The sequence below is a fragment of the Suillus plorans genome (genome assembly GCF_016647745.1).
Source record: "Suillus plorans strain S12 chromosome Unknown HD556scaffold_33, whole genome shotgun sequence".
NCBI lineage: Eukaryota > Fungi > Basidiomycota > Agaricomycetes > Boletales > Suillaceae > Suillus > Suillus plorans.
The window spans coordinates 345899-470117 of NW_024537417.1; the positions used below are offsets into that span (position 1 = coordinate 345899).

Sequence of the window (124219 nt, forward strand, 5' to 3'; positions counted from 1 at the left end):
GCTTTTGCTTGATATGCCTGTCCGCTGGTCATCAACCTATGTTATGCTCAACCGTGTGGAGAAGATGAAACCTGTATGTGCTATGAGCTTGACACTGACATGACATTAATGTTTCATCAGTTTGTCAACACTTTTGTATATGAACTTGGTGTTCGAGAGCCTAACCTTGCAAAGCGTGCAAAAATTGACCAGTTGAGGCTCAATAATGATGAGTGGAAATGAGTGGAGCTATTCACATCTCTTCTTGCAGTGTGTTATGTGCTGATATGTCTCTCTTGTCACTGACTGTTTGCTCAGCATGCTGATAATGTACAGCAGAGTTTCTCGTCTGATAAAGGCTCAACCCTTCAGCTTGCATTGCCAGCTCTCAAAGCCTTGCATAAGGCTTGGATGTCTCATTCTGAGAGTTCAAAGTATGAGCCCTTTCATACAGCCTTGAATGCAGCTGTTGAAAAGATCTGTGGGTACTATGAGCGAACTGCAGACAATGATGCATATATCATGGCTATGTGTATGTGCTTGTTAGAACACTATTGCCTTATATTCACTCTTGTTGTTAATAGTGCTTGACCCATCACAGAAGGACTCACATATTAAGCACTTCTGGGGTAAAGAAACACATATTGATGCTCTCCGTGAGGCTGAGAGAATGGTGAGTTTGTCTTCTTGTTGAGAATGAGATGTTTACATAGGTGCAGTTCAAGGAAAGACATATCAGATTGTATGGCGAGCATGGAGCACCAAATTCACCAAGGAAGAAGACTAGTAAGGTACACTCACTCCTTCGGGAACTCTCCAGTGATGATGAGAGTGATGATGGAGAGCTGAAAGAGTCACTTGAAGATCCACAGTCACCATGGTTGAAGGAGTTTCATCTCTATCTTAATTCTGCTACTGCAGTACCTGAGAACATGTCCATCATTCAATGGTGGGGGGTGGGTCCTGTCATTTTGTATGTGTTTGACTCTTGTTAATGTGGGCTTGATGTTACAGGTGAATGCCCAGCAGTACCCTGTCTGGGCATCTCTAGCTCGTGATTACCTGTCAATCATGGCTACATCAGTGTCAAGTGAGCGAGCATTTTCAGCTGCAGCTCTGACCATCACCAAGCGCCGAAACTGTTTGAAGGGTGACATTGTGGAGGCTATTCAAATTCTTCGCATGATGTATCAACGTGACCTGATATTCCGTGAGCCTCCTCCTTCCTCAGCTCTAGAGTTAGCACTAGAGGAACTTGATGATGGAAATGAGGAGATAGATGCTGGTGTTCAAGGGGTTTCTGACTGGGCCTTAGAGATTTCTGATGTATCTGACATTATGTCTGACTCAGAGTTGGAAAAATAGTATCCTACTAAACTATATGGTTGTTTTGTGTTTTCAATATATAGGCCCTGGCCTGAGCCCTAAGCCCGGGCCTAGGCCAAGGCCTAGCTAAGCCCTGGCCTGGGCCCGAGCTAGGCCTGAGCCAAGCCCAGGCCCTTTGATATGGCCTGGCTTGAGTTTTGGCAGGCCTGAGCCCTCAAAAGCCAGGCCCAAGCCAGGGCTTTCAGGCCAAGCCAGGCCTGGCACATCACTAATTATGGCAATAACATGACTAAGACCATTTAAGATGAGTTTTTGAGAGAACTCTTCACTAGGAAATGTCAAGGTGTGATTTCATAGGATAATAATATTATCATTAGCAGGTTTCAAACCAGCACAGCTCAAAGAAAAACAGATTTTGACTCTGGCAACAACTCAGCTAATGTTACGCCCGGCGTTGTTTAGACGTCTTTACGTTTCAACGGTTTCAAGTAAAGCCAATGTTCTGATGAAGATGAAGCTAGATTGCAGGCCCTGGTCTGCGTAGGTCAAGTTAAAGATACAAAGCGTAAAGAGTAAGGTATATATAAGGGTATTGAAGCGGAGCTTGAATATGAATAGCGAATAGGAAAAAGAGTAAAAGAATCGTACGATAGAACGTGATGGAATATCATAGAATGATCAGTGACTATGTGAAGAAGTGAAAAGTGAAACTGTAACAGCTAAGACTGATGAAGATAAGTGTCTGAGATACTATCTATGATTCAATATTCAAGGTATTTTTTTATAGAAAAAAATGTGATGTTTCACTGGTTTCAAACCTGTTGCACTCCAATAGAAACAGATTTTGATTCCATTATGACAATCACTTTGCTAAACACTAGTCTCAGCGGCTTTAAAGCAAACTGACCATGAGGATATGTCAAGGTGTGTTTTCATAGAAAATGAAATTTTATCATTTGCAGGTTTCAAACCTGCACGGTCCAAGAGAAACAGATTTTAACTCTGGTGATAACTTGATGATTTCATCTTTGGTGGGTTTTGAACCCACGCAGACAGATTTAGATTCTGTTGCATTAACCGCTTGGCTGAGAGCAGTTGGGTTCAATTCCAATGAACTCATTCAGAAGTGAGTCCTCAAGGCACATTTATCTGCATTTTGTCAGTTCTTTCAATAGCATGGTCACCGTTGATTCTTGTATACTGCTCTTACTGCAAAAGACGCAGACTTCTGCTGGGGCTCTTAACTTCAAGACCTGTTTACCTAACAATTTCCTTGAAAAAGTGCTGATGGCAGACCATCACAGTGGGCTCATGAGTGAAAACTGACAATAAAAAGATCACACAGTTGAATCAGCCAAGTGGTTAATACAGCAGAATCTCAATCTGTCTATGTGGGTTCAAAACCTGCTGAAGATGAATTTGCCAAGTGATCACCAGAGTCAAAATCTGTTTCTCTTGGACTGTGCAGGTTTGAAACCTGCCAGTGATACAATTCATTTTCTATGAAAGCACACCTTGAAATTTGCTCACAGTTGTGTTTAGCCAAGTGGCTGTCATTGCAGAATAAAAATCTGTTTCCATTGGAGTGCAACAAGTTTGAAACTTGTGGGATGTCACATTCATTTTTTCTATAAGAACATGTCTTGAATATTTGCTCATACATAGCATCTCAGATATTATTCATTGGTCTTAGTCAAGTTGTCGCCGGATTCAAAATCAGTTTCTCATTAACGACTGTCTGCCCTCTGGGGGCTTTGACTCAGTCATGCTCATGGTAGACCATGGCCTTATGAAGCAAATAATTATTACTCATTATAACAAGATTTCACATCAGAAGGAGTAGTCAAACTCTTTTTTTAAGAATATCTTCAAACATTTTAGACTCCACAATAAGGTTATCTCAGATCACAGTGTAAAGAGTAGATCCTGTATGGACACTTAGAAAGTGATCACCTCAGAACTCAGAGTGCGAGTATAAGTTGTCCCAAAGAGACTGCCTGTAGAATTACCTCTTAAAATATAAGTGCAGAAGGTCCGTTAAGATTGAGGATGAGAGAAAGGAAAGTCACCCAAGGTGCATTCAAAGTTCTGAAGATGTGTCCATGATAAGGACAGCTCTGATCGTCGTCATGTTGGAGGTGAGTACAAATGTGTCATAATAATTAACACTGAATTTCTGACACTGTTTGTTGGTCACAAGCCTAGCACACAGCTTTGTATTCTTGTTGTTTGGTCCACACTTTGTTGCCAGAACATAGTGGCATGGGATCAGATTTGCACGGTCAGGTGCATCGATGATTTCCCATGTCCCCAACTTCTCCAGCTGACTCAACTCCTATGCTATTGCCTCTCTCCACTCATCTGCATCTGGACCGGATAGGGCTTGTTGAAGAGTTGGTTTGGGCTGAATGGCCACTAGAGCGAGGTAGGTAAGTCTTTATTTGTACTCTTGTGTTGATTGGGTAGCCAGTGCAGCTACCTCCCCCTCATTTAGCGCCATGTAGTAGCCTGGTGGGGGGTGCATCCTAGTTGTTCTAGGAGCAGGGGGTGTTTCCAGTGACTGGGGAGTTCTGGATGGTGTGGTTGGTGGAAGCTAAGGTTGGGCAGGTCTGGATGGTGCTGGTGATGTTGCCTGGCCAGTAAGCTGAGGTTGGGCAGGTCTAGACTCCTCCTCAGCCGGCACATCAGCAGCAACTACCATTGACTGACTTGTTGTGCCTTGGTGTGCATTTGTGAAGTCGGCTGAAAAGTAAAGCTTGAATAAGCCACTAAAAGTCAAATAAGGAATCTTGGATTTTGCTGATGTTTCTGTAGACACCTTACGTTTTGACGGCCAGTAGATGTGATAGCCTTTACTCTGCTCATCCATGCCAATGAACATTGCCTCCTCCGCTCTTGCCTCAAGCTTGCCTGCGTCCTCCAAGTGTACATACACCATCACGCCGAATTCATGGGTGTTTGTAAGGCTTGGCTTTTCCTTGTGGACAAGCTCATAGTGGGTGGTCTTTGGGGTCGCTCTGGATGGTAAACAGTTCTTTAACCACGTAACATAACCCACAGCCTCAGCCCACAGGAACTTGTTGGACTTAATGTTTGGTGACGAGCTTGACTCGGAAGTAGCCGAACGAGTGGCTGAAACCTTAAATCATTGGTAGTACATACAGTAGTTATTTTTACATGTACCCTACGCGTTTGCAATGAGTTCACTGTGCTACGTCCTGTGCAAAATCCTATACAAACACGTCAAACAACCAGGCAGAGCTCCCTGTGGTCATATCTTGGGGCTAATTGGTGATTTTATCACTGGCAGAAGTTTTGGAATCGACAGATCTGGGCTTAACTATTAATACTCGTGCTTCTTTCGCTTCTATTACCTCACGTTCCTGGCGCTATCACCATGACCGACGACTCGGACCGCATTTCACGCTTCCCGCTTCTCAGCAATATTAATTATGGCGAGTGGTCTATCCGAATGGAGGCAGAGCTTATCCGAAAGGGTCTATGGGATATGGTGTTTGTTGAGGTAGATGTGGATGGAAAGACAGACGACGAGGTGAAGGTAGAGTTGCAGAAGTTGCTGGTTAAGAGGTCAGTGAAGAAGATGGCAGAGGCACGGGCGGAAATCATCCTTCACGTCGAGCGCGACCAGCTCGCTCATATGCGTGATCGCAATCCCAAGTTCATCTGGGAGACGCTCGCCCAAGTCCATCGCACACGTGGCCTAGGTACCAGGATGGCATTGCGACGGAAGTTGTTGATGGCGACAAAAGGTACGGCAGAGGCTATGTCTGCCTGGATTAGTCGTGTCAAGGGTATGGCTCTGGATTTGGATGATATTGGTGTTACCGTGGACGATGAAGACCGGATTCTTGCGCTTACGACTGGACTCGACAAATCGTATGATTCATTTGTCATCTCACTCGACTCGATGGTCACTGCAGATCTTACATTTGACCATGTGGTCAACCGCTTACTCAATGAAGATGTTCGGCGAGGCAGCGGCGCTATAGCGGCTAGTGAGGAGATGGTGCACACGGCATTAGTAAGTGCGGCTCAGGGGTGCGGACAAGTCTGTTTTTGGTGCGGGAAAGAAGGACACATTTGGGTGTTCTGCACAGCAACCCCGATTCGTGGGAAAGGTGTTGAGAGGGCTGCAACAGCGGCAGGGGAAAGTTTCGCGTTTTAATTTCAGGGGGTGCATTTTTATTTCTATTTCTATTGTCTTCAAGTCTTCGCTCGAGGGGGTGTGTTGGACTTAATGTTTGGTGACGAGCTTGACTCAGAAGTAGCCGAACAAGTGGCTGAAACCTTAAATCATCGGTAGTACATACAGTAGTTATTTTTACATGTACCCTATGCATTTGCAATGAGTTCACTGTGCTACGTCCTGCGCAAAATCCTATAGAACTTTGGTAAGTCCTTGGCAAGAAGCATAGCCCATGCGTGTGACACCAGTGTCGCATTGAGTCATTCAGCAATGCCGTTCTGTTGGGGGGAGTCATGGATGGTGAGTTGTCTCTCTATGCCTTGGTCCTTCAAATATTTATCGAACTCGGTGTAGAAACAACAATACTGAGTGGGGCTATACAAAGATGGCTCCAAACTGATATATTTGTGTTGTGGTCTTTGCACTGCCTAGTCTGCTATACTTGCCTGACAAGTGCGTTCGACCCAGGGGTCTGCGATTTGGGAATAGTCTTGTGGGTAAGTGAGTGATGTGAGAGCAATAGTTCGAGTGCGGGAAACAATGTCCGAAGGTATAATTACGATGTCCGATGCAAAAGCGTCGGGTCCGATGTTTTCGGGGTTTCGGGTTATCGGGTTCGGGTTCAGGGTGTCGGAAACTAATAGTAACGCTATAGCGAGCGTCGGAAGAGCGAGCGGTGTGCGCAATAATAACAATGACTGATACGGGCAGTGAAGGAACGATGATATTCGCAATGTCAACTAAGAACTACGAAATATCGGGTTTGACCACTAAGCGTCGGGGAACTGCTCCCCTCTACTTGGATGATGGTAATGCTATGGGGAGTCCAATATTTATGTAGATACGTAGAAATGCGGAACCCATAGGCGAAGGTAGCGGCCGATGATTTCAGATCCGAAGTACATGTAAATAAACATGAGGTGCTGCGGACTATGGGAAAACATGTAATAGTGCTTGCTACGATGTGAGTAATGTGTGAAATAATGAACTACACACCTAGTGGGGCTAGCAAGACAGGACGGGACACGGATAGGACAAGTGCGCGGGAAAACATCGGGTCCGATGCGGCCTAAACGTCGGGTTGGCGGGTTAGCATCGGATAACATCGGGAAGTGATTTAGCATGTGACGGGTATTTGACGTATACTGTAAAATAGCTCGATACGAGCCCAGCGCCAGCTCGTGTCCTACATCGGCACTCAGATACTCCCTGTCTCTATCAGAACAGACCTTTCACAACCGAATGCTGGGGTGCTGCCTCACTATATTGGCCTCGTACTGTTTGAACGCTGTAAGTGCTTCACTTTTATGCTTCAGGAATTGGACCTTCATCTCCCAGCTATGGTCATCTGTGAAGCTGATATAATAGGAGCACCCGCCTAGGCTCGCGGTCTGCAAGGGACCCCATATGTACATATGAACTAGCTCAGTGTAGGTATGTGCATGGCTCTTTGCCTCCTCTGGAAATGGCTGACAGATGGCTTTGGCCCTCATGCATGCATCACAGAACTCTGGCACCGAGCTACTATCCAGTGCAAGCCCTTCAACAAGGCCTTTCTCCACCAAGTGTTGTACTGCCTCTTGGAATATGTGGCCCAGGATATGATGGAGTTTGTTAATGGTATGTTTAGCTGTAGCGACATTTGCATGCTCCTTACACTGACCTATCACCATGTAGAGGCCATCAACTTGGGGGATTTCTGCAATTACGGTGTGCTTTGGACCTGGTGAGAGTATTTTGCACATTTTTCCTTCGAAATGCATGGCTAACTCTGCCGCTGTAATGTGATTTGTAGAAATTAGCATGAATACCATTTTTGGAGCATAGAGTGCGCCTTTGAGGGTGACTGTGGTGTGTTTCTCTCCTAGAGGTAGATCCAATCTGACATCGCCATGGCCTATAGCACTTAGGCTAGAACCATCTGCTGTTTGGACGTTCTGAGGTGGAATATTGACGAAGTTAATGAACTTGGAACAATTGGGGCAAAAATAGGAGGTGGCACCAGAGTCCATTATGGCCCCACACTGGTCAAGAGGTATGCTGAGACTCTCTGCAACAGCTGCTAAGTCTGATATGACGAAAGCATACTTGTCTTTGGTCTCATTTTGCATTGCTGCATTCACATTTTGCTTTGAGGCACAGTTACCTCTCCTCTGGTTCTGCTTTGGCCCTTGGCCTTCCTTTCCGCCCCCAGGCCTCCAACAGTCACTTTTATAGTGACCCTTATGGTCACAGTTAAAGCATGTGATGTCATGATCAGCCTTGGTTCATGGAGGTACTGCTCTGCCTTCCTCCCCTAGCACCTGCATTTGCACTTAGTGTGCTCCCAGTGTTTTTCTTGGAGGTATGTTTGTCTGTGAGGAGCCTATGCTCATACTCTTCAGATATGATGTTGACTAGCTCATGGGGACTTAACGGCCTCGACATGATCTTCACAGCAGTGTTGATCGATGATAGGAGTGGCCTATACGATTCTGGGATGGATGTGAGGATCATGGCATGAAAATCCTTGTCGTCTATAGCTGCTCCCATCCCTGCTAGCAACTTGCGGAGCCTCAGCATCTCGCTAAAGTGCGCCTTAACGTCTCTGTGTTCCTCATAGCAGGTTTTCTGAAGACGACAGTGTATATCAATCTGGATGAGCTCTGTTTTACCCTCGTGAATCATACAGATCTTGGACCATATCTTCGAAGTGTCATCGAGCTTTTGGACACGCAGCAGCAACCTATCAGTGATAATGCTGAATATCTGCTGCTTTACAAGTGAGTCCTTTTGGAAAAATTCATCTATCTTTTTGTCCTGAGCTTCTATTTCTGCCTCCGCAGCTACATTGCTGTCAGGTTTGGTGATCGCCTTTGTTTTCGCATCAAGTACGAAAGGTATGGGCTTCACTGCACGACCATCTGCATACTGCATCAAACCTCTCACACCGATTGCCGTTAACATTCTTTCCTTATAGGTTATCCAATTACTACCTTCTTCGGTTAGTTTTGGGATGTTGAACAGGGCTGAGTTGGTGGAGGGGAGCGTGTTTTCCATGGTCTGGTCAGGGCTCATAACCTGTCATTCTAAGTGGTGGGCGAGTGCAGGAGCGAGAGAGCTAGACAATCAAATATATTATCTCAGTATCAGGAAGAGACTCTGGATGTACATAGATAGGCACCTAGACAGTCAAATATATTCTAAGGGTATATTAGCTCATAAGAAAAGGGAGAGAAAATGATATAAGGCTTACATCTCAGTATTGGGAAGAGACTGAGATGTGCACATGGCTAGGACATGGTTTTTAAACTATGAAGACACAGGGAAAATAGGAAAGAAAATAATAATGAGTTTGAGACCTATGGCACTTGGCCGCTGTCATGAACGGCTGCACAACAGATGCACTCATACCTTTCATCCCGACATCTTTGCCTTTACTTCTCCCAACAATTCCTACTTTTCCCATCTTCCCATAGTTAAAAATGATGTCCCAGCTGTCTAGACATCTCAATCTCTTCCCAATACTAAGATGTAAGTGTTATACTTTTCTTCCCTCTGTTCATATGAGCTATATACCTTAGAATATATTTGTCTGTCTAGCTCAGTCTCTGTGTGCCCATTAGCTTCTAGTTGCTACATGTTGGAGTCTGAAGAACCAAAGGCACCAGGTGATGAATGATGTCGGACCAGGTACAAGCACAGCATTTGTCGACAGCCAAGTTTATTTTTTGTTTCACATTCATATGCCAGTTCTCTTCCTATTTTTCCCATCATACATTAAAACGACGAGTCCTCAAGTCCAAACATCTCAGTTTCTTCCAAGACACTGAGATGTAAGCCTTATGTTCATTTTCTGTTATGATACGAGCTAAACGTACCAGTAGAATACATTCTATCGAAAGGTACATACATTGTCTAGGAGTTTCTTCCAAGACACTGAGATAATACATTCTATTGAAAGCTCATCTCTCCTGCGCTCGAGTTCCCCTCATCCCTTTAGGTTATGAGCCCTGACTTTGCCATGGATAACACACTCCCCTCCACAAACTCTGCCCTGTTCAATATCCCGAAGTTAGCCGAAGACGGCAGCAACTGGATAACCTACAAGGAATGAACCTTAATGGCAATCAGTGTGAGAGGCTTGATGCAGTATGCAGATGGTTGAGCCGTGAAGCCTGTCACCTACATCTTCGACAAAAAGACCAGACAGTTCACTAAACAAGATGGGAGCTCAGCCATGGAGGCTGAAATCAAAGCGGCAGACAAGAAGCTCAATGAATATGTCCAGAAGTGTTACAATAACATGTAACCGAGAACCCCTCCTACGGAGGTCGTCATGACCTTAGCCCCTATCCCACCATATGCACCGTCTTGGAAGACTTACCGACTCAACGGAGACTCGTAGAGACGCCTAGAACGGCCTGGATGCCGTTAGATGACCTAGACCAGCCTAGGCTACATCTGATCGGACCTAGATGGTCCTCGACCCGGATCATGAGGAAGCTCTGCCTCATGGTCAGAAGAGAAGCCGCATGCCTTAGCATGCGCAGTTAGACTCAAAGGCATGCTACACCTTGAGGACAGATAAGAGAGGCATGGTAAGCCTCATGTATAGATAATCGACCGCATGGCATCAGATGAGATGCCCTTGTATAGACACACTTACATCTACCTACCGAACGTAGTATTGGTCTGTGCACACGGACGACAGTATATAGAGCAGACTAGAATCATGTATATTCCCTACTTGATTCTACTAGGTTTTATCCAGAACTTCCTCTGAAAGACAGTCCCAGTCCTTCAGTCTAAGCCGCACCTTAAGGAAAGCCGACGCTACCTTAAGTGGAATCCCCGAACCTCTCATTCGAGAGAAGATCCCCGTCTCTCCAATAGCGAGCCCGCTATCAGATTAGGCAATCCGCCTAAGGAGAGCTCGAACTATCCTAGTCCGTAACAAGAAGGACTCACTAGTCAAACAGCAGGTGATCAGCACCATTAGCGATCACTTACTCCTCCAGGTCCAGAAATTAGAATCGGTGTCCAAGATTTGGGCCGAAATCTGTGACATTCATGAGGGAAAGACAGAGTTAGTACAAATTGATCTACGTTGTCGTTTGCAAGAAACTAGGTGCGATGAGAATGGTGACGTCAAGGTCCACTTTGGCGAAATGCTGTGCCTCCGCAAGTCCCTGGCTGGTATGGGTGCCGAGATCAACGACAGAGATTTCTATGCTATCATCCTGGCGTCACTTCCCAAATCATACTGGCCACTCCTTTCGTCGATCAATGCCACGGCCAAAATCACATCCACGCCACTGAGCCCATATGAGCTAGTTAATATAATAACGGAGGAGTATAAGCACAGATTACTCACTGATCGTCGAAGCTCCAAGAAAGGTAGCAACTCCGCACTTTCTGCGAAGGCAAATGGAGGGAAGACGAGGAGTTCTAATCCTACCCCAGCCCAAAGCAACCCTGATGCAGTGTGCTATAACTGTGACCATAAAGGTCATTATAAAAGCAACTATTGGAGGGCAGGAGGAGGAAAAGAAGGTCAGGGACCAAACCAGAGGAAGAGAGGCGGACGCTCACAAAAACACAACACCAATACCACTACCGAGTTGCAGAACCCACCAGATGAATACGCCTTTGTGACGTCAAATCTTGCAAATGTCACCGAGCAGCTTAAGGTACCTGTGGAGCGGAGAGGGGCCATCATTGACTCTGGGGCCAGCGCGCATTTTTGCCCAGATCGCTCAAAGTTCGAAAATTACGTGGCTATAACGCCCCAAGATATCCACACCACAGATGGGACAACCATTAGCGCCATTGGGAGAGGTGATGTCAAGCTAGACTTACCTCTAGGTGACAAAAGAACAAATGTTACCCTCCGAAACACGTTATATGTGCCCCAAATGGTGTTTACCCTCATCTCGATGAACCACATCACGTCCACAGGTATGGCTGTCTACTTTGAGGGAAATATGTGCAAGATCCTCTCAGCAGGACCCAAACATCAAGTCATAGCCAAGATACCACAGCTAGAGGGACTGTATACCATCCTTGCACGTCAGACACATCATGCTAACCTAGCCAAGACGATGCTCACCATATATGACCTCCATAAGGTTCTGGGCCATGTGTCCCAGATGACAGTACTAGACGCTGTAAAAAAGGGCCTCATTGAGGGTGTTGAGCTAGATTCCACCTCTCAGCCTCAGTTCTGTGATGTTTGCATCAAAGCAAAGGCCACACGCTTATCTTTTCCCAAGGAATCCACAACTTGGGCCAAGACCTATGGACAAGTAGTCCATACGGACCTATGGGGTCCTGCACGTGTCCAAAGCCTAGGAGGGTGCTCGTACTATATGTCCTTCACAGACGACTGTGAGCTTCCTCAAAGCTAAGAGCCAAGCTCTCACCTGCTTCAAGCAGTACAAGGCCTGGTTACTCTGCCAGCGTAATGGTGCCCGCATTAAGACATTGTGCATCAGCAAACTAGTGGGGCCTTGTACAAGTTTGTACAAATTTGTACAAACCTCACAAGCCCACAGCTAAGTGTCTGCTGGACAGGCTTGCACAAGCTGTACAAGGTCACCTTGTACTCTTTGTAAAGCTTGTGGGCTTGTGGATTTTTGACCACAACAGCCAAAAGAAGTATCACCAGACTGTGTTAGAAGTCACACCACATGTCACATCAGGTGATATTATCAACACATTATAATTTGCATTTCATAGGAATTGAACCCAAAACCTCAGCAATTAGAAGTGTAGCATAATAACCACTTAGCCACAAGACCATTAGTAAACTCCATTAATAATAGCAATATATACCAAAGAAATGTCACATGACCAAATGCGAAAATTCTACCAAGTCAGTCTAGTCAATTATCACTACAACACTACTATTCTATTTACTACTACATAAATAAGACTACAGTAGCTTCAGATAGTTGCAATAGAATCATACACTAATTTACTCAATATATATCCTATTTAATTTTCACTCAGAGTCAATAGATCTTGTATAGTAAAGATTAATATATATTTCAACTATATTTTCAGTAATTACAACAACATATGGTAGGTTAAGGATAGTAGACACTATCAGTGGTGTGGTATTTGATTATGTGTCTGTGAAGTTTGTAAGACCTGTGATGTCTTGTGGCACCTTGTGAAACCTTGTGAAACCTGGTGACACCTGTGATGAAATTGCTAGTTTGCTGATGTGCTTGGATAGAGGTGGTGAATACCTAAGTGAGGAGTTTGACAGCTATCTGCGCGATCAAGGGATAGAGCGCCAACTAACCATTCATAACACACCTCAGCAAAATGGTGTGGCAGAGCGGTGTAGAGACTTGTGCCTCTCATTGTGTGATATGGCAGTTTTCACTAGGGAGTACATGGCACGAACTTGTAGCATCACTCTGCATGCTATCCGCAGCTATTCCTATATGAGGCGCAGCTTTCCTATGCAACGCGCAACATGCGAGCACATTCCCACGCTTCACAATGTATATGCACACATGCTTTCCCGTGCTTGAGTGCCCTATAGCGCCAGCCATCTGGAAGCATCCATCTACTGTCCACCAAGCTCTCTAGTGCGTATATTTCCATTTCTCTTATTTGCATATTGTTCCACCTTTATTTTTATCATGGACCCTTACTTACATATATCTTTACATACCTTACTCGGTAGCGCTTCGGCTCCACATGACAATGCTTAGGCACCATATATAAGTGCCAGTAGTACATACCAGGAAGGAGTTTAGGAACCCCCATGTTCACAATACACAACTCAGCTTAGTTGGAATCCTGTGCCTTCGCGCCTCACGCCCGCCTGCGCTTTCCCGCGCTTCACATCAGCCAACCAGTAGCACCTTCAGCACCTACTACTAGATCTTTGCTGCACTCACTTCCCCTTCAGGATCAAATGCACTTGTTGTCTCAAGTATAGCAGACTAGGCAATGTGCGACCTTACAACATTTATAGATACAGTCAGGAGCCTTGTTTGTGCCTCACTGTATCGTTGAACCTTCAGCGGCTGAATTGCACACTAGTAGCACACGCTCGCGCGATGATCCTGGCTCGGGAGCTACCCATGTTCCTCTGGGCCAAGGCCATTAGCTATGCTACATGGCTCAAAAATTGCTTACCTTCATGCGCTATCCCAGATCACACTCCCTATGACCTGGTTCACGGTCGCCGTCCCTCCCTAGAGCAAGCGCACGAGTTTGGATGTCCGGTGTATGTCCATGTTGCGGATGGAGGCAAGCTGGATGCTCGAGCCGAGGAGGCCATTTTTGTCGGTGTGGATGACCAAAGCAAGGGGTATAGGATATACTGGCCAGAAAAGAGGAGGATTCCTGTTGAATGCAATGTTAGCTTTGCACCTCAGATGGTGACAGTGGCAGACGTACCGAACGAGGGCGAGACATGCTCATCAGCTCCAGGTAACATTCAGAACATCTTACCAAAGTCCCCCTCTTCCCCACCACAACCACCTCAAGATCCTCCAGTGTCTAGAGTCACCCGCCAGCGCCCACCACCTGGGTACTATACCGCCCTAAACCAGGGGGAGACGGCCAACTTAGTATTCCACCCGGCAGAAGCAGACTTCAAGGATGAGAGCATATCCACTCACCAGTATGCTATGGCCGCTGTAGAGCCAGAGGTAACACTCCAGCAAGCCCTTAATGGTCCTGACATGGCTAAATAGCAAGAAGCCATCAACTACAAAATTAGTCAGCTTGAGAAGCTAGGCATGTGGAAAATTGTAGACTCACCGCCGGGCGCAAACCTTATACCATGCCACTATGTTTTGGCCACGAAACGCGGACCAGATGGTGAGAAGCTCAAGTTATGAGCTCGGCTAGTTGTGAACAGTCAGCATCAAAAGTATGGAATTGATTATTATGACACCTTCACTCCCACGTCCAACATGTCGACTATTTGAATGGTTCTAGCCATGGCAGCTCAGCGTAACTGGCACATACACCAAGTTGATGTCAAAAGCACCTACCTCTACACGGAACTCAAGGAGGATATATTATATTCTACATAAGTTCGAGGAACGAGAACGTGCGTAGAATGAGGTCTACGCGGTGGCACTGCTTTTCGTGACTCATCTTTTCTTCTTTCGTACTACCACCTAGTACGACTCGCAGTCTATCTACTATTTGACTTCACCTTTATTTCGTCGCTTTTATTTAGCACTTTAGCATTTATATCATGCCGAGGATTATCAACGACCCAAACTTAAACGTTTGCCCGGACTATGCCTCACCGCACTATGCTAACGCACGAGCGCAACTGGTAAACGACAATGTAACCGAGGAGCAGTCCATACAGCTCCTCAGGACCATCTGGCGCGCAGCCAACGATGCAGACATTGACCTTTGGGAAGGTCAGGTAGAGGTCAAAAGAGAGCAACGCGAGAACTTACGTCGGATACAAGAGGAGGAGCAAGACAGAATAGAGCAGGAGCGCATCGACGAGGAAGAGTCAGCACGGAAAGAAGAGAAAAAGAAGCACAAACATAAGTTTATGCCAATCCCGGAAGACACTGGCGTTCCAGACGAACCCTCCATAATTCCCTCCTCCTACGCGATTCGCAAGCTCGACAAAGGCGAGTACCTTGAACTGTGGTATTTCACTAACGACGGTCTAGACGAGGCACACTCCAAAAGACCATCAACGATGATGCCATGGTCATGTCCACCCTCCCAGATGGATCCACAGCCTGGGTGTCGGCAGCAGCGGCACGCAACGCCTCGTCCGTCGTAGACGATGAGAACCTCTCCTTCGAGGAATTTTGCATAGCCTGCCCAAGGTTCATAGCGGCCATCGAAGAGGCCGACTGGCCACAAGACCGAGTTCGCATGATGGCCTTTTTCTGGAAGAATATACAGATCCACCCTTATCGTTCCATGCGGGACCCGCTTGCCCAGAAGGCTTTACTAGTTTATCAAGCCGAGCAACGCAAACATTGGCACGTTGTTGCGAAATCGGCAGCAGGTCCATACAATCTGTCCACCATCAATCAAAAGGTGTTAGACGCAACGAGGGAGAGAGTATACTGGCTAGAGCGTACCAAAAAAGACAACCAACGAGATTATAAGGTTAGCAAACTTTCCATTGCGAAATTTCGAACCATTACTAAATGCTTCTCTCGCACCCAATTTTCTTCTTAAAAATTTGCTACATCACTACACCGCTTCGCTTCATGCCACATGCCACATGCTTCATGCCTCACCCTGTAATCAACATCTCTCGTTGTCGCATCACTCGATGCATGGTGGCAAATTGCTTCACTCTTGCGCGTAACCATCGCATGCTTCCGCTTCGTCTCGAATGACAGGCTGATCAACACCTCACGGTCTCAACTGGCTCCTCGTCGAATCATCAACGAAATTATCGGCGAGACTCCAGGGAATCGTGGAAGCGTTCACCGTCGCTTGAGCAGGGAGGAAGACAAAAGAGGAACCGGCAGGATTTTCGAGCGGGCGCAAGCGGAAATGCCCTTTCCACTTGCGCCGTCTGTCTTGGGCAAAACCCGCATCGAATCATCGAATGCAAGGCCACAAAGACGTGGGACAGTGCTTTCGATACCCTATGCACACGCCTCGGAAAGATTCTCACCATGCGAGACGCGCAGCCCATATGCAGCGACTGGCAGCCTGTCTCAGGCTGCAGCGACACTTCCCACGATTGGCGACACTTCTGTTCAGGTTGCGCAGCGTCCACTCATGGAGCTCAAAGCTGCCCTCGAGCACAGAAGGCATAAGGCCATTTCCCCTTACAAAGTCGATGCTTGGAACGCTAAACTTGCGACATCCGGACTCATTAACAGATACCCACATGTACCTAATGGACTTCATTGAGGCTTTCGCCTCGACATTCTGAACATTAAACTCATGCAAATCCCATACAACAAAGACTCCATTATTACATACGAACGAGAATTCTTATCAATCATCCAATCTGAGATCAGCAAGGGTAGATACATTGGGCCGCTCTCGGCCAATGAAGTCAAAGATCTTATTGGCCCCTTTCAGTCATCGCCTTTCTCAATTATACCAAAACCCGGACGCCCCGGGCATTTTCGCATCATTCAGAACTATTCTTTCCCGCACGATACATCGCAGAAGTTTCCTAACCCTTCTATTAATTCATATATCGATCCGGATAATTTTCCCACTACCTGGGGTACATTTCACGTTCTCTCCCCCACTATCAGCCGTCTACCACCAGGTTCCCAACTGGCCACAAGAGACGTCGCAGAGGTGTATCGCACCATTCCCTTACACCCCTCTCAGTGGCCAGGTTCAGTGGTGCGCATATCTGATGAGCACTTTTGTATTGACACCTGTACCTGTTTTGGTTTGCGCCCATCAGCAGGCGCATATGGAGTTGTTGCTGATGCCGGTCTCGACATCTTTCGGCATCAAGGGATTGGTCCCACGTCCAGATGGGTCGACGACCACTTGTTTATTCGCATACTCACAGAACATCTTGCAGCATACAACTTACAGCGCCAAGAGTGGCATAAGGACATTATCGAACGGGGGCAACACCAAGATGGAGGGAGAATATGGTTCGGGGGACACGTCTTCGAGGACGGGACCCTCGAGGAGTTTGATGAAGACTGCCGGTTTCCCATCAGGGACCTCTCAGCATCATCCCCTAGGTCACCCGAAGACCTTTGGTTTTCATTTAATTTTGCCGATATTGATGGCACTTCTGACGAGCTGGGCATCCCTTGGGAGACCTCCAAGGACGCTAATTTTGCTTATGCGAACCCCTACATCGGCTTCATGTGGGACATCACCCAGAATCAAGTGTATCTGCCCGAAGCCAAGAAGGAGAAGTATCTACTCGCCATCGCTGAATGGCAAGGGCGTGAAACTCACGTTCTTCGTGACGTGCAGCGCCTATACGGCAAATTGCTGCACACCTCACTCGTCATTACGCGGGGGCGCGCGTACCTCACCGCACTCGAAGCGATGCTGCGCATCGGATCCGATCGTCCTTTTCTCCCACGTCACCAAGTCAAAAGCCTACCAGACGACCTCAAGTGGTGGATCGCTCTTCTCCGAAGTCAATTCGTCGGTCGCACCATACCCAAGCCCATCACCTCTCTGCATAATCCCGCAGCTTTTTCTGATGCCAGCTCAGGCATTGGAATTGCTGTCGTCATTGGTCGACAATGGCGAGCATGGCATCTTCGCGAAGGATGGAGGACACTCAACGGGGTGAAAGACATCGGATGGGCCGAGGCAGTCGGGTTTGAACTTCTCATTCGACACCTTGTCCAATTGGGAGGCACGGAAAGACACTTTCGTCTCTTCGGAGACAATCAGGGCGTCATTGAGGGATGGCGCAACGGTCGCAGCAGGAACTCAGCTGTCAACACAGTTTTCCGGCGCATCTTCGCCTTCATCCATGACCTCCCAGCTCCATACTCTTTCCACCCGGTCTTCGTTCCAAGCGAACATAACCCAGCCGATAATCCATCCAGAGGCATTTATGCTAGCCCAGAACTCATGCTCCCCGAAGTTCCCATTCACGACGAACTGCAACGGTTTATCTTCGACCCATTCTCCAACCGCGACAGCGCAGGTAACCACTCCAGCTGCAGGAACGAATCCCTCATCATCGCTGAGTCTTCTCGCGACAATACCAGTGTCGATCTTAGTCGGGAGCTCGAACACATTGGCACCATCCCTGATTCCCTCTATCACATCCATGAACGCCAATGGCACAACTAACTCACGCTTTAACGCTCCTCTTCCTGTCGAACCGACAACTAAACCGCAGCCTTATAAGGCGGGTTTAGTTCCTAAGACCTCACCTCTTCATCCACACTGTTCAGCAAGGGACAGACTCAAATGCTGGATACCAGTCCAGACGAGATCGAGTCAAGACGCCAACGGGAGAATCTTGAGCGTGACTGAAGAGGATCTAGAGAGAGTCCTTATGGTCATCAACCAATCATGGGCTCAAGGAACGAGAGAGTGTTATGGAGCAGGATTACTAGTTTTTCACGTTTTTTGCGACGGTCACACCATTCCCGAAGAACAACGCTGTCCAGCGGACACACTTACCATACTCAACTTTATCTCAGGATGTGCTGGCTCTTACTCCGGAAAAACCCTAGCAAACTATGTCTATGCCGTGCGTGCATGGCACACGTTGCATGGCCAACCGTGGCAGGTGCAACCTGACCAATTGAAGGGAGCCTTAGACGGCGCCATCAATTTTGCCCCGCCAACATCCAAGAAACTCAAACGCGAACCATTCACCACGAAGCTCATTCTAGAGATTCACCCCCTTCTAAGACTCTCTTCACCTCTAGATGCGGCTGTGTTTGCGTGCTTGACGTGTGCCTTCTACTCGCTCTGCCGGATCGGAGAACTGACCGTAACCGCCATGAACACGTTTCAAACCACGGCACACGTCACACGTTCGAATGTCCAAATGGACGCGGAGGATCGCAATGGATTGCACGTCACCAAAATCCACTTACCACGCACCAAGACAGCACCTATCACCGGTGAGGACATATATTGGGCCCAACAAGAAGACCAAACTGATCCCAAAGCCGCTCTTTTGAATCACTTCACAGTCAACAACCCTTCTTCAACCGATCATCTCTTCGCCTGGGTACACCCAAAGTACGGCTTAAGGCCGCTGTCTCGCACGGTTTTCTTGAAGAGAATCGGGGAAGTGGCTAAGAGGATCGGAGCTGACAATTTGAAAGGGCATGGGCTAAGGATTGGCGGGACGCTAGAGTACTTGTTGCGGGGTGTTCCTTTCGACGTGGTCAAATCGATGGGAAGGTGGTCAAGCGACGCCTTCACCATCTATCTACGCCAACACGCTATGATAATGGCGCCCTATCTGCAGGAGTCACCTATCCTCGAACCGTTCACACGGTACACCATGCCTCCTCCACGTTGAACAAAGGTACGTGCACATTGCCCTCCTCCTATTTGTTGGGAGTCCATGCTTAGCCTGACGCGTCGCAGGGCTCCTGTTGTTTTTGGGAATCACGGCTTGCCCTGGACTCCGTCCGAAACGATGTTTCAGGTCAAAAAGCCCTGCGGGCTTTTAGCCCAAATAGCGTCATCATACCTCATATTCTCTATTTGTCACACAGTAGATATTATTGAACGTCAATCATATCAATTTTGGCTTTTGAATAGTCACGAGAACAATCAGCAACACATAGATATATGCACACCCCTCCAGGGTATCTCATGGCCAGAGATGAGAGAAAAGTTTTAAAGTTGTTGAGCTTACCGGGTCTGAAACAGGCTGGTTTTGAGTGGGCTGAGGAGTTGGCAGGAGCATTCTCGAAGATGGAGTTCACATGCTCGAAGGTCAATCAGGCGGTCTATTACAAGCAAAAGGACGATGAACACACCATTATCACCATATTGGTCGACGACATGGCTGTCACCTCCCGCCACCTCCACCATATCAAGTGTTTCACAGACAGACTAAGCCAACACTTCGAGATATCGGATCTTGGTGAGCTTACCTGGCTTTTGGGACTTAAGGTAGAATGAGATCGTGCTGCACGCACTATTACTTTGTCCCAGAAGGTGTATGTCAACACAATCCTTGAACACTTCCATCTCACAGACACCAAACCCGTGCAAACCCAAATGGAGGTTGGCACCATGCTGTCAGATGCCCACTCACCTGCTACTCACGCCCAGAGTGAGGCCATGCATGATGTGCCATATCAACACGCCATCAGGTCTCTAATGTATGTGGCAACAAGTACATGGCACGACATCTCATTTGCCATTGCCACACTCTCACAATTCATGCGCAATCCTGGAAGGGAACATTGGGAAGCTGCAAAGCATGTGTTGAGGTACCTAAAAGGTGCAAGCACTTATGGACTGACCTTGGGAGGCACGAAGGGAGGATTGGAGGCGCACGTGGATGCTGACTGGGCCTCGCAGGCTCACAGGCACTCGATGTCCAGATATGTCATTCTGTTGAACAGAGGACCTGTTGCATGGAGCGCGGGGAAGCAACCCCTCATAGCCCTATCTACAGCCAAAGCTGAGTATATCGCGCTTATGACTGTGGCATGAGAGGTGCTCTACTTGCAGCTCCTGTTGGACAAACTCTACAGTGTCAAACAAATCCCTACCCCCATCTATTGCAACAATCAGGCCGCCATTGCCCTTGCCTCGAACGACAAGTTCCACTCCCACACAAAGCACATCAACCTCAGGTATCACTTTGTCCGGTCCCATGTGAAGAACAGCACTTTCACCCTCTCATATTGTCCTAGTGAGGACAATGTTGCAGATGCCTTTACGAAGGCATTACCCCGTCCACACATCCAGAAGCTTCACATGTTGATGAGCTTGGAAGACTGCGCTCGAGGGGGAGTGTTGGAGTCTGAAGAACCGAAGGCACCAGGTGATGAATGATGTCAGACCAGGTACAAGCACAGCATTTGTTGACAGCCAAGTTTATTTTTTGTTTCACATTCATATACCAGTTCTCTTCCTATTTTTCCCGTCATACGTTAAAACGACGAGTCCTCGAGTCCAAACATCTCAGTTTCTTCTAAGACACTGAGATGTAAGCCTTATGTTCAGTTTCTGTTACGATACGAGCTAAATGTACCTGTAGAATCCATTCTATCGAAAGGTACATACATCGTCTAGGAGTTTCTTCCGAGACACTGGGATAATACATTCTATTGAAAGCTCGTCTCTCCCGCGCTCGAGTTCCTCTCATCCCTTTACTACATTACTCTCTTATCTCATGTGTACTGTGTGTGAAACTTAGAGGCGAGTGGACAATTTCGGAGGGAGCTAACGAATAGAGTCAATCTCAGTTTGTAGGACAAAACTCATGTATTAGTTAGTACCTAACGAATAGAGTCACTACGAGAATGTTAGCTATGTGTGACGTGCAACTAAGTGTTGGTACTCACATCTCAGTTTGTAGGACAAAACTGAGATGCATCTACGGCCATGCTTGTAGCTATAAGGCAAATGAGGATATGAAGATATATTAATCACAAACAAGAAAATAAAGGGAGGACACGAGCTGCTGTCAACATGCGCTCGTCCGTTTCCATTTTCAGCATGCGCTCGTACCTTACGTCTCGGATTCGTTGGCTTTCTGCTCGTAACTCAACACTGTGTGCCAGGCCAGGGTTCAGATTTACAAAATCAATGCTGTGACACAGTGTGACATCTACACCAACACACTCATGGGAAATTTTATTGTTTCTAACACCTTGCATTGGCATCCCTCTGGCAGCATCTTTTAAATACCTGTCATTATTCTGTCAACTAGAGCTTTCCTATGATACACATAGCTATAGTTTCATGTCATTATTTTGTCTCAATGTGTGGTAGTTATTGAGATATGAAAATGAGGTCCTCAGATTTTGCAACTCTGGCCCAACAATAGTATTAATGGTGACACACAGAGGCATACTTTATCTATTGGTAATAAGTAAGCAAAACAAAAATTGGTTTGTTGAAATGTAGTGAAAAGTTTGAGTAATCCATGCCCAAATCAAGTGTACACAAAGTCACTAAAAAAAGACTTGACTGCGCACTGGAAATCTCCGCGACCTGTCACGACAGACACGCTGTTTCAAATCAATTATTGCAACAAGGACATCACGACTAGGCGGGCTGCAAAGGACAGAAGGCTGGCGTGCACGAAAGAAAATGAGCAATGAGCGGGAAAGGTGCTGGGCAGGCAAGGTTGATGAGCGGACAGTGAGCAGAACATCCAGTATTCTAATAATGGCGAGCCGCGGTGTGTGTTGACCGATATAACCTTGACTGGCGAGGTTTAAACTCCGGTGGGCGTGCCGCTGGCTGCCGTTGTGACATACTTTGACCTAGAATTCAAATTGGCCTAGACAATGTCCCAGACAAGTGACCCCGGGAGACGTTGCAGGCTAGAGCATCGCTCGAATGGTTGAGGATGGATTTTGTACTAGCTATGGGCTCGAACTCGAAGGATTTATAAACGAATTGACAATGATCGAGAACTTCAAAAAGAACATAATTAGGAACGGAAATTGAAGTGATGGCCGGTGTCCGAGGGCCAAAGCGGGAGGCCACGAAAAAAAAGGGCAACGTTATTTGTAACTTAAGCCACTTCCAAAGGGTCATTTCACCTCACCTCACACTCTTTTTCGCTTGCTGAATTGTCTTCCTTTCGGTCGTATCTTCCATATTCTGTCTTTCAAATCATTTAATCCTTGTAGTACGACCACCCAATCATGTTAACACCCGCTGCTTGGCTGGCCCTCGGGCTTGCAGCATCTTCCAAGCTGGCTGCTGCCCAGCAGGCAGGTTCCTTCGCTCAGGTTGGCAACACACAAGTTAGCGCCATGATGGTACACAATTGTTTGCCTTGTTATGTTCTGTGCTGAGTGCTCGCTCCGAAGATGTTCCTTGGCAATGAGGAGAAGGTCTACATTCTCGACAAAACGGAGGGCAATGCTGCTCAAATAGATGGCCACCCTGCTTGGGGCGCTGCATGGTACGTGCTCTCGCATTCGCTGCACATTAATAGCCCGCTTAACTTTGCGCTCAGGGATGTCAATACTCACTCAGCCCAGGTGATGGAAGTTATGACCAATTCCTTCTGCGCTTCTGGTATGCACCTACCAAATGGTTCGTACGCGACATTCGGTGGCAATAATGCAATTGGCCCCCTTGGTTCCACTGGCAATGTTGGTGCAGGCGCATATGATTCGACCTATGGAGATTATGATGGAAGAAAGTCTATTCGTATCCTCAATCCTTGCACAAGCGCCGATGACATGTCGAGCGCTCAATGCCAATGGTTCGATAACGCCACTGTTCTGTCTATGCAGAAACTACGGTGGTACTCTGCCGCTGAGGCTCTTGGTGATGGTAGTATCGCATTGATCGGCGGTTTCGTCAGTGGTGGTTACATCAACCGGAATTACCCTAACACGGACCCAGAATACGAAGGCGGTGCAGCTGAACCAACGTATGAGTTCTTCCCTTCAAAGGGACCTGCAACTGTCATGAACTTCATGATCACTACTTCCGGTCTTAATTCCTACGCGCATACTTACCTCATGCCTTCTGGCAACATGCTCATCCAGGCCAATATCTCCACTGGTATGTTTTATTTTTATGTTCTTGTCCATCTTTCTTACACCTCCGATCAGTCCTCTGGAATCCTGAGACCAACGTTGAAACACCTCTTCCCAACATGCCAGGCAGTGTCGCTCGTGTTTACCCTGCTTCTGGCGCCGTTGCCATGTTACCCCTCACTCCCGCCAATAACTATACTCCTACTGTCATCTTTTGTGGCGGCTCTGACATGCCTGATGAGTATTGGGGTGACTATTCATACCCCAACTATAACACCTGGACCTACCCTGCTTCCAAGGACTGTCAGCGCCTCACTCCAGAACCCACAGATGGCTCTTCTCCTGTTTATGTCTCAGACGATGACATGCTCGAGGGCCGCACCATGGGTCAGTTCATCATCCTTCCAGACGGTACCCTTTTGGTTATCAATGGTGGTATAAATGGTACTGCTGGCTACGCTCAGGCTACTGGTCAGACCCCTAGCTATAGCCTCATGCCCTACGGCGAGTCGTTGGCCTCTGGCCCTGTCGGAACTCCTGCCATCTACAACCCGAATTTGCCCGCAGGCAGCCGCTGGTCGAACGCCGGTCTGAGTAGCACGAACATTGCACGTCTGTACCACTCCAGTGCCTTGCTCATGCCTGACGCTACCGTCATGATCGCCGGATCCAACCCTAACATCGATGTCAACCTCACCACCGTTTTCCCCACGACCTACACCGCGGAGATTTTCTATCCACCCTACTTTAGCGCCAGTAAACGCCCAACTTTCTCTGGCGCACCGCAAACTCTTTCTTACGGTGGTAGTTCCTTCGACCTCACTGTTCCTTCGAGCGCGTACACTGGCTCGGGCAACGCTGCTGCTGCAAATACGACTGTTGTTTTGTTGCGTGGCGGTTTCACTACGCACGCCATGAACATGGGTCAAAGGTACCTGCAGCTCAACAGCACGTACACCGTCAACAGTAACGATTCAATCACCCTTCACGTGGCCCAAGTTCCGCCAAACCCCAATATCTTCACCCCCGGACCTGCTCTCATGTTCGTGGTGATCAATGGTATTCCCAGTAATGGAACGATGGTTATTGTCGGCAACGGTCAAGTCGGGACGCAACCCACGCAAGCCGCTACTGTTCTCCCTGATTCCGTTCCAAATTCCTCTGCCTCAGGCTCGGGCTCGGGCTCGGGTAGTAGCACTTCGTCAAACAGTGCATCGGGGAGCAGTCACACCGGAGCCATTGTTGGTGCTGTGATTGGAGCGATTGCTGTTATTGGTATTCTCGGTGCGCTCTTTGGTATTTTTGTGGCTCGACGTCGGCGCGCCGCCAGCCGTCAGCATCCTGCGGCTGCGTATGCCATGAAAGCTACAGGTGATGGGTATGGTAGCGGCGCGTCCCGCGGAAGAGCCACCGATGATCGAGCACGTCATTCTGACTCGAGTGCGTTTGTCCCGTTGCAACAGGATAATTCAAGCAACTCGTGGAATGCGAGTAACACCAGTCTTCATTCACCGTATCGGGATGCGTATGGGAGAGAGGGGGCAGATTATGATCCATATAATTCAGATGGCGCAGTGCAACATAGCAGTGAACAGCGGTTATGAACAATGGACATGACAATAGAAACGGACAGACGGTGTTTGTTGTGTGGACTATCTCAGTTTTTTTTTTGTTTCTTTCCTGTTGCTCATTCATTTATAGCTACAATCATATATCGCGTGCGGTCATGTTGAAGCTCTCTATTGTTCCGTGTGCTTCAACGTAGTATCTGTCGTTTCGGGCGTTTTTGGACTTTTGTTATATTAGAGCGACGGGCGCTCTGTTGTCACTCATTAATGTTGTTACTTACGGATAAATTTGCAGTGGGACGTTGAACGTTCCAGTCGAACAAAAGCTGCTGGCGAACGTTGGCGAAAGCTGTAGTGTGTCAGATGCCACAGACAATCTGTGAAGGACATACATATGCATGTGAGCATGCACAGTAGTGCGCAGCAAACTTGGATTGATAACGACTCGGTCGTATTCTGGATAGCTGAGGGGAAAAGGCTAAGTCGAGAACAAGGGACCCTGCAAGAGAGGCGAACTGTGGCGCGGTCGAACTTGTGCTATCGCTGGTGGGTGCTCTCGTCGAAAAGGTCAGTTACGTGCTCACTAGTGTCAGCCTAGCTGACACAAACCTGCTGAAACACTCACTAGCTAGCTAGATGGGAAAAGCTAGTACGAGTGGAGTACTTGCACGCACGCACAAGTCTAACGTTATAAGTAGACAGTGGCTAGAATACCGGGACACAAATCTACGCTCTCGGTAAGTATTACCACAACTCAGTGACACATAAGTTCACATGAACAGAGCTGGTGACAAACAAAAATAAAGGCCTCGAGATGGAAGCACGGTGGGTATGGCATAAGTATGTCCTCTAGATTTGTCCCCAGTTGGGGAATGAGAAGCTCATGACCGAACTCGGGTCGTACTATCCCTAGCCAGACTGAAAAATAGAAGAATGCCGGTTCTTCAATACTTGCGGTTAACTTATTATGGGATAGACTGAAAAATTCGGCCGTCTGTATCCACAACTACTACGACTCGGAAGAGCCCCATCTCCACTCTCAGGCCGTAGCTGCGTCATCGAACGTTGAACGCCCTCGATTCATCCCTCCGAATAGGCCCGTCGGAATTGACTAAGTAGTCGGGATTAAGAGGGTCGTACGATGTATGATACGCTGGAGGTATGTCTTATCGTCTTTTTACAAATTTTGAGTTCTGATGCGACGTCGCGCAGATGGCAATATTGAACAAGTTATCAAGTCGTCTCGCTAGATACATGTCTTGTCTAGTTGCGGTATGGAGAAAGAAGACAAACCAAGATCCAGACAAGTTGTTTCTTTCATTTCTGATACTCGATAGGCACCTGGGAATCGACCCTGATCGGTCCCGGAGACACGAGGCAAAGGTTACATACATGAGGGTCAACCCCTATCGACTCCAGAGTAACGTTTTGCCAAGGCTCGGGTGTCCAATCCGCTTATGCCCCGTCACGACATCCTCATCGCACAGCCTGCATCAGACCTTGATATGATCACCCCCACAGCTTGGGTAAACGGTTCATTGGTGAAATGATGAGGTTTGCTTCGAGGCCTATCAGTCGCTCTGCCAAGCCGGTTAGAAGACCTGCAAAACTTTTCACCCAAAGAAGGATAGATGTCAACGGATGTACATATACCTATTTGGCAATAATAGCTTCTTGAACAACGTGACTATCGTGGACGCTGGTTAAGCGGGTGCAATTCTGTGCTAACCTATTCATCTCATATCGTACGTGCCTATCTAGAATCTCATACATTTCTGTCTTCCCTACTCATCATATATTCTATCAGATTTCTCGGAAATTGATGAAGAAGCTTGATAATCGGTTCAACCTCGTGGCTGCCCAATGCTCCCGCGAAAGATGCTCAACATTGGAGCTGTTCACTCAGCGCTCGTTTTGATCCTATCAGCAACTGTTTTTCAGACGAGGCTATGTAGACACTCTTGGAAATTTGACGCCCAACTGGGTGAGTATATGGTCATGTCACTCCCACAAGCACCTTTGTCTCCCAACAACCGCCTACACCTACAACCGCCCTTGTGCCTCATGCCCACGGAATCTGTCTTTTTATGAAATAGTCAACCGATCGGTGGAATCGGGGTTTCGAAACATGATGACGATCAAACAAACTTTCATCATTGGATTACAAGATTATGATTACAACGCCGTAGGGTATTTATACCCCGTTCACCCACTCCTCAATAGTTATTACAGTCCAGCGGTACGTTACTAAAAGGCCAGGGCCTTTTTCCATTTCCCTCACGATTCGTCATGCTCTACCTCCAAATTCTCTATTCATTCACGAGCGACGACATCACGACTACCATTGTTCCCATTGTATGTACTACTCTTTCGCCGTTCTGTCACCGTACACTGACCATATCAGACGCTATTCGCAGTCGTGGCTGGGCCACTCTGCAATTTCCAACGTTTTTCACACATTGTTTTCTGGATTTGGCTCCATCTACTCCATTTTAATGTCGCCAATCAAATAATCGATCCTCAGGAGGATGGGAAGAACAAGTCTTCTCGACCTATACCTGCAGGACTAATAAGCCTGGAAGACGCTCTTGTGTTACGTTGGGCTCTCATTCCCATATGTCTCGCCCTATCCGCATGCTACAGCTTCCAAGTCTTTGGCTTAAGCCTCGTGTTGACGCTGTTCATAATCTTCTATAATGAGCTTAAAGCCCACGAGCATTGGATCTCGAAGAACTTTATAACGGCAGTGGGTTACGCTTGCTTTGAAATTGGTTCCACTCTTATCGCAGGTTTGTTACCAAACTTCCTATCTCCGAATGAATGTTTTACTGAACTATTGCTTGAACAGGCAAAGATATGTCACGGTTAGAACCCACCGCAATTTCAGCGATTGCCTTGAGCCTCGCCGTGTTCACGAGCACATTGCACGCTCAGGACTTCAAAGACGTGGAAGGAGACCGCCTTATTGGCAGGCGAACATTACCCATAGCATTCCCGAATCTAGCGCGGACATCTATGCTGGTGGCCCTTCCTCTGTGGTCCATCTGCTTGTCTCGTGTTTGGGGAGTGAATACACTCTGCACGCTTGTATTCACAGGATATGCAGCGATGGTGGGGCTCAGATTCATGACCTGCAAGACATCAAAGGCAGCGCGAATGTCTTGCAAATTGTATAGTGTGAGTGGCATTCTCTGACTGACGTGCGTCTTTCCTGATGTGATGTTATAGCTATGGTTTTCTGTCGCACATCTTCTCCCTGCCTATTGGCGATACTTCCACGGAGAACAGAATTATGCCTTTTGAACGTCCTAACTTATTGATAATGCGATACGACTGTTGTATTTGATGTAGTTTTTGGAGGCTGTAGTTTGGTTGTAGTTGTAATCTGTATCACCAAACGGATGCATTTTTTTTCATCAATACTTGTTCGGCAATGACATGTGCCACGGACCCGCTAACTTGTCGGCCGGTATCACACAACTCCACCGAGTCGCATGAAAGTCGCCTGACATATCCACACTCTTATTAATATGTCAGGACAACATCCAAACTTCAGGACTCAGGCACTTGAGAAAGCTGTGAATCTAGATGAGGTTTTATTCTCTCAGGGGTACTAGGTCAGGACGACACACGGAAGATAATCTTAGCTGCCAGCCAGTGCCAGGGTGACTAAGTATAGTCACATCAGTAGCAACTAACCAACACGTGTAGGTTGGCCATGTGGAGCTTGCAGTGCTTCGTGCTTGTCTTGAGCTTGAACGTTTGAACAGCCATCAAAGGTAAAATAACGAATGAATGGGACAATGGAACAAACAACGGTCTACAAGAGTTCATGAGGATCTCCTTCCTGATCGGGAGCAGGCGCTTTTTCGCAGCCTGGGTACGGTGAGTCCGAACGGTCACAGACAGCGATTAGCTGGTGCTTATTCTGAACTCGCAGCAACTTGGGATCTGCTCTAGGTCTGGTGGAAACACTCTGTAAACAACATCGCTCCAACAGTAATAGACTTTCTAACGTCGCAGCCTGAGTGGGCCATTGAATTTTCATTGTCCGTCTCTTTCATCTCAGTGACGATTCATACAATCCTTTTCAACTAATCGTGATCCAACGTATAAAACGTATTTCTGACGGTCTTTTCTCTCACCACATCTGTTTACAACGAACTAGCACTCTGCAATGGACTGGGACGTGGGGCCATCCCCTTCACAATTCTCCTCATCATCCCAATGGGCGCGCGCCAGTACTCGGCCTGCATCTGCAAACATGAGCATCGACGACGATGTCGGCTACGTGACATGGAAGCAATCCCAACCCGACCCCATCATCCGAGAACTCATGCACAACGCAGAGAGCAAAAAGGAGGGAAAACGAGAACAGAAACGTACGTGCTCTCACACGAGAACATTCGAGGTGTTTTTGACTTGCTTTTGTTATGCTTGCAGCCCGTTTGGATGCGTCTGAGCACACGTCCACATGGGCATCAAGCACCAGCACGTCTGTTCCTCACCGCACGGCATCCCTCCCCGGTTTTTCCACACCGTCGACAGGCACACTTGCATCTACGTTTGCGTCTAATTCATCGAGAAAACTACATCCAATGAAACTCATCTCGAAGAAAGTACCCCCGTCGCGTGCGTATTCATCTACCGCACCTGTCAAGGATGGCGTCTCTTCCGAATCAGAACTGGCCGCGAGGTACCTTCATATCATACGTAATGGCACTGCAGAGATGGACGAGAATTCGAGGCGAAAGCAAGCTGCGAAGGCGAAGGTAGAAAAAGAGGCGGCGAGTGGCACGCCGGGGGATATCGCGACCCGGAAGAATACTTGTGCATCTTCGTCTGTGTCGAGGTCCACATCTACCGCGTTAACTGCAAGGCCTTTAAAGAAGACGGCTAGTATCTCGTCTACTTCTTCTGCACCTCTGCGAGGAAATGTGATCAGTAGATCATCGAGCTCTGCAACTATCAAGCCTACAGTTAAACTTTCTAGAGACAGTGGCACATGCGGGGACATCCAGATGACGTTGGACTCAGACCGAGATACGGATCGCGAGGAAAGCACTTTCACCGATTTTGCAGGTGACTTCGCTCCAAACGAGTCTTTCTCGATGCACGTAGATGACGTCCTACCTCCTCCCAAGCGTGCTGTGGGGAGGACCCCCAGTATTGTTATGGACACCAGCCCTACGGCTTCTTCCTCAAACTCTGGGTTTACGCCTCCTTTCAAAATTCTCGCAACTGCATCCACCTCCGCATCTGCAGCAGTTACAGAGAAGATACCCCAGTCGAGACATGTTGTAGCACCCTCAGCAACTCAACGAGGTCCCCCACCGCTGGGCATGCGCCGGCAACACAATCTCCCAAATTCCGGATTCCCTTTGTCGCAATCGCGCTACGCCACTACGCAGTCTCCCTATGCGGCTTCACAAGCAAAGGGACAAAAGCCAGTGACGCTTCCGCCCTTCAAGCCTCCGCTGCTCAAGAAGCCCAACTCGAAACCTACTTCCGCGCCAAAGCAGGTCTTTCAGACTCCTGAAAGCCCGCCGACTTCGACGCCCGAGCTGGTCAAGGACGATAGCAACGATGACGGTGATGATGAAGAGGATAAATTCGGTGCGGCTGGTGCGGATTCGTCGTTTGACGTGTCTTTTGATGTGGATGTGGATGCCCTGGAGGCGACCATGCGGCAGTATGATTGATGGGGTGGACGTATGCGTTTTTGACGCCGGAGACTACGAGGTGGGTGTATGCTATGGAAGGTGAATACTATGTTTCGATCTGTCTTTGATAATCCATCTACTTAGATACATGTACGCGCATTCACATATAATACTCACTTTGTGATTTTGAACTGCATATCTGGACTCTTGACTGCTACGTAGACTACATACCGGCCGGTATACCAGTCACTAAGTATTAGGATACATTTCCAGACATCATCAAATGTGGGCCAGGTAGTGGCGTTGGCACGAGTCGATACGCCAAGTGCAACATCAAAATAGCTAAAGTCTGCTAATGTGTGTCCACTGATGCGCAGGATATCATATCATTATACATGAGATTTAATCATGAGCCAGAACCTTCAAACCAGCTTGTGCGCACGTTGCTGTCTCCCCATATCATGAACTACTGCTGATCACAGTGCACTTCCTCCTGTGGGCATTGATAAGATCTTTGCGCTTGAACCTCTTCCCGCAGTCACAGGAGTACACAACCCGCAAATGAACCTCTTCCATATGCCTCAAGAGGGATTCTTTTTTAAGCACCGTACTGCAACCATCCCAGATGCACATGACGATGAGCTTAGGTGAGCCACGAATTCCATGGACTTCACGTAGGTGAGAAGAGAGATCGTGGCGTTGAATCAAGTTATCGCAAGATAGCCCGTCAGGACCATTACACTTGCACTGAAACACTTCTTCGAGAGAATGGCCCTTGTGCAAGGGTCGATTAATCATAGTGAAGCACGGTCAGAAAGTCGATAACTTACATGTCCTGGTGTAGTGGAGGACTCAGATACTTCATTACTTGAGTCGTTGTGAGAAAAAGACGATACGTGAAATGCAGGAGCAGTCGAGGTGGAAGCAGACAAAGTATCTGCGACCGTGAACAAAGTCTTCAGTTCATCATCAGGGTGGAGTGGGGGACTGTCGGGTGGTTGTTCTGCTGTATCTGAGTCATTGGAACCACCGTGCGGGGAAGTTCCAGGGAAATCATCCGGCGCATCATCGGGATGATCATCAGGCAGTTTACTACAAGAGTCTTGAAGCTCATGTCAGTCGATGGCTGGAAAGCACCACGAATCATGAGGAATTACCTGGAAAGGAAAACCTATGCATGACAAAGTCAAGCACTTCATCTGCTGAAGGACGAAGTTCGGGTTCGGATTGCAAACATTTTTGGATGAATTTCCAATCAGAGTCTATTATTTCTGGATGACCATCTGGACGCTGCGGTCTACAACCTCGGGACATCTGGGTAATAATGCATGCCATGCGGTTTGGAGCTGTAATCTCAGACCAAGGCGGCCGACCCGAGAGAATCTGTTCAATCAGTCCTCAGGGGAACGTTTTGTGACCAAACATCAACCCACTTGAAGCATTACACAACCAAAGGAGTAGATATCGCTTTTTTCCTCCAACCCCGGGTCACATGTAGTTTCTGGTAGAATGAGTTCTGGTGCAGCATAGGGGATTGCTCCGTGATGTATAGATGTCACAGCCAAATGCGACTGGCCAAGAAGGGGTTTTGTAATGGTGGAAAGACCAAAATCGATTAACCTCGCATGACCTCCCTCGTCGATCAGTATATTTGCCTGCATATTCATGAGGTTTCAGGAATGACACAGCAGCTCTAGATTTACCCCTGTTATATCACAGTGCATGACAGGAATCGAGTGCACTTGCATCAACATAAGTTACGACTTGAACGCTTCGAGAAAATAGATGGAAACTAACGGTAACGAAGTCCAGCACTGACATCCTCCAGCTTCCAACTTCGAGTTAGTCTTGAAAAGTGAAAGGGTGTGAGGGTAATGACTCACCATACGCGAACGGTCCAAGACTGTTAGATGGTTGTGGTTAGATACTAGGTATGCATTCAATGTGCCATTTGGCATCCACGGAGAAACTATGCAGCGCAATTCTGGCCTGGATCCAAATCCTGTCGCTATACCCAACAAGGGTACAATGTTGCCATGGTGTAGAATCTTCAATATGCCAATTTCTCGGCTGATTTTCTAGGTGCGTCCAAAATCAGTGTAGGCTGATATGCGGTCTTTGCACAGAGATTACCCTGTTGAGTGTCTCTAAATCATAATGGTCTGGAAGTTTGAAGGCCTTGACCGCAACCTTATCGATCAATGTCCATGTCCCGATCATGATCAGCCAGTTGCATAGTAAATTGAATCCAACACATGGACTAACGAGGGTAGAAATACCATTTGCATTAGTATAATTGCATTTCCAGACATCGCCATATGAACCTGCACCAACGTGGTCCATAGCTATTCGAGTGATAGATGGCGTCAAATCGTCTGGCAAGTCTTCCATGCTGCAGCACGGTCACATCAGAAGTTCAGTAAAACAAATACGGCGACACCAAGCACTATGACAATGTGATCATACCTCACATCGTCGTTCTCCATACTTTCTCGATCAACTTTGGAAGTGATGAAATGTCAAGTGTACAATCCTGTGAATCCACGGCTGGATGTAGCCATAGTATAGGCGTCTAGCTATGCGACTCGTGTTAATTACTTAATAGCAGTACTCACCATTCTTGACCTTGTCCTTAGCGCTAAATGGTGGATATCGATAAAAATTAGCCCGGGTATCCGATATATCAAATTTTTGGTCTTTGAATTCAAAATGGAAACAGATATCAGATCATTAATATTATCCGAGTCGCCGCGTCAAGTGCAGCGTAACTTATAGCTGGTACACATATGAGAATTCGCTCCTCATGGATGGCAACAGAGGCCCGACCCTTTCAATACTGACAAGTCACAGCTTTCGCAATTAAGTAATCTGAAAGTCTGTCTCTTGTACAAAACGTACAGTCTTTTCTCTCACTTTTATTTGTTTACATCAAACTAACACCGTGTTTGCAATGGACTGGGACGTGGGGCCATCCCCCTCATTCCAAATTACAATTCTCCTCTTCATCTCAATGGGCGCGTGCTAGTACTCGGCCTGCATCCGCTAACATGAGCATCAACAACGATGTCGGCTACGTTACATGGAAACAATCCCAACTTGACCCTGTCATCCGAGAACTCATGCAGATGCAGAGAGCAAAATGAGGGAAAGCGAGAACAGAAACGTACGTGCTCTCACACGAGAACATTCGAGGTGTTTTTTACTTGCTTTTTTCTACTTGCAGCTCATTTGGATGCGTCTGAGCACACGTCCACATGGGCATCAAGCACCAGCATGTCTGTCTCCCGCCGCACGGCATCCCTCCTTGGTTTTTCCACACCGTCGACAAGCACACTTTCATCTACATTTGCGTCTAATTCATCGAGGAAGCTACGTCTCATGAAACTCATCTCGAAGAAAGTACCCCCGTCGCGTGCGTATTCACCTACCGCACCTGTGAAGGATGGCGTCTCTTCCGAATCAGAACTGGCCGCGAGATACCTTCATATCATACGTAATGGCACTGCAGAGCTGGGCGAGAATTTGAGGCGAAGACAGAAAAGGAGGCGGCGAGCACTCCGGGGGACATCGCAATCCAGGAGATTACCTGTGCATCTTCGTCTGGGTCGAGGTCCACATCCACCGTAGTATCTCGTCTGCTTCTTATGCACCTCTGCGAGGAAGTGCGATCGGTGGATCATTGAGCTCTGCAACTATCAAACCTACAGTTAAACTTTCTACAGACATTGGCACATCCAGATGACGTTGGACTCAGATCGAGATACGGATCGCAAGGGAAGCACTTTCACCGATTCTACAGATGACTTCGCCTCCAAATGAGTCTTTCTCGATGCACGTGGATGACGTCCTACCACCTCCCAAGTGCGCTGTGGGGAGGACCCCCAGTATTGTTATGGGCGCTAGTCTTGCAGTTTCTTCCTCAAACTCTGGGTTTATGTCTCCTTCCAAAGCTCTCACAACTGCATCCACCTCCGTATCTACAGCAGTTCCAGAGAAGATGCCCCAGTCGAGACATGTTGTAGCACCCTCAGCAACTCAACGAGGTCCCCCACCGCTGGGCATGCGCCGGCAACACAATCTCCCAAATTCCGGATTCCCTTTGTCGCAATCGCGCTATGCCACCACGCAGTCGCCCTATGCGGCTTCACAAGCGAAGGGACAAAAGCCAGTGATGCTTCCGCCCTTCAAGCCTCCACTGCTCAAGAAACCCAACCCAAAAGCCGTTCCCGCACCAAAGCAGGTCTTCCAGACTCCTGAAAGCCCGCCGACTTCGACGCCTGAGCTGGTCAAGGACGATAGCAACGATGATGGTGATGAGGAGGAGGAGGATAAACTCGGTGCGGCTGGTGCGGATTCGTCGTTTGATGTGTCTTTTGATGTGGATGTGGATGCCCTGGAGGCGACCATGCGGCAGTATGATTGATGGGGTGGACTTATGTGTTTTTGACACCAGAGAAGATACGAGGTGGGTATATGCTATGAAAGGTGAACACTATGTTTTCGAATGATCCATCTACAGATACGTGCATATGTACATGCGTTCACATATAATACTCACTTCATGATTTTGTGCATATCTGGACTCTTGACTGCTACCTATACTACATACCGGTATATACCACTTGCTGAGTATTAGAATGCATTCCAAGATGGCACGGATCGTCGACGCACCAAGTGTAACATCAAAATAGCTCAAGTTCGCTAATGTGTGGTTCGCCGATACTAAATAGTACGACGCCCGGCGAGCCCAATCAATGCACTCGCAGCTCAGATTTATGCAGATCGGTCGTCCTTTTCACTGTAGAGATAGTAGATGATATAGATACTTAGCGTGCATGCATAAATATTCAATATCGATGACGCGTACAATGAGGCGTAACGTACGTGAATAGGTGGAAGTATGAAAATGTGAATAGTTATAGGAAGAAGCGATATCAAACCGTCAGAATGTATGTACATAAAACATGGGAGGTCTATCCACACATATGTCTCGAATGCGAAGAATGGGATCTCCTCGCACTGATGAGACACACGGAACGGCTTGTGCCTTTGATCGGAACTCATGCATATGGTCGGCGCGTGCAGGATATCATATCATTATACATGAGACTCAGTCATGAGCCAGAACCTTCAAACCAGCTTGCTCATCCGTCGGTGTCTCTGAACTACTGCTGATCACAGGGTTCATGCTCATGCGGACATCGAGGTTATGTTCACGCGAAACCCCCAAATGAACCTCTTTTATATGCCTGAAGAGGGACTCTCTTCTCATCTCCTTATGGCAACCATCCCAGGTGCACCTGACGCGGGAGTTGACTGAGCCACGAATTTCATGGACTTCACTTAGGTGAGAAGAGAGATCCTGGCGATGAATCAAGTGATCGCAAGATATCCCGTCAGGACCATTCCACTTGCACTGAAACATTCCTTCGTGAGAATGGCCCTTGTGCAAGGGTCGATTAGTCATAGTGAACTACGGTCAGAAGGTCGATAACTTACAGGTCCAGGTGTAGTGGAGGACTCAGATATTTCTTTGCTTGAGCTGTGAGAAAAAGACGGTACGGAAAATGCAGGAGCAGTCGAGGTGGAGGCAGACAAATTATCTGCGACAGTGAACAAAGACTTCAGTTCATCATCAGGGTAGAGTGGTGGACTGTCGGGTGGTCGTTCTGCTGTATCTGAGTCATCAGAACCACCGTGCAAGGAAGCTCCAGGGTCATTATCCGGCGTATCATCGGGATTGTTGGGTGCTGTTCCGGAGTGTGTAGAAAATGAACCACCGTGACGGCTGCGCAAATTAATGTAAACACGTGTATACGAATGTTGTGTGTGGACATACTAAGAAATTCGAGGCTTTAACCAAATTGAAGGTTTTGATTCGCGACCAGATGGACTGCCGGGTGGTTGTTCTACCGTATCTGACTCATTAGAACCACCATGTGGGGAAGCTCCAGGGTCATTATCCGGTCTATCATCGGAAGGATCGTCAGGTGGTCCACTGCCGTGACAAGGGTCTTGAAGCTCCTGTGAGTGGATGGTTGGAAAGGAAATATGTAGAATTACCTGGAGAGGAAAGCCTGTGCATGACAAAGTCAAGCACTTCATCTGCTGAAGGTCGAAGTTCGGGTTCGGATTGCAAACATCTTTGGATGAATTTCCAATCAGAGTCTATTATGGTAGGTTGACCATCAGGACGTTGCGGTCCACGACCATGCGAGATGCTAACGATGATGAACGCTTCTGACGAGATCTCAGACCAAGGACGCCGACCCGAGAGAATCTGGTCAGTCAGCCCTTGAACGAATATCTTGTGTTCGAACTAAAAACTCACTTGAAGCATTATACAACCAAAAGAGTATATATCAGCTTTTTCTAGAGGCACTGGTAGCTCGCGGGTATTGTCTGGTAGAACGAGTTCTGGTGCTGCATAGCGGATTGCGCCTGGACGTATGGATGTTGCGGCCAAGTGCGACTGGTCGATAAGGGGTTGTGTGATGGTGGAAAGACCAAAGTCGATTAACCTCGCGTGGCCTCCTTCGTCGATCAGTATATTTGCCTGCATGTTCATCAGTTTTCAAGAATGCCGCAGCAGCTCTGGGCTTACTCCTGTTATATCCCCGTGCATGACAGAAATCGAGTGCACTTGCACCAATGGTAAAGTCACAACTTGGATATCTTGAGAAAATAGATGAAAACTAACAGTAACGAAGTCCAGCACTGACATCCTCCAGCTCGAAACATCCAGTTAGTCTTGAAAAGTGGAAGGATATGATCAGAATTATTCACCATACGCGAACGGTCCAGAGGTGTTAGGTCATTGTGATTAAATACTAGGTACACATTCAATGTGCCGTTTGGTATCCACGGAGATACCAAGCAGCGCAACTCTGATATTCGTCCAAATCCTGTCGCTATACCCCACAAGGGTACGATGTTGTTATGGCGTAGAATCCTCAATATGCCTATCTCTCGGCTGATTTTCTAGGTGCGTCAGTACAAGTTAGCACGGGCGATTATGCAGTTGTCATACGAAGCTTACCCTGTTGAGTGTCTCTAAATCATAACGTTCTGGAAGTCTGAAGGCCTTGACCGCAACCTTATCAATCAATGTTTCGATCATGATCAGCCAGTTGCATAGTAAATTCCAACATATGGACTTACGAGGGCAGAAATACCATTTGCATCATAATTACATTTCCAGACATCGCCAAATGCACCTCCACCAACGTGGTCCAGAGCTGTTCGAGTGATAAAGGGCGTCAAATCGTCTGGCAAGTCTTCCGTCCTGCAGCACAGTCACATCACAAGTTCAGTAAAACAGATATGGCGACACCAAGCACAGTGATAATGCGACCATACCTCACATCGACGTTCTCCATGCCAGCTTCGTAAGCGATGAAAGGTCAACTGAGAAGTATTAGATCAAGGGCAAGGCGGACGGTATCCTGTGAATCCACACAGGATGTAGCCTATAGGCGTCTATGTGACTTGTGTCAATTAATTAATAGTGCTCACCATTCTTGTCCTTGGTATATATTCCTTAGCGCTAAATGCAACATCGTACACTTCCACTATAGCTAGTGACGTTGAACAAGTGACTGTATGGAAATGATCATATCCTGACATTGTTGGTCGTGACAGCGGTGCCATTGGACTATGGGCTCGTTGGTGGTCGTTTAAGTTCAAGGGCTAACGAACATTCAAAGTTGACAGTGATGGTGTAGTGTCATGATTAAGTAAGTAATTTCAACTCTTCATGTGCCATCCGGTATCCTCAACGCAATTTTGCATCTGCCTTGCTAGGCCATTACTATGATTCAAATTACTACTTTTCTACGGCCCGAGTATCCGATATATCAACCTCTGCTGGCGTTCTTGGTCTTCGAATTCAAAATGTATCAGATCAACTATTTTCAAGGATTTTTGGTGTTACGATGGAGGATCCAAATATTGTTGGATGTGCGGACAACTATCGACCCTATCATTGATGGTGAAAACCAATCCGCGCATTCCCTCCATTCTTTTTGCCAATGACGTACGTGACTTCTCTTCGCCTTCATATTTCTGCTCACTCATCTATCTATATATACTTACAACCCCTTCCCGATGGCGCGAGTGCCTTTAAATCCAGTGGTCATCATAATAGGTAAATTTTCGAGGCTCCAGTCCCTTGTTAACCAAACAGGAAGAATGGATTTGATATGGATATCTCACAATACGTTGCCGGCCCTCACTAGAACATGCGAGTTTCAAGTTGCTGTTATCATTCTAAAGGACATCCGCGTTTCACCAAAATTCCTTTGCTTGCCGCTAGCAAGTACGTCGTCGGCCAGGGACCGTACACAGCATCACTGGAGACTGACTGTCAAAGACATTCATTGCCTTAGCACCCTCGGACACAGTTGGTTTGTCAAAGTTCAACTCCTCAGTGCGTTTGAAAGCCACTGCGTCCCCCGTATCAACTTTGCGTTTCATCCAAAACGTTGGTCGTGGACGGATAATTTTCCCTGGGCGACCCGTATATGCAACTGTATTTAATGGTTGTCAATGATTGAAGCTAACATGGACCGTGCTCAATCTTTGAACAGATCTCTTTGCTTACAGTGAATTGTACACAGCGTTGTCGAGGGTGAGAACACTTACACGAAGAGTCTATTTGCACAGCTGAACGAAAGTCAATATCGTGCTAATATTGTGTGTCCTGTTACTACGGTAAACACTATATCGTCGAAGAGCTGACCAAAGTCAAACCGAAGTGGCGTCCTTGTAAATTAAAAGCTAGAGTTTCTAAAAAGGGTGGGGTGTGCCGCTACCTAAAGTGCGCCTAGTGCGGATGGAGCTGCGTTTTCGATATTGTACAGTGTGGGGTAGGACTTTTACAGGGATGCGGGGGGTGGTAAGGGCAGTGGGACTGAGTGGGTCAGAGCTGAGGGCGCTGTGGTCTTGGGCATAGGACGTGAGGTCAGATGGAGAAAAAAAGGAAGGAAATTTGGAGTGTATCTGGATTCTGCTGTGCCAGACAAGGGTTGTTAGTACTATCAGTTGGTTCTATAATAGGACGCATTCTTGCCGTAACGATGATGGAACTCACAGCGTCGACGCACAAACCCCACAATACACGCCCCTCTGCAACTTAGGGAAAGACACCCACAATCCCTCCAGAGTCCACCTTGACCTCACCAAATGCCATCAACCTCCAGTAAAATGTGGGAGTTCATTCCAATCACTACACGTGCACCCCTGCGAAAGTTTAAAGGTCACGAATAACTTGTAAGGGCAGTCGCAGTGTTCCTCGATAGACGACGGATGGTTACGGGATCGTGCGATAAGACGCTTCGTCTGTGGGACTCGAAGACAGGTGTTGTGTTGAAGAAAATGGAAAGGCATCACAGTGAGGTGTGGGGATTGGCAGTATCACGAGATGGCAAGCGGTGACTTTGACGGAGAGGTCATTGTCTGGCACGGAAAAACTGGTGAGTCACTCATCCAAATCATTAAAGCCCACTCCAATTGGATCTCCTCGCTAGATTTTTCTCCTGGTGGAATAGTGTTGGCCACTAGTTCATGTGACAGGATGATGACGACGCTGCGAAACACCGAAACCTGCTTGATAGAAAAAGGCTCGATTCACAATAATATAGTAGGGTCACTTTGACTCTGTTACACGGGGGAACAAAAAATAAAATAAAATATTGGACTCGATCATGCCAATGCCCACCACCTGCTCTTGTTCCCAACATGAAGTCCAACTTCAACCTCAACTGCTTAGTATTAGGCGACCACTCCAGGAACATATTCCCGGTCAAGATTGTATCGACGAAGTTAGTTATGACCTGAAAGAATTGATCAAGGAAAAGACACATGCATTTCGCGACCTGGATGCAAGCGCTCTCCAGCTATGGAAAGTGAGTGATCTGATACTTTGGAAGGTCGACCTGCTTGTCGACAATACCCTCGAGCATCCGAGTCATGTCAGCAATCTCAAACTAGATCACAAGAAAGAATTATCGCCTGTGGATCAAATGGTTGAGGTTTTTGACACTCCTCCTCACCGTAAGCACCTGCATATTGTTGTCCAGCCGTTACCTGCTCGTGAGTTGTCTGTCGATATCGCCTCTCTTTCATCCATACTTATTGCGGTGTGATCAAGGTGTTTCTCACTCAGCCGGCTACTCGTTGATCAACCTCAACTGCCTAGTATGAGGCGACCACCCCGGGAACATATTCCCGGTCAAGATTGCATTGACGGACACTGTTGGTAACTTGAAAGAGTTGATCAAGGAAAATAAGCCTGCATTTCGCGACCTGGATGCAGACACTCTCCGGCTATGGAAAGTGAGTGATCTGATACCTACAATCGGGTGCGGACGATCTAATACTTTGCAAGGTCGACCTGCCTGTCGATGACACCCTCGAGAGTAATATCGACAATCTCAAACCAGATCACAAGAAAGCATTATCGCCTGTGGACCCAATGTTTGAGGTTTTCGACACTCCTCCTCAGCGTAAGCACCTGCATATTGTTGTCCAACCACCTCTTCGTGAGTTATCGGTCGATATCGCTTTGACACGGTGACTGAGCTGATGGCTGCCTCCCAGACGGGTCTCGTAATCATCTACAACCTTTGCCTTCCGCACTCCTGTATAAGCAATTTTGTGGAAAGTACAGCCAGGAGCCTCCTCCCATCTACGGACAACCTTCTGAATTCAAAGGCATACAAAAAAATCCGGACCAGTTCGTTCACTGGGATCGACCCCCTGAGAATGCACATACTATACCCTGCACACTACTTCATCCAATCTTTGGCACATTCATGGACGACTGCGAAAATATTGAGCCAACGCCAGACGACAACAAGTTGGCCATGACATTGTCGGTGGTTATGTCCGGCTTCTTCACAGACGAGAAAGCACGAGCTTACAAATTTCGTGAAGTCCTGCAAGAGCACGGTATCAACATTACGGCCACGACAATTAGTGGCACCGTCTATGTCACTGACGGCGACATACAGTACAAAGGTTTCCGTTATGCAATCGCTAAAGTTAAGAACGAGTTAGGGTCCACGGCGACCGAACCCCACATGCAAACCATTCTATATTATATACATTCTACTGAGTCTTTCGCGAAGGCCAAGCCTACATTTAGGTTTGCAGTATTTCACAACTCGCGATGCATTGATCACAACTTCAACAGGTCCGCACATCGATTTCTCAGCTGCTGTTTGGAGCACTCGTCCGAACATGCAGGTGGTTTCGACTGCTTTACCTCTCTTTCATCACCCCACTGATAGCAAAATGCGTGCGATGGTCGCTCGGCACATTGGTGCGCTCAGGAAAGCTCTTCGGTCCCTCTTGGCATGTTACCAGGGCATTACGTCCCCTTCTCCCGATCAAGACCTCGAATTTCTGGACTCTAAATTTCAAGATCTCATGTTTCCATACCCGTATTCTTTCACTTGCATCGAGACATCGTTGACGTGTGATTTCACGTACTACCATCAAATGGATCATTCCAGACTACCCTTTTCCGCCGTCAAGACGACCGATGACAAGACGCTCTGCATCAAGTTTGTCCGTCGCTACTCTAAGGAAGTACATCAACGATGTGCTTCGGACGGCTTCGCTCCAGCACTTCTGGGCTTCGAACAGCTACCAGGCGGATGGTACATGATTGTGATGGAGATGATCACGGATGATTACTGTCGTCTCCAGGATATTACCGTTCCTTACCCTCATCACGATGCACTCGCTACGGAACTCCAGTCTCTTCATCGAGGAGGTTATGTTCACGGAGACGTCCGGGACACAAATATTATGGTAAAAAAGGACTGCAGCCCTGGATTCATGTTGGTGGATTTCGACTGGTCTGGAGCGATAGGCGAAGCCCGATACCCAATGAACGTATATTGAGGAGAACGTCTCTGGAGACCTGATGGAGCAGAAGACGGACAGTTGGTCATGCCCGAACATGATATGCAGATGTTGTACGTCATATTTCCAAAAGGCACCTTTGTTTGAACTAGTACGGTTGACCAGTATTGATTTTACTAGATTTGTATTACATTCCGTAGATTACTGATCTGTATGTTTAAATTCCATCAATGACTGAGATACTTATCTTGAGGCTGGTTCCCTGGACAAGTCTCTCGATGCACGTGAACGACATTGTGCCACCACCGACTCGGAAGCGTGCGAAGGGGAGGACACCCAGTACCGTCATGGCCCCATCTATTAGTCGTCCTACTACGGCTTCTTCCCGAGTTTCTGCCTTCCTCCAAAGCTCTCGCAACTACAACTACCTCTATATCCACAACTGTTTCAGGCAAGATACCCCCGCCGAGACATGCCGTGGTGCTCCAAACGACTCAATGAGGTCCCAATGCACCCGCAACACGACCTCCCCAATTCCAATTTCCCTTCGTCTCAATTGTGCTACTATGCTACCGGGCAATTGCCTATGTGGCTTCACATGCGAAGGCAAGTTATGCTACAGCCTTTCAAGACTCCCGAGAGCCCGCCCACTTCAATGCTCGAGCTGGATAATGACGACAACGGCGACAATGATAACGAGGAGGGCAAAGTCGGTGCGGATTCATCGTTTGATTGTGTTTTTAATGCGGATGCGGACGCTCTGGTGGCGACCACGCGGCAGATGCATGCAGTTTCTGTGCCGGAGAGCGGTACCGGTATGCGTTTTTGATAATTCATATCTATATATTCACACGTGTGATTAGTTGGGGGAGTCCGCACCTTCTTGATCTTCTCAGGTGACATCTATCTGCTCCTCTGCACTCTGCACCTCCCCTAAACTCTATCCAAGTTTCTTGCCCTGCATCGCTGCCATGTTTTGGACTCCGTTTCTGGTACGCGCTGTACCGTGGCTATAATTCATGTCGCCGTCTACGTGATTTTTGATGAGAAGCAATCTGCTGACAACTTACTATATAGTACTAGTGTAGCGTACCAAGTGAGAACGTTTGGATGTCCTCGGGATGATCCGGCGTACTCGGCCCAGTATTAGTAGCGCGCTGTTATCGCTTTTCTGCATTAGCATAATATCGCCAAATGTGGTCCAGATGCCAGGGTGCGCTGGCACAAATCGTCGACGCGTCGACGATGACCGCATCAAATAACTGAGTCGAGTTAGCGATACCTCAGGCTCGTTCAAAATCGTGACTCTTGTGCCCTGGGTCACCGATAGCGACCGTAATCTCAATAGAGAGAGATAATTTCTATCTTTATCTATCGTCAGGAAGACGCGGTCCTCTACGAACTGTCCTATGGCGTAATTCCAATAGAGCTTCGACGATACTCCGAATCCCAAATGGCCCATCTGGAACTGTTGAGACTCCAGCCGAGGCGCTCCTTTCCGGCTAGATATCATGTTATAAAAAAATATAAAGTGATGTAAAGCAATATATAGGTCCGAGCCCAGCATGAATTTGGCGTTACAATGCTTTATATTAATTTATACATTACGTATGTACCGGTGATTGGGCTTACAAAATGATACGACTAGTCTCACCTGTCGGTCTATCTCGGAAGGTCGAAGCGAACGTTACACCTCGACAACTTATCTATACCTTTATTACACATGGACGTGTTACAAAGTTACCAACCCACCTTTGTCCATTTTCTGTTGACATTGTCCGTTCTTCAAATTCACTCGCTGCCCTCGTGAACGAGACTTTTACAACATGACAAAGATGGCAGAGTCGCCATCTCCAGCAGTCGAGGAGGCCAAAGAAAGACCAGGTCCATCGTGGACAAAGGTTGAGGAGCACGTCATCCCTGAAAATCGCCTAGGGATTGTGTTTATTGGCTGGATGTGCACAATTTTCTTGGTAGCCATAGATCAAGTACGTATTTGTGTTATTTTATTGATCAATGTCGGATTGACATACCATAAGACTGTCGTTGCCACCGCCCTGCCCACAATTGTAGCTGATCTAGGGGGAGGTAAGAACTATAGTTGGGTGGGGAGGTACGTATGTGTTACATATGGTGTCATTACATGGTAATATTTTCCACGTAGTGCTTACATGCTGGCGTGCTCCTCTTTGAGTCCGCTATATGGCAAACTATCCGACATTCTAGGCGAGTGCTCTTTGAGTGTTATGAAGTGTTGCTCGGGAATCAACTTATGACTGGGATCTGCAGGCCGCAAATCCATGCTATATGGATGCATCCTCGTATTTTTGGTATGTTATTGCTAGCACGCGCGTCCGACTAGGCTTTGACCTCATAGACTAGATTGGATCAGCGCTGTGTGGTGCAGCTCAGAACATGTCATGGTTGATTGCCTCTCGTACCATCCAGGGTGTTGGCGGCGGCGGCATCTTCCAACTCGTACAGATCATCATATCCGACATCGTTCCATTGGAAGAGTGAATATGTGTTACCAGCACCAAGTCATTGTTGATCATATTTATTTTCCAGGCAAGGCAAGTACAGTGGTCTCGTTGGTGCCACTTGGGGCACAGCAAGGTAAGGTTAAATAACACACCGCCGTTAAGCCTCCAAAGCCTGAAACTTATTTCTCAGCGTCATCGGACCGTTAATCGGCGGTGTGAGGTCTCCCATCTTCTGAGGGGATCTGAGAATTGATTTTTTTTTTGCGTTACAGCTTTTCACTGATCATGTATCTTGGAGGTGGTAAGTTTGCGTGTGCTATTTGTTGACCGAAGGTTCACGATTGACGCGTCTCAGGTGCTTCTGGATTAATTTGTGCGCTTGATATGTTTCAAATCTTTGCCACGAGATCAGAAGCTTATTACTAACACGTCTTATGGACAGACCGACTGGTGGCTTAGCTGGGGCACTTTTATTCTTTTTCTTAAATCTGAATCCGCACCAAGGAAGGCCGTTCCGCGACCATGTCCGAGAATTTGATTTCGTTGGACTGTTTGTGATTGTTATAGGGGTTATTTGTCTCCTTATTGGTATCAACTCAACGACGTGTAATTTCATCTTCTTGCTCTACAGAACCGAAGCCCATTACTATTTTCTGTAGGGAAAAACCCCCAAACCATTGCACTCCTTGCTGTGGGAGGTACACTGCTCATCATCGGTGGGATCAATGAGATTTATACGAAGCGGTCGCCCATTATTCCTCCTCGTCTTTTCCAGGCGAGTTCTTGAGAAAGCTCTCCAGATCAATATCGTTTCTCATGGTTTTCCAGACACGTACGACGGGCTTTGCATTAATTTCTGTCTTCATACATGCTACGATATTCTCCGCAGGTGTGTCATGCACCCGAATCTGTCTCGGGAGTACTAACAATCATTTACGTGACTACTCCAGGTTCTTAGTGAGTACGTTCAGACAGAGCTTATACTTGTCATCATCATGTGTTTTCTAGCTACCTTCCAATGTACTACCAAGGTAGGCCTGTCCTATAGCCTTCGAGTGTGCATTTTGCTGAACTCGACACAAGTTCTTGGCGCATCGGCAACAAGTTCTGGCGTCAAGTGAGTATTGAACCCATGCATCATTATTATCCTATGTTGCTGATATGCGCAGAATGCTTCCTTACTCGTTAAGCTGTAGTCTCATGTCATCAGTTTCTGGAATGATTGTGACTCGCACGGGATCCTACCGCCCTGTCATATGGTGCGGATGGATTTCCATGACGCTTGGTTGGGGCCTCATGACTATGCTGGATAACACGACCACTGTGTACGTACTTAGTCGTGTCGCAGTCACGCGGTCATTATAGCTTTTTCATTTAGTGCAGCACAGGAAATCTACCCCCTTATTACTTCCCTCGGTGTCGGTTGCTTGTTCCAGGTGAGTTAACCACATGATAACGATGCACGGTCTTCATCACCTCTGCAATAGAGCCCGCTTATTGCCATACAGGCAGCCATGCCTATAAAGGATATGGCTACCAGTACAGGCACTTTTATGTTCCTCCGGTGGGTGTGACTTTACGATTTATTTTTCGTAGGTACTTATTGGTCTCGAGAACTCTTGGGAGTACGGTAGGCATGGCGATGGGGGAAGCTGTTATTTCCAGTGTCCTCCAGCAGAAACTGCAGGGCATCCAAGGTCTCACAATCGACACTTCTGCCACGGCTTTAAACGGTAACATAAAGCGGATCTCTTCCATTTCTGTAAGCACGCTACCATGGTCTCGGTTCTGGCTTAACGATCACTCCCACCAGAACCCAACAGTGCGCCACGAAGTCATGCATGCTTACTCGCGATCTATCAGCACGATTTGGATAGTCAGCACCCCACTATCTGCATTCGGTCTCTTTCTAGTTCTCTTCCTCCGTAGCTACACACTCAAACGTACGATCATCCGCGGCGACGAGAACAAGCTGAGAGACGCTGAGACGGGTGCTGAGCAATCGACAGTTGCAGATGCAGACGACTTAACAGCCTTGGAGTTGGAGCGTTTTGGGAAGCACCAAGCATCGGCCTGCTCTGATAACGTCACTGGATCAACAGACTCATTGGACGATATTGGCAAGCAGGATATGAAAGCATAGAATGAGGGGAAAAAATTCCCCTGTATCTCTGGCATAGAGGTGGGCGAAACCCAATCATACTCCATCGATGGTCTGACTCGAGTAGCAATAACACCTCCGCTCACATCACAACTGTTCCGATGCCATCGTCGCTGCTGCGTCTTGGGCTGCATATTATAAGGATTACCGAGCGGTTGACGCCGGAAATAGCCGAAGTAACGCTCACCTCTACCATCACCATCAAAATCTTCAGCACGGACCTCGTCTTCATCCTATCCTTGTTCCCCATCAATGCCTCGTATACTCGACCCTTTATTATTCTGGTCTCCGTTATCCTGCTCGCAGCCGAACCGCCGAAAACTGTCAAAACCTATGCGCACTCTCGTTATCCTGTCAAACCATATCCATTCATACCTCCGCTCGCTCATTTTTCGTACTCTTTCGCGTTATATCTACTCTACCTTCTCGGATGCGACAATTCTACCTTCGGATTCCGCTTTTCGCATTTAATTTCGGCCTAGCCATCAATAAGGACCCTTACTATTCTAAAATATAAGTAGCCCGTGTACAGTCCATACTGACAGGCAATCACATCCAGTCACGAAGTCTCGCTCTCGCACTCATTGAACTCTCGTCTAAAACGTTTCAAAATCATCACATTCCCTATTGCCTAAACGTTCGCTGATAACTATCTAACTCTTTAGCGCTCGTATATCCTCCAGCGGTCTCCACACCCCTTTGCACTCGCAAGTCGTACGCCGACTTACAGTATGGCCATGATTTATTCCATCAAATGTGACTCGCGGTTCCATATAACATTCGAAATATATTGTAGAGCTCCGATTGTGGATGGCTAGGCGATGAACCAGGGCTAGGAAAGATGTAAATGTAAACATGCGAGTATTCTGTGTAGAGGTGCTATGATTCCTGAACCCGAGATCCTCAGATTGAATGCTTCCGTTCATGAGCGGGATAGAGTGGTGGACTGTTGGGTAGCGGTCAGTCCATCTTGCATGTCCCCACGCATCCCCCTTGTGCACTAATAATTCCCAGGACAGTTCGTAGAGCACCGCGTCTTGACAGTTTCCATTGTTTGTTGTAGTGCATAAGTATTGAAATCCGTTCACCGTCCCCATATCAATCATATGGTTAAACTCCATCAAGTGTCTTGCTCCGCTGCTTAGCTGCTATGGCTCCAATGCCGATTCGCCGAACACTAGACCAAATACAAACGCCATTACGTCCGGGAGTGATGACCGAGAACCAGGCAGCACCGAACCCTGTTACGGGACTAGTGACCCTAGATTCGGAAGCGGCGAACGAGGAACAGTGCCAAATGGATTAATGTCGCCTAGATAAATGAGAAGCACCGGTGCCGAAAACTGTCATGGGACCCGTGCCGTCGAGATTTAGGAGTGACGAACAAGCACTTGAAACAAAATAAATATTCAAATTTATGAATCTGTGCCGGTTTGGAACCTATGAAGATCCCCGACCTCGAGGTGCTGTGACTGAAGTCGTCAGCTCATGATCAGAATGGGGCGGGGCGGGGTGGAGGACTACTGAGTGGTTATTCTGTCATGTCCAGGCCATCATATCTTACATGCATCTGGATAATCATTATATGGTCTTGAAAAATCTCGAAACGCACAGTGTAAGTCGATTATCAGCAAATCGCTACCTGAGAAGAAACCCTACGTGCAGATGAAGTCCCGATCTGAGTCTATTATTGCAGAATTGCCATGGACGCTGCACCGCGTCCGCGACCTTCAGATATTAATGATTCAGGATTTCCGGCTTTTTACATCTCAGACAAAGGCCCTTCCTGAGAGAGCCTATTGAAACAGAGTCTTAAAACGAAGATTCTGTGACAAAAATACTCACCCATCTGACGCATTACACAACCAAAACTCGGAGTAGTGGCGGCGGCCTAGGTGTTGGTTTTTCCAAAGGCCCCAGGTCACGGATACCATCTGATAGAACGAGTTCCGGTGCTACATAACGGCACCTGAATGTACAGGAGTGACAGCAAGCACGATTGACGTGGAAGAGGTTCACGTGGTTTAGAGCAGTTCGAATAAGGGTGTTTAATCCGTCTTGTCGTAAACCGAGCAACTAGTGACTGGTGACGTCACAAATGATAAGGTTCAGCGTGACGTCCAAAGTTAGAGTCAAAGTTAGGCTTAAGGTTCCTCGGTATTTTCCGAGATGCGGGCTTACATTGGACCGTAACTTCCAGAAAGTTGGTTAGTCTGCGTGAGGACAAGTCACAGACTCTTCCTACATGTCCTCGTAACTTCGAAATTCCTTCACTCTGTATTTTGGTGACAAGACACAACATTTAATTGCGCGCTTCCAAGTTCTCGAGCGCCGTGTTTGAAGTACTTGATACCATCAACTCCGGACCTCCGAAGGGTCACTAAAATCATCTGGTCGGTCACAGTACCACCGTATATCTATTTCTGATGCCTTATCTCAACTCTATCCTGTATTTGAGAAGTGGTAATGGGTCCCGTGCTAGTTTCCTTCTTCCCTAAGTCCCAGGTCCTCCTTTCTCCCATAACCGTCTAGCGAGTGGAAATGCCCAGCCTAACATTGCCCGAGTGTGGGCGCTATATCTCGCCTCCGGCCACAAATGAGGACTGTGAGGGAGTATCTAATCCACATAGTGCGTCTAGCTAACGACTCAGCGTGTAGTAGAGTTTGCAGACCTGGCCATCGTTGATCTTTCCAAGGCCCATACGCCGGAAGGACGGGCAGAGCTCTATCCCCAACTTCGAGATGCGCTGCGCACCTACGGCTTTGTTTATGCTATAAACCATGGTTATAGCCAGGCTCAGGTGCGCTTGTGCACGTAGCCCATACTAAGGTTTCTGAAGTGCTGTTGTAGCGCGATAGGATCTTTGACATATCTAATGTCCCTTTCACCGTTGTTCCTCCGGATGAAATGAAGACATACGCCGCGAACATCGAGAAAGTCGGGTACTATGCAGGCTTTAAAGCTCGTCAATTCTGGGTGTGTCACATTCTAGCAAGAAACGTACATGAAAGCTTGTCCTAATCGCCCAATGATCAGAAAGTCGATGCGGAGAATCAAGTTCTCGATCAGATCGAGCACTATGGAAGTAGGTGCTACAATCTTCTGTGTGGTAGGCGTCCTTTACACTTTCGACAGTTAACAAGGACGTCACAAGGCGTCCGCACCCTCAGGCCTTGCGTCCCTTCCTCCCGGAAATCGATGCCTTCGCCCGACATAATCACTTCAACGTTGTTCATCCAATCCTTCGGTTAGTTCTTCGCGAGCCTCTTGTTGATACCTCATCTTACGAGCGGTCTCTTGCAGCTTGCTCGCTTTGAGCCTCGAGTTGCCCGAGGAGACTCTAGTAGAAAAACACAACTTTAACGGCACAGGAGAAGCATGTGGTTGGTCTCATTCTACGATATTTAATCCTATGTTGATGGGCGATATGCAGTCAGATTTATGAAATAGCAAGTGACCCTTAATCGTACTACCTGCTTGTCAACCTGATCAATATTCCTAAAGTTATAGGCGCACCAAGGAAGAAGAGGAGAAATCTAAAAATGTCTGGTTGAAAGGACACACAGGTATATTTTATTTCACTACTTGTCGTTATATGTCCCTCAACTATGCAGACGTTGGCAGCGTCACCATTCTGTGGAGCCAACCTGTTGGAGGCCTGCAAATTCAGGCTCCAGACGGCAGATGGAAATGGGTCCGCCACATCGAGAACGCTTTGGTGCGCAAATGAGTGAACCACTGTGTAACAATCACAAACTCAATGTTCCGTCCTCAGGTCATCAACACAGGCGACATGATGGATTTCTTCAGTGGTGGTTACTATAAGCCCACGATTCATCGCGTCGTCCAGCCTCCTGAGGATCAGCACAACTACGACCGTCTGGGCGTATTCTTCTTCTCAATGCCAGATGATGATGTTCGCTTAATGCCGTGTGTTGAGAGCCCGGTACTCCGCCAGTTCGGCATCCAGCGCCGGTGCCCTGACGAGGACGCCCCGCTGTGCGCAGCGTGGAGGAAGGGAAGGACAACAACATATGGTAGGTCTGATCTTAAGAAGGGAATAGAGCACAATGTCGAAGAAGAGGTCATTGAGGGGATAGTGGTGAAACATTACAACTAAGGAGTCGCAGACTACCCATGTGCGCATGTCTCGAAATAGGTATGGTGTATACGATATTGATCAGCAAATTTTGAAACCCTATAACCATTTGGAAAAGGCCGCAGAGGTGGTACGTATACAAACAGTACTCCTACGTATATTTATCAGTGTCGCCAAAAAGGCGCAACAAACATTACACTCCACGAGCCTCAAGACGACTGCGGAAGAGCTTCTGGAACTGCGAGGCATGATCAATGTCCATGAGCGTGTTGTGTTCTCCAGGCACATCAGTAAATATTGGGTCGCTGCGACTGAAAGCACTCCATGGCTTGAGCTCCTTGAGCCAGTTGACCTTGTCATCCGGGCCGCGAGGCGGGACGGCGTAGAAAATATCGATGACAGCTGGAGAGAGACATGAACAAACTCTGCCAAAGTCGAGGAATGAAAGACTTACGAGCTGTGCCCGATGGGGTGTATCCCTTTCCACAGCGCAAGAGAGACGCAGAGACTTTGATCCAGTGTTCAAGAGTTTCAGGTGTCAGCTGGAGCTCGGCGAGACGTTCAGGAGGCGACATATTCCACACGATCTCGAGCCTCTCCTTCTGCGTGAGCGGTTTAAAAGTGGGCACCATACTCTCAGAATCATGCTTCGATATAAGACCGAGGAAGAACGCAACGTGGAGCGTACACATGAGGTCAATGTCGTGCATTTGCTGAGCGATATAAGGAGGAACGTTGACGAGACCGAAAAACTTGACTTCTTCGCCGATGGCCTCCAGGCGCTTGACTACCTCAAATGCCATCAGACCTCCATAGCAGTAGCCAGCGATGGCATATGGTCCCGCCGGCTGGATCCTCCTGATACTTGCAGTATAAGAGGAAACCATCTCGTCCATGGACGTGAAGAAGGGCTGACCAGGCTCGAAGCCACGAGCACGGAGTCCATAGAATGGACGCTCATTCTGAAAGTACTTGGCAAGATTGAGGAAAACAAGAACCTCTCCCACTCCAGGGTGCACGAAGAAGAGGGGTATCTTGTCTCCGGTCACTTGGAGGGGAACAGCGGGGTCGTATTCCTCAGCTTGACTGTCTTTGGAGAGCAATGAGTCGATATAGTTGGCCAGGCTCGAGACATCGGGGTGTTTCAGGATTTGTATGGCGGGGATTTCAGGCAGGCCAAAGTACGCCTCTCCTTCACGCTTGAGCCTGCAGATTATTTGTGTTAGTGAAGGCCATTTTTATGGTGGTAAATTATGTATTTACCTGAGAACACCGATAGATGTACCACCGAATTCAAAGAAGTTATCGTTCGCCGACACTTCGTTGTCTGCAAGGTTGAGGATACCTGCGTACATCTTGGCAAGATCCTTTTCCGTTTTCGTGGAGGGTGTTACGAAGGAAGCACCGCGTGCCTCGCTAAGAAGCTCGTCAGCGCGGGCGATATGCTTCGCCAACCCACCTCTCTGAAGGAGGATGAGGAGGCGAGACCGGGAGAGTTTCCCCAGAGTTGTCTTCTCCATCTGCTTCACAGGAATTGGAACAATCATTTGAGGTGGCTGGGTGATCATCTTGACAGAGATATCGCGTAAAGCACGGTGCATGGCAAAGAGTTTCATGGGCGCGTCTGCTCCATCGAGGTCGAAAGATGGCGAGTAGAAAATGACGAACCCTTCGGTTTCCTGGCCAGGAATACGGTATGGAGCAGCAGCGAGGAAGGAGTGCGTGACGCCTTCCAAAGTCTGGAGATAGGTTTCAAGCTCAGGGATACCATATGTGACACCATGGATGATGACAGTGTCCTTGATGCGACCGATAAGGCGCATAGAGCCACCTTCGATGATGCCTACATCACCAGTGCGGTACCAGCCACCCTCGATAAAGCTGGAAGACGTAGCCTCGGGGTTTTTGTAGTAGCATACAAAAAGCATCGGTCCGCGAACCTGAAGCTCACCACTCTCGCCATCTGCGCGCGGAGTAGTGCCATCTACAGGGTCAACGATGCGCATCTCGCAACTAATAACGGGACGTCCAAGGTCAAGGAACTCGCGAGTAGGTTTGGTTGTAAAAATATCGACTGGATCAAAAATGCAGCCACCGCTGCAAGACTGGTCAACTCAGATGTATCGATGTTGTATAAAGATTCATACCAAGTTTCTGTCATTCCAAATCCAGCAGAGACTATGAAGGACACTGCGGAGGGGTTCTTGCTAAGCTTTTTCATGGTAGCAGCGAAGGTTTTTGCGGTCTTCGAAACCACTGCTTCACCTCCGCTGATGACCCGCTTGATGGAGGATAGGTCGAAAGATCCGAAAAGGTCAGTACGCTTTTCAAGATCGCGAGTGAGCTTGGCTAGCAGAAAGTTTGGTGCGAAAGCTAGACCAATGGACTGAAAAAAGAAGCATGATCAATCAATAAGTAGAAGCCACGGCTGAATTGAGACATACATTTTCGTCGATCAGACGAAGCATGCGAACGGAATCGGACAAAATAACAGATGCATGTACATGAACCTGCGAAGCACCATATAGGAGAGGTGTAACGTGCATTTCCAAAGACCCTGCGACGTGATCAAATCCTACCCCTGACGGCCATAGTTAATTCTAGAAGCTCCAACGATGGTTGTCTTACAGTTCAAGACTCGAGACTCAGAAGGCGGGCCAAAGCGTAGCTCCTTGGCACGGCAAGCAGCAATAATGGTACGGTGCGTGTGCACGACCGCCTTTGAGAACCCGGTCGAACCTGAAGTCAGGAAGAGCATTGCGTGATCATCGGGCTTAGGCTCGTATGCAACCCAGTCAGCTGGGACCGTGAACGTCTCTGCTGAAGCTTTCAGGTCAGAGAACAAGTGAACCTCCAGACCGTCAATGGAACTGATCTGTTCAGCACCAAGCTCATTGGTGAGCCAAATTGCAGATTCAAACAGGTTCTTGATGTGAGCAACATGTGCCTCCTTGTGCGCCTGTTGTGCACTGAGTACGGGCTGTAAGCAGGGGACATAGCCAGCTATGAGACAAGCCCAGATGGCAGCCATATTTTCTTCGTGTTCGGTAAGGTATACAACAATAATTGAGCCAGTAGGCTTTCCCCACTCGAGCATTGCGCGTGCAAGGTTACGAACATATTGGTTGAATGCGCTGAAAGTCTTTGTCTGAATGGAGGAGTCGTGTGCGGAGGAGGTTATGAAAGAAATCTCGTGTAATGGATAGCGGTTGGCAGCTTGAGCGATGATGTCATGAACCGTGTTAACATCAGGTTCTGCCATTGTGAGGTATCAGAATGATCGACTGTGAAAGTTGTGTGATATGTTGACGGCGGACGTCCGACTTTATATACTTCTTCATTTGGCATCAAGGAGCATTCTCTCGTCCTGGCATGAGTTTAGCATCACATCACTTTGAGTGGTAAGTGTTCAACTTACACTGTCACTTGCAATTGGCCGCGTCACCAACTTCAAATTGTGTAGTGGCCGAAAATTATTGGCCGCTCTACACCACACCCCATACTATGATGCGGACGGATCTACCGGTTCATATCATGAGTCAGAAAGGTTCAGGATTATTGAATGGCAACTTGGCAAACCAATTGTCACAACTGAACATCCGAAATTGATCGGGGCCACACACGTGCTTCAAAATGGAATTCATCACATTTCTGGTTTATTGGTCTCGAAACAACATTCGAACAACCTTCAAGGATGACCTCATTCCAGTAAATCCTTCACTTGTGTTTCTGAAACATCGATGTCTTTCAGACGCCTGCTTCCAGTGCGGGATGCTCCTCATCACCGACTTAGGTCAGTAGCGAGACGCTGATGCACAAGTACACTTCTTTTTCATCGCTTGGCGGATCATCTATATGAAGAATCAGCGAGGGAAAGCTAAAAACGTTGGGGAAAGCCACGAACATGGCCACGTCGGCAGTACTGATGAATACTACCACACTAATGGAACAATCATAATCGTGACGACACTGGAGAACATGTTACGAGTGTGCCAACACATTCATTGCCAATGGTATCGCTGGTGACCTGAACTCACTTTACTTCACTTTATGTAAAAATGGGGCAGTCCGTCAGAGAAAATCAAAGCAACCTCATCTATCCATGTTTTTGTAGTTTAGCGACTGGATGAGGGGAGAAACGATGTCTAGAAACAAGACAGGTATAGTATCCTGAGCTATGTGTGTAAAGTGAGGTGAGCTGCATGTGATGCGTGGGCGGGCACTAATCAGTTCATACCGCGTGCCAAGGCTTGATTGAACGTACACCAATGCCGAGCGCATCGGACAAATGGTTCAACTCGTACAACGCGAGGAGTCTGCGCATGAGACTGAAAAGGAGTGAGCCACTGAGCGAAATGGCACATCCCATTTATCCGGATTGAAGAGAGGGAGCAGCAGCTGGCGAGCGCGAAAACTTGAATAGCGAAAGAAAGCAGAGGCACCGATCTCGACTGGAGGGTCGGCGCCAGCTACCACCATGTCGAATCCCGTGAGCTGGTACTAGCAGACCATGGTTGTGCCACTGAAAATAAAGCAAAATGTTTGTTGAACTTCCAAGACAGAGCGTAGACTCGGACTTGGCGCGCGCACTCCTTAGACTAATAGACCGAGCCTTTCCGTCAGACCGGCCCACGGACCGGTCCACAAAACCCAACTGCAGGATGACTCATCAGCCTGAGTATTGAACGTATGCAACAACTCTAGTCACATCAGAGACGCCCCATAAAAATGGACTACTACTAAACCTATAGCAACACACCAATCAGAGCCCACTGCCAGCAATCCGAAAATGCACAATGCGCGCTGTCCCATTTCTTGTGGGCCTGTGTGGGCCCTATTTTGATCCCATTGCTGATCAGATTTACTACGTGGCCTTCTGTCAAAATCATGTACATCCTGTCCCAATGATATTACACCACGAGTGAAGTTATTCGAACGGTGATGTCATATAGAAAGGTAGAGCGCCGCTTTCAGGTTTTTGCTAATAATTCACTCACCAGAAACAAATTCACTTGAAGCTCCCGTCATCATGGTGACGTCTGTTTTCGCTGTTTGTGAGTCAAGTTGATGGTTAAATACTACGAATGACGCACGCAGTGACTCTCATATAATGAGGTGAATAAGAGAGTTGAACATGTTCTAAACGGAGAGTTCGCTGTTTACTCCCTTTTTGCGTTAAGCCGACATCGCTATGGGAGCAGCGCTACCACTATGGCTCAAGTTTCTAGACAAAGTATGCACCTGCTTTTGGAACAGAGAGCAAGTGCTGAGTCCGTTCTGCAGACGTCCAAAGTCGTGACTGTGTTGACTGCAGCTGCTCTTCTCTATACCCGCTCTGCAGGAGTCGCTTTTTTTGTGACCGGCGCATTGTTATGTTCGAAAATTGCCAAGGTCATCAAGAAAGCAATACGACAAGAGCGCCCATCACAGTTCTCTGGGCGTAAAGTGTCATATGGGTGCGGAAACTCGATCCACTTCCATTAGTGCATACAGACGTCTGATTACATCGTCAATACAGGATGCCTAGTTCACATGCATCTACATGCACCTTCTTCGCTGTATATATTACCTTTGCTTGCCTTGAGCTACCTATCCACTCCGCCTTCCCTCGTTTCGCTATGTTCGCCCCACTGGTTGTCTGCCCATGGACATGCATGATAGCTATGTCAAGGGTCCGGCTGGGCCATCACACATGGCCACAGATTGCGGCAGGAGCTTTACTTGGAGTATGCTGTGCCAGTCTTTGGTTCAAACTATGGGTGGACGATGTGGGTGGGATCATGACAATTTTATCATCAGCGAATGTCGAGTTCACTGTTGTCTCACTTATCTCACTTTTTTGGGTAAATTAAGCGCAGCATATCTTCGATCTCTATTTGCAAGTTGAGCGGATCCCTCTACTTGTTTCACACTTTTCTCATTTTCAATAACTCTTGATTCAAAAAAGTAACATTCCATTTTGAATTCATTTGCACCCCACCAGCCTTCCGACAGCTCCCAGTTTCTAGGCTGATAGGTAGCACCCAGCTGAGCGGGCGGAGCAATTTTGACATAGACGACACACCACGCTACGCCTGTTCGATGTTCACTAGCAAAAGGAAGAGTGGACTAAATCCATCCGACTAATATCGGTATCTTGGGAGACAACCTATTGCGAGCAGCTGAGATGAGGCTGGACAACTTGAATGCCTACTGATTATAATGCTTTCAAGGTCTGGGTACACGTTGAAGTAGACAACATTGAGGACTAATCTTTTCCGATTTTACCTGGCTCATGCCCTTTGCGTATGATCCTAGGATGCAGTGTAGTTTTGGGTACAACATTTAGGAGTATCTAGTCCGCTCGGTAGTCTTGTGAACGCCGACAAGAAGCGTACTAGCGACTATCAATGAAAATGATCGATTGAGGGATGTATTGGGAACAATGGGAAGGACTTGTTGATCGAACTTTTATAGAACAAAGCGATGCTCGTTTGTAGTCCTCCCTAGACGAACCATAGGGAAGATGTCGAGTTATAATAAACGCACGCGAAATTCGAACCTTGCCAAACGTCCAAGCAGGTAAAAGCAGGGAGTAATGAGATTGTTCATTAAAGGGGGGTCGGGAGAGGCCGGGGACAGGCTGCAGCCAATCAAGTGTGTACTGCGATGTGAACTAAATCTGTCACTGATTCGAAGTTGACACTGCTGTTGATACCCCTTCATATGGAACTGCAAGTTAAAACTTGCGTTATGCGGTACCGCATTGTCGGCTATTCAAGTTCGGTTATTAAACAAAAACTGCAACAGATGCGTCGATACTTGGAACTCACAGAAAATCACGTTGAACCTTTGAATAATAGCCAGCTACAGCCGCAACTCGGCACCACGCCGTTGCTTCAAAGATTCCGACTGCACACGAGAACGTTATCAAGCACTGGCCGCGGTGCACTGGCAGGCACGGTGGCACAGCGAAGGTTTCGGTTTCGTACGTATTTTGATTACTAATACTATTAGTACTTTTACGGACAACATAGTGCTTATATAATCTCATTTAAGTAGAATCAAACTCTTTTTCAGCGTCACGGTTGTGCACTGCAGCGAGGACAGCTCCGGCGACGTTGAGCACAGTTAATTCACAGGTAAGTGCCACGAGCGTGCATTCTACCACGTTTTCTCCCGCGTTCGTTTCAGGGGAAGAGGTCTATGATTGTGATGTTCCACAGATCTGTGCCTGCCCTGTCTTCTGATCTCGATTCTTGACAGGCCGAGCCGCGACAAAAACATATACTCACTCCTTTCTCTTTGTTTTAACAGTTTACGACCATCTACGACTGCAATTTCGTTTGACCGATACCCGTGGTACCCTTATATAACCACTAAACAAACTCAATTGCATACCCGAGAACGTGACACTGGCTCCACACATCAACCAATACGTTTGTGTCGCTCCACCTGAAAAATTCTCTCATATTCATCGTACCCATCACAGGAAGCACCAACTGGTAGCATATGGCTGCCCAGGAACTTGCCCGCTGGACACGCTTCGCCGCCAAGGGAGGTGTTGGGCGGTGTACAGCAACCGTAGATTGTGTCGCAAGGGAAATCGGTGATCTTATGTTTCTCAAGGTGAGTGTTTGAGTACAGCGGTCCGTTTTCTTGTAGTATTTGGCTGTTTGGTTGAGGATGCAGTCGGGTCCAGTTTCAGCCAGGAGTCGAGATAATTTTGACCGAGACATAATCTCGTATTACCATTGCTCGAGAGTGGGGCCGTGAGGGAGCACCTCCCTCAGTCTTAGGATCGCTGTCTCTGTGGAATCCTTTTTTTTCAAAATACTGATATGCATCGCCCCTAGGACGATGAAATCACAGTGTTGATGCAGCTTCCTGAATCTGGGTATTACTTGGTGCGTGTTCTTCTCTGTGATGTTCCTGTGATGTCTCCCCTTGTACCTTTACCATATTTTCTACGCATCTTCCACGTTTTTAATACTTCCTTTTGAATGTCATATTCATCCATTTGATTCTGTCCTTTGGGTCAACACACCACTAACATCAATTCACCACCAGGGCTTCTGCGAAGGTGTTGTGGGACGTTTCTCTGGCGTAGACGTGAAATTTCACGGGAAACTCAAGCGACCTATCATGGCAAAACGAGGATCCCTTGGTGTTGCCGCTGATACACGTCCCATGTCACTTGAGCGGGTATCACCGTCCTGGCCCGAGAACTCCAGCGTCACAAGGGCAGGCAGTTCTAATGCGAATCGTCCCGGAAGTTCAGTGGCAAGAGCTGACAGTATTTCAGACTCACGTCCCGGAGGCTCCCCAGTCAGACGGAAGCCACTTTCACCTGACATGTATCCATATTCGTCCTCCCCTGAGCGCTTGAGAGAATATGAGCGAACGAGGGGGCGTGCACATGAGTTGACAGCGTCTGTGTCTGGGTCATCTGTGTACTCAGTTGTATCAATGTCAAGTGCTGCCTCGACTACGTTCTCCGATGGCGATGGGTGGCGTAATAGCGAGGATTCGTTTTTGTCGAGCCGAGTGGTGCCGTCATCTTCATCTGGTTCAGTGCAGGCTTCGTCGAGCACAAAATCGGTGCCTACCTCGTCTTCATCAATGGATTCAATGCCAACGTCTTCATTAAACTCCACCCCAGCTACCTCGAGTGCGCAATCGATCCTTTCTTTGGGCTCAACACACATTTCTTCTGCAGGATCTGTGGAGAAGCTCCTTCAGTCTCTGTCGAATCATTCACCTTCGATGTCTCAGTCCACGTCAGGTTCCATTTCTACATCAGCTTCTGAGTCCATGACAGGAATCTTCCTGCATTCAAGCACAACATACGGCTCCTTGACCTCCGCGCCCACTTCAAATTCGTCGTCGTCTTCCACCAATTTCGTGACCAATGCAACGAAAGGGCTGACTGTGGCTCCGCTGCGCCTCAGCAAGTCGCCGCGACTCACAGCGAGTCCGATACCACCGCCACTGTCGCCTTTGCTTCCATCACCTGGATCGGGAACAACTTCACGCGCTTACTCACCTCTGCCATCACGCTCACCATCTTTCACGCTCCCCGCAAAGGGCAGTCCACCACGCTCACCTCTCCCTCCACCACCAGCAGAAATACCGCAGTCTCCGCCATCCTCACCGTCCACTGCGTCGTCAGCACCGGAATCGAACTCGGACGCAGACGAGTCTTCGCTATATCTTGATGATGACCATGATCATGAACACGATGAGAGCACGCAGTTTTCTGCTCTGCACCGCCATCTGGAGGGCGCGGAGGAAGAGGAAGACGGGGAGACAGGCATTGGGTTGAGCTTGCTTGGAGCACTTGCGATGGATGATGATGATGATGATGAGGAGGAAATTACAAATAGTTATGGTGATCAACCACGGCCGGAGGTAGGAGCAGGAAAATATGACTTGGGTGATAGAGCGGAGGAGAGTACTGCGACAGGTGGAAGTACACCCATTCCATGGACCAAGTATACGCCTTCTATTTCTGCGTCCCCGACAGTCGAGCATGAGGTGAACAGTAATGCGCCGCATGCATCATTCGAGACAGCGACTATGCAAGACGACGGCGTGACGCAGGTTGACGAGCCAGAACAGCACCTAGAGAGGGAAGGTGAGATGGGTGAAGACAAAGACGATGAAGATGAGGACAAGGAAGATGAAGATGAAGAGGGCTACTGGGCTTGTGCATCCGACATATACGACGACTACCGCTACTCCCGCCAAAGCTTCTCGTCTAAACGCGTGTCCACAATTTCCGTAAAGTCGAAAGCACGCATGTCCGTTCTCTCGGGTGGTGGCAAGGTCCCTCCCATACCGAGCTTCTCGCCAGACAGACTCAGCTTCGATGTATTATCACGGCCCAGCGTCTCAAGCGGACGGCCCAGCGTTTCAAGTACCTCAAGTCCAAGCCAGCCAGACCAGGCCAACATCCAATCCACGCACACACATGCGACCGCCTCCATGTCCTCACGACCTTCCTTCGAGTCATTGTCTTCTGTAGATCGTGGTCCATCTGTTTCCCTAGAGCATACACCTCACGGCCCTGTTGACGGCCCAGAGGTGCGCCTGCGCCCACCCGTTGCACGCCAGCTCTCTGCAGGCCACGAATCCACGCGCACGCCCTCAACCTATTCGGTGCAGGCATTGTCTCCTCTCAGCGCACAGTTTCCCCAAGTCCCGACTAGGGTGCCTAGCAGGCTGCGAGTGATGAGCACGGATATGGAAGACAAGGGTGAGGGTGAGGGTTTGGGCTCAGGTTTGGGAGGGGAAAAGTCTCTCTCACATGCGATAAATCCGGTGTCTCCCTTGCTCTATGCGTCATTTGGTGCTAACGAACGACATTCGGGCTACACGGAGGAAACAGAAATGCAATCATCTGGGTATTCAGAGTCAGATGATGGACAAACGTCTCGTAAGTCACGAGGGCTGCGGTCAAATGCAGGGAGTCTGCGGTCACTTGTTTCGTCTACAGATGGGTCTAGTGTCGTGTCTGCGCGGCGCACGCGTACGGAGAGCGGGCACGAGCAGCGTGTTGGTCTCGGGATGCACCTTGTGATGGATGACGACGATGAAGATCATCCTGTAGTTGATAAGGATGCACGTGTTGAAGGCGATACGTCGTTTATGTCGAGCGAGGCTGGGACCGTTTCCACAGGACATACTGTTACTCCAGCGTCGCTCTTGCCATCGACGACAGGTGTGCCATCTGCGCTTATGCCTCGGGCACCTGCAGCACTTACGCCAGGATCATCATCTACACCAACATCTGGTGTTTCACTTACCCCCGTCGCTTCGTCAGCACTGAGTCCGGGTACACCATCAGCAGAGAACTCTCCTTCAGGCCGAAACGCACCGCCACCTTCGACTTTGCGTCCCCGTCAGCCCAACCAAGCACCCCATCCCTTCTCACGTACATCGATATTCCTCCCTCATCCTAATGCTCCCAAAATAGCTCCAGGAAGCCAGGGGCTGGGTCCCATGTATGCACGACCCCAGCTTCCCACTGCAAACCCTGTGTCAATACCCCCCGTGCAGCCACCGCCCAATGCCACAGCGTTCTCCGCTCAAGTTCTCCGCCACCTTAGGAGTATCTTCCTTGGTCCTGGTGTTGGCGCTGGCGTACGTAGGCCGCCGATGACGCTGTATGCTCGCTGCGAGCCTGATTTGAATTCGAGTACTGGTCCTGTGCCTATCATGTTCTCAATGGACCCACTTCCACCATTACAGGCTCGCATGGCTCATTCGGGCGTAACAGCTCCTCCCTCTATGGCTCCTGTACCGCCCGTTCGTGCTGCAACGGTCTCTACTCCGATACGAAGGGGCTCAGCTGCACCTGCAGCTGTTGGATCTCTTCGCGGGGCCCCACCACCTAGCAGTCCGAAAGATACCAGTTCAAATCCGAGCGCTGATCCGACTAGCACTTCACCACTCAGACTGCCCCGGCGGTCAGCGACGGCGCTTGTAGGTGCACAGGAGCCACCTACGAGTAGTAGTGCGCCGATGGCTCCAATCTCGCGCCCGAATTTTGTCCCGCAGGTTGGCGCTGCCCGACCGAGATCAAGGTCATTCTCGGGCTTTAGGGAAGCTGGAAATATTGGTGCTCTGCCTGAGCGAAGGTGAGTTTATTTTGGACAGTGAAGAGTCGAAGCTGATGAGCGATGTAGCCGTGAAGAACCAGAGTCCAAGGCGCAAAGTGCATCTGTGACTGCCGCCTCCACTCCTTCGCCTTCTTCGCAGCCTGCATCCATGTCTCCACCCACACCAAATGGTCTTCCAGCTTCTTTGAGGGCACGTCACATTCCCTCGCCTCTTTCCCTACATAATGGCAACTTTAATCGTGAACGAAGTCCCAATACTGTCGTTTCTTCTACCGATACTCCATCCCCCAGTGCAGGCCATCTCAAATCACCAGTCACCCCTGGTTTCCAGCAGCCATCTCCTATTCCGAGTGTCACGAAGTTCGGGCTGCAGCCTCCGTCTATAGGAAGCTCTTCGGCGAGCCCTGCGCCCAGCTCTAGTCCGAGTCTCTTCAGCGATCGTGACAAGGACGCATCGCCGGCATCTGCGATGACGGGACGCACATCAATGACAACTAACAACGTTGCTTCGCCACATCCTTGGGTAAGCAATGTTCATCAGGGGTCATTGGACGTACCGAGGAAGAACTCCGTCGATAGTGCGCCTCCTCGACAGAGTTCTGATTCTACCGATTCACATTCTCAAATGGCATCTCCACCTCCTATTGCGGAATGGCACTCACAGTCAACGCGGTCATTGCCCCTTGCACATGAAGTCCAACTTCGGGGAAAGCTCAGTCTCCCTGTACTTCGTGGTAAGATTAGTATCAAATCGAAGCTTGACGATACTGTGAGCGTGACATCTTCGTTGGACAACCAGGAGAACGAAACTGTGCAAGTACAAGACATGGACTTTGAACTTGTGAAACCAACTTTACCGCAAGCGTCATTGGGTCGCTCCAGTCAAGAATCCTCGTATGCTGGACGTGATGCTGATGCAGTGCGCCTCGATTCCCCTGGTATCATGCAAGGTGATGCTGCGTCGATGCATTCGAGTGCCCCACGGTCCCCCATGTTCCCCGATGTGATCTCGTCGGGTACCCCACCAGTGGAGTCACCTACGTCAATAGATGCTCACCGCCAGCGTGAGGTCAAGTGGATGGCCCTCTTACCTCTGGTACCGCCATCTCAAGCACGCAGGAACAAGAAGGTCAAGCGTCTCTTGTTGGACGGAGTGCCTTCGTCGGTACGATACTTGGTGTGGTGTCATCTCAGCGACAGTAAAGCTCGCGCGATTCCTGGCGTATATGCGCAGCTTGGCAAGAGGCAAAGGGTCCCTGCTTTTTCCGATATCGAGAATGATGCAAAAACATATTTCCCTGATCAGACACAACTGCATCCTTTCGATGGCCCTTTAGTATCACTCTTGCAGGCCTATCTCAATATGGTGCCAGATATCCAATATAGCTCAGGTACATTTTCGTTGTGTCCGAGCGTCGTATCGCTGCTGATGCGCATGATGTACGGTTGTCAGGGCTGACTTCCATAGCTGGTCATCTGCTGTTGCTATCACCCGAAGAAGATGCTTTTTGGATATTCGCTTCGATGATGGATGCCCATCTTCGTCCGTACTTCTCGGCAAATACCATCCAGTTGGAAGTCGATGCTGCATTGCTCAGCAAAGCCATCGAAACTAATGATCCTGCTGTGTGCAAAAAGCTGTATGTCACATTTAGCATCCCCCCTAGTGCGATAGCGAAGTCTTGGTTCGTATCAATACGCACCTCTGGGGTTTAATATTTTCTGATCTCGCACAGGTTTTCTACCCTATTTGTCGGAACACTGCCCGTTGATTATCTTCACCGTGTCTGGGACATTTTCTTGTATGAAGGTACGTGACGCACTTTTCCTTCTTTCGTCACATTTATACTTTATTAGGCGTCACTCTTTTGTTTCGTGTTGGGCTCGCGCTCGTTCAATGCGTGCGACATCTGCTCTTGCAAGCGACATCGGAAGAAGCTGCTATGGAATACCTTGTTCATCCACCTCTCGCATGCTTACCCTCGACAGCAGACGCATTCCTTAATCAAGTCCTAATGATGAAGCTAAAAGATGACGATGTTCGAAAGCAACGTGTCAAAATGGAAGCACAAGTCAAGCGCCAAACTCAGTCCCGTACCAATGGTTCTTCAGGCATGCAGACTGCATCCATATCTCTCCCGAAAACTTGCTAAGCGTGTTGTTGTCCCAAGTTAGTTCCTTTCCATTCTATGATAACCCTTCGCTTGTTATTATCACCGCAAAATCGCTTTGGACAGTATTTGTTTGCATAGGTCGTTCATTTATTGATTCCCCCACATTTACCTATGATACCGTAGTGAATTGTATATATTCCTGGCACTCTGCAGAGTATCCATAATGTTGTATTGCTTATAGTCTTGGTCCTGGCCGCTTAGTAGTGGTGCACAACGTGGTAATTAGATGCAAATTAGATGTGGTTCTAGCTCGCTGGGTGACTAAAACGGCAGACGTCCGAGTGATCGTGCGGCTATAACTCCATATTTCTAGTGAATTTAGTCACTGCGCTGTAGGAGAGTGTCACCGTGACAGCTTGTTTGGATGGGCACACCTTGGACAATACATCTTCTAGGTGTTCTGGAGTATTTCCCCCCCTTCATGTATGTAAGGAGATAATTGCATCGATAAGACTGATCTATGGCAGATGGGAGCCACCTTCTATTTCAGGTATTCCGTCATCGCCAGAACACTGCCACTGGCTGTAGCCCGGGGCTAGCCCATAGGCTTCACACGGCTTACTGTTGGCTCGCCACTGGCGGTAGAAACACTGAAGGAGAAACCGCACAGCTGATCATGAAGATCGCCGACATCTTTTCCCAGCACAATGGCAACATGACGACCGGCACCCCATCCCAAGAACGTGGTTCCACGTTGTTTGTCGTTCTAAAATTTCATCTGCTAAAATGTGTTCTAGGTTGAACTCCTCAGGCTTGGGCGTCGAGTAGATACTAGCATTGTCACCGTCGTGAAGGTCGCCTGTTTGGGAACATAAAGTGCGTTTCGTGTGAGATGCATTATAAGTCATTGGTGCAATATACTTGTCCTCATGAAGGGCCCTTTGAAAACTTAGCATGCGCAGGTTAGCATTTCAGGGATGCAGAAAGTGAAGATTGGCATCTGCGTTTCTGTCGTTGTCGCTCTTGAATTGCATTTGCTGAAAAGTGTTCTGGGTTGAACTCCTTCAAGTTGGGCGTCGAACAGAAATCAGCAGTGTCGTGAAGGTCGCCAATTGAGACCATGACGTACGCGCCGTGTGGCATGTATGTATGGTCCATGAAGATGTCTCGTATCCTTCTCCTCATGTAGGGCCCTTTGAAAAGGATGCGCAGTGTTTCGGGAATACAGGGAGTGAAGATCAAGGTCTGCATTTCTATGGAATGCATATCGGAAAGGAGTGGTGTGGGAGTGTCCTTGTAGCATCTGAAGGTTAGAGAGTCTTCATACAATTCCTGGCCCATATTTGGTAGATGTTTGAAAATTCCATCAAGACTAGTTCACTCGGGAAGGTGCGTAACGATAAACACTCTCCCGGAACGGTGAGGCTGGAAGAATCCACGTATACAGCTACAGTACCTCTAGTGTCCTGATGTCCGCCAAGTAGCTAATAGAAGCCATGTCTTTAACCTGTGCAATAATATCATGGTCGGATGCGATCCTCTTGAATTCTCCGTCGCGCTGCCGCGCTAGTAAAAATGCACTAAACGGCTGTCCAAGATTGACAATCAACCGCAATGCTCGCGAGTCAGAATCCGAATAAATAGGCCCGGTTTGTGCAGCGGGTGAATCATGCAACGAAGATTCAGGCGCGGACCAATTGTCCACGCTCTGCATATGGTCTGCAGTGTCATGCAGCCCGAGAAGATGGCGACTCCACGGACGAACGAGCAAAATCGTCTGCCAGGCGGGCGGCGGCCTTGCCGGCGAGAACGGGGTGAACTTGTCTTCTGTGGTGATATCTAGGTTGCAAAGACCGTCTGACTTGACTTCATACGTATATGTATTCTGGTCATGACCTGGCTTCCGCCTGGCTTCTATGACCGGAAATACGATGCAAGGTAGATGCAACCGGCGGTGGGTGAAACGGGGAGTGCTCAGATAGTCAAGTGTCTCATATAATTGCGAAGCCGACTGTAGATCCACAACACTCCGCAGCGAGGAGACCGATGACTGAATCTCATCTTCGGATGGAGGTGAGAGCTTGCATGGTGGAGCTTCGTATGAAGTGATGTCGGCTGGTAGACAGCTATTGAACTCTGATGACTTTCCGACCCAGTCCAGCGCAGTAATATCCCCAGATTGAGCTATGATTTCCTGCAGGAGCCGCCCGAGCGCGTTCTGCTTCTTCTCGCTATAATCAACATGCAGACGGACACCAAAGACCCCGAATAACGAGTATGCGATGTCTTCTTGTAATGTGGTGATACGTGTCGACGCCCACTGAAGTTTCTCTCGGGCGTTTCTCATCCCGGGACGGAAGGCCACCACTGCTCGTCGGTCTATTCCCGTCGCATCCTCCAACTCTTGCATGATCGCGACGGAATCCTTGTGGTTGGGAGTGCGATCGTCGAGATAAGGAGTCCAATCATTTTGATAGAAGAGAATGACTCTGGGAGCAAGGAATTCTTGCACCGTCCATCCGCGGGTGTTCCAAGCGCTCTTTCCCAGCGCGCCAGGCTTTGACAAAGGCGGAACATCCGAGAGGTATACGACCGTGAGCGCAGAGTGGTGATACCAAGCGAACATGGACTTGACCGATGCTTGGAGCTCAACATCGACGCTCTTGTCAATACAGCACGTGTCGCTCCATGCCCAGCGATACCCCAAATCACGAGCAGTTTTGCAGAAGGACTGCAACTTCTTGATGCCGCCCACTGGATCCAACTTATAGACGTCCTTGCCCTGGATGTCCTGCAGCAGCGGCTCCTTGCCTTCCCACCTGTGCGATAGCATGACATATTGGAAGTACATCATCACCACTTCTTCGATGTGCTTCATTTGAATATCTCGATGCGTGATGGTTGATAATACAAGCTCCTTATACTCTATGCTCGTTTTGAAGGTCCGTATCTGTGTCTCTCGATCGCATAAGAAACCGGTGGCGGTGTCGAGTGCACGCAGCGGAGCATTGTCAAGTTTAGCATCGATGACCTTTCGAATAGCACGGTCTACCTCGGATGGACTAGAATACTGTTGGCGCAACTCTGCAGAAACAGTTAAAGGATGTTGACGCATGAGCTCTCTGAGGCTTACTTCGTGTCTCAGTGTCAGGAGCATTATCCAATTTTGAGAGCATCATTTTGAAGGCTGCAATAGCTTCATCATAACGCTGCGCGCCATGAAACGCTGCATGCTCCAATTTGTATCCAATATGAGACGAAGGGTTGAGTTGGATGACCTGTGAATAACCACAATGAGTAGAGGTTAAAATAAATAAATATACGCTATCACACCTTCTGCGCATCGAGAAGCGCGTCGTCCCATAGCATTTTCCCCAACCTTGCCTTGCTGCGCTTTACAAAGACAGCATCAGATGCACAATTCAAGTCGATCACTGCCGAGTAGAGGTCGATAGCCCTGTCATAGTCGCTTGCAGCGAGGGCAGTATCCCCGCTGGCAAGAAAGGGCACGCTGCATTTGTCCGTGAAAGCTGGGTGAGATGGGAGTCAGGATTGTAGCCTGCGCGACATCACGAACTCCAGACTTGCCGTTGGACCATTCAAGGCAGCTGGCCTTCGTTGTTTCATCGATATTGACCATCATGTCTCGGTATGATCTGACGGCATCTTGAAGCTTGCCACCCAGAAGGAATGCATGACAGCTTTTCTGGTGTGCAGTTAGCTGCAACGATTTGAGATCCCAGCCGAAGAGCTGGACAAGGGATTCGGTTATGAAAAGGATTTCGAATGTATATTCACGTACCACCACCAAGTCCTCATACATAGAATGGATGGGTGAACTCCATGAGAGAGCGCTTGAGTTGACGACGGCAGTAAAATGGTCAGCGGCTTCTTCGTGGCGTGCGCCGTCCAAGGCCCTGATTCCTAGTTGAACACCCAGATATGCCTGATGTGCGAGTTGCAAAGCTTAGTGCTGATGACCAAGTGTGCATAATACTTACTTGTACAACGCAACACGCGAGAGCATCGGCATTCGGACAACCAATAGCGAGTTCTTTGAGGAGCAGGTTTGCCTCGTCATGTTGATCTGCATTGAAGAGAGCGATGGCCTGAGATGCACGATGAAGCGGAGAGTGTACGAGGGAAATGTAACATACTTTGATCAAGAGCAGGAAATGGAGGATTTGCGGATCTTGGTCCGTGTACATTGATGCAACATCAAATGTTGCCCTCGCATCCGGGATGTGGCCGTTTCCGCAGAGGGCAATACCCTTGGAGATGTAGCCTGTTAATGAGGGCCGAATACTGATGGACTTTGTTGTCGTCGAGTTAGCCTTCTGTCAGGGGGTCATGGCCAGTGCGTATCACTCACCTTAATTGCATCCTGAAGGGCGTGGTCCCAGTCGTTTTTTCGGGCCATCACGAATGAGCGATGGGCATAGCAAGTGTGGTTGTTGGCATTGGTGTTGATATCTTGCGTGAGTAGGTCTTCGGCGGTAGATAAGTCTCCATCTATGCATGCATGCCGGGCTATAGTGATGGCGAGAATCTGGATGAAGCATGCTCGAATTGTGGTACATGAGTCAAGATGGAAACATGCCTTTGAACGACGGGCGTAGTAAGGATGGGTGTCCGCATCGGTGTTCGAATTAATGTCGCTGGGTACTGCCCACTCCGAGATCATCTCATCTTCGCCTCCGCTGAGGATGTGGTTGCCGTCTACGGAGAAAGCGACGCAGAACGGCGTGGATGAGTCCTTGAAGGTAGTAACAGTTTGTCGATCTGAGAGCCGCCAGAGACAGAAGTGGTTGTCATCAGATGCGGATGCGACGAGTATACTAGCGGGATCAATGGCAATAGCATTGATATAGTCAGAGTGGCCCATCCAAGGATCACCGACCTGCCGCCAGGTTGTTGTATCCCACTCGCGTATGGTAGGGTCAGAACTACCACCGCCTGTGAGAAGGCGTGTACCATCAGGCGTCCATGCGAGTGAGGAATTGAATGTGTGACCCTTGAAGGATGCAATGCGTTTGCTCGTGCTTCGACTACAAATTTGAATATTCTTGTCTGTTGCGATGGCAAGAAGTTCTCCAGAGGGCGAATATCGTACGCAACTGACGGGACTATCACCCCCGATTGGGTCTCCTTGTTGCTCCCAAGATTTGGTGTTCCACAATCTCGTCATTCGGTCGTCATATGAACCAGTGGCCAGCACTGACCTATCAGGAGAAAAATCCAGCGAGGTGATATAATTGGAATGGGCTTTGATTTTGGTGAGTGATGCTCCAGTTTCTCCGTGCCAGACGATGACCTCTCCGTTCAGATCACCACTTGCTATCAATTGCCCGTCCCGTGATACCGCCAATGCCAGCACCCAATCGCGATGCCCCTCCATCTTCTTCAACACGGCACCTGTCTTCAAGTCCCACAGACGAAGCGACTTGTCGTACGAGCCCGTAACAATCCGTCGTTTATCAGGAAATATTGCGACTGCCCTTATGCGTTCTTCATGACCTTTAAGCTTTCGCAGGGGCGTGGTGATCGGAATGAGCTCTGTCATCTTACTGGAGGTTGATGACGTTGAGCGCGGTCGAAGTGGACTTTGGAGGAATTGGGGATGTCTTTCTCTAAGCTGCAGAGGTACGTGTATCGTGCGGTTTATGGGTCAACCTGTCTCATTTCGATAGACGCTCAGGACACTCGAGGCTGTTCGCCTCCACGCCTTCATCACCTTTACAGTACTTGAACCTATTATAGCTTCCCCCCGAACACGTCATGTGACTTGCCGCTGGGGATTCATCCATCCAAAATGACCCCACCGAAGACGCCTACCTTTTTGCTCGGAGTCCACACGATACCGTTGTGGGCACATCCAAATATTGCTTGTTCTCCTCGATTCCTGTTCGCCACACGTCACCACGGCAATACGCATTCACTATTAGTGAACGAGCGAAAAGCTCGGTCGGATGACAAAGTCAGCGGCGATGATATGGAAGAAGACCTCGTGAACACTGTCAGTCAGCAGCTCGATACCAGGACATTCTAGGGAGGAATGCTCACACATATGAAGAACATTCATGATTTCTGTGACGGCCTTGAGTATTCAATGATCATAGAATGCTTACCATTCCCCAATGAAACGGTTCAGCCTTGCTTCGGCCTGCAGACAGCTGCGACGGGGAAATTCGTTTCGAACACAGAGCCCAACAATACAAGAAAAAGAGACTGCAAACGCTATATCTTATTGTGCCCACTCACTCTACATGATATTAGGTTGATCCTTCTAGAATATACCATATATTGTCCCGTTCATTATCATTGAATCATCGTACTACACTCGATATAATCCTCAACAAAGCCACTTGAAAGGAACAACCATCATTTATGGGTGCCGATGGCACGTGTCGGAGAGGAGGTGAGAAGAGCTAGGTGAGCTCCCCGCTGATAGTATCACCCATGTCACGATAGGCATCGATCAGCGCAAACGTTCGCAGCCCATGTTGCATATATCGCTCGCCTCCCATCACCAATGGTTTCCTTTCTTGTTCCCCACACTTCCTACGGGACCGCATGCTCAGATACGAACAGCGAGTGTGCCATCTAGAACGAACCAACAGTCCTGTCTGGCAAAGCCGACACGAATGCTGTAGGACTCGGTGCCTCATACGAGGTATCAGACAGTGTGCCATCATGATACTAGCATGAAATTGGTCCTCTGCAAATAGACACAGCGTGTCTCTTCATGTTCTCACCCTCGACATAGACAGATGAATGAGCAAAATTACGAAGACCAAAAGAAGTCACTAGTCAGGTACGTCATTGGCAAAGAGACATGCACAAATTTGCATTCATCATCAATGATAGGACCGATAGTTGTCCCCGCATCCAATAGATAGATTCCATCTTCGGTAGAAGCACTGGTGTTGGCGGTGAATCTCTCGTATCGCCAAAATTTCTTTTTATCATTCTGAAGACCAACATGGTCGTGCAATGAAGCAGAAGTTGCCATAGTAGAAAGAAAAGAGCCGTGGAGAGTACTATGAACGCACAGCGACGCAATAGCACCCGATGCCTGTAGATGGCTATTAGCTAGAGTATCTCTACCGTACCGATGTCCATATTATCAATCGATACAATGTCTTTGACTTGTGCAATGATGTTATAGTCCGACGCGATCCTCTTGTATTCTCCGACACGCTGCTGCGCTAGCAAAAATGCGTCGAAAGGCTGTCCGAGGCGAACCATTAACCGCAACGCTCGTGAGCCAGGCTCCTCTTCAACAGGCAAACCGCCGGGTAACTTGTCAGAGTGATCCATGAGGGACCCAGGCTCCGTGCAATCTTCTATGCTCTTTGGATCGTCTGCAAAGTCAAGCTGCTCTGCAAAGTCAGGTACCCCGAGGAGATACCGATCCCATGGGCGGACAAGTAAGAACGTCTGCTGAATAGGCTTTGCCCACCAGAACTGAACTAGGGTCTCCTTAGTGATGATTAACAGGTCGTGAAGCCCGTCTGCCTTGATTTTATACATGATGAGAGCCTCCTGGGTTTGACTGTGCATCCGTCTGACTTCCGTGACACGGTATGAAATGCAAGGTAGGTGAAGTCTGCAGTTTGCAAAGCGAGGAGCTCTAAGCTGTTCAAGCTCGACATAAAATTTCAATGCTAGGTCTGCAGGCATGGTTTTTCGCAGCGAAAAGACTTGCAGGTGAATATCATCTTCAGACAAGGGTGAAAGGGTGCGTGGGGGGGGGGTGGCGTAGGAGGTGATATGGCTGGAAGACAGCTATTGAACTCGGAAGGTTCTCCGATCCAGTCGAGTACAAAAATGTCGCCCGACCGAGCCACGATCTCTTGCATGAGCCGCCCGAGCGCATTCTGCTTCTTCTCACCATAAATGACAGGTAGTGTGATGCCGAAGATGCCAAATAATGAGTACGCAACGTCTTCTTGCACGGTGGTAACGCGCTTCGATGCCCATTGCAGTTTCTCCCGGGCGCCGCTCATACCTGGACAGAAGGTCATTAAAGCCCGCGCATCTATGCCTGTCGCATCCTCCAACTCCTTCATTATTGCAGGGGACTCTTTGTGGTTGGGAGAGCGATCGTCGAGATATAATGACCAATCCTTCCGATAAAAGATCACAACTTTCGGAGCGAGTAATTCTTGAAAGGTCCATCCTCGCTTGTTCCAAACACTCCTCGCCAGTGCACCGGGCGGGGATGAAGAAGGTACATCGCATAGGTAGACGATGGTGAGCGCTGAATGGTGATACCAGACGAACATGGAGTTGATCGATTCTTGAACCTCGGTATTGCTCTTCTTGTCGATACAGCATGTGTCCATCCACGCCCAAAGATACCCAGCATCACGAGCGACTTTGCAGAACGACTGCACTTTCGCGATGCCGCCAACTCCCTTCAACTCGCGCACATCTTTATCCTGGATGTCGTGCAGCAACGCCTCCTTCTCTTCCCACCTGTGTGATAGCATGACGCAGCGGAAGTATATTGCTACTACTTCCTTGATGCGGTCCAGTTGGAGGCCTGAATGCTCCGTTGTGCATGACAAAAGCTCCTTGTACTCTGCACTCATTTTGAAGGCATTTATTTGTGCCGCTCGATCGCACAAAAGACCCGTGGAGGTATTGAGTAGACGTAGGGGGGCATATTCGAGTTCCATCCAAACAGCTTTTTGAATAGCGTCCTCCGCTTCGGATGGACAGACATACTGCTGATGCATATCTGCAGAACAACGTGGGCATTTTGAGATTATACGGGAGTGTTCCATGGCTTACATCGTATCTGCGCTTCGGGAGAATCATCCCACTTGGACAACATAATTTCGAAGGGGATGGCCTCGTCGTAACGTTGCGCACCACGCAACGCCAAACGTATCAACCGGTATCCTACATTCGACGAAGGATTGAGTTCGGTGACCTATGCATCATCGAAGTCAACATGGGCCATGAAAACATAGAAACTATCGCACTTTTTGCGCATCGAGAAGCGCATCCTCCCAAAGCTTTTTACCTAATTTGGCCATACTACGATTTGCAAAGACAGCATCAGATGGAGAGGTGAGGTCGATCGCAGCCGAGTATAAGTGAATAGCACTGTCAAAATCGTTTACAGCGAGGGCAGTATCTCCCTTGGTGAGAAAGATGGCGCTGCATTCTTGCTTGAAAGCTGAGTGAAATGCGTGTGAGGATTTATGACCTCCGGTGACATCACTGAAGACTTGCCGTTGGACCATTCAACGCAGCTGACTTTCGTTGTTTCATCGATGTTGTCCGTCATGTATTGGTATGATTTGACGGCATCTTGAAGTCTATCTGCCCGAACGAGTGCATTACAACGTTTCTGGTTTGCAGTGAGCCACAATGATTCGAGATCCCAGCCGAAGAGCTGAACGAGGGATTCAGTTATGAGAAGGATTTTGGGTGCGTATTCACATACCACCACCAAGTCCTCATACATAGCATGAATGGATGAACTCGATGAGAAAGCGCTGAAGTTGAGAACGGCGGTAAAATGGTCAGCAGCTTCTTCGTAACGTGCGTCATCTAAGACCTTGATTCCGAGTTGAAGACGCAGATATGCCTGAATACGCGAGTTGCAAAGATTAGTGTTGATGACCAAGTGCGGATGCTACTTACTTGCACGACATCACACGGGAGAGCATCGGCATTCGGACAACCAGCAGCGAGTTCTTTGAGGAGCAAATTGGCCTCGTCATGTTGATCTGCATTGAAGAGGGCAATAGCCTGAAATACACGATGAAGCGGAAAGTATGTGAGGCAAATGTAACATACTTTGATCAAGAGCAGGAAATGGAGGATTTTCGGATCTTGGTCCGTGTACATTGATGCAACATCAAATGCTGCCCTCCCATCCGCGATGCGGTCTTTTCCGCAGAGGGCAATACCCTTGGAGATGTAGCCTGTCAATGAGGGCCGAATGCTGATAGACTAAGTCACCGTCGAGTTAGCCTTTTGTAAAGTAGCCATGATTATTGCGTATTATCGCGTATAACTCACTTTGATTGCATCCTGAAGGGCGCGGTCCCAGTTGTATTGTCGAGCCATCAAGAATGAGCGATGAGCATAGGAAGCGTGGTTGTTCACATTGGTGTTGATATCTTGCGTGAGTAGGCCTTCGGCGGTAGATAAGTCACCGTCTATGCATGCAACGCGGGCTGTAGTGATGGCGAGAATCTGCATAGAGCATGCTCAAATTGTGGTGTATATGAGTCAAGGACGGAAACATGCCTTCGGATGAATACCCTGAGGTACTGCCCACTCCGAGATCATATTATCTTGACCTCCACTGAGGATGTGCTTGCCGTTCACGGAGAAAGTGACGCATAACGGCGTAGATGAGTGCTTGAAGGTTGCAATATTTTGTCCATCTGAGAGCCGCCAGAGACAGACGTGGTTGTCATCAGATGCGGAGGCGATGAGTATGCCAGCAGGGTGAATGGCAATGGCATTGATTTGGCTAGAGTGGCCTATCCAGGGATCACCGACCTGCTCCCAGGTTGTTGTATCCCATTTGCGTATGGTAGGATCAAGAGCACTGCCACCTGTGACAAGGCGTGTGCCATCGGGCGTCCATGTGAGTGACATATTGCTTCCATTGTGAGCTTTGAAGGATGCAACGCATTCTCTCGTGCCTGGATTATAAATTTGTATATTGTCTTTTGTTGCGATCGCAAGAAGTTGTCCAGAGGGCGAATATCGTACGCATTTGACATCACTACCACACTTTACTGGATTTCCTTGTTGCTCCCAGGTTTTAGTGTTCCACAGCTTCGTCAGCCCGTCGCATGAACCAGTGGCCAGCACTGTTCTATCAGGAGAAAAATCCATCGAGTTGATCCAACTGGAGTGGGCTTTGATGGGTTCGGTGAGTGAGTTGCCAGTTTCTCCGTGCCAAATAATGACATCTCCTTTCAGATCACCGCTTGCTATCAATTGCCCATCTCCTGATACAGTCAATACCTGCACGTCACTGCGATGCCCTTCCATATTCTTCAACACGACACCTGTCTTCAAGTCCCATAACCGAAGCGTCTTGTCGCATGAGCCCGTAACCATGCGTCGTTTATCGGGGAGCACTGCGACTGCGGCCATCATGCACTCTTTATGACCTTTGAACTCTCGCAGGGGTGTGGCGATTTGACTGAGCTCCAACATTTTTCTGATGGTTGATGGTGTTGGGCACGGTTAGGGTGGACTTTGAAGGGATCTTGGGTATCTTTCTTTAGATGAATGCCTTCCACTTATAGCTTACAGAATGTATTCCATCGCATCAATCGACAGTTGGTGCTTTCCAATGATTATCTATCTTGCACAGCATCGTTGTTTTTTGCGTCGAGCAACTATTCCAGCACATCAATATGTCAGTCCTTCGAACGCATACATACAGCTTACTGCAATATCACCCCTTTATCTAGCCTCCTCCCGAGGCCTGCTTGTGTACTGGATACAGCCCTTGAAGTTCTCCCTTCTGGCCTCTCAACTCGTCACCAATTCTGTCGCAAGGAGCGTTTTGCTTCCAGCGGTCTGCAAAGACATGATGAGTTTGTTTACGGTAACTTAGCCTACTGAAATGCAGGAGTTTTTTTCCCCATAGAACATCAAGATTTTGCAAGTAGACATCAACCAAGGATTCGTATGCTCCCCCTGGGACTAAGCTGGGAGCATCTTGGTCCATGATATATATATAATCGTATAAGAATGATGTACTCGTCGGTCATGCTCCCTGACTTATAAAGAATTCATTGCCGGATTTTTATCACACTCAGCAGCAATATAATGGGAAAACAACGGAAGCCGCACCAGTGGAAATGGGATGACCCCTTCCTCAAGTTCTAGACCATCCAAGTCCCTTGGTAAGTCCAACACCTCCACTTTTGCCAGGTCTGCGCTCTCTTTTCAAGCAGGCCCGCAAGTGTTTCCCTCGCCACAGCCAGGGGTGTCACGATCAGCGTCAGCATAAACCCCGTGTCTGCAGCTCATGTTACATATGCATATGTCGCCCGCGCCGCCTATCATCCTCGTTAATGTTTTGTGCTTGTAGGACGGAGAAGGTAGTTTCTAATGAATGTCTGATTTGAATATCAAGAGGCTGTGAGATAGTATCTGTGCATGCATCGACACGGTAACAATGCAGATATTATCATCAAAACACAAATGAATACCTCGAGATGCCTAATTTCAAATATCTGTAGATATTAGCTACAGTATTTCTACGGTACCAACATCCATGCTATCAACCGATGCAATGTCTTTGACTTGTGCGATGATGTTATGATCTGACGCGATCCTCTTGTATTCTCCGACACGCTGCTGCGCTAGCAAAAATGCATCGAAAGGCTGTCCAAGGCGAACCATTAACCGCAACGCTCGTGAGTCAGGCTTAGTGCTGCCGAAGTCCGGTTCGGTCCAGTTCATGGCCCTATATTTGCGAACCCCGAACCTGACCATTGGTCAGGTTCGAGCAAGGAGGCTGAACCATGGACCGGACCCCTGTGAACGCGTTCGGAAGGGTTCGGTTCAAGTTCAGAACGCGTTCGAACCCTCGAACCCTTTATTTCAATTTGCAAAAAAATCAAAATTTTACAAGACAACAACGACAAATTTGTACGCTACGTACAGCTACTCCTCGTTCACAATGACGGAGTCTCGCAGATCTTCTCTGTGGGTTTGACCGCTCGACCAGAACGACGTACAAACGAATTGAGAGTGCCGTTGTGTGCAGGAGCAGGGGGAGGAACCATTGGAGAGTCGTCTTCGGCATCATTGTACCACGCTATCTCACTGGCGTCTTTCAACGAACCGTCAGCGCGACGTGCAGAGGACATAGCAGCAGGGGGCATAAATTTCAAACCTAGGTACCAAGTGAATTTATTTAAAACTAGATTTAAAACTGTTGCGCACCATGAAACACCAAAATGAGAACCCATGGCAGATAATCAGTATGGTGAATCACAACTGTAGGTATGTTCTGAAATAAATCACATCATAAGTTAATTGTGACAGACAGTAGACTTGTTGCGAACTCACTGGCGCCTGAATGAGTTGCATTACTGAAGTAGCCGAGAGATTGCCTTGCAGGAGAAGTAGGAGAAGACGGTGAACAGAAGGGCAAGGATGATACTTAAATAGAAAGCCTCACCAAAAACATGAGGCTTCGACTTCGAAAATCGTAAGTCAAAGCCAGCGACATGATAGGTTCGAACCGGTCCGGATGCGTCCAGAACCGGTCCGGATTTATCGACAACACACCGAACCTCGAACCTACCAAGGGGTTCGGTCCAAGAGAAATTCTGGACCTGTGACCGAACCATGGGTCCGGTCCACAAAGGTTCGGGTTCGAACCTAGGTCCTGGACCGGACTGCGGCAGCACTAGTCAGGCTCCTCTCCAACAGGAAAACCGCGGGGTAACTCATCAGAGTCTTCCATCGGGGACCCGGGCTCGGACCAATCTCCTACACTCTCTGTATCGTCTACGAAGTCAGGTCGCTCTGCAAAGTCAGGTACCCCGAGGAGATGCTGATCCCATGGACGGACAAGTAAGAACGTCTGCTGAACGGGCCTGGCCCGCCAGAACTGAACTAGGGTCTCTTCAGTGGTGATCAGCAGGTCGTGAAGCCCGTCTGCCCTGATTCGATACGTTATGCGTAGTGATGTTCAAGGCCCGGCTCGGCTCAAAAGCCGGGGCCACGGCTCGGCCTTGGAGGGCTGGGGCTTACTTCAAACCAAGGCCAGGCCCTATGGTAGGGCTCAGGCTCGGCTGGGGCTTGGCTCGGCTTGGGCCTAGGGCCTTGTGATACAAAAAACGTAGCAAGTAAATCAAATTTCATCTAACATTTGAATAAAAACATCTTCGTCATCTGATTCTAACAGCTCCTCATTCTCACCTAAATCCTCGGCAACATCATCCCACCCATCATCTTCGTTGAGAGCAGCAGGAGTCTTATCTTCGGACAATGCATCATCTACGAACTCGGTTGCAACAGATGGGTCCTTGCGAAACAGGAGATCGTGTTTGATCATGCATTTCAAGCACTGCAGTGCTTCGACGATGTCGTGTTTGAGACGATTTCGGCGCTTGGAGATAGTAATACCAGCAGATGAGAATGCACGTTCACTGGACACAGATGTGGCCATAATGGAAAGGAAGTCACGCGCGAGTGACGCCCAGACTGGGTATCGAGGTGCGTTGATGCCCCACCACTGCACAATAGTCATATCTCCAAGGTGGTCCTTGGAGTTGAGGTAAGCGTGAAAATTGTGCCGCCACGGCTCATTCGCAGCTTCGGAGGGAGTAACAGAATTTGTGGAACTCGTGCGAGAGATTAGGGTGGGCTGCAGCATTGAGTCACTGTCATCCTCGCCGTCAGAGAGCTCTTGCAGCAGAGCATCGAGTTTGCGATTCCCTGTCTTCCTGACCTTGACTTCGACACCATTCCTAGAGTCGGGATCGTTGCTGTACATTTCGAGATACCGTTCTTTGTACTAGATGTACCATTAGTGAGTGTGTTGTGACGAGAGCTTTGGAATTGTACTTACCATCTCCTCTGCATGTCTGCGTGCTTCGACAAGCAATTCCTCACCCCAATACTTGCGAAGATGGGTCTCCTTTTGTGACGGATCGAGAACTGTCATTGGAAAGTCAGTGGGAGTAATATGTACATGAAAGAACAACGCACGCATCGCCATAATATGGGCGTCAGAACTACTCGACTTCTCATAATACTTCGCAATCTTCTCAATACCAGCATCGAGGCCCTCCGCAAAATCAAGATACTTGATACGTCCAGAACGTGAAGACCATGCGCTATGCAATGACTCCAATGCAGGCAATGCTAAGTGAAGCATTGGTCCTTGTTCAGATGAGAAGGACTGCTGCGACAACTCGGCAAACTGTAGTTTCGACGTGAGCCACGACTCGAGTTGTAAGATAAAAATACATACACCAAGGATTGAGAGCAGACGTTGAACACGGGTCCACTCTTCAGATGATAGCTCAAGGTCCGTAATCTTTTTCCGTTTAGCTGAGTCCTTCTCTTGCAAACTGAGCCGGCCCACAAAATAGTCAACTTCCTAATAATATACATCAGCGGGAACAACATTGACATCCTAAATTGAACTTACATCTCGCAGCTCGAATGCACGTTGAAGCATAGTGTATGTTGAGGACCACCTTACTTTCATGTCAAGAAGCAGCTGTCGTGGATGTTTGATTGGTGTGTGGCCATCTTCGTCTCGACGCTGGACACTCTGAAAAAGTTCCTTTCGTTGAGCTGAGGAGCGCTCCTACAATGAACAATGTCAACATAACATATGTGCATTTGACGGACGGCAAACCTTGACACAGATTGACCGGACTAATCCAATTTCGTCTCGTTCAAGTGCGGAGTGAGTCGCGGGGCTAGCAAATCGTCGTTAGGTTGGGTGGCATCGTAGTGCCTCGACTTGCTGTGTGTGGACAACAGCGCCTGAGTTGCGAGGTTGATAATGTGGGCCAAGCACCTGAATATATGTGAGAATTGGTAGTAATAAACAAGACATAGAAACTCTTACCGAAGGCGCCGTTTTTTATGATCAAATGTCTTCTTGGTGTGTGCCTCGATGTGGACGGCAAAATGTTCCATCATGGTATCGTTGTTGGCTGCGTTGTCGCACGTAATGTAGCCAATCTGAAACTTCATTAGTGCTACACTGTTATGAAGCTAGAATTTTACTTACCTTATGTGCAATCCCAACACGTTTAACTAATTTGAACAGCGCTTGACCAAGACGGACACCATTGTGAGCGTTGTTCAGTCGAGTAAAGCCAAGAAGGGCACTTTGAACAGTCCAAACACCAACTGTTGTTTCTTCGATCCAGTGACCAGTGAGGGCAAAATAGCCATCGACATTCGATGCCTGCCAGGCGTCACATGTCAGATTGATCTTTCCTTTCACAGCATCACTCTGATTGTAGTTTGTATTAGGAACAACGATAAACAAAATCAACAACTGACTTACAAGTAACCGTCGGCGGAGGTTCGTGAGATTATGCTTGAAGAGGTCGATTATGGCTCGGCGTGTCTTTGTTCGACTAGGTAGTTTGACACCGTTAGTAGCTCGTGCTGCTACATCAATCATATATCTGAAGGACTTGTGGTTGAGTGCGTCAATAGGCTGCAGTGAACTGATAAGTGTCCAATTGCGAGAATTTTTTAAAAAAACAACATACCTGGTCAGTTTCAATCAACCATTCGATGGCGGCCTCGCGGAAGATTGCATCTGAGTATGGGATGATCTGTTCCTTTGGTTGCGGCTCACGGAGGTGGGTGTCGAGTCGTGCTTGAGAGTCTGCAGCTGCATCTAGCTTGCGACGTTTCGTGTCCTTCGGTAACATTGACATAAATTTGTTGTCTTTGGCCCATTGGATATATTCATTCTACAAATGAACAAAGTTAGTCCTACACGTTACTCGTAAGCATCAGAAATGCTTACCCGATGCAAAGCATCCATGTGACGGCGCATGGTCGTTATTTCGTTGACAAAAGCAACGGGTTTCTTCATTTTTTTGCTAATATATAGTCAGTTATAGTACAACATGAGTGAAACCAATGGGACCTTACCTGCATAGCATGCAATGGCGATACTTCTTGCCTTTATCGTCAGAATAAGGTGCTGAAAAGAATTTATTGATGTCGCGGCTTCGTTGCTCTTGGCGCAACTTTTCGGGCTCATCGATGTCCATAACTTGCACGTCCTTTAGAAATCCGTCGGCATCGAGTTCGTCATCAACGATAGCGGGAGCCTGTGGTGGATTGACTCCACATGTACAGGTAAGATTGTCAGCATCAAATACAGCAGGTCATGACTTACTAGTTGCGGATGGTGGTGCCTCATTCAGGAGGCTATCTGGCTCAAGTTCAGCCCCTTCACTGTTGCCGTCGGCAGCAGCAGCATCACGAGCGCGTTTTTTGCCTGTGAGGATTCAAAATATCAGTACTAGAAAGACAAAAGAACAACATACCTTTTGTGAGTCGTCTGGTTTTGCTGTGAAGTGATTCAATGTCACTATCATCCTCATCAAAGATGTGCGAACCTGAGGGCGCAGCATTGGCGGCGACGTGAGCCTTTCTGTGAGAATGGAGTTCAAGGTCAGCAGTATTATCCGCACTGATTACCTTGGCGGACGGCACAGCAACCCGTTTAGGACGTCGTGGAGGCACGTTCTCGTCATCTGAATCGACACGCAGAGCCATTTGGAGATTAGACGACTCGAAGTATTGATTTTTTAGGCTATGGTGCGCCAGTACAGAGGCACAGATAAACTATTTAGTTATTCGGTGTTTGCTGTGCGAAGATCAAAACCTACCTTGAAAGCCACGGCTTGGCGGCCCGGCTCTGGCCTTCACATACCTCAGGCCAAGCCTTGAGCCCTACTAGGCCGCTCTCAAGGCCCGGCTGGGCTCGGCCTAAGTAGGCCCGGTCAGGCTCGGCCTACGGCTTGAGGCCGGGCCTTGCACATCACTAGTTATGCGAGTCTCCTGGTCCAGACCGTGCCTCCGTCTGACTTCCGCGACACGGAATGAAATGCAAGGCAGATGAAGTCTGCAGTTGGCAAAGCGAGGAGCTCTAAGCTGTTCAAGCTCGTCATAAAATTTCAGTGCTAGATCTGCAGACACGGTCTGTCGCAGCGAAGAGACTTGTATGTGAATATGATCTTCAGACAAAGGTGGAAGGGTGCGTGGAGGAGTGGTGTAAGAGGTGATATGGGCTGGAAGACAGCTATTGAACTCGGAAGGTTCTCCGATCCAGTCGAGGACAGAGATGTCGCCTGACCGAGCCACGATCTCCTGCAAGAGTCGCCCGAGCGCGTTCTGCTTCTTCTCGCCATCTTTGGATGACGCTTTGACGCCATTGTGAGGAACTTATTAGATGAATTGTATTTCTATTCTAATGCAAAGTTACAAGGGCAGAGGTACGATGAGCTAAGAGAATGGGTGAGAGCGCGAAGCGCTATCCGGCCCCGAATGAGGATCTGCCCAAGAACAAGGTGAGCTGCGAATCCCCCAAGAAATTAGGAGTCCCCGACGACGCATCGCAGCGAGGCCGAAGATCCCCAACGTGGTAGGAGGAGGAAAGGACTCACGGTCTGAATCAGCGTCTAGTGTGGCCTTGGCATAGAGAAACGCAAGAAGTCTTCGTGCAGGGCTGGTACAGCTTGCATGTATGGTGCCATGATCTGGGCATGCTTGCGGAGGTATAGTTGGAAAGCGTCACTGGCCCAACGGCCTTTTGTCTTGACAACCTCGAAAGGAACGTTTCGCAACAAGTATTCTAATGTTGAACCAATACGAATTCTGTGACCTTGGAGCGGGTCTGATCCTGCGGCTCTAGCTGCTTGTGCTAACCGTCCTATGAATTTCTGTTTTGTTAATAGCCTGTGGCCGTTTTTGAAATGGTATGCAAATAGCGCGCTTCCCGGGGCAGGTTCGTTGACTCTGAGGTGATTGAGTAGGGCTTCTTCGGGGTCTGAAGGTCCTGCTTGGCGCACAAATGAAACGTCTTCTCCGTCTCTGGAGGTCTTTGTCTTTGGGATGCGGAAGACTCTCATGACGAGGTTGTTGCGGTCACGTTCGATCCGCATGTCTGAAGGTTTGACGTGGGAGTTGGGCTCGAACGATGACAGGGAGGGAACCGTGAATTCCCCGACGCGTGCAGTGCAGTAAAACACTGTCGTGAGGTAGCTGAATACTGCAGCATCGAGAGGTGACTCCAGATTAAGATGGCTGCGAAGTGAGCAAATGAATTCGACGGTGTAGGGACGGTGTTTCTTGCGCTTCGAAGATTGTGGTGCGAGGTTCTCTGCAGCTTTTAGTAGTGTGTCGATTTAAACATCGTCTAGCGACCACTTAACGCCGTGGAGAATGTGCCATGGACGCACGCCGAATACGTAGTTTGCGATGGTCTTTCCGGAGTACGACCCGGCTGCGAAGGCGATGAATGCAGAAATGAGAGTGGAGGATGCTGGCGCGCGGTCTGATTCTGGGATTGTGCGCGAGTCACAATAGACATGGAACACGAGGAGTCCTGAGCCATAGGATTTGTGGGTGCTGTCGGCCCATGCGTGACACATGACATCTTGGATGCATGTCATGTCTCCTGCGGTGAGGGCGTTTGGTTTCATCAGGAAAAACCTCCTGGCCAAAATTTCGATAATCTTTGATAAAGTCCAAGAATTATGTCTAATTAGCAGCTTTAGGAGAATTAGGAGAATTATGTAGTTTAGAAGGACTTTCTTACCCCCTCGTAAATTTTGCATAATTATCAAGAATTAGTTGATACTAGACACAATTGTGGTGAATTGCAGAAGCCGTTATTACAAATGTTGGTTCACAGATCACACATCCCAGGCAATGTTACAAGAACAAAAGACTAATAAACATCTGATATTTGATTACATAGAATATACACACAAAAGTAATTACTGTATAGCTACAATTGACCACAAATACGTCGACTGTGTGGACAGATGAGTCCATGCTGCTGCGCCACGAAGACGAAGAAGTACCTGCACTTGTCGCACCAGAACCCGTTCTGAAACTGTCTCCTCCATAACGGAAGGAGTGCCAGGTGTGTTAGATGCGCTTGGGGGCTCGGTGAGGGAGGAGCGCTGCGCACGCAGGCTATACTGTCATAATGATGCATCAAAACAGGCTAACTAGCATATTTTGATGATGCATCAACTATGATAGCGAGCAGTGGTGCATCAACCTCATCCCTATTGGGAATGTGATGCATAGTGATGCATCAGTGATGCATCATCCTCCCGCACCAAATTGGGCTGCACCCAGCATCCGTTCGCTGGCATTATACCCTGGTACCTTGCTTCCCTTGTCTGTACCTTGCTTCCCTTGTCTGTACCTTGCTTACCTATGCTGTACCTTGCTTACTTACACTAGATCCAGGCATCCGTCTGGCCATCCGGCTATCTAACTCGTTTTTGGGAGGCCTCTTACCTTTCCACAGTCTTCACTGAAGGCTTGCGCTCAAGTCAAATACGTGCATGACATCATTTTTCAAAATTTTACCACTAAGTCCAGCTCCCTTTGTAAAATATGTATGCAAGGATGAATTTATCCCGCAGAACTGAAACACCGCTGCGCCTTGAATGTATGAACTTCGAACTGAGCGTCTTCCTGTACGTCTGCTTGCACCGGGCATGCGGAACAATATGATAGCGGACATTTACATTTCGTTCGTACAACAAGAAACATTCAATTTAATCACTATTACTGACATGGATCTCGCAACAAGATATGTAGATAAGACACTATTTACTGATTATGTATGCCGAGCACGCCTAGGATGTAGTCATATCAGTGCGATGCAACTTGAAGCACATAAAGGACCGACTTACTTTGTTGGCCCGCCAATATCGTTGTCACATTCTCTTGCATTGAAGGGTTTGCGCACTCGGCGATGCCCATCTGGGAGTGGTTGGATCTCATCTGCCGAGGAAGTGGGCACGGTCAGTTGTGAATGTTGTGGTGTGCGCCTTCCACAATGACGCTGAGCTCCAGCTTGGACTGCTGAAGTTGGTGCCGCGCCAGCACCATCAGATTCATTGGGTGTTCCCATATTTTCAACATCGGCACGAGGAGCCGGAGGGATAACGACTTGAGAATATTGGGCAGATGATGCATCATCAGCGGGAGGGGCTGGAGGGATAACAACTTGCGAATATTGGGCAGATGATGCATCATTAGCGGGAGGAGCCGGAGGAGCTGGAGGGATAAAGACTTCGGGATATTGAGTAGATGATGCATCATGGGCGTGAGGAGCCGGAGCTGGAGGGATAAAGACTTCGGGATATTGAGTAGATGATGCATCATGGGCGTGAGGAGCCGCATCATCAGCGCGAGGAGCTGGAGGGATGAAGACTTGGGGATGTTGGATGGATGATGTATCATCAGCGCGAGGAGCCGGAGGGATAAAAACTTCAGGATATTGTGTAGATGATGCATCATCAGTGCGAGGAGCTGGAGGGATAAAGACTTCAGGATATGGATTGAATTGAAGGGGGGGGGCTTCGGGGAGAGCATCCAAAATGCTGATGTTAAAATTCGGGTCATTGATGAGAGCAGTAAACACTTCGTGGTCAAACACGGGTAGGTTTGGAGGGTTGTTGAACGAAGCCAAGTGGGAATCACTCAGGAGCTGAGAACCAGATGATGCATCACCTAAGACCCGCGCACATGGAAGTGATGCATCAGTTGATGCTATGGCGGCGCCAAAATCGTCTTCGATGGATGACTCAGACTGAGGAGTCATCCGGTACATGCCCGCAGTGTTGATTCGATGGGCGCTGTTTGGTAGGAGATCATCCAAGTCCTCTTCTTCCACATGACAACCACCATGCTCACTGCCACTCGTTGTCGCCCACTCCTCATCTGAACCGTCATGCGAGTCTGATGATGAATCTTCTGCTTCCTCAGCATCTGAGTCTTGGGGCAGTGTCGACTCAAATGCTAGTGAAAAGGTGAGTGCATGCTTTTGAACTGACACTTATATTGACGTACCGAGAGCGTCTTTGACGAAGGCTAGGAATGCACCCTGCACCGCATCAAAATTGGCGTAAGTCTGATCAAACTGTGCCCCACTCTCAAGTTCGCCAATATGATAGCTTCATAATATTAGGTAAGCGCACTTCCTCATCAACTTGAACACGCATCACTCACTTGAACACAGACACCTCTCCAGTGCTAGGATCCTTCCCTCCCATAAGGATCGTGAACTTCCACCCACCCGTGGCATGTGCAAGGTACTTCAGGATCCAATCAAGCATAGGACCAAGCTCACGGATAGCCCTGCAGTTTTTAAATGCGCTTGAGATACAACCATGTGATCAACGACAGAAGTACGTACTTAATCTTGGTTGCATCGTCATTTCTTGGCATCTTCCCCGACTTCTGGCGTAGACGTGCTTTTGCATACTTTGCCTTTGCCTTTTGGTATCTCCTTTCAACCTTATTCTTGACGTCCTCGCATTCTTCAGAGTACAAACGGCGCGTGACCTCGCGGCGCTTATTTAGCTTTGGCCCGTGGTCAGTAACATTCTGTGCTCTGATTTCGGCATCTGCAGTGTCCTTGACTTTTTCTCCATAGTATTTGTAGGAGTAAATGTCCATTTTTTGCGGTGCGCGGGTCCCCTTAAGTTCCACACCACCAGCTAACACAGTGTCGAACTTCAAAGCTCCTTTAATACCACTCGTGCGGCCCAGGCGAGCAGGGTTTTTCCGCCAACGGTACCATGTAGCTAGTTGCTAATCAAAATGAGTTGGTACGTGTGTTTCGCATGCTCACAGATGGTAGTGCTTACCTCTTCACGACTTTCCACAGCGCTTGCCAAATCTTTCACTTGATCTGGCGTAAGGACGTGGTCAGCAGGCAAGTCACCAAAGCAGGCCCTTCGCTCTGGCCATTTCTCAAAAAACAATTTGTTGACTTTTTTCCAGAACTCCTCGTATTTCTTCTCTGCGGCGCGCATGCGAAATTCTCCCAACATGGAGGTGAGAAATTCCTCTTGCTCCTTGCTTGTCCATTTCCGAGGCATCTATTACTGAGATCAGTAGGAGCAGAGGGACAGCATCCTGGCACATACAGCGGTCAGACCTGAGGGATGGGGTGATAATTTCAGTACGTAGTGAGTTAGGGAGGGATATTTTCCTTCGTCTTCGTCTTCGTCCTTTGAATATCATAGAGCCCATTTCGATGGACCGAATCGATGGACCGAATCGCTGGACCGAATCGCTAGACCGAATCACCGCCTTCACTACCAGTCACTCTTTTTTGATGTTTTGAATCTAATTTAATTCAGAGAATCCTCATTTCTCAGATGCGACATCTACATTACCATCTCCGGGAGACTCGCAAAACGATGCTATGTAGTACAATGATATTTTCAACCTTGATATCTACAATCTCTCTGTACATAGTGTTCGTCGTGAAATATATAAAACTCGTGATGACCACCAGTGATCACTGGGTGAAACATAATGACCACCAGTGATCACTGGGTGAAAAAATGTATAGTCCGTACCTTCACATGTAATGTTCTGAAAAAGATCAGCCCGACCCATAGCAACAAATACGGTTAAGCCACAAGGCGGACCTGAGGCCTAAGGGACATAGATGCTGTAGGAAGCGCCACCGAAGCAGACTCGGAAGCACTTGATCATCGAAGCAGGGCCTGGACCGGAAGGTAACAGTGCTTCAACCTAGTGAGTGTCGGTGCATACCAGTAGTTAGTTCGTATGATACTTACCTGTAAATATTCTGTGAGCGCCAGTGTTTGAACAATCATTCACTTACGGATCTGAGTCGGCTTGTGAGAGCGCTTGCTTATGTGAGGAATTAAAGTCAGTGATCGGTACATTGAATTGCAGTCAATACGGTCCTACCATGCTACTAGTATGCAGTGATATCTCCTCCAGACGTATCATCGCCCAAGGAATCGGTTGAGGTATGATGTGTTCTAGTAGCTCGGTCATGTCTGCTGCATGTTCAGCATCAAATTGTGAGTGAGCATAGTTCATTCTGAACCGGACAAACTTAACTTCAAACTCATTGCGGTCCTACCATGATTAGATCAGGATTCAGTAGTACTACTTTACAGGTAAAGCTATTAAGGTCTGACCTACATGTCCAACCTACTCCGGTGATGATTAACGACTACTCGTATCACAATAGTAAGTCACTGAATAACGACTCGGCAAGGTCAGTTCACTCCACTTGAAACTTCAATATTGAATTGCGGATTAAGGTCCATCCGATAACACTCCACTTGCGCTGCACTGGCAGTGATGATTTAGCAGGTGTGTGCACATTGTCTCACAATGAGTAGATGTGCTGATTATCATCCATGCCATGCACCGCACTTACAGTTCGTTTTATCTACAGCGTGTACTCAGCACATGCATGGGCCATCGACATTTGAACGGAGGCTCGTAATCTATACGGTCCGACGAACCAATGGAGGCTCTTAACTCAATACAGTCCGATGACGAATCGAAGCATCCGAAGCTCATCCTCTTTTTTCTCTCCTCCACACCAAACGACACCGTTGCTCGCTATGGCCCCCCCAACTAAATATAAAACCGACGCGGCCAAGCTTCAGGCTATGAGAGCCAAGCGTTCCCGGTACTACGCTAAGTAAGTATCGTCTATTTCGTTCAGCCTACGATGCCCTGATTACAGATGCAGGTGCCGTGAGGAGATCCTTGCAAAAAGAAGAGAGAAATATCACCTCAACAAAAACCGTCGAAAGGACGATGACGGCAGCGACAACAAGGGTGCGGGTGACAACTTGGATAAGGGCAACAACGGCAGTGACGAGTGTGCGAGCGATGCCGATGAATCAATGTACGTGCTGAATATTATTATTGTCGCTGTGTTTTTAATATAAATATCAGAGGGACATTAGCTGAATGTATTGCCGTGGTGAAGTATGCTAAAGATGACTTCATGGCGCACATCAAATCTCCGCAAAAATTCACCTTGGGCGTCTTTGCTGAATACACGAAGTCTATCCCAGATGCTCCCGGAACTCACGGGGATAGAGAGATTCTCAAGCGCGCGATGTCGAGCATCGAAGACTTCCTTGACAGGGCCAGTCGAGGACAAGACGGTATCCTCCAATTGTGCGGGGTTTGTGACGAGTGGCGTGCCGCAGAACAAGTGTGCACGAGCATGAGGGACACCATTGCTATGGTGGAAGATATTTATTGTCATGCGCTCAGCGATGGAGACGCCAAGTTAGCCGTAGTTCATTTACTCAAGGGATTCTTGTACCAGAACTACAACGAATTTTGAATAGGCTTGCGAGGCTTGCGCACTAATGTCACTTTGAATTGCATATTTCTTATTGAGATTCACGCTGCACTACTATGTAAAAGCTTCAGGTATACATTCGTTACGTCAACACCTCCGTTTCGCCGCGGCCAATGGCCTCTTCCATCAGCTGAATTCCTTCGGCAACTGAGTGGACCTTCGAAAAAGACGCCCTGCTCACGCCAATGACATGGGACGAGGTCTGCTGCCTGTTGGCGGATCACAAATCAGCTGCCGTTAATCTAAATAACGCGAATCACTTACCAAGTAGAGAATACGCCAATACGGCGGCCACGGGTCACCCAGTAGAAGGGACCCGTAGCGTCAGCCGCTGGCACATTGTAGTTCACAACAGGAGTCAACGCTGGGATGAGTGGAGCTGATGTCGAAGTGGTCGAAGGAGTCAACGCTGGGATGAGTGGAGTTGATGCCGAAGTGGTCGAAACAGCACTGATAGCAGAAACGGCGGCGACCAGCGCGTTCTGGACCGCATCATGGATCTTGGACGTCACGTCAGATGCCTCCTGCCCAGTGATATTCATCTGGGCCAAGAGCGCAATGAGATTATCTGTGGAACATTAGTAAGAAGCAGAGCGTGCTTAGGAATATCGTTGCTTACCAGTGCCATTGTCACCAGTATCGTCAGCGATGGGCACCGCAGGGAGGTCATCTATCCTGCTAGTAAGATCACCAGTACCGTCAGTGATGGGTGCCGCAGAGTGGTCATCTATCCTGCTAGTAAGTACCAGAGCGCGCTCGGAGATATCGCTGCTTACCAGTGCCATTACCATCATTACCATCAGCGATGAGCGCCGCAGGCACGGCAGCTATTATCGTGCTGGGGGAGATCATCATTGGGTGTAGTAAGTATGGGAGGAGAATTGATGTTGAAAAGGGAACTGACCTCGGGCTTTTTGTACAGGGAAAGCCATCCATATTGGGTGATGCAGTAGCCTTGGCCGCTGCAGTCGTAGTTCTTGCATTGCACTGGCAGTGAGTAAGTGAGTAGTTCGATGAGTTGGACTTCAATGAGTTGGACTTCGATGAGTTGCAAGCTTCTGTCACGCTAACATGTCACATTGTGTCACACCTTCTCATGCACAAGCCCATTGCCTGAGCCCATTGCCCGAGCGATGTTACCTGCTAGAAATTCTTCAAATGCAGGCTCCACCCGAATTGATGGTGTCACCGAGCGTGTCGCCCCAACCAGTCATCAAACTATCCAATGTGCCCCTTTAAATATCACCTTTCGACAAGTCAACAATCGAAAACGACCCAAGCTCAATCACTATGCACCACCTACCTCACAGTTGCGAGAGACGGTCCATACCGCCTTCAGGTTTTCAGGACGTCGAGATGGGAATATGCAGGTGTCTGCTGCCCATCTGATTTGTCGCCCGTCACCTTCGTCCACACAGCAGTCTTCCCAATTTGCAGGGCCTGAGGACGGAAGCACCGAGTTTGATTTTGCGATGATTGATGAACCTTCCATGGATGCTGGCGAAGACGGAACAATCACTCAAAGTCAGAAACACAAGCGCCCAGCTGGCGTGAGTTATCTTTATTTCCGTCGCATCATTCCTTACTCACTGTCTTTGTCAGGTCAATCCTCTGCATGTTTGGACAAAGGAACGTGATACATATCTCTCGGAGATCATTCGGTTGGATGGGCGCGGTGAAAATGCAAGGGATTCATGTGCAGGCTGTTGCGCCAATCCTGCAGAATTCCGATGTCAGGATTGCAACGACATGCAACTGTACTGTGGTACATGCTTACTGGCAAATCATGCCCGGTCTCCCACCCATCGCATACAGGTATGTGATCTCTTACGAGAAAGATGAAATATATTGATTAATTTGCAGCAATGGAATGGTGTATTCTTCGAGAGCTCTTCCTTGAAGACGCTAGGCCTTCGAGTACAACTCGGGCATCCCATCGGTCAACCATGCATCCTCCCGCAGCCGGCGTTTAACAACGACTTTGTGCTTATAGACACGAACGGACTACACGAACTAGGACTGGACTTCTGCGGTTGTGAGACATCCGAGACACATGTTAAACAACTCCTCCGTCACGGATGGTTCCCTTCCACGCCAACTGACCCTAGGACAGCGGCCACGTTTCGACTTCTGCATTACTACCAAATCTTATCCTTCGAGTCGAAGGCATCAGCCTACGAATTCTACCATTCTCTTGTTCGACTCACGGATAATACAGGGATGATGAAACGCATGCCGGTACGCTTATATCTACCTTTGTTCCTTCAGTCTCTTACTGTCTACCTTAGGATCGCTATGACGGATTCATGCGGATGGTGCGTATGTGGCGCCATCTCACAATGCTGAAACATTTCGGACGTGGGCACGATCCCAGTGGTGTAAATGGTACATCGCAGGGTGAATGCATGGTGCTATGTCCAGCATGTCCGCAGCCAGGGAAGAATTTACCTGAGGGTTGGCAAACTGCTTCGAAAGCAAAACGGTGTGTTGCACCACAGATATTGATCCACTATGTAAGGCTGATGTTTTTAGGTGGTTGTATGCAGTATTTTTAGCGATCGACGCAAATTTTCGATTGAAAAGACGGAACGTATCGAGCGATCACGCAGACCCAAGTCTTTCGAGAGGCTGGTCATACTTCGTCGAGGAGAAAGAGTACAAGGCCTTCCTGGCCGAACATCTCACTGAGACGCAGGAGGTATGTGACTGATTGGTTAATCAATTGACGTGTACTCACACTATCTTACAGAAAAGTACTTGTTCGAGCCATAACGCTGTCAACACGGCAGATACAAAGCAGTCGCAAGGGCTTGCTGCTACTGGCGTCAGCACAGTAGATTGTGCCCGTCATAATTTTAAACGGCCAAATGGTGTCGGCGATTTGCAGAAGGGGGAGAAGTAAGTCACGGTCTCGTTGCGTTTGTATTTACTATGTCTTATCATGCGCCTGACAGGTACATCAATATGGATTATTTATTCTTCTCGACTTTGCGTGGTACGCAGCTCGAAATGCTCAAGGTGTCGTACGATATTGCGTGCCAATGGCACAAAAAGCTCTGGGCCCGCATGAAGTCCTTTCCTCAATCCCATCGCTTGGACCATCTCACCAAGTATATACGCTTCTTCATACCAAAATTCCACCTCCCCGCACATGTCTCAAAATGTCAGACAATCTTCTCGTTTAACTTCACGCGTTTCGTTGGCCGGACGGATGGTGAAGCCCCGGAGAGGGGCTGGTCGAATATCAACCCTGTGGCATCAAGTACGAAAGCGATGGGTCCTGGTTGTCGTCGTGACACGCTGGACGACCACTTTGGAGACTGGAACTGGAAAAAGACCGTCGGGTTGGGCGCGTCTCTCCTGTACAAGATGAAGGATGCTCTAGCTGAGAAGGCTGCGCATGCACTCGCATTCGAGGAATTTGACGCTGTCATCACTCCCGAGCACCGCTCTGCGTGGTTAGAAGAAATGCAAGCTTGGGAAGATAATCCGAATGACACATCGATCTCTAATCCGCTCGAGGCCAAAGCCATGGGCGAGTATTTTCTGCTATTAAAGTGACCTTGGACTAATGATTTTGTCTAGCTATAATGCAAGCAGGAGTGAGGCTAAAGCTCGCGGAGCTGGAGGCCGAGGACCTTCAGCGAGGTATAGACTCCTCGTTGCACCCACAAATCTCGCCTAGTGTGCTTATTGCTTCAGGCATAGACCTGGAGCAGGAACAGTGAGCATTTGCCCTTTGACGGCCACAAACAAGGCTGACATACTTTCAAAGGCATCGTCTGGCCAATATCGCCGAGTCGATGGGTCAACATGCTACCGACACGCAGAAAGGCAGTCTCACGCAGATGCGGAACTCGCTTCGTCGTAGGATCGATATGTGGCGACGCACACAGGTCCTTTACCTCCCGGCCGTTCAAGGCCTTATTGATCAGGCAGCCGCACGTGAAGGCCACGAGAACGCCGAATGTATACACCTCTGGTTACCTTCAGAACTGAAAACCAAGCCGTGCGATCCACGCCTACGAGAGGACGAATGGGAATTGCGCTACGTGCAGGCTCACGATGCGCTAGAAGAATTGCGGCAGTGTCTACGCATTCACTGCTCCTTACTGACATTCAAAAGGGAATGGGTGCGCGGGCAAGGCGCAAACACGCGTGCTCAGAATGCCCTTGCCCGCATCCACCGAAGGCGTACGGCCTGCGTGAAACGTTATCGGTCAGCATGGATGGCGCTCAAGAGCCTAGCTACAATCATGAAGAAGACCGGTTGGCAGGGCAGGTTGCAGGAATTGGCCGACACTCACGTCAAGCCCCTCGTGGACCCATATGCTACTGGCGAAGGGAGACGTCATGTATCCTGGATCTGGATGATGGACGGCGTTGACCATGGCAATGAAGGTGGCGACGATGGTAAGCACTCGTCGTGGTCTATATTTTGCGAACTAACATACTATAAGGTGTACGAATCGAGTGGTGCAAAACCCGTGCGAGGGCACTGCGGTGGTCGGAAGAGGTCGAATTACTCACGGAAGAGATGCGCAGGGTGCTGGAATTTTTTACCTGGCAGCAGGCGCGGTGGGAAGAACAGGGAAAGGCATGCGTTGGGGAGTGTGCCGCTGACATTGAAGGTTTGTGAGCTTATGCTGCCCGACAGGCTAACATCCGTCGCAGGCTTGCAGACCATTTTCGGGTGCTGTGGGCACCCTTTCTTTCGCTGGAAGGTCCCATTGACCCGCCACCTCAGTTGGCCGAACATTCGTTACCGGACCTCATGATTCCCGACATTCTCTAACCTACTTCTGCGCTGTACCTGATCGATGTACCTGATATTCAATCCATCACCGGCTGTTATTTGACATTTGAAGTGAATTAAGTTGCCGAAGACTCGACTGGAAAATTGACCGAAATACAAATGACCGAGCTGCAAAGTAATTGACCGAGCTATATATACTGTAGGACTGCTAACTAGCATGTTGTAATGCATCACAAGAAGGCTAAGTAGCATAGTTGATGCATCACCTCTGACTTGTAGTTAGCAGACTTGATGCATTATAGCTACAGGGACTGGTGGCGCACGAGCGTCGTGTCGAGAGCGCTTCCGAATAATATCGGATTTCATACTAATGGGACGAGCAGAGCCGTGAAGCTTATAGTAGAGGCCACATCTGTATGTATATAAGAGATTGGTACGAATATAGAAGGAACAACAAATGAGAACTTACACGTTGCAAACGGTCTTGCCTTCATCGTCCTTCCTCCACAAAGGAGTTGCAACCAGGACTCACCACCTCCACGACTCGGACCGGTGTCGCAGAAGAAGAAGAATGCGGTGGCGCTGCAGCCGAGGACAGCATGGACAATGCAGAAGCCAAAGATGACGCACCACCCGTGTCATCCTTCTCCATGACTAGCACGCATGGAGTTTGGACGCGGACGCTTATGCTACCAAAGAGAAGAGAAACGAGACGTCCGCTCAGCAAAGTCCATACGACGTATATAGATGAAATAATACTCACCAATTTACAATAGAGACCGCAAGCGTGATGAGTTACGACACGAGTGACTACCCACTATAAGGGTACGGGTATGGGCATGGGTGTCCAGGAATCAGCGTGGCGGTTGCTCGAATGACGATCGACGCACTCACCCGCTGCGAATGGCAAACAATGACTTGGATCAGCGTGGCTCTTGCTCGAACAAGGACCGACACACTCACAATCCAACGACGAGCACGGAAGGACGACTATGAACTACCTAGTTTGTAGTTACAAATGTTAAATAGAACTTTTTAAAAAACCTAAGACATACCTATCAGCTTGATGGTTGAGGCTGACAACGTTGAACGTTGAGGAATGAGGGATCGACGTCGGAAGTTCAAAAAGTTTTCAAACCAAAGTCATGCGAGCCAAACAAATGGTTCGATATCAACCAAACAGTCACGTGAGCGAAACAAATATGTGCAAATGATGAACTTCAACAAAATTTTACTCAGTCGTTCGCCGCTTGTCCCAGGTGCGCATGTTCTTTTTTCTCGTTTATAACTATCTTTAACCTTGCAGCGTGCTACTATGACCACCACTCGTGCGGCGAGTCGCGCCCTACACTACATCCTACCCTCCATCTCATGCTTCCTGTCTCGGCCCTCCTTCCACTCTTCTGGCGCTCTCCAGTGTCCTCCGCACACGTTCGAGCCACGTCAGCATTCGCTGACGTGCGCCAGGCGTGTGTGCTAAACACTGGTGGCTGCTGGGATCGGGTGGGGCGTCCCACAGTTCTGGATGGTTGTAGTGATTTTTGGTTGAATTTGTATTTAGATAGATACACTTTTTGTATATTCAAGTAATTCTTGACATTTTGTGATATTTGCATCCCACATTATTGTCTTCTAGCAATTTTATTCCTAATTCTTGTGATTAGATAGAATTATCCAAATTAGAACTTTTAGCAAAAATTATAACATTTTTTCCCTGGGAGGGTTTTCCTGATGTTGGGGCGGGCAATGAGTGGGAGCCACAAACGAAGTCGCTGTTTGGCAGGGCAGTGTGGGCGTAGCACAGAGGGAAGCGGATTCATGTCAGAAGGGTAGGCTGAGTTATTGTTAGCGTGTGTCACAGTGTTTTCCAGCTGAAATGGCAGCGGGAGACCTACTATATTTTCGACACTTTGTGTAGCTCTTCTCCCTGCCGTTCGAGGATTCGGTTCTCGAGGGCGCGGTTGGCGTCATCGAGCTTGTGACGGGTTTTGGGAGGCCCGTGAAGCGGGATTGACTTGGAGGTCCCTCTGAGTTCGTTTGCGTGTAGAGGGGCGTCGAAGTCGACGACGAAGTCCCGGATGGAGGGAGGGATAGGAATGGGGGGCAGAAGAAGGGAGCAGAGTGGGTATCTGCCTCGTGACGCATCGTCTGTGGGGTTAAAAGCGCTAGGGACATAGCGTGTGAGGATGATGCAGGCAGCGGATTCAGCGGCATTGTGAATGCGTTTAAAGACAACGTTGGTGGGGCGGTTGCGGCTGCGTCCTTTCCACCAGCCTTCCACAACTCCTCTGTTGTCTCTGTAAACCTTGAAGCAAGGGAGAGGGCGGGGTTGGGAGTTCTGTATGATGCTGAGGACGAGGAACTCAAAGCCGATGGCTTCGGCCCAACCAATGTCGCGGCTGTCTGCTTTCCATCCTGGGACAAGGCGCCACGCGCGCCACCACCCGTTGACCCAAATTGTGATTCCCACGCCTGAGCTAGCATCAGAGAAGGTGTTTGGGTCGGTGATGAGGCAGGGACCTGGGATGGCTCTGCTGACGGATTGCTGGCGAAGGTGTGCGGACCACCACCTGAGGTCTGCCGCGCAGTTCTTTGGTGGGGTATGAGGCACGAGCGGACGATCACCGAAGGTGGAGAGCATGGCTTCCAACTCGGTGATGTAGGCTCGTCCCGCCGGGACGATGCGAGACACATGGAGCAGTTTTCCGTGAAGCTTTTGGACTTCGAGGAGGGAGTGACGACTTTGGGATTCCCATGCAGCAATGGCGGCCAAGTATTTCTCTTTCTTGCTTTCTGGGATCTCGAGCGTACGAGAGTCAAGGTTCCATGTGAAACCGGTGAAAGGAGGATTGGAGCAGAATTGGATGTCCTTGGAAAGCTGCCATGGTGTCCCTGTTTGATGGGAAAGAGCGTCGATGTCTGCCATGCAGTACGAGAATTTCGCGTCTTCAAGGGAGCGTGGGGACTTCTGTGAGAGGTCGAGCAAGGGAAATGAGCAATCTTCGTCGTATTCCTCTGGTTGGTCATCAGGCATGGTAGCGCCGTGGTACCATTTCCGGCCACCATCCTTTCGAAGGCCACCCTGGTCTTGGATGTTGCGGGCCCATAGTTTCTGTTCCATGTTGTACTTCTCCAAATGCTCCCGCAGGATGCGAATGAAGAAGTGGTTGTCGACCCATTTTGATAATGGGCCGATTCCCTCGCTGCAGAAAATGTCAGTGCCAGCGTCAGCGAGCCCACCGTAGGAGCCCGCTGCTGAAGAGCAGCCAAAACAGAAACTAGTGTCGACGGCGAAGAGGTCTTCACCTGTGCAAACGACAAGGCCTGGGTATTGCGAAGGGTGGAGGGGGATGGTGCGATATGCTTCTGCCACGTCTCGTGTGGCGCCTTGTGATCCAGGAGGAAGACGCCAGATGAGGAGGCATATGGTGGCAAAGGTGCCATAGGTGCAGGGGTAGAGGTCTGAATTGATGGAGGAATTGATGGAGGAGATGGGACAAGTGAGCGACGAGAGGCTGTGGGACAAGTTCTGAATGAGTTGGAATTTTCCGGGTTTTCCAGGCTTTGGGATGATGGATAGCGGAGCTGTCTGGAATGGTCCGATAAGGCTTTCCATTTCGGATTTGGATAAGGGTCCCAGGTACCTTCCTGAGCCGAACTCTTGGCTGAGGATGGCGGCAAAGGCGCCGTCGTGTTCTTCGACGGAGGGTGTCATATCCCGCATTCTGGATCCGGACCTATCACACTCATCATTTCCGGATTTCCGGATCCGGCCGACTTCTATGTATCGTCCGGATCCGACCCGCATCTAACCTCCGTGCCTTATCCCTTTGGTATTTCCCTTATCAGTTAGTACACTTTATTTTCCATCCCTTATTCATTTCCGTCTTCATTTTACTAAGTTCCGATAGACTAGTAATAGTCGTCCCATATGTTTTATCCATAGCTTGACATAGCCTCGCACTGCACTTACTGTTCTCCGTTATGTCCTCAGTAGTATATAAACCCTGTACAGTCTCTGTAGTTTCCTCAGTTCGAATATCATCTTAGACTCTGCTCATTACCTCCTCCGTCCGACTTGAGTTTCTCTCTCGTCGACCTCCGCTCATCTTAGGATTGACTCCTATAGACTTATCACCTCCGCCTCTACCTTTGGTAGTCCTCCGCTGTTTCCTTTCTAGTTCGGACTTTGTCCGGATTAGTCTTATCTCTTGTTCCTGAATGTCCGCCGGAATTCCCGTGCATCGGACATCGGACTCCAGACATCACCCGACGCCCTCCGGACATCGTCCGGTAACCTTTGGACATCGTTCGACAGCCTTCGGAAGTTAGGGGCACATACTCGGGTAAGGGGCGCAGTGCACGAGCTGAAGCCAAGCCCTTCGGATCTGACCCTTGAGCACGTTCTTAACAGAGGGGCTATTAGGCGGGGTGTAAGTATGTTTAATGTGAGGGATGCTTCCCATGAAACCGAACTGTAGAGATTGTGGTATGTGCAGGTATATACGTATGAGTCTGGATTTATTAAGTAGATGGTACCAAGTTTCCGCATGATAGGGAGTGAGTGCATTATGTTTCCTGGCCTTGAGGACACTTTTGAGCTCCATGGTCCGTGGTGCCGCAGCCCGAGCATTCGTGTGTGTGGTCCTTGCTGGTGCTTGTACATCCATTGGGGTGTTGCCAGTCGTAACACAGCTGTAAACCTTGTGTGTTGACAAGGCGGCCTTCGTTGTTTCTCTGGCATGAGGCCGGGGTCTTGCTGTCCCACAGGAATTCGCTCTTGCACTTGTGGACGTTGTGTGCGAATCGGCCGAGGCATACAGCGCAGGCATGGAGGCCAGGTGATGCTGCGCTGCTCTGAAAAGGCTGCTTCTCGTTGGCTGCGCGTCTGGGTTCTTGACGTGTTTGATTCCGATTGGGTGTCGTGGTCCGAGGAGCTGGATGCCCTGACGAGTTTCGTGCAGGGGATCGTGAGCGGGAGCGAGTGGAGCGCGTGGGTGTGCGAGCTTGGTTGCGTTGGGATGGGGTCTGGTGTTCACGGCTGCTGCTCTGCATCGCACTGGCCAGTTGGAGCTGTGGACCAGGAAGCAGGTGGAAGCAGGTAGCGGGGTGGCAGCAAGCAGTTTTGGAAGCAGGAGCATGAGGGTGGTAGCATGGGAGCAGGAAGCATTGTATAGAGGTAGCAGGGAGCATTTGGTAGAGAAATTGGGCAAACATTAGCGACATGGTATTGTGGGTCGAGAAGGAGCACGAACCTCGGCAAGACTTTCGAAACGGACTTTGTTCCACACTTCTTCGGCCAGGTTTTTCAGGAGGGTTGAATTGAAAATGCTGATGTCGAATGCGTTGTTGAGAGTGAGGGTGTCATGCCAATCTCTGCATACGTGCGCGGCGTATAGCAGAAGCGATCGTTCACCAAGAGGCTCAGCTCGCTGAGGGTGGGAGACGATGTTCATGAAAAACATTGTGATAGCGCGTTGGTGCTTCTCAGGCCATCCCAGCCTGTTGATCTGGAGGAGGAAGCAGTTTTTAGCCATATCAAATTGCCACCATTCGAGGCTATGGTCTTGGATCACTTTGCGGGAAGGCTTGAAGGATGTGACCAGTTTCAAGGCGACGAAATCGTCAACCTTTGTGAAGCCGTAAGTGTTGTCGGCAGATGATTTTGCTTCGTCTGCCGTTTCCTTACAGCCCTCTGGGCTGAAGTACCAGAGCTCTACGTACTCGTAAGATTTGAGCTTGTGGATAGCATACTGGGAGGGGCGGTGAGTAAGGGAGTCGCCGACAGAGGTACCTGCCTTGAAGTCATTGATCTTCGGCTTTTTCTTCTCCGTTTCTCTTCGCTCTTTCTCAGCTTCTAGCTCGAGGGTGAGTCTCTCCTGTTCCACATGTTCGTGTTCAGCCTGGGCTGCTTCAGCTGCCAGTCGCGCTTCTTCATTGGATTGTGCCGTCCAGGCGACTAAGCGGATGTCACGGTCTTGTTTCCAGCCATTGGATAATTCATTGGCTGCTTCATCGTGAGTAAGTTGCGAATTTCCAATGATGCAGTTGCGGATGGCTTCGAAAGTGGCGGATGCGAAGTTTGGCTCAATGTCCAGTGCCGGGTCTGACGTGATGCGGGCCATGATGAGATTAAAAGGGAATAGATTTGTTTTTATAAATGAGAGATAATGCTGTTAGGGATGGACAGTGTATGGATAGCGGAAGAAAGAAAAGAGCTCAACGATAGACTCGTCGAAGATCTTACTGGTGGAAGAGTGAGAAGAAGAAGCGCCGGCTTCTTCCGCTCTTCCAAAGACGGAACTCTAAGACTACGCTCGTGCCTCGCTGCATCATAGAGCGGCAATAAATGACAGGTAGGGAGATGCCGGAGATGCCAAATAATGAGTACGCAACGTCTTCCTGCACGGTGGTGACGCACTTCGATGCCCATTGCAGTTTCTCCCGGGCGCTGCTCATACCTGGACGGAAGGTCACCAGGGTCTGCGCATCTATCCCCGTTGCATCCTCCAACTCCTTTATGATTTCAGGGGACTCTTTGTGGTTGGGAGAGCGATCATCGAGATATAATGTCCAGTCCTTCCGATAAAAGATAACAACTTTTGGAGCGACGAATTCTTGAAAGGTCCATCCATGCTCGTTCCAAACGCTCCTCGCCAGTGCACCGGTGTAGAGACTCATGCCTCTCATGGTGTGATATGGCACTTTTCACTAGAGAGTTCATTGCACGAACTTGCAGCACCATTCTGTGTGCTATCTACAGCTATCCCTATATGAGGCGCAGCTTTCCCGCGCAACGCGCGCCATGCGCGCACCATTCCCGCGCTTCACGATGTATATACGCGCGCGCTTTCCCGCGCTTGATCGCCCTAAAGCGCCAGCCTTCCAGAAGCATCCATCCACTGTCCACCAAGCTCTCTAGTGCGTGTATTTCCATTTCCCTTATTTACATATCATTCCACCTTTATTTATATCATGGACCCTTACTTACATACATATATCTTTACATACCTTACTCGGTAGCGCTTCGGCTCCGCGTGACAGCGCTTAGGCGCCATATATAAGCGCCAGCATTACATACTATTAGAAACTTTCCAACTTTCCACTTGACCTCCCACTTACCCACTTACTACCTAGCTGAACATAGTAGAAATCTATTCTTTGACACCTCGGGCTTGTATCTCTTGTCCAGTATCTAATCACCACTCAAGCAAACTCACTCTTACTCTCACTTGCTTCCGCTCACGCGCGCGCGCGCTTCCCGCACCTCGCGCGTACCTTCACTTTCCCGCGCTTCGCATCAGCCGACCAGTAGCGCCTTCGGCGCGCACTACTAGATCCTTGCTGCACTCGCTTCCCCTTTAGGGTCGAACGCACTTGTCGTCTCAAGTATAGCAGACTAGGCAACGTGCGACCTCACAACATCACAGATACAGTCTGGAGCATTGTTTGTTCCTCTCAGTATTGTTGTTTCTACACCGGGCTGCGATGAAGGAGGGACGTTGCATAGGTAGACGATGGTAAGCACTGAATGGCGGTACCAGATGAACATGGAGTTGACCGACTCTTGAAGCTCAGTGTTGCTCTTCTTGTCGATGCAACACGTGTCCATCCACACCCAACAATACCCAGCATCACGAGCGACTTTGCAGAATGACTGCACTTTCGCGATGCCGTCGAGTCCCTTCAACTCATGCACATCTTTATCCTGGACGTCATGCAGCAGCGCCTCCTTCTCTTCCCACCTGTGTGATAGCATGACGCAGCAGAAGTACATTGCTACCGCTTCTTTGATGCGGTCCAGTTGGAGGTCTGAATGCTTCGTTGTGAATGACAAAAGCTCCTTGTACTTTCCACTTGATTTGAAGGTGTTTATTTGTGCCGCTCGATTGCACAAAAGACCTGTGGAGGTATTAAGTAGTCATAGCGGGGCATATTCGAGTTCAATCCAAACAGCTCTTTGAATGGTGTCTTCTACTTCAGATGGATGCACATGTTGCTGACGCAGGTCTGCAGAACGAGATAGGCATTTGGATGCTATGCAGGAGTCTTCCAAGGCTTACCTTGCATCCGCACTTCGGGAGAGTCGTCCAGCTTAGACAACATGGTTCTGAAGGCTTCAATGGCTTCGTCATAATGTTGCGCGCCACGTAGTGCTGCATGTGTCAACTGGTATCCAACGTGAGATGAAGGATTGAGCTCAGTCAACTATGCACCGCTGGAGTCAATATGGGTTACGAAGACATAGATGCCATCGCACCTTTTGCGCGTCGAGAAGCGCATCGTCCCATAGCATTTTACCTAACTTTGCCTTACTACAATTTGCAAAGACAGCATCAGACGCAGAATTCAGTTCGATCACTGCCGAGTAAAGGTCAATAGCCCTGTCATAGTCGCTTGCAGCGAGGGCAGCATCCCTGCTGGTAAGAAAAGGTGCGCTGCATTCTTGCTTGAAAGCTGAATGAAATGGGAGTGAGGATTGTAGCTTGCGCGATATTGCGAACTCGAGACTTGCCGTTGGACCATTCATAACAGCTGACCTTCGTTGCTTCATTGATATTATCCATCATGTATTGGTATGATCTAACGGCATGTTGAAGTTTACCTGCCAGAAGGAATGCATGACAACGTTTCTGGTGTGCAGTGAGCTGCAATGAGTTGAGATCCCAGCCGAAGAGCTGAATAAGACACTTAAATACGAGAAAAATTTCGGATGTGTATTCACTTACCACTACCAAGTCCTCATATATGAGATGAATGGGTGAACTCGATGAGAGAGCATTCGACTTGAGAATGGCGGTAAAATGGTCAGCGGCTTCTTCGTGACGTGTGTCATCCAACACCTTGATTCCTAGTTGAACACGCAGATATCCCTGACGTGCGAATTGCAAAGATTAGTGTTGATGACTAAGTGCGGATGCTACTTACTTGCACGACACAACACCCGAGAGAATCGGCATTCGGACAGCCAGTAAAGAGTTCTTTGAGGAGCAGCTTTGCCTCGTCGTGTTGGTCTGCATTGAAGAGGACGATGGCCTGAAAGATGTGATGAAGCGGGCAGTATGTGAGGTAGATGTAACATACTTTGATCAAAAGCAGGAAATGGAGAATTTGTGAGTCTTGGTCCATGTACATTGATGCGACATCAAATGCTGCCCTCGCATCCGGGACGCGACCTTTTCCGCAGAGGGCAATGCCCTTGGATATGTAGCCTGTCAATGAAGGCTGAATACTGATGGACTATGTTACCATTAAGTTAACCTTTTGTAAGGGGGCCATGATCAATGCGTATAACTTACCTTGATTGCATCCTGAAGGGCGTGGTCCCAGTTGTGTTGTCGAGCCATCACGAATGAACGATGGGCATAGGAAGAATAGTTGTTGGCGTTGGTGTTGATATCTTGCGTGAGTAGTTCTTCGGCGGTAGACAAGTCCCCATCTATGCATGCAATGCGGGCTGTTGTGATGGCTAGGATCTGCACAAAACATGCTCGAATTGTGGTATATGAGTCAAGGACAGAAACATGCCTTTGGATGAATACCTTGACTCGGAGGTACTGCCCACTCCGAGATTATCTTATTGTCACCTCCGCTCAGGATGTGATTGCCGTCCACGGAGAAAGTGGCACAGAACGGCGTAGTTGTGTGCTTGAAAGTGGCAATGGTTCGTTGATCTGAGAGCCGCCAGAGACGGACATGATTGTCACGGGATGCGGATGCGACGAGTGTGCCAGCAGGATGAACGGCAATGTCGTTGATATGATTAGAGTGGCCCGTCCAAGGATCGTGGACCTGCTTCCAGGTCGTTGTATCCCATTCACGTATCGTAGCACTACCACCTGTGAGAAGGCGAGTACCATCGGGCGTCCATGCGAGTGAGAAGTTAAATGTGTGAGCCTTGAAAGATGCAATGCGTTCCCTCGTGCCTGGATTATAGATTTGAATATCCTTGTTTGTTGCGATGGCAAGAAGTTCTCCAGAGGGTGAATACCGTACGCAGCGAACATTATCACACCCAATTGGGTCTGAGTCCTGCTCCCAAGTTTGGGTGTTCCACAGTTTCATCGTTCTGTCGTCAAGTAAAGCAGTGACCAGCACTGTTCCATCAGGAGAAAAATCTAGCACGAGTGAGTAGAGTGACTGGTGGGCTTCAATTTTGGTGAGTGATTCGCCAGTTTCTCCCTGCCAGACGATGACCGTGACGTTCCCATTGATATCACCGCTTGCTATCAATTGCCCATCTCGTGATACTGCCAATCTCCACACTTCACTACGATGCCCCTCCATCTTCTTCAACACAACACCTGTCTTCAAGTCCCACAGGCGAAGTGTTCTGTCCCATGAGCCCGTAACCATCCGCTGTTTGTCGGGGAACACTGTGGCTGTTGTTACGGGTCCTTCATGGCCTTCTAACTTTTGCACGGGTATGGTGATTGGAATGAGCTCCGACATTTTACTGGAGGTTGATGTCGTTTGGCATGGTCAAGGTGGACTTTGGAGGGATTGTGGGTATCTTTCCGCACAGGTGTATTTTGCAGTCTAAGATATGACTCCCTGCGTTCACCTGTCTCATTTCAATAGACGCTCAGGACACCTGAGGCTGTTCGCTTCCACGCCTTCGATAATGCAGCACTACTTATGGCAAAAATGCACCCTATTATCGTACCCACTAAAAATATACCGGGCCTCCCAGCGCCTCAGTGCATTATAGCTAATTGCAATATCACCTCTTCATCCCTCTATGCGTTTCGAATGCGAATGTCTGCGATACGTTAGAAGACAAGCTAGCAAACTCGGTTTTCAACGGTGCGTGATGTTTACAGAAGGGACTGCTAGAAGCTAATGGCTGATAGAAGAAATATTTCATTGGGTATTTGGGCGAAAGCCCGCAGGGCTTGTCTGGTCCAAAACATGTGTCTGTACCTGTGGTGCAAGGTGAGCTGTGTTCCTGAATTTTAGGAGTTCAGTGACGCATGCAGCGAAGCTTGATGCCCTTATGTTCTAGGAGATGGACTTACTCCAGTTTGTTACCCGATTGGAGGCATGGTATGGCGTGTGAACGGCTCGAGTGCTGGAGAGGCTTGTGTTACGACTGGGATGAGTCGAGCTATCTCTGTCTGAATAGACAATCGGCTGAACGCCAGATAGACGTAAGTCTGCTCTCGATTGAGAGATCAAAGGTTCTGGCTAAGGCGAGTGTCGCTGACTCCCTTAGAATAGTGGTTTTTAGACAGTAAGGTTGGAGACCTTACTGAAGGACAATGTTCCAGGTAAAACCCAGTAGATTAAAGTAAGGAATACAATCGTAAGTAGCTAGGTTTATATACGAATGTTCAAGCGGAGCTTGTAAATGTGTTATCAAGATAGAAGCATGATAAGGGATAAGGATCAGAGATAAGGCGGACAGCCCGCTTGGCGAAGATAAGAGATAAGCATGATATGGACAGCCCGTTTGTAAGCAAGAATAAAAGAAATGAGTATAGGGGCTAAATGTTACTGTAACATTACCCCCATGTTACGGTTGAAGTCTCTGACTTCAATATTCCTCGGTGTTGGTATATTCGTCCATGTAGTCGTAGTAGATGGGGTCTGCGTCAGCATTACAGAACTCTGGTTCGTTATACTTGGTGGCATACTCCCTGTTTGCCCGGTCTATTTCCTCCTGGAGTTCTTCGTCTTTCTTGGCCTCCCAGGCCGATAATGCTTCATAGAAGCCTTCATCGGTGTAAACCAATGGAAATAATATTTTTTCAGCAGCGTAGGGGCAATAGATGGATAGATGGCCAGGCTTCTGGCCTTGGCATATGCGGCAGTGGTATTCTGGGCAGTTCTTGTGGCGATGCCCGAGTTTCTTGCAGACGCGACAGACGAAGTTGTCTGCGGGGAAATGAGGTTGCTTTACTGTGATGACGTCGGGGGTTTCGGTGAGGTCAATGACTTCACGCTTCTTTCCCTTAGAAGCTCTAGTCTTCGACACTCCGTGCATGGTAGCTCCTCTGCGGGTCTTTCATTTGAAAACGACGGTGGGTTCGGGGATAGGTAGTGCTTTTTCAGCTGATGTTGGCTGAGTAGCAGGCTGAGCTTCTTCTCCAGCCGTATCTGCAGCAGGTATGCTGCTGGGGGGAGCGCTAGTAGCAGGGCTTGGCGGGCGACCGACTTCGGTCTTGTTTCGTTCTTCAACAGCCCGTATAACTGACTTGCAGACAGTGCTAAAAGCAGAAGGAAGCAGCTGAATCTCAAGGCTGTGTATCTGTCTCTGGAGGTGTTGGCAAGCGAGTCTGAGGGCATCGTTTTCGATTTCTTTGAACCTAAGTTCAAGAGCGGAGGTGGCGCGTATGACGTGGATCTGGGAAATTATGGGAGCGGCAATATGTGCGGGTTCTTTGGCGAGCTGTTTTTCTAGTTCAATTGCGTGGGGAAGGGATAAAAGAGTTGTCTCGACGATGGCGTCGTCGTCTAGGTCAAGGATGTTTTTCTTATACGTGGAGTTTCCAAGAGAGTGGTTGGACGAAGATGATGATCCAGTGGAGGAGGGTGTCAATGGGGGAGTCATGTTACTTGGGATGTTTGTTTCAAGGGGATGGTTCGTTCAGTTCAACTTGTGCCTCCTTTTATACGTTGTTAGAAGCTCCTTTGAACTCCGCAAGTTCTCCTCGGGTATCCATTCGTTGCTTCCGGAAGAGTAGCCGATCCAAGATACGAGATAGCGTCTTCGTTTACCCATGCCTTTATGGCTAAGAATAGCTTCTACTTCGTATTCTTCTTCGCCGTTGATAACGTCAGGTGGAGGTTCGGCGTAGTTCGGTCCGTGTATCTCTGTTTCGCGATAGGAGGATAGCTCAGAAGCATGGAACGTGGGGTGAACCTTCCATTGATCTGGGAGTTTCAGGGTGAACGTGATGGGAGATAGGACTGCGGTGATAACGAATGGGCCGTATCGCTTAGGCGCAAGTTTCCTGGATGGTAAGGATGTTAGGAGATTGGTGGCCGTAAGCCATACCTTATCTCCTATCTTCCATGGTCGATATTTCCCATGGCGAGATCTTTCTGCCATTCGCTGCATAGCAATGTTATGGCAGGCGAGTGCTTCTTCGCGTATCTTTTGTAAGTTCCTGAGTCTTTCTTCTGCTGCTGGCGTGTCAGATACGGGTAGGATGTGGGGGATTCCTCGTGGCTCATAGCCCATCATAAGGAAGAATGGAGATGTGTTCCTGGCGTCGTGCTTTCGATGATTGTGGACGAACTCAGCGATGGGGAGGTGATTAGCCCATTCTAGCGGGTTACTTCTGCAATAGATTCGAAGGTAGGTTTCAAGTTCTTGGTTGAGACGTTCTGTCTGTCCGTCTGTCTGGGGATGGTAGGCAGTTGATGCGGCGATCTGATATCCGAGAAGTCGGGCGAGTTCTCGAGAGAACTTAGAAATGAATTGTGGTCCTCTATCAGAGATCACCTTCTCGTGGAGACCGAATCTCTTGAATACGTTTTTGAGAAATAGTTTAGCCACTCCTTCTGAGGTGATGTTCTTGTTGCATGGTGAAATAATTACCCCCTTCGTAAGCCCATGGTCTACCACGATCATGATAGAGTCAAAACCGTTCGACACAGGCAGGTCGGTGATAAGGTCAACGGATACCTGGGAGAAGGGGCGAGTAGCGGAGGAAGGAATCGGCCGTAAGGGCGGAGTAGTAGGGTGCGTGTCGGCCTTCATCTGCTGACATAAAGCGCAACCATCGACGTATTTGCGAATATAGGTCCCCATAGCGGGCCACCAAAAGTCCCGTTTCACTAGTTCTTCAGTCTTGAACCGGCCGGGGTGTCCGGCCGTAGGATGATCATGGTGTTTGAACAACACATCGTGCCGTTGGGCTGCTGGTACATAGGCTCTATTTTTATAAAACAGGACGCCATTGGTGCAGGTCCAGTCAGAGAGGGCGGATTTCATGGGGGGAAGACACACTCCGTCCAGTGCTTCCAGGGCTTTCTGGTATACAGGGTCTTCGGCGGAGTTACGTGCAATACTCTCAGATAGGTTATCGTCGATCAGTCGTACGAACATAGTATCGGGGAGGAGAATGCGATTCTCGTTGTCATCTTTTCCAAGGGAATGGTCAGGGCGTCGGGAAAGTGCATCAGGAGCAGCTAACTTGGTTCCTGCGACGTGGTGTAATTCCAACTGAAAATTGGACAAAATGAGCTGCCATCGTGCTTGTCGTCTTGTTAGCTTCTGAGCGGAGCGGAAGTAGAGGAGATTCATGTGATCTGTAAATACTATCACAGTGTGGGGGCTTCCTTCCAGGTAGTGGCGCCATTCAGAGAGTGCTCTGACTACTGCCAATAATTCCCTATCAAAGATCTCGTAGTTGCGTTCCGCAGAATTGAACGATTGAGAGAGATAACCGCACGGGTGGTACATCCCATTTTCATCAGTTTGTAGCAACACCGCTCCGGTTGCCGCAAGCGAAGCGTCGGTGGCAATTGCGAATTGTCGGGCTGGGTCAGGGTTCCGTAGTACTGGCTGTGATAAGAAGGCGTTTTTGAGATGGTCGAAGGCAGTTTGGCAGTCGTCTGTCCATAAGAAGGGATGATCTTTCTTGGTAAGGTCAATAAGGGGTCGGGCGATGTCAGAGTAGTGAGCGATGAACGCTCGGTAGAAGTTGCAGAACCCCAGGAATGATCGTGTGTCCTTCAGGTTTTCCGGGGTTGGCCAATGCTTAATTCCATCTACTTTGGCGGGTTCCATTCCTACTTCTCCGGGTCGGATTATCATTCCGAGATACTCCACTTCTTGAGCGTCAAAAGTGCACTTTTCCGGTTTGACAAACAACTTTTCCCTCCGGAGGATATTGAGAATCTCAATCGTCCGTAATCGATGTTGTTGCAGATCTTTTGAGAAGATTAAGAGATCGTCCATATAGATAACCAACCACCCTTCATTTATCTGTTGTTGACAGAGGTTTGCCATAAACGCCTGAAATGTTGCGGGGGAGTTTGTTAGTCCAAAGAACATGACCGTTGGCTCGAATAGCCCTTCTTGTGTGGTGAACGCTGCTTTCCAGCGATCTTCGGGGTGAATTCTGACGTTATTGTACCCAGATCTTATATCGATCTTTGTGAAGTATTTGGCGTCATAGAGTCGTTCGATGAGGGATTTTGGCAGGGGAAGAGGGTATTGGTTTCGTATGGTCCAGTCGTTAAGATACCGGTAATCTTGACAGGGGCGTAATTCTCCGCTTTTCTTTCCTACGAAAAAGAATCCGCTAGCTTGAGGGGATTTGGACGGGACAATGAAACCTTTCCTGGTGTTTTCTTCGATAAACGTTTTGACCGCTTCTCGTTCTTTTCCTGATAGTGGATAAATCTTTGATGTTTTGGGTACGAATCCTGGTTTGAGGTCGATACGATGATCTACCCCAGGTCTCTCGGGCGGAAGTTTGTTAAGGCCGTCTTTGGCGAAAACATCTTGGTACTGGTGTAGAAAGGGGGGAACAAGTTCTTCAAAGGTTTTCTTCTGTTTTTCTATTTCTCCTGCGACTGCGAATTCCTGGGCCTTATTGCTTGTCTTTCCGAAGTTTTGCTCTTTTTTTGATGTTCCGTCTCGAACGAGCGGGGTATCGAAAGATAGGTCTTCGATGATGCGTACTGTTGTTCCGTCAGTGGCGTATTCAACAAGTACTTCATCATTGGCTAGTTGATAAGCCAGGGGATCGCGGACTGGGGGTCTAAAATTTTCTGACCAGACGTCGTCCTTGGTGTCGTAGTTAGGAGTTTCTTCATCCATCGTTTCTTCTTCTACGGAAGCGGTATAGGGGGAGGGGGTTTCATTAGTTGCCACCTTCACCTGTACTGGCTTCCGTAGTTTAGAATTTACCCAAACTCGAGAGGCTTCCTTTTCGACGATCCTCTTCTCTTTGAAGAGAGGTGGGAGGGCTCTTCTTCGTCGTTTTCTATCGATATCTTTTTCTATAGCCAATGATCTCTTTGTTGGTGGAAGTGATACTGTCTTGGCTTCCCAATCAATCTGGGGTTTTAGTGCGGAGAGCCAAGGGAATCCTAGGAGGATTTTGTCTTGCTTGGCTAATTTTGCCACGTTAAATTTTCCGATCATGGTTCGCTGGTCAATTTTGACCGTGAGTACGCAGTATCGGGAGATGAGTCCTCCCTGGGCGTCCGATCCGTCCGCAGTGATGACGGGAAAGGGGCGAGAAAGTTTATGGGTCCTGATTTTATGTCTTTTGCAAAAGGCGTCGCTTATAAAAGTTCCGGATGCTCCGGAGTCGATGATCATGGATGTTTCGACGGTTTGTACGCGTTTATCGGAAAAAATGGATGCAGGAATTCTTAATTCATTTCTGGTTCCGATAGAACGTATTAGTCGTACAGGGATAGGAGTTACTGACGTCGAGGCAGTTCTCCTTTCTAAAAATCCATTTCCACGAAGCGGTGTTCTACTTCAGTGAAGTCGCTATCTTCTTCTTCTTCGACTTCCTTCGCTTTCTCTTTCATAGTTTTCCTTCGGATTGGTGTTTTTCTTTTCGGGGTTTCTTCTTCGTTCTTCTCCTTCTTTCTCCTAATAGGAGTTCTGGAGGAGGAAGCGCGACTTTCGACTTCGTCGTCGCTGCTGCTTTCTTCCTCTTGTTTTCTTCGGATCTGGTCCCTCTCCCTAGGGTGGAACGAGGTATCGTTGGCGCGATGGCCTACTTGGTGACACTTGAAGCATCTCCCTTCTTTAAGATGTTTCTTTAATTCTGCGTCGGACAGACGGCTTATGCGATCGACTTCCATATCGTCGCTTCTTCTGGGAACGTAATGTTTGTTCCCGAAGTTCTTCTTCTTCTGCTGGTGGGGTCTTTCTTTTCTCCTGATAGCCTTCATCCTTTGGAAAGCATTATCGAGGTTGATGCAGGTATTGACTACGGTGTCGAAGTCGTCGAGGCTTTCACCAGTACGGTGCATGCTTTCTTGGAGCCCGTAGTCTAGACCTTGTCTGAAGAATTCGATCAGGGGGGCTTGTTCAGTCATCCCTGCCCTGTGTGCGAGGAGTTTGTAATTGGAGATGTAGGTGTGGAGATCTCCTTTCATTTCCAACTCTCGGATTTTCATCATAGCGGTTCCGGCGGGGTCCATGGGTTTAAAGGCTTCGTCGAAGTCCTTTTTAAAGGTGGCCCAGCTTCTGTAGCCGATTATCTGACCAGAGGTGTCTTTCCTCTTGGGATCTAGGGCTGCTTCCATGAAGTCTTCTGCCCATATCGCTGCGTTTCCTTTTGTCATGTAAGACAGTACAAGGATGATCTTCTTCTTGTCTTCGTTGTACACTTGATCGTTGATATCAAGGTACGCGTGACATTTCATCATGAATCTTTTAGATTCTTCACGGTCTCCATCGAATTCGGGGGGGAGCCGATCTTGAGTTCTATATCTTTAGCTTTGGTCGTCATGGTGTTCAGAGGAGGGATATTTGGTAAGGCTCCTAGGTTCAAGGCTCCGATCAAGGGAGTTAACGAAGTCGTGGTGTCGGTTTCGTTGCAGATGGCAACGGTTCAGTTTATAAGACTTTAATCTTTTGTTACGACTGGGATGAGTCGAGCTATCTCTGTCTGAATAGACAATCGGCTGAACGCCAGATAGACGTAAGTCTGCTCTCGATTGAGAGATCAAAGGTTCTGGCTAAGGCGAGTGTCGCTGACTCCCTTAGAATAGTGGTTTTTAGACAGTAAGGTTGGAGACCTTACTGAAGGACAATGTTCCAGGTAAAACCCAGTAGATTAAAGTAAGGAATACAATCGTAAGTAGCTAGGTTTATATACGAATGTTCAAGCGGAGCTTGTAAATGTGTTATCAAGATAGAAGCATGATAAGGGATAAGGATCAGAGATAAGGCGGACAGCCCGCTTGGCGAAGATAAGAGATAAGCATGATATGGACAGCCCGTTTGTAAGCAAGAATAAAAGAAATGAGTATAGGGGCTAAATGTTACTGTAACAGCTTGGATATAAGGTGCGAGTACTGTCGCATGTTCTCGCAGATAACTCGCGAAGGCGTCACTGGACCACCTTCCCATAGCTTTCACGACATCGAAAGGCACTCCGCGCTGTAGAGACTCATGCCTCTCATGGTGTGATATGGCACTTTTCACTAGGGAGTTCATTGCATGAACTTGCAGCACCATTCTGTGTGCTATCTGCAGCTATCCCTATATGAGGCGCAGCTTTCCCGCGCAACGCGCGCCATGCGCGCACCATTCCTGTGCTTCGCGATGTATATACGCGCGCGCTTTCCCGCGCTTGATCGCCCTAAAGCGCCAGCCTTCCGGAAGCATCCATCCACTGTCCACCAAGCTCTCTAGTGCGTGTATTTCCATTTCCCTTATTTACATATCATTCCACCTTTATTTATATCATGGACCCTTACTTACATACATATATCTTTACATACCTTACTCGGTAGCGATTCGGCTCCGCATGACAGCGCTTAGGCGCCATATAAGCACCAGCATCATGGACCACTAGGAGAATTACTGGACCTCCCACTTACCACCCACATACTACCTAGGAGAACATAGTAGAAATATATTCTTTAACACCTCGCACTCGTATCTCTTGTCTAGTATCTAATCACCACTTAAGCAAACTCACTCTTACTATCACTTGTTTCCGCTCACGCGCGCGTACCTGCGCACTTTCTCGCGCTTCGCATCAGCCAACCAGTAGCGCCTTCAGCACGCACTACTAGATCCTTGCTGCACTCGCTTCCCCTTTAGGGTCGAACGCACTTGTCGTCTCAGGTATAGCAGACTAGGCAACGCGCGACCTCACAACATTATAGATACAGTCAGGAGCATCATTTGTTCCTCTCAGTATTGTTGTTTCTACAGCGCAGCAAATACTCTAAGGTCCCCCCGATGCACAAGCCATGCCCTTTTAGGTCTGGTAGTTTTGCTGCTTCCGCAGCTGCTGCTGTCCTTTTGAGGAGTTGTCTTTTTGACAACGGACGCATTCCTTTCGCGTGTTTCCAGGCAAACAGGTGCGTTTGTTCAGCATTGGACGCTGGGTTCACGCGAAAATGATTCTCTAAGGCTTCTTTAGGGTTCGTTGGTCCTTCTTGCGCGGCCCAATATGCATCTTCTCCTTCGACTGTGGAGCATTTTGTGCTAGGAAGATGTATTTTGGTGACGGGAAGTCCGTTGCGGTCGGTGGTTTCTGACACGTTAGCTCTGGTAACGTGTTTTCTGGGGTCAAAGTCTCTGATGGCGCTGACTGTGAACTCTCCAAGTCTCGCTATGGAGTAAAATGTCGTGGTCAGACACGCGAACACTGCTGCATCTAAGGGTGTGGTGAGGTCCAGTTGATTGCAGATAGCGGCCAGAGAATCTGGTGTGTATGGGTGTCGTTTGGGCTTTTTGGACTCTGTTGGTGCTGATGTGGCGGCACCATCTAGGACTGCTTTGGGTTCTCTAGGCGGGATCAACCAGTCTCTTCTGTGTAAGAGGTGCCACGCTCTGAGGCCCGCTGCATAATTGCTTAGCGCGGAGCCTGAGTACGACCCAGCGCAGCTGCACAAGAAATTAAGTAGCAGGGTGCGATCGATAGGGCACCACTTGTCTTCCTCGATACCATTTGTGTCGCAGAACACATGAAATATGAGTAAGCCTGCTCTGTATGTTTCTTTTGTGGATTGAGCCCACACTGATCCCATGACATCCAGGATGCATTCTAATTGCCGATCGGACATTTCCTGGTTCGTCGGATTGTTTGTTGTGTTTGTTGTTTGTCTTGCGCTGCTTCCCGCTGGTACCCATAACCTTGACCTGTCTCTTGCTAGACAATGTGGACGCAGTGTGGATAGCTGTGGGGTTAAGTTTGATTTATAGCATAGAGGGATAGAGGGAGCGCTAATGTGCAAGGTACTGGGCAAGGGGGCACCGAAACGTGCGTTTTCCGTGCTACTGTCTCTCGCTGAGTGCTTTGCTAATGAAGTCTTCCTCCTCTTTTCTGTCTGCACCTGCTCTAATGATCGCTTGTTGTTTGAGGAGTTCTCTGTTGATGAGCTTGGCAGCGGGAGTGGAGTAGCTCCCGTTCCGTAAGAGTCTAAGCTCAGTGGGAGAGAGCGGTTCAGTGGCGTCGATAAGGAAGCCTTCAAGCTCGGCTGGAAGCTTGACTGGAGGAAGAAGAAGGCTTCGCAGTCCGTAGATCCCTCTGGAGGGTTTATCTGCTGGGTCAGAGGCACTGGCGACGTAGGAAGTGACAATCTCGAAAGGGCGGTGAAGGTGAGGAATCTTGACTGTGGGTGAAAACACTAAAGAAAGGGGGCTCTACAGCAAGACCTGGATACGAGAATACAACTCGACCCAAAGGACAGCTACTGAGAGAAGTTCCTCGCGAATAAGGTGGAGGGAAACTCTGTCAACTAGACGGGCGCTGGTAGACGCGGGAAAGTAACGCGCGCGAAGGCGCGCGAGATGCGGAGGGTACGCGCGTAAGTGGGCGCACGCTTGAACGATGAAGGAGAGGAGTCCTTAAGAGAGTAGCAGGGGCACAGGTGTCAAACAGTGGAGGAGTATAATCAGATTTCTAGTATTGGAGGGAGAACTATACACTTTGCAGTATATCAAGATAAGGGGAAAGTAAGTACCAGAACCAAAGGAATCCTCCCTTTATTTAAGAAGGGAGATTACGCTATGCGGCGCGCTTCCGAGCGCGCTCCCGAACCGAGTAACCATATCAACTTCTAAATATATTCTAAGTTTAAATAGACTCTCTGTATGTAAGCGCGGAGGTCGGACCGAAGGTTCGTTAATTCAAAGAGAGAGATAAAAATAACGCACCAGTAAATCAGCAAGGACAAAGGACAGAGGGACGGACGGTAGGAGTGCGAAGGCCTATGGAGCGCGCGCGCGAAGGGCGCGTGTGCGTGTGCGATGTGCGAGTGAGGCGCGTACGTAGGGCGCGCGCGCGAGAGCGCGAATGACTGGTCCTTAGGATGTGAGCTGATACAGGTAGGGAATTAAATGGGTAAGAAGGCCGCATATCCGGCATTGAGAGGCGCGAGTCTCTACATCTCCTGGGAACTTACATTCTGAGTGTCCCCACTCAGAGCTATAGCGCGGGATTTTTTGACTTGGAGAAATGGTGATAGACAGGGGTCATGTGATCGCGAGAGTAGGGCCGCTCCTTTGATGATCGCGAGCATCGCTGATCTGATCGATGGGGTTGTTGATAAGAGATGGAAGTGTTCTCGCGATCTCTTGTCTTCCTTCTTATAATTACCATCATGCCTCCTTTCACTGCCGCTATGCTGAACTCCACTCCCTCTCCAGAACCTGAGCCTGTGGCGCCAATTCACCCTGAGGACACGCCTATGGCTGACGCTAGCGCGGAGTCCGATACCGACCGCCTTGTCAGCGCTTGGACCGCTTCCCTGGTCGCATTGGAGGCGTGCGTCATGGTGACGCCAGACCTCAAGCCGGAGCTCCTCGAGGATCAAGAGATGTGGATGGGCGAGTGGCTCTCTGTACTGGTGAGTGCGCTTACATGGCTTGACTTTTTGTGATGTGACCATCCTAGGCAAACTTGAACGGCTGTTCCGAGCGCGCGGGTGTGCTGAGCGTGGAGCTGGATATGGACAATAAGAGCGCGGAGCTCCTGAAGCAGGGGCGCAAGGGTTACAAGGAGATTGAGGTGCTGGTGAAGGGATGGAAAGCAAAGGCGATCGAGACCGTTCCAGTGGCGCCTCCCAAGCGCGTTGTGCGCGCCACTGAAGCGCCGGGTACCGAGGCACGCGCCACCGACGCATCTGGTACTGATGCTTCCATGCAGGTGCGTTTCTCTATGTCGTGTGGGTGTGCTACTCTACTGAATGTTCGTCCGCATTAGCGCAAGGTTGGACGTATGTCTGTTCCTTCGGCGCCTCACTGCACCAACTGCGCCAGCAAGAATCAGGTTTGCGGAGGCACGCCTGGCAGGCGCTGCCCTCCTTGTGACGTTTCTAAGCACGCTTGCTCCTTTTGTAAGTTGCGTCTTGTCGGATTCTGTTGGCGCGCTACTGACGCCTTTGGGATTAGCTAAGCGCAACAATACAGACGGACCCAAGGCGCGTCCGCGCAAGCCTATGCCCAAGCGCCCCACGGTTACTGAGTCTGCCAAGGAGACTGCCTCCTCTATTGCCGTTGAAGAAGATGGTTCTGACGGGTCTGGTTTAGATGTGATGATTATTGATGAGCGCACTGTGGAGGATAAGGTTGTGCGCGCCTCGCGCGTTATCCCTGTGCGCGCTGAGGGTCCATTGGCATCTGGCTCTGCGCCTAAGGGAAAAGGCAAGTACAAGGGACCAGAGGAGGAGTTGAGAGAGGTGCAAGCTGAGACGGCGCGCTTGAGGGAGGAAAATGCGCTTATGCGCGCGTCCGCTTTGAAGACGCGCCAGTATGCGCGCGCCCAGCAGGCGGATCTCTTGGCGCTTTCTAACAAACTTTTCGCCATGTCCCAAGAGTGGTCTGACCTGGAGGAGCGCGCCAATGCTTCTCTGAACTAGATACAACCTGTTTTTCTCCTAAGCGCCAATGCGCCTTTGCAATAGATCCTGATGTTGTTGTCCCATGTCCATGTCCATGTCCTCGTCTGATTCACTGGGCTATGAAATTAAGATTATAAGTATGTAAGTAAGGCTTGAGCGCGAGACGAGATAAAGGTACTGCGATGGACTTTACTAGGTTTTCTGCGGGGTGCGCGCCCGTCTTGTCTTCTTTGCGCGCCTTCCTTCATCTATCCCTGCCTTGTTGCGCCGCGCGCACCGAGGCGATGACGCGCGCGTTTGAATAAAAATTAGAAAAAAGGAAAAAAAATGCGCGGCACCGCGCACGCGTTAGAAAGGGAACGTCTATGGGGGTGATTATGCGCGCGCTATACAAATATGGTAGTTAGTAGTATGTACTTGCGGAATATGAGCGTTTCGGTGGTGTGTTGATGTATTCTAGAGTCTGTGGGGTTTATGTGCAGGCAATGCACGTTATATGGACTAATGATAGAAAAAGATATCACCGGATGAAACCCGGGGTAAAACTGAGAGTATGTACTTCATGGAATATTTTTGTGTTTTTCGTATTATCTTGTGTTTTTGTTTTATGTTTTTGAGGAGTGTGTGGATGTGCGAATTGATTGGGTGATGTGCGGGTGAGAATTGGTTGCGCGCGCTCGGGCTCGTCTTCTTCAGGTTCTACGGTTTCATACGCTTCTAGTTCGTCGATGCTCTCGTCGTCCACTCCAGTCATTTGGGTTACCGATACGTGCTCCCCGCTACGTGGGTAGTAAGGAATGACGCGGAATGCGGCAAACCGCAGTTTTGAGATCGCGCCGTCCAACTCGGCCAGCATATACGAGCCTCCCTTCGTGCGGCGCACTATGATCATAGGTCCCAAATAGCGCGGCTTTGTCTTCTTGCTCAATTCGTATTCGACCCTCGAGTTGCGTACCAACACTAAGGCGCCGGGTTCGAAATCGTGCGATTTGATAGTCGCGCGGAAGCGCTTCTCAAAATCGCGTATCGACTTGAAGCGCGCCGCGACTACTCTGTCTCTGATCGTGTTAATATCTTCTATGCACTTCTGTAATTGACGCGCGCGCCATGCTATAAGAGTGGTGAACGCACCTCAGCTTGGTAAGGGCGCGAGGAACGTCGCTTCAGCGAGATCAAAGGGAAATATTGGCTCTACACCGTGCATCATGAAATAAGGCGATAAGCCCGTCGCTTTGTGAATGGTAACACGCTCTGCCCAGAACACTGAATGAACTACCTGATACCAGCGGGAATCGTCTCCGTCGCAGGTTTTAATGATGGCCTCCCGGACATCGCGGTGTCATCTTTCGACTATACCGTTTGCCTGAGAATTATATGGTGAGATGCGGATCGGGTGGATCCCATATTTGCGCACGAGTTCGTCTACTGTGAGCCTATATGCGGGCGCGTTGTCCGTCACTATTTCTGTGATCGGACCCCACCTACAGAAGAGCTCTTCGAAAATAAAAGCGGTTAGCGCGTTAGTATTCTCTTTGCGCAGCATGCGCCATTCAGGATACGATGTTAGCGCGCATCGCGCTTGCACAAGGTATTCAAATCCACCTGCTCTGGGCATCTTCATGGTGTCGATGTGCGCTTTGCGGAATAGACCACCCGGTATGGGTACGATTGGAGGAATATGTAACCTCCGCGTTTGGCGCACTTGGCATTCGTGACACGTTTGCGCGTACCATTTGATATCTTCAATGATGTGTGGCCACCAAAATCGCAGGCGTAGGCGCGCGCTGACCGTATAGATACCCTTGTGCCCTAAATCGTCATGCGCCTCCTTTAGAATGCGGTAGCGCTTGTTTGGAGGCAGCACGAGCTGATGTTTGCCATGCGTCGCTCTGCGCCATAGGTTGCTTTCCAGGACGAAGTAGCGTGCTGCGTTGTTGACGAACTTTTCGAATTCTTGATCTGAAACGTCAGGGGGTCTTTCGCGCGAGGTAAGGAACTGTTCTATTGTGGTCATCAGCGCGTCTTGCGCGCGCGCTGCATTTGAGCGCGGAATGTCAGGCTCCGATTCTTCCGTCTGCGCGACATCGAAATATACGCGCAACGCTGGCACGCGCGCGCTCTGCGAAATAAAACATGTGCGATGCACTTCATGGCGTATGTCTGCCGAGACGCCTGCTACATGGCGTGCGCGATTGTTCAGCAGTGCAATAGCGAATGAGTATGCGCGATCAATCCAATCTTCATGATCGTCGTCCTCAATGGGATCTTCCTCAGCGGGTGGTCTCCTTGAGAGACCATCCACGCCTTTGTGCTTTTGCGCAGGTACATGAACGAGTGTGAACGAAAATAAGAGGATACCCGCAATCCATCGATTGATGGTCGTGTTAGGTTGCAAGTCCGGGTTATTGATCATACCTTTGATGTACTTCGCGTCTACCTCCACCGTCAGATTCTTTACCCCGAATATGTATACGCGCACCGCGCGTAGCGCGCGGAAGAGTCCAAAGAGTTCTAGCTTCGCTTGAGAGTAGCGCCTCTCCACGTCATTTAGCGCGATGGAGCCAAATCGATTTGGATAGCGCTTCCCGTCTTCACCTACTTGCAGCAAGACCCTAAGAATCCGCGCACTTGCGATTGATTCGTTGGTTCGGGCCAGTCGCGTATCTTCTGGACTTTAGATTCTTCTGGTACGCGCCCTTCAAACGTGCATTTGTGCCCGACGATAATAGCCGTGGGCGCAGCTAGAATGAATTTCGTCGCGGAGATGGTTGCACCTACGTTCTCTAAGCGCTGGAGAATGCGATTGACGACGATGCAATGTTCCCATATGAAGCGCCGGATTCCTGGGTTTTCGGGTATTGTCTCGTATGAACCGTCCTCGCGCTGATAGCGCGTTCGTACTGATTTGATTGGGACATCATCCACGAACGGCGACGTGAACTCTGGAATCTCGTGTTGCAGGATGAACGCGGTATCGCCTTGGTAAACCTGTACAGCGTTAGCATGCCCTTGAGGAAGGGTGGTAGCCGTGAGGGCCCAAAGGCGTTCCAAAGGTTGTCAGGTCGCGCGACTCACGTCAAGCGTGCGCTGGTCATAACCTGAATATAAATCCAATATTGCATACACTGCGTAACCGGCGAATGCTTCTGCGAGAAGTTCGACAAAGGGAGGAAGCGAGGCGTCGCGAATTGTTACCGCGTTAAGCGGCTGCAAGTCGTGAACTAGGCGCAAGGATTTTCCGTCCTTCTTGACGACACAAAAACCAGCGCGAGCGATACGCGGCCGTTGATGGCTCGTATACTCCTGATGAGATCTTTTCCTTGATGATGCACACTACTTCATCTAAGGTGGCTGGTGGAATCGGAATATTGCGCTGAGACCACGGGGTGTGCGGAATGGTCGAATCTTGTACGGCAGGAAATAGGTCTCGTTGAGGCGCCCGCGCTCTGAGGCGCCCCATGTAAAGGCGAGTTCGTGAACGCGAACCAGCCAGCGTACTAACTGAGTTCCTCTGGCCACAGCCAATTTGCTGGGTCGAGGTCTAGCTTGTCTGCGCGCTCGCGCGTGAAGCGCGCACCTGGAGAGAAATCTGGGGGATGGGTGGGTAAGTCTGGTAACCCTGCTAACAGGTCTTCTGGCAACTGGCGCACTACCCTATACTCTGCTGGCATAGTGTAGGCACGGTCCGCACCTTCTTCGCGGACTGGTTTGTAGACCAGCGTGTGAAGGGCGGGATCATAATAATAACATGAATTGAAGGCGTCAATAGTCGCCTTCTCTATAGCAGTCATGTGTGGATGTTAGATGCGCGTAACGCGCTGAATACTGCGGAATACTACATGCGGAAAGATGATGCGTAGAAACAAAAGACGATGCGTTGTTGCTCCTTAAGAGCATAGAATGAGAAACGCCTTCAGCGCGCGCAATGCGCGGTGCGTTAGGCGCAATACGAGAAGACGAGACATGATGCGATAATGAAAATGATTGGGGAAACAAATGCGAATAGGCGTCTCCCCGCGAATGCTGCAGATCATCGATACTTAAAAACCTGTTCCTCCTCCTTGAGCGCGTGCGAGTGCGCGTTGTTAACGCACTTCGCGTCTCTTGCGAGCGAACTGCTTGACCCAAGGTAGGGTTGGATATGCGCAATTCCTTGCGCGCATTAGGGTCCGTCAGTATAAGATCCTGCTCCCCGTCAGGGAGATCAAATGTGCGACATGAAGTAAGCTTAAAAAAACGGGCGCCCTAGCAAAACCTCGAAGGTCGCTGCGCTCGATGACCTGGACTTGAAAATACATGGGTCCTGCGCCAAAATCAAGCGAAACATTCTCCACGACTCCAAGCGTCGCGTCGCGTGATGTGTTCACTGATTCCATGTTGAGGCTGTGGTCCGATCTGAGCGGTACTCCGAGCGCCTTCCACACATCTCTTGGCATGACTACTACCTCTGCGCCTTGGTCTAGGACACACGTGAGAGTGCGCCCCTCTGATGTCTTCGCGCGGATACAGCGCAGGGGCGCGAAGTGATCCGCGACGATCCTGCCGTCGTCGCTTCGCATGCGCGCGTCTTCGTATTGCCTTAACCATTGATCGGTCGCGGGGTGTCCTGATAATTCGTGTACTGATACTGCGCCTACCGTGACACGCTTCTTGGTCGTAAGTTCGCGGAAATGTTGGCGAACATCAGGAGATACAGCTAATAATTCCCTTACGGGAATGTTGAGATTGGAATCGAGAAGACGCTCGACAACGCGTTTGTCGGCCTCTTTGTCCTCGAGCGCGAATGCATAACGATACGATGATGATTGTGATGGTGCTGGTGACGATGATGACGATGATGGTGATACCGATGCTGATGCTGATGACGATGCGGTCGCAGATGGCGATGATGATGATGGAGAAGGCGCGGACGACGATGGCGCCGCTCCTTTGGGGGGCGCCTTTGCGCCTATTGGCGCGCTTGACGGCGCAACTTTCGCTAGCTCCTTTCCTTTACCTTTGTCAGACGAGGCTTGTATTTCGGGGGAGATTATCTCCTCCTCTACCGTGGCTTGTCTAGATGCGGGCCTCGGGCGCGCGGGTTTCGCTGGGTACTTCGACACCGTCAAAGCGGACGTTTTTACCTTTGGTGTTGCGCTTCTGCTCGCGCTTCGCGGCTACGTAGGCTAGCGCCTCGGTCATGAGGTCCACCGTGTCATCGTCTCCATCAAGTTCTGTTCGCGCGACTGTGTGCACAAACGCGGATGACCCTACTTCAATTACCGCGTCGATCTCCTCAGACGCGCGATAGAACAGCCCTGCTGTGGTGCTTGCGCTAGCGGTCGTATCTGAGGTAGCGCGGCTCGCGTGGTGTCGGTCTAGTCGTTCCTTGAGTAGTCCTCGACCTGGAATCCACTCGCCATTTGGCAAAACAAGCTTGCGCGTCTCTTCGTTAACCTTACATTTGCCCGCGTCGATGTACCTTTGTCTCTCCGTGCAACGAGCATAATAATGTTCAAGACTGCCACAAAAGGAGCAGTCGTTGAATGCGGACGCCTCGCGCTTATATTCGCGCTTGGTTACCGTTCCTTGCGCGGGCGATTCCATTGACGTGTTAGCTGTGACCAGGTTAGTGAATGATGCCGCCTTAGGCGCGCTAGCCGTTGCGCTTGGTGCGGGCGCGTTCGCTGGTAGTACAAACTGTCCAGCTGCGAAAACGTTCATGAACGGATATGGATCTTGCGGGTAGTGGTCCGGGAACTTGATCATGAGGCGCGTGCGGATTTGCGCCTGAGTGTCCTTAGGAATACCTTCCATGAATGTGCGGTCGCGCTCGGCTTTCCCGATTCTGTCCTCCGCCAAAAGCGGTTGCATGATCTTCTTGAATGCGCGCAGGTAACTGCTCAGTTCCTGGTAAGAAGGCATCGGTTTGTTAGCATACTCGTGCGCGATGGCTTGTAGGTCCGCAAGCGCGTAGCGCCTTTTGCCATCCCATCCGGGATACATTACTTTGACCTCGTCTAAAAAGGCGTCGTAATCGCTTACTTGCGCCTCAGGCATTCCGCCCCATAATTCGCGATCATCGCGCTCAAGGTAGCGGATGATGCCTTTGATGCGGTCGAGTCCTTTTAGACCTACTTCATCAGCGAGCTGCTCGTATAGGTCTATAAAGTCAGCGAGGTCGTCCGCGGTGCCATCAAATTTAGGCGCGTCCGTTGTCCCACGGACGGGCATTCTGGTTCTTGTGGTGGACATAATAGGTGTTTGGGATGTTGTAGGCGCGGAGGTCTTCTGACTGATTGGCACTTGGCGCGCGTATGCGAAGGGAAGGTTTGCTATAACGATACCGCCTGGAATTGAAGGCGGGCGCGCGGGGTTTCGAACACTTCTTGCTTGATTTTCGGAATTCCCACTGTAGGAGGCGCGTTCTCGCGCACGGGGAATGCTAATGCGTTAAGCGGGGTTTTGCTAGAATCGGTCAGTTCGGTCAGCGCGCTTAGCGCTGATAGGTCAGAAGAAATAAAAGGAGGTTGGTTGGGCGTATGGAGGAACGCTCCGGGAACTTGGCTTCTTGGGTTATCTATTGCTTCAAAGTCGTCGGACGACTCTTCTTTGACAGATTCTTCCGGTGATGGCGTGACTGGCGATATCGGCTGTCTAGGCGCGCGCGCTAAGAGCGCTAGATCTGGTCGTGGCGGTTCTGAGATGTTGCGCGAGCGACCGCGCGCGGGTTGAAGAATAAGGGTCCTGGTAGAATTGATTCAATTGCTCTGTCGAATGCGGCGATGGCTTCTTCTCTAGCTCTGCGACGACTGTTGGGTCTGAGTACCCGACCGGTTGTCTCAGAAGTGTCCCTCGCGGTGGGCTCCAGTTGAAG

The 124219-nt window shown here is 48.9% G+C and overlaps 29 protein-coding genes and 1 pseudogene across 30 annotated transcripts; 16 read left to right on the forward strand and 14 right to left on the reverse strand.

Moving 5' to 3' along the window:
* Positions 1 to 2322: 2322 nt before the first annotated feature.
* Positions 2323 to 2398, reverse strand: HD556DRAFT_t71 (annotated as a pseudogene). The gene has a single exon. The product of its transcript is annotated as a tRNA-OTHER (tRNA).
* A 2334-nt stretch (positions 2399 to 4732) lies between these two features.
* On the forward strand, positions 4733 to 5299 carry HD556DRAFT_1220330 (uncharacterized protein; the record flags this gene model as incomplete). The annotated part of the gene is made up of 2 exons (XM_041296787.1): positions 4733 to 4834; positions 4985 to 5299. Coding segments are annotated over 2 exons (417 nt in total), but the record flags the coding sequence as incomplete, so codon positions are not given.
* A 9427-nt stretch (positions 5300 to 14726) lies between these two features.
* On the forward strand, positions 14727 to 15688 carry HD556DRAFT_1309001 (uncharacterized protein; the record flags this gene model as incomplete). The annotated part of the gene is made up of 2 exons (XM_041300220.1): positions 14727 to 15159; positions 15225 to 15688. 2 exons carry the CDS (start codon positions 14727 to 14729, stop codon positions 15686 to 15688), a joined length of 897 nt encoding a protein of 298 aa, XP_041159513.1.
* A 6936-nt stretch (positions 15689 to 22624) lies between these two features.
* HD556DRAFT_1293028 (putative copper radical oxidase) lies at positions 22625 to 25482 on the forward strand. The gene is made up of 4 exons (XM_041299399.1): positions 22625 to 22896; positions 22948 to 23042; positions 23097 to 23653; positions 23704 to 25482. The coding sequence occupies exons 1-4, from the start codon at positions 22780 to 22782 to the stop codon at positions 25230 to 25232; spliced, it is 2298 nt and encodes a 765-aa protein (XP_041159514.1). The 5' UTR covers positions 22625 to 22779; the 3' UTR covers positions 25233 to 25482.
* A 1904-nt stretch (positions 25483 to 27386) lies between these two features.
* On the forward strand, positions 27387 to 28849 carry HD556DRAFT_533253 (UbiA prenyltransferase family). Its single transcript, XM_041310889.1, has 4 exons — positions 27387 to 27551; positions 27601 to 27985; positions 28045 to 28373; positions 28425 to 28849. Exons 1-4 carry the CDS (start codon positions 27486 to 27488, stop codon positions 28497 to 28499), a joined length of 855 nt encoding a protein of 284 aa, XP_041159515.1. The 5' UTR covers positions 27387 to 27485; the 3' UTR covers positions 28500 to 28849.
* A 232-nt stretch (positions 28850 to 29081) lies between these two features.
* HD556DRAFT_533666 (uncharacterized protein) lies at positions 29082 to 31141 on the forward strand. Its single transcript, XM_041310890.1, has 4 exons — positions 29082 to 29245; positions 29365 to 29578; positions 29640 to 30938; positions 31004 to 31141. Exons 2-3 carry the CDS (start codon positions 29374 to 29376, stop codon positions 30896 to 30898), a joined length of 1464 nt encoding a protein of 487 aa, XP_041159516.1. The 5' UTR covers positions 29082 to 29245; positions 29365 to 29373; the 3' UTR covers positions 30899 to 30938; positions 31004 to 31141.
* HD556DRAFT_1377137 (kinase-like domain-containing protein) lies at positions 30999 to 33508 on the reverse strand. The gene is made up of 8 exons (XM_041303122.1): positions 32993 to 33508; positions 32743 to 32937; positions 32657 to 32687; positions 32563 to 32600; positions 32293 to 32514; positions 32017 to 32242; positions 31690 to 31961; positions 30999 to 31633 (listed from the first exon to the last, which is right to left on the reverse strand). Exons 1-8 carry the CDS (start codon positions 33248 to 33250, stop codon positions 31319 to 31321), a joined length of 1557 nt encoding a protein of 518 aa, XP_041159517.1. The 5' UTR covers positions 33251 to 33508; the 3' UTR covers positions 30999 to 31318.
* Positions 33509 to 33922: 414 nt separating this feature from the next.
* On the forward strand, positions 33923 to 35282 carry HD556DRAFT_1309006 (uncharacterized protein; the record flags this gene model as incomplete). The annotated part of the gene is made up of 4 exons (XM_041300221.1): positions 33923 to 34022; positions 34083 to 34271; positions 34370 to 34521; positions 34614 to 35282. 4 exons carry the CDS (start codon positions 33923 to 33925, stop codon positions 35280 to 35282), a joined length of 1110 nt encoding a protein of 369 aa, XP_041159518.1.
* A 621-nt stretch (positions 35283 to 35903) lies between these two features.
* HD556DRAFT_1377144 (kinase-like domain-containing protein) lies at positions 35904 to 38588 on the reverse strand. Its single transcript, XM_041303123.1, has 10 exons — positions 38219 to 38588; positions 38021 to 38144; positions 37899 to 37955; positions 37646 to 37840; positions 37560 to 37590; positions 37464 to 37501; positions 37191 to 37415; positions 36923 to 37139; positions 36699 to 36873; positions 35904 to 36647 (listed from the first exon to the last, which is right to left on the reverse strand). Exons 1-10 carry the CDS (start codon positions 38236 to 38238, stop codon positions 36323 to 36325), a joined length of 1407 nt encoding a protein of 468 aa, XP_041159519.1. The 5' UTR covers positions 38239 to 38588; the 3' UTR covers positions 35904 to 36322.
* A 1975-nt stretch (positions 38589 to 40563) lies between these two features.
* HD556DRAFT_1527757 (uncharacterized protein) lies at positions 40564 to 42769 on the forward strand (the record flags this gene model as incomplete). The annotated part of the gene is made up of 6 exons (XM_041309358.1): positions 40564 to 40764; positions 40789 to 40951; positions 41064 to 41194; positions 41247 to 41400; positions 41459 to 41912; positions 41989 to 42769. 6 exons carry the CDS (start codon positions 40564 to 40566, stop codon positions 42767 to 42769), a joined length of 1884 nt encoding a protein of 627 aa, XP_041159520.1.
* A 144-nt stretch (positions 42770 to 42913) lies between these two features.
* Positions 42914 to 43667, forward strand: HD556DRAFT_1527758 (uncharacterized protein). The gene is made up of 2 exons (XM_041309359.1): positions 42914 to 43545; positions 43594 to 43667. The coding sequence occupies exons 1-2, from the start codon at positions 42961 to 42963 to the stop codon at positions 43615 to 43617; spliced, it is 609 nt and encodes a 202-aa protein (XP_041159521.1). The 5' UTR covers positions 42914 to 42960; the 3' UTR covers positions 43618 to 43667.
* Positions 43668 to 44565: 898 nt separating this feature from the next.
* On the forward strand, positions 44566 to 47356 carry HD556DRAFT_1480447 (major facilitator superfamily domain-containing protein; the record flags this gene model as incomplete). Its single annotated transcript, XM_041308621.1, has 18 exons — positions 44566 to 44718; positions 44770 to 44843; positions 44895 to 44956; positions 45020 to 45060; positions 45113 to 45246; positions 45299 to 45346; positions 45404 to 45428; positions 45486 to 45514; positions 45569 to 45586; positions 45656 to 45819; positions 45873 to 45988; positions 46042 to 46106; positions 46222 to 46244; positions 46297 to 46330; positions 46383 to 46538; positions 46592 to 46649; positions 46701 to 46777; positions 46828 to 47356. 18 exons carry the CDS (start codon positions 44566 to 44568, stop codon positions 47354 to 47356), a joined length of 1806 nt encoding a protein of 601 aa, XP_041159522.1.
* A 2207-nt stretch (positions 47357 to 49563) lies between these two features.
* HD556DRAFT_1377187 (uncharacterized protein) lies at positions 49564 to 51626 on the forward strand. The gene is made up of 11 exons (XM_041303124.1): positions 49564 to 49767; positions 49836 to 49979; positions 50033 to 50175; positions 50226 to 50351; positions 50412 to 50460; positions 50511 to 50622; positions 50679 to 50758; positions 50809 to 50824; positions 50880 to 50941; positions 50990 to 51093; positions 51151 to 51626. Exons 2-11 carry the CDS (start codon positions 49916 to 49918, stop codon positions 51493 to 51495), a joined length of 1101 nt encoding a protein of 366 aa, XP_041159523.1. The 5' UTR covers positions 49564 to 49767; positions 49836 to 49915; the 3' UTR covers positions 51496 to 51626.
* HD556DRAFT_534589 (atromentin synthetase) lies at positions 51582 to 55036 on the reverse strand. Its single transcript, XM_041310891.1, has 7 exons — positions 54893 to 55036; positions 54103 to 54841; positions 53919 to 54055; positions 53622 to 53860; positions 52738 to 53571; positions 51929 to 52680; positions 51582 to 51876 (listed from the first exon to the last, which is right to left on the reverse strand). Exons 2-7 carry the CDS (start codon positions 54734 to 54736, stop codon positions 51668 to 51670), a joined length of 2805 nt encoding a protein of 934 aa, XP_041159524.1. The 5' UTR covers positions 54737 to 54841; positions 54893 to 55036; the 3' UTR covers positions 51582 to 51667.
* A 1629-nt stretch (positions 55037 to 56665) lies between these two features.
* On the forward strand, positions 56666 to 57326 carry HD556DRAFT_1238576 (uncharacterized protein; the record flags this gene model as incomplete). Its single annotated transcript, XM_041297984.1, has 3 exons — positions 56666 to 56707; positions 56758 to 56930; positions 56993 to 57326. 3 exons carry the CDS (start codon positions 56666 to 56668, stop codon positions 57324 to 57326), a joined length of 549 nt encoding a protein of 182 aa, XP_041159525.1.
* A 1639-nt stretch (positions 57327 to 58965) lies between these two features.
* HD556DRAFT_1194828 (uncharacterized protein) lies at positions 58966 to 59616 on the forward strand (the record flags this gene model as incomplete). Its single annotated transcript, XM_041296256.1, has 3 exons — positions 58966 to 59082; positions 59310 to 59360; positions 59524 to 59616. Coding segments are annotated over 3 exons (261 nt in total), but the record flags the coding sequence as incomplete, so codon positions are not given.
* Positions 59617 to 64068: 4452 nt separating this feature from the next.
* On the forward strand, positions 64069 to 65230 carry HD556DRAFT_1238531 (RabGAP TBC; the record flags this gene model as incomplete). Its single annotated transcript, XM_041297980.1, has 4 exons — positions 64069 to 64468; positions 64531 to 64762; positions 64814 to 64887; positions 64935 to 65230. The coding sequence occupies 4 exons, from the start codon at positions 64069 to 64071 to the stop codon at positions 65228 to 65230; spliced, it is 1002 nt and encodes a 333-aa protein (XP_041159527.1).
* Positions 65231 to 66638: 1408 nt separating this feature from the next.
* HD556DRAFT_1309013 (uncharacterized protein) lies at positions 66639 to 68560 on the reverse strand (the record flags this gene model as incomplete). The annotated part of the gene is made up of 3 exons (XM_041300222.1): positions 66639 to 68275; positions 68325 to 68469; positions 68525 to 68560. The coding sequence occupies 3 exons, from the start codon at positions 68558 to 68560 to the stop codon at positions 66639 to 66641; spliced, it is 1818 nt and encodes a 605-aa protein (XP_041159528.1).
* A 2133-nt stretch (positions 68561 to 70693) lies between these two features.
* On the forward strand, positions 70694 to 71568 carry HD556DRAFT_535210 (uncharacterized protein). Its single transcript, XM_041310892.1, has 3 exons — positions 70694 to 70834; positions 70882 to 71207; positions 71265 to 71568. Exons 2-3 carry the CDS (start codon positions 71004 to 71006, stop codon positions 71514 to 71516), a joined length of 456 nt encoding a protein of 151 aa, XP_041159529.1. The 5' UTR covers positions 70694 to 70834; positions 70882 to 71003; the 3' UTR covers positions 71517 to 71568.
* Positions 71569 to 71975: 407 nt separating this feature from the next.
* On the reverse strand, positions 71976 to 76390 carry HD556DRAFT_1444087 (uncharacterized protein; the record flags this gene model as incomplete). Its single annotated transcript, XM_041306723.1, has 11 exons — positions 71976 to 72266; positions 72299 to 72864; positions 72921 to 73937; positions 73991 to 74132; positions 74185 to 74373; positions 74427 to 74600; positions 74652 to 74795; positions 74852 to 74959; positions 75008 to 75163; positions 75233 to 75409; positions 75488 to 76390. The coding sequence occupies 11 exons, from the start codon at positions 76388 to 76390 to the stop codon at positions 71976 to 71978; spliced, it is 3867 nt and encodes a 1288-aa protein (XP_041159530.1).
* A 1044-nt stretch (positions 76391 to 77434) lies between these two features.
* Positions 77435 to 78075, reverse strand: HD556DRAFT_1444088 (uncharacterized protein; the record flags this gene model as incomplete). The annotated part of the gene is made up of 2 exons (XM_041306724.1): positions 77435 to 77675; positions 77933 to 78075. 2 exons carry the CDS (start codon positions 78073 to 78075, stop codon positions 77435 to 77437), a joined length of 384 nt encoding a protein of 127 aa, XP_041159531.1.
* Positions 78076 to 81227: 3152 nt separating this feature from the next.
* On the reverse strand, positions 81228 to 81758 carry HD556DRAFT_1213692 (uncharacterized protein; the record flags this gene model as incomplete). Its single annotated transcript, XM_041296625.1, has 3 exons — positions 81228 to 81389; positions 81445 to 81651; positions 81708 to 81758. Coding segments are annotated over 3 exons (420 nt in total), but the record flags the coding sequence as incomplete, so codon positions are not given.
* Positions 81759 to 85553: 3795 nt separating this feature from the next.
* On the reverse strand, positions 85554 to 88807 carry HD556DRAFT_1444090 (uncharacterized protein; the record flags this gene model as incomplete). Its single annotated transcript, XM_041306725.1, has 10 exons — positions 85554 to 85572; positions 85630 to 86740; positions 86792 to 86895; positions 86951 to 87079; positions 87138 to 87535; positions 87592 to 87825; positions 87874 to 87884; positions 88537 to 88547; positions 88584 to 88612; positions 88673 to 88807. The coding sequence occupies 10 exons, from the start codon at positions 88805 to 88807 to the stop codon at positions 85554 to 85556; spliced, it is 2181 nt and encodes a 726-aa protein (XP_041159533.1).
* A 536-nt stretch (positions 88808 to 89343) lies between these two features.
* HD556DRAFT_1444091 (uncharacterized protein) lies at positions 89344 to 90083 on the forward strand (the record flags this gene model as incomplete). The annotated part of the gene is made up of 3 exons (XM_041306726.1): positions 89344 to 89423; positions 89475 to 89633; positions 89684 to 90083. 3 exons carry the CDS (start codon positions 89344 to 89346, stop codon positions 90081 to 90083), a joined length of 639 nt encoding a protein of 212 aa, XP_041159534.1.
* A 100-nt stretch (positions 90084 to 90183) lies between these two features.
* On the reverse strand, positions 90184 to 90953 carry HD556DRAFT_1444092 (uncharacterized protein; the record flags this gene model as incomplete). The annotated part of the gene is made up of 4 exons (XM_041306727.1): positions 90184 to 90310; positions 90366 to 90669; positions 90721 to 90828; positions 90878 to 90953. The coding sequence occupies 4 exons, from the start codon at positions 90951 to 90953 to the stop codon at positions 90184 to 90186; spliced, it is 615 nt and encodes a 204-aa protein (XP_041159535.1).
* Positions 90954 to 91234: 281 nt separating this feature from the next.
* Positions 91235 to 94896, forward strand: HD556DRAFT_1432435 (uncharacterized protein; the record flags this gene model as incomplete). Its single annotated transcript, XM_041305122.1, has 11 exons — positions 91235 to 91651; positions 91731 to 91916; positions 91965 to 92339; positions 92390 to 92583; positions 92634 to 92799; positions 92851 to 92999; positions 93056 to 93640; positions 93709 to 93825; positions 93877 to 94514; positions 94562 to 94679; positions 94776 to 94896. 11 exons carry the CDS (start codon positions 91235 to 91237, stop codon positions 94894 to 94896), a joined length of 3066 nt encoding a protein of 1021 aa, XP_041159536.1.
* A 240-nt stretch (positions 94897 to 95136) lies between these two features.
* On the reverse strand, positions 95137 to 95373 carry HD556DRAFT_1238627 (uncharacterized protein; the record flags this gene model as incomplete). The annotated part of the gene is made up of 2 exons (XM_041297989.1): positions 95137 to 95269; positions 95327 to 95373. Coding segments are annotated over 2 exons (180 nt in total), but the record flags the coding sequence as incomplete, so codon positions are not given.
* A 4700-nt stretch (positions 95374 to 100073) lies between these two features.
* Positions 100074 to 100982, reverse strand: HD556DRAFT_1444097 (uncharacterized protein; the record flags this gene model as incomplete). The annotated part of the gene is made up of 1 exon (XM_041306728.1): positions 100074 to 100982. The coding sequence occupies one exon, from the start codon at positions 100980 to 100982 to the stop codon at positions 100074 to 100076; it is 909 nt and encodes a 302-aa protein (XP_041159538.1).
* Positions 100983 to 101100: 118 nt separating this feature from the next.
* Positions 101101 to 101547, reverse strand: HD556DRAFT_1480511 (uncharacterized protein; the record flags this gene model as incomplete). Its single annotated transcript, XM_041308622.1, has 1 exon — positions 101101 to 101547. One exon carries the CDS (start codon positions 101545 to 101547, stop codon positions 101101 to 101103), a length of 447 nt encoding a protein of 148 aa, XP_041159539.1.
* An 802-nt stretch (positions 101548 to 102349) lies between these two features.
* HD556DRAFT_1210216 (heterokaryon incompatibility) lies at positions 102350 to 102616 on the reverse strand (the record flags this gene model as incomplete). The annotated part of the gene is made up of 1 exon (XM_041296547.1): positions 102350 to 102616. A coding segment is annotated over one exon (267 nt), but the record flags the coding sequence as incomplete, so codon positions are not given.
* Positions 102617 to 124219: the final 21603 nt, after the last annotated feature.

What these genes read in the sequence shown, in the direction of transcription:
- HD556DRAFT_1293028 (XM_041299399.1), top strand. Translation starts at nt 22,780, where the DNA reads ATGTTAACACCCGCTGCTTGGCTGGCCCTCGGGCTTGCAGCATCTTCC. An exon ending in CACAAGTTAGCGCCATGATG is followed by an intron (nt 22,897 to 22,947) that starts GTACACAATTGT and finishes CTCGCTCCGAAG; the next exon opens with ATGTTCCTTGGCAATGAGGA. An exon ending in CCAGGCCAATATCTCCACTG is followed by an intron (nt 23,654 to 23,703) that starts GTATGTTTTATT and finishes ACCTCCGATCAG; the next exon opens with TCCTCTGGAATCCTGAGACC.
- HD556DRAFT_533253 (XM_041310889.1), top strand. Translation starts at nt 27,486, where the DNA reads ATGCTCTACCTCCAAATTCTCTATTCATTCACGAGCGACGACATCACG. An exon ending in TGGTTCCACTCTTATCGCAG is followed by an intron (nt 27,986 to 28,044) that starts GTTTGTTACCAA and finishes TTGCTTGAACAG; the next exon opens with GCAAAGATATGTCACGGTTA. An exon ending in TGTCTTGCAAATTGTATAGT is followed by an intron (nt 28,374 to 28,424) that starts GTGAGTGGCATT and finishes GTGATGTTATAG; the next exon opens with CTATGGTTTTCTGTCGCACA.
- HD556DRAFT_533666 (XM_041310890.1), top strand. Translation starts at nt 29,374, where the DNA reads ATGGACTGGGACGTGGGGCCATCCCCTTCACAATTCTCCTCATCATCC. An exon ending in GGGAAAACGAGAACAGAAAC is followed by an intron (nt 29,579 to 29,639) that starts GTACGTGCTCTC and finishes TTATGCTTGCAG; the next exon opens with CCCGTTTGGATGCGTCTGAG.
- HD556DRAFT_1377137 (XM_041303122.1), bottom strand. Translation starts at nt 33,250, where the DNA reads ATGGAAGACTTGCCAGACGATTTGACGCCATCTATCACTCGAATAGCT. An exon ending in TCTTGGACCGTTCGCGTATG is followed by an intron (nt 32,688 to 32,742) that starts GTGAGTCATTAC and finishes CGAAGTTGGAAG; the next exon opens with CTGGAGGATGTCAGTGCTGG. An exon ending in CCTCCACTACACCAGGACAT is followed by an intron (nt 31,634 to 31,689) that starts GTAAGTTATCGA and finishes CCCTTGCACAAG; the next exon opens with GGCCATTCTCTCGAAGAAGT.
- HD556DRAFT_1377144 (XM_041303123.1), bottom strand. Translation starts at nt 38,238, where the DNA reads ATGGAGAACGTCGATGTGAG. An exon ending in CAAATGGTATTTCTGCCCTC is followed by an intron (nt 37,956 to 38,020) that starts GTAAGTCCATAT and finishes TTGATTGATAAG; the next exon opens with GTTGCGGTCAAGGCCTTCAG. An exon ending in TTAAAGCCTCGAATTTCTTA is followed by an intron (nt 36,648 to 36,698) that starts GTATGTCCACAC and finishes TAATTTGCGCAG; the next exon opens with CCGTCACGGTGGTTCATTTT.
- HD556DRAFT_1527758 (XM_041309359.1), top strand. Translation starts at nt 42,961, where the DNA reads ATGACTGAGATACTTATCTTGAGGCTGGTTCCCTGGACAAGTCTCTCG. An exon ending in TGTGCCGGAGAGCGGTACCG is followed by an intron (nt 43,546 to 43,593) that starts GTATGCGTTTTT and finishes ACGTGTGATTAG; the next exon opens with TTGGGGGAGTCCGCACCTTC.
- HD556DRAFT_1377187 (XM_041303124.1), top strand. Translation starts at nt 49,916, where the DNA reads ATGCCCAGCCTAACATTGCCCGAGTGTGGGCGCTATATCTCGCCTCCG. An exon ending in TTAAAGCTCGTCAATTCTGG is followed by an intron (nt 50,352 to 50,411) that starts GTGTGTCACATT and finishes CCCAATGATCAG; the next exon opens with AAAGTCGATGCGGAGAATCA. An exon ending in GCCACATCGAGAACGCTTTG is followed by an intron (nt 51,094 to 51,150) that starts GTGCGCAAATGA and finishes TTCCGTCCTCAG; the next exon opens with GTCATCAACACAGGCGACAT.
- HD556DRAFT_534589 (XM_041310891.1), bottom strand. Translation starts at nt 54,736, where the DNA reads ATGGCAGAACCTGATGTTAACACGGTTCATGACATCATCGCTCAAGCT. An exon ending in TGAGTCTCGAGTCTTGAACT is followed by an intron (nt 54,056 to 54,102) that starts GTAAGACAACCA and finishes TATGGCCGTCAG; the next exon opens with GGGTAGGATTTGATCACGTC. An exon ending in TTCGTCTGATCGACGAAAAT is followed by an intron (nt 53,861 to 53,918) that starts GTATGTCTCAAT and finishes TTCTTTTTTCAG; the next exon opens with TCCATTGGTCTAGCTTTCGC.
- HD556DRAFT_535210 (XM_041310892.1), top strand. Translation starts at nt 71,004, where the DNA reads ATGACCCCACCGAAGACGCCTACCTTTTTGCTCGGAGTCCACACGATA. An exon ending in AAGAAGACCTCGTGAACACT is followed by an intron (nt 71,208 to 71,264) that starts GTCAGTCAGCAG and finishes ACACATATGAAG; the next exon opens with AACATTCATGATTTCTGTGA.